Source organism: Balearica regulorum, chromosome 3 (assembly GCF_011004875.1).
Source record: "Balearica regulorum gibbericeps isolate bBalReg1 chromosome 3, bBalReg1.pri, whole genome shotgun sequence".
Taxonomy (NCBI): domain Eukaryota; kingdom Metazoa; phylum Chordata; class Aves; order Gruiformes; family Gruidae; genus Balearica; species Balearica regulorum.
In genome coordinates this window covers 12,034,925-12,179,103 of record NC_046186.1, presented here as the reverse complement: position 1 = coordinate 12,179,103, position 144,179 = coordinate 12,034,925, and positions in this window count along the sequence as shown.

The window sequence follows — 144,179 nt, the reverse complement described above, 5'->3', positions numbered from 1 at the left end:
TTTAAAAGGTCAGATTCCAGGTCTGTTATTCATGGTTTATACTATGGAATAGAAGCATCTTCTGTATGAAATCTGAGAGATATTTGCATATAACATTGCATGCTAGATGGGGCCCAAACCCCTTTCTGTCCACAGCCTTTAGCATTTGAAATGGTTTGTGCTGTAGACTTGCGCTGACTGGCTGGAACTATGGGGCTACTATTGGGATTTCTTTTCCATGTGGAAAAGACCTGACTACTCACTCCCAAAGAAGGTTAAGGACAAGCATTAAAAGGCTGGACGTCTCCTAGTACCCACGCATAAGTCCCCAAACTGGCTTGGTACAGGCAAACTCTCTAGTCATTCACCAGGAAAGCATCAGAGTAGCCTAGTTCACTGCAGAAAAGAGAATTATGGGAAGCATGGCCTTAGGTGCCCGTAAAAACACTTAAGTAACTATAGTGCTTGGAAGGACACTGTCATTTTCCTTAAAGTTTTATGGCCAGAGAAGGATGACCTGTATGCACCAATACTGATGTCAGTCTTTTATAATTCTGTCATGAAAACATATCTTCTGTGTGAATTTAGCTATCTTTTTTTTTCCAACAAATAAGAAACTTCTGACTTTTTTACTTGCTTTGGTGCATTGTTTTAAGCATGATTTCCTTTCTTTTATCCTCATGGTAACCCTCATAAAGTATTTCTATTTCTGCCTGTCCGTATCTTCCGATTCCTCAACCTGTGATTCATTGTCTGGGAGATCTGCTGGGAATACTGAGTCAGGTTTTCTTCTCCTTTAAGCCAGGATGACTTGCACTGCTACTGGATGTACTACTAGCACATATGGCAATAACACCTGCTCCAAATTCTGAAGTTCCCTGAAACAGCTCTGGCTTGCACTTTGAACTGCCTCTCAACTAATCCTTTCCTTTAAAGAGGTAGGGAAGAAGACGACAGTGGTTCTTTGATGTTTTAAAACAGTACCACTGCTAGTTTTTTTCTGGTGATTACAGAAGCAGTTTTTTGTAGTGGATCCATAGCTTTAAGATATTTTGAGCATAGCTTTATAGTCAATTTGAGCTCTGAATGTATATTTCCATCATCAAATTATTAAATGTAATTGATCTTTATTGTTACATTTTTCTTTTTTCTTCCTGATTTTCATAATGTATTAATAAAACCCCTGATGTATATTATTACCACAATGTAAGTAAAGATGAGGATATCAGAAGAAACAGCAGAACAGAACATACAATGAATGTGAAAAATTATCAGAATACATTTTCCATTAGTTAAATGGCAATTATACTTTTATGCATGAATGTTCATAGATGACAGTAAGAACTTCAAAAGATGGTATTTCTGACAACCAGCACTGCAAACTCAAGCTGATACATGAGAGACAGGCTTTGTTCTTCCTCCTCACCTTTCATCATAAGAAATAACAGAAAAGTTCAGTAATCAGAACATAGCTGGCATCTTTGATGACACATGAAGCAGAATGGAATCTATCTTGCTCCCCCATAGATTCATTGTCTTTCTGCTGCTGACAATTGAAAATAGTTTATCTCGGTGAAACAAGGAGATGTGATGTGAAGATATAGCTGAGGCAAGGTATGTCACATCATATCAGATTTGCATTGCTATTTTTCTGATGTCAAATGCACTTTCAAATGTGAGGTTTTCCGCCTAAACCCAAGAAATTGAATCACCAAAATTTTCATCTAGTCATTCTTTTCAGAATAGTCCAAATATTCACATCTGTATGTAAAGGAAGTTAAAGATAATTTCAGTATAATTTGTCAATCTTTTAATAGCTGTTAAAATTGAAAGAACACCCATTTTTTTCTTACATATTGCATTTGGAAATTTACAATGTGAGAGTCTCATGCCGTACATACTGCAAATGACTGAAAAAATACAGAATCTAATAAACAGACGAAAACCATCCATCCAGGTATTCCCAGAACAGTCTCATTGGCTGTGGATAGCTTTCACAAGGAATAATATGGCAGAAACCTCACCAAAAAAAGAATTGTATGGAATCTGGCAGTTTTTTCCCAAGTAAGAAACTGTCAAAGCATCATACAGAGGGTTTGACCAAATCATCATGGAACCAGATGACATATGATAAAAATTGGGAATGACACCTGCTTCTCTGCTACACACCTTCTGCAGAGAGGAATGCAGTTGGACGGGCACATTAGCTGCAGCCTGTGTGACAAAGGCCATTTTGTCCATTGTCAGATTTTGAAGTAGGGCAAAAAGTAGGAGCCCTTGCCGGCTAAAGACCCAGCTGAGATCTGAAACAAATTCATAGCCATTGAAGAGCAGCCACAGATGCAATCACATCTCACATGCTTACCAGTGAGAGGAGCCTCATAACTTTATGCAGGCTTTCCCATCCTCCCCACTACTTGGCTTGCAAGATGCAATGAACTCTTTCTCCCTGTCAAGTGTGCAATTGCCTCCTTTGCAAAGGACATGAAATAGAGCATTGCTATGTTGTTTGAACTTCTTAAAGTAGTAAAAAGATAGCAAACTTCACAATAACTAAGGTTGGGCATTCTGGCCTTGATTCAACAGTGCACTTAAATATATGCTCAAGATCATCTCCATTAAGCAAAGCACTTAAGCACATTCTTAATTTTTAACATATGTATAAGTGCTTTTCCGAGTAACGATAGATTTGAGCACATGCTTGTGTGTCATACTGGATTGGGGCTAAAATCAGCACATATTAGTTCTTTCCAACAAATCAAAGCATCTGTTTCAAAAATAACAATGGGTCCTTCATAGCAAACAGCTGTCCTCATCTACAACGTGTTTCAACCCAAGGCATGACTTGATTACTTGATGTGCATAATAAGAGAAATACTATTTAAGATGGACTTCAGTTTGTAGAAAAGGTATTGGTCATTTCTGAAGATGAAAGCTGAAACAAAAGGCCTTTACATCTTCTCTGTCTGTAAATCTTTCTTTGTAATAAGAATAGAAATATGTGGATCTAAGTACGCACTTAGGGAGAAAATGAAGAAAAGTTCACAGTTTGGATTTCATGTCTCTTTAATGCTGTATTTAGAACAACTAGAGTTTCAGTTTGCTAAAACATTTCCAAAGCTATGGCTATTTTCATATGTCCATGGGCAAAGTTTTGCATATTTTTATTGTTAATTCACTTTAATAAATAGGCACCCTTTAAAAAAGCTGTACAATAGAGAGAATAATACATGTAGTGCAAATCATCTAGGGATTAAGGACTAATAATATAACACTACTCATCCCAAAGGATCCCTAAACACTGGAATGACTTTATAAAAAGATATCAGTCCTCAATCACTCATTCTTTCCCTTTTGGGGTAAACCACAAGTAATGATTTATCAAGGCATAGCATTACATTTAAGAACAGAAGGACAAGGATATTATCTTTGACTACAACAAAAGAGAGAATTTTACGTACTGTAGACAGAATAATTACCCAAATTGGAATTGGCCAGGGCAGAGGAAAAAAAATGGAGGAGGTGAACAGAAGGTCAAAATGAAGAGATGGGTGACTTCAAGAGAGCCATCTGTCACCTAAACGGGAGGGGAGGAGGGGAGAGAGAAGCAGAGAAGAATTATGATTCTCTGTGGAAATCAAAGCAAAAGTATGCATTCCTGCCTTCAACATTGTTGTTTGGTAATATAAGGTTGTGGGGAGCTTGACAGAGAGCCAGAAATAAGTTTCTTTTACCCAGAGAGACAAGGCAGATATATCTGGGAAAGAGGCTTGGGAGCCCTGTAACATACTGAACTTGAGCCAAATATTATTGGAAAGGACCTGGGAGAAAAGAGAAACTCCAGGCACTGCACTGGCTTGCTTTGTTGGAAAGATCAGATCTTTTTGTATGTGATTTGAGATGTTGTTATATATATGAGTGCATGTGTGTGTGTGTGTGTGGTGTATTTTACTTTTACAGGAGCAGCACTTTACCAGAAGTGAGTTCATCTGGGTCTTTGGCTATTTCCAGACTTTGGGGTCAGAATAAATTTCTCTGTAAGCAGTTCGGGACATATATGTGTTTGGCATCTCAGAGCGTGATGGCATTGCGATGTTGATTGAAAACTATTGCTGCTACTGAATGATTATTTACTACCCATAACCATGGATGCTTTCACAATCTCTTGCATTCTACCTAACATGGTATTGGAGAGCAAAGACAATTCTGTTGAAATATAAAAGTCACAGCTCTACTGTTAGAAGATTAAGCAGAAGGATTTCTCTGAGTTCAAGTGTCTACTAAGGTCCCTAGGTATTTAAAAATTATTCTGTGGATTCATTGTTACTGCACAAATCAAAAAGGGAGAGATGGAAAGTCTGAATATTATGCAAATTGCATATCTTGCAATCATGGTTATGTAGATCATCTATGAGTCCCTATTTACTGAAAATGGATCACTTATCACTCTGAGTAGGAATTTGGAAATCTTAAGTTTTGCAAATTCTTCCATTCCAAAATATGCTTTCATTTCAATCCATTTGAAAGCAGCCATAACAAAAATTGTTTGAGTCAGTTGAAATGTTGTGTTTTGATAACACAGAGATATTTTGCTTCAACTTTTTTATTACATCAGATAACATTCATTTAGAAATGAAAAATAATTTTAAATGAAACATTCCTTTCTGTTTGTTATCCAAATTCTTCCTAATCATTTTTTTCTCTAAACATAAATGAACCAGCTAGATATGAGCAAATATAAAGTCGGATTTTAATGAAATTTCACATTCTGACACAAAAATGGGACTTTGGTACAAGTAAAAGAACATCCCTTTTATTTAGCATGAGGAAACCTTGTTTCCTTTGTGTCCTTGGAAGGAAACCAGGAACGTAAAGCCTACTACGACTCTGGGGTATATGTACAAGTCTGTGGCCACGAGTACTGAAGAAGCTTGAAATTAAATTCTCTACCCTTAGAAGAATTATCTTACTTCCTTAGCTGACAAGGTCATTAAAAAAACGACCACATGTTTTTCTTGATAGCTTTAGCCTTGAGCATATGTACCTGCAAACATATAATAGATGCTCTGGTTATTGTCACCTACTTCTAATTTTCATCACAGGACTGTCCATGGCTTCTTTGGCTTCTTTGCTCCTTCGCTTCTTTTGTGTACCATCTCTGTTTTACACGCAGCAGCAATCAGTTCTTCTAATCTCTTTCCTTATGTGTGCTATTAATGCAAAGTCAACCCCTTTTACTTCCAGTATGGCATTGCATGTACTTATAATTTGAGGGATTATTGTTTCAGCTGTTTGACTCCATTGATACACTTCTGAATAAAGGGCTGTTCTTACACCTAGCGGCTTTGATGAGGTTTCTCCCGACCTCCAGCATAGTTTTTATAAATAGTTGTACCTATCTATCTTACAATTAAAATACAGGAAAAGAATGTTGCAATGAAGAAACAAAGAGGCCACTGGGTTGGACAGGTTGGTTGTAAAAATGTTTTTAAATTGTTTCAGTGAAGGTACCTCCTTAATATGATGATCTTCAAGCTAAAGAAGTATTTTTTAAGGTAACAGCTACTCTGAGTAAACCACTTTGCAGGTCTCCTACAGACACATGTAATAAGAAGCTTGACATGCTTATTCTGCATGACTGTGAAGCATGGCACAATGTATCCTGGGCACTTATGTGACTTTCATTCCCTGCCTGTCTCTGGCACTCTTTTCTCTCTAGGAAAAGGAATGTAAATAAGCCAGCCTCTGTGGAATCAAGTTTTTTCAGCGACTGAAAGGTATTTCTCTTGCCAAGCGGTTTCTCCGCCACCCTTGTTGTTGTCTGCAGGAGGCCCTATAAAGAAACACTTTGCTGATGGCAATCAAATGCACAGTGCTAAACTTTCCTTAGCAAAATGACCACTAAGAGCATGCATCCCATACAGTCATCTTTGTTTCAGCTGGGACAGAGTTAATTTTATTACTAACAGCTGTTATAGTGCTGTGTTTTGGATTTAGGATGAAAGTAATGTTGATAACACACTAATATTTTGGTTTCCAAGCAGTTAAGGATTTTTCAGCTTCTCATTCTGTCCTGCCAATGAGAAGGCACCAGGTGCCCAAGAAGCTGGGAGGGGAAACAGCCAACATAGCTGACCCAAACTGGCCAAAGAGGTATTCCATACCACATGATGTCATGTTCAGTATATAACTGAGGGAGTTGGCTGGGAGGGGGCATGGCTCAGTAACTAGCTAAGCATCGGCTTCGGGTGGTGAGCACCTGTGCTGTGCATCACTTGTTTTGTACATTGTATTATTATTATTGTTGTTGTTGTTGTCGTTGTTGTTATTAATACCACTACTATTAATTATAATAATCCTAGAGGCCTGTATAACAACTAGGACAAGCCAAGTCAAAATAATGCTTCTTCTACCAACTACTCCAAATATGTTATTTTGCTCGACAAGCATTAATTTACGTTAATCCCACCCCTCCCTAAAAGCCTGAATGCTTCCCCCATTGCGAGGATTTATCATAGAATCATAGAATCATAGAATGGTTTGGGTTGGAAGGGACCTTAAAGATCATCCAGTTCCAACCCCCCTGCCATGGGCAGGGACACCCTCCACTAGACCACGTTGCCCAAAGCCCCATCCAACCTGGCCTTGAACACTTCCAGGGATGGGGCATCCACAGCTTCTCTGGGCAACCTGTTCCAGTGCCTCACCACCCTCACAGTAAAGAATTTCTTTCTAACATCTAATCTAAATCGACCCTCCTTCAGCTTAAACCCATTACCCCTTGTCCTGTCACTACACTCCCTCATAAACAGTCCCTCACCATCTTTCCTGTAGGCCCCTTCAGGTACTGGAAAGCTGCTATAAGGTCTCCCCGGAGCCTTCTCTTCTCTAAGATTAACAACCCCAACCCTCTCAGCCTGTCCTCACAGGAGAGGTGCTCCAGCCCTCTGATCAGCTTTGAGGCCCTCCTCTGGACTCACTCCAACAGCTCCATGTCTCTCCTGTACTGGGGCCCCCAGACCTGGACGCAGTACTCCAGGTGGGGTCTCACCAGAGTGGAGTAGAAGGGCAGAATCACCTCCCTCAACCTGCTGGCCACGCTTCTTTTGATGCAGTCCAGGATACGGTTGGCTTTCTGGGCTGCAAGCATACATTACCAGCTCATGTTGAGCCAACACCCATCAACATCCCCAATTTCTCCTCCTCAGGGCTGTTCTCAATCCATTCTCCACCCATCCTGTAGTTGTGCTTGGGTTTTCCCCAATCCATGTGCAGGACCTTGTACTTGGCCTTGTTGAACTTCATGAGGTTTGCATGGGCCCACCTCTCAAGCCTGTCAAATGGTTTGCACAAGTCCATGGGGCCTGATGAGACGCATCCGCGGGTCTTGAGGCAACTGTCTAAGCTACTCTCCATATTTGAGAAGTTATGGCAGTCCGATGAAGTTCTCACTGACTGGAAAAGGGGAAACATAACCCCCATTTTTAAGAAGGGAAAACAGGGAGACCCAGGGAACTACAGGCTGGTCAGTCTCACCTTTGTGCCCAGCAAGATCATGGACCAGATCCTCCTGGAAACTATGCTCAGGCATATGGAAAATAAGGAGGTGATTTGTGACAGCCAACATGGCTTCACTAGGGGCACGTTGTGCCTGACAAATTTGGTGGCCTTCTATGATGGGGTTGCAATGGTTGCCCAGGGAAGTTGTGGATGCCCCGTGCCTGGAAGAGTTCAAGGACAGGTTGGATGGGGCTTTGGGCAATGTGGTCTAGTGGAGGGTGTCCCTGCCCATGGCAGGGGGGTTGGAACTAGATGATCTTTAAGGTGTCCTCTAAGCCAGGCCATTCTGTGATTGTATGATTGTATGGTTCCATGACGTGCACCTTTATGTTCCTTAGATGGTCTAGAACCTGATCTTCTCCTGGTGGTTCTTCATTCTCCCAGTCTCTGCCTTTGCTCTATGTGACTTAGGCAGTGTGCCTTGAGCACTTGCCAATGAAGACTGAGGCAAAAAAATCATTGAATACCTCTGCCTTCTCTATATCCTGGTTAACCAGCTTTCCCGTTTCCTTCTGGAAAGGGTCCACATTTTCCCTGGCCAGAATTAATTCTATCAGGGCTTTAGCCTTCCTAATGATCCTTGGCCTCTTGGACAATTTTTCTGTATTCCTCCCAGGCTACCTGCCCTTGCTTCCACCCTCTGTAGGCTTCCTTTTTTTGTTTGACTTTGCCCAGGAGCTCCTTGTTCATCCATGGGGGCCTCCTGGTGCTTTTGCCTGACTTCGTCTTTGTTGGGATGCATCACTCCTGAGCTTGGAGGAGGTGATCCTTGAATACTAACCAGCTGTCTTGGGCCCCTCTTCCTTCCAGGGCTTTGTCCCATGGTACTCTACCAAGCAGATCCCTGAAGAGGCCAAAGTCTGCTCTCTTGAAGTCCAGGGTAGTGAGCTTGCTGTGCATCCTCCTCACTGCCTTGAGGATTCTGAACTGCACCATTGCATGGGCACTGCAACCAAGGCTGCCCTTGAGCTTCACATTCCCCACCAGCCTCTCCTTGTTGCTGAGAACAAGATCCAGCACGGTACCTCTCCTTTTTGGCTCTTCTATCACTTAGAGAAGGAAGTCATCAGCACATTCCAGGAACCTCCTGGATTGCTTGTACCCTGCTGTGTTGTCCCTCCAACAGATGTCGGGGTGATTGAGGTCCCCCATGAGGACCAGGGCTTATGAATGTGAGGCTGCTCCTATCTGTCTGTAGCGGGCCTCATCTGCTCCATCTTCCTGGTCGAGTGGCCTGTAGCAGACCCCCACTGTAATGTCCCCTGTCCCTGCCCTCCCTTTAACCCTGACCCATAAGCTCTCGGTTGGCTCCTCATCCATCCTCAGGTGGAGCTCCATGCACTCCAGCTTGTCACTGGCATAGAGAGCAACACCCCCTCCTTATGTCCCCTGCCTGTCCTTCCTAAAAAGCCTGCGTCTTTCCATTCCAACACTCCAGTCATAGGAGCCATCCCACCACGTCTCCATGATGCCAATAAGATCATAGTCCTGCAGGTGTGTGCATGTCTCCAACTCCTCTTGTTTATTCCCTGAGCTACATGTGTTTTCATGGAGGCATTTAAGTTGGGTCCCCGATGAAGCTGACTTACTGGCTGGAGTGGCTGGAATTCCTTTGTGTTGAACCTCAGGTGCTCTCCTGCTGACCTGTTATCCTTCTCCCAGCTCTGGGCATCTATTGCTGGCATGGCATCAAACTAGTTGGAGTGGGATGGATTGAGGTTCCCCTCCCCTGGCAACTTTAAGTATTTCTGACATGTGTACCTGTGACCCTGTAACCCATGAATTCTTCACCACGCTTTCTGAAACTAAGAAGGAAAACTCACATGTAAGAAGTCCCACAACTTTTTTATGGGCAAAATGAGACTTGCCAAATTTCTTTCTTCTTTCCTCTTAACAGGAATGAGCACTGATGTACTGCAAGTTCCTAATGCACCTTTCTCGGTGACATGTCCTTGCTTTCTTGGATTTCTTTGTGCCTCTGGGTCTTGCCTGTTTTGCTGCATATACAAAGTCAAACTTCCTTGGCTAACCCATGGGCTTCTAGTCAGTCTTAACCAAGCACTAGGCTTATAAGATGACACATTTCAAGCAAAAACTAGATCAACTGCAAATAATTAGAGAAACTAGTGAACCGCTCCTTAACAAGTCAAACAATCAACAGATTGATTCACTGGTATTTTAGTGACATGCACAACAGACTTTCATAAGAGGCTGCAAACTCCTGACTTATTAAGACAAACCCTGAAAGAGGCCGGGAAGTGGAATGTCCAGATATGTCCCCAGTAAATTCTTCAGCAGATGTACAGATTGTATTTTGACAGAATCTGAACAATAAGACTTGGAAGTAAACTTGGCACTGCTGTGTAAAAAATGAAATCCTTTTATTTTCACGTAACATTTCATTGTGATATATGGATAATGAGTGTTATGAGTAAAAAATATTTTCACAAATTATTACAACTCTGGAGAAGATCTTTGTGCCTACTCTTCTTTGGCATTGACATTGACTTCAAAGCAGAGAGAAGAAAACCAATAAGAAATTGTATGAATAATACTAGATAAAGATATATAAAGAAATATTTAGAGAGACCTAAAAGGTCTGATTTTGGTCTAAAAGCTTGGGTTTTAATCATTCAATTAATGATCCAGGTAACAGTTTTGGTTATTTACCTCATAAACTGTCATTCACTGCAGACAGAATTTATACTCTAGACATTCAAAATGAGTCATCTATGCCTAAATCAGACATACAGTTCATCTGACAAGTCTTGCATACCTTTATTAGGAAAGATGAATTCCACCATTAAGTTTCTTTTCATCACTAACATGACAATTTTAATTGCATTTTATGAATATTGTTATTTTATGTTATACGATTAATGTAATTAATATGAGTATAGGTAGAATTTTAAAAGTTTCAGATTTTTTGAACTCATTGCTTGAAACATCTCAACGTGTTCACAAACATAAGATCAAGAAATTGTAGAGCATTAGTCATATTTTAATAAGTAATTTAGGTACTTGATGATGCTAAGTGGGAATTGGACTTCTTTACCTGTGTGCATATATTGTGAAGTCTGTACTGTTATCGTGACTTCTTTAAAATCTCATTAATTTAGCAAATCCAAAGAATTTTAAAAAGAAGAAGAAAAAAAGAAAGCCTAAAAAAGTTGTAGAAAAAGTATACCCACTTTGAAGAAATCAGGTCTGTAAAGAAAACAAAATGAAACAAATTATAGAAAGAACTTGCATTTTCGCTGATGGGTAACAACAGCAATATTTTTTAGCAGTCCATATCTTGAGGTTCTATGCATTGGTTCCTACAAATGCAGACTGTGAGGTGTCTAAGATAGCTAAGTAATGTAAGTAGCTAAGGGAGAGTAGAAGGAAAAAAACAACAACAAACAAATCTATTTGACTTTGTTTCAGAAGGAATGAATTTTTTCCTGGATGCCTCATTCCAGAAGCTGAAATATTTGAACTAAACCATGTTAGCAATGATTGTAGTTCTAGCATCTTTTCTGCATTTTATTATAAATTCTTTTTGGGAAAGGAAAAGTTTTGTGTATTTTTAAAAGTCAAAACATGGCTTTAAATATTCATATTTTCTGAAAGAAAGCATATTGCTTTTCTATTGAGTCATGCTATGGGAATAGAACCCAGACCATGCTGCAGGGATTCCTATAAGATCTTTCAGTTGCTTGTGCATATTGTATAATCTGAGAATCAAGGGACTCAGCTGCAGTTAATTTTCATTTGCTGTTTGTATATAAATGCTTTTAGTACTTAAACTAAATTCAGATCAATTAAACTAATGTTGTTTGACATAATATTCCTTGTTCCAAAATCAATATCCCCTCATTTGACAGACTTATTCTTGAATTCAGGATGTTTATTATTCTTAAAGCTTACCTATAGACCTGGTTTTTGTCTTTGATGATGTAAAACAGTTCTTCCTTATGTACCATGAGCCAGAGTATAATGGGGTTCAAATTTCTCTGGTAAATATCTTTAATTGTAAGATCATGTCCGTTAACCTCTTACCATAGTGCTAACTTCCTATCCTTTCCTTTTGTCTTTGCTATTTTCAATTTGAGATCATATTCTCCCAAAGAAGATACATTTTTTTTATAGTACTCTGCTACTGATGACATCTTTTTCTGAGATTGTGGTATTTCATGAGGAAAGGTCCTCCACCAGGTTTTGGAAGGTGAAGTCTTCCAATTTAATTTCAATCAATCAACAGATTCCATAAAGGTCTGTGGCCAAAAAATCTTTCTCCAGACTGGGTCTGATGATAACATTTATGTCATTGCCTAGAGAGGAAGGGTAACTACAGAAAAGCACTAAATCTTTTAGTGTTTATTGTCTATACATCAGAGGGATGCACAATGCTGCTCCCCTGTGTATCACAGTGATCTAGAGTTGACGTGAGTCATGGAGTCATGGCAATACTTGCTTTCTACTCCCTGTTTCACCAGCCCATTCATACATAAGGAAAGCTGTTGTGGGGAAATACTGTACCGTCAAGGCTGGGACTTTCTTGTCCTCCCACAACAAAAAGCATGAATCACAATTTGACCCTCAATTGTGTATTTCTGCAGACATATCCATACTAATGGCTGCAAGAGCTTGCCTGAATGATGGCTAGTTACAGATTGAATGGAGTCGTTAGGATTTGGTCCACCAGGAGTATTTTTCTTGAGCTTTTGTTCTGAGAGGACAGAGCAGAGCTCATGCCCTTTGGATCCTCTTTACTCTCCCACTGTGGTACTTATAAATCTTGCAATTTTGTTTTGTCTGGCCCTTGTCCAAAAACAGACCTGTCGAATGAAAGGCAGCTTTGGGATCATTTATCAATGTAACAGTGGGAATAGTGGGCTGAACAGTAGTTTTGTGCTGTTACCAAGTGAAACCACCATGAGCAGTTACCTAATTGGAATAATATGGCACATGTTCCCATAATTGCTCTCCTTTGATAACTTTACTTAGGTCATGTTTTCTCAGTTAATTACCACTAGAAAAATATCTAATGAAGGTAACAAGGACTAAGGGTTGCAAAAAAATGGGTATAGGCTGCAGTGTGACTTATTTTCAGACACAAATATTTTCTTTACATTAATGGTAATAGAAATGATATAACTTGGCATCAACTGCAAATGTAATCAACAGCTATGGTTCCCAGGTATTTATTATGACTGAAGGTCAGAGTGGAAGAGGGGTTATTAATGAAACTTAAGCCAAACTGTCTCAGTTATGCTGCTGGAGGGCAGAGTCCTGACCTCATACTCCTCTGCAGCTGCCCAGACTTCTCCAGACACAGATGAGAAATGAAATCCTACAGCTTCAGGTAGATCCTCCCAGCCACTCAAGCCTTGCTTCCACTTGAGCAGAAAATGAATGAAATGGGTATTACTCCATGCTTAAAACAAGAATGAAGGCAGCATGGCTGCTGATAAATTACATCATACTTCTGGGAGAGATGTGAGTGTATATTACAGTTCTGGACAACTGCTCCAGAAAAAAAACCCCACAACAAACCAAAACCAAAACAAGCCCCAAACTTTTCACCTTTCCACAATCTGTTCTGTTCTGTGGAGAACAGTTTAGGTCTTCTGACAGAGAAACTTCTCAGTAAGTATTTCGACTGTTTTCTCTGAGTAAAAACCTATAATTTAATCTACATGGTCTTTAAATGTGTAGCTTAACCAGAGAGATATGCTGATAAACTTATTAGCATGTATTAAGCTGGTATCTGTCTCACCTTATCTCAGGTGCCTAATAGTTAGAGGTCTAAGTCTGACCTGGTGACCTCAGACTCACTTTATAGAAGAAAAAATGGGCATTCTCAGATTGCAATCCATCTTATTTGAGCTAAGTACACAAGACAGGTCAGATGAATTGTGGCCTGGATTTGCTTCCACTGAGTATAACAGGAAGCCAGGGTAACTAGCAGAGATTTAAATGTTGAACTTTCAGATGTCTACATTAAGGTAGATGAATTGCACCCTGAAGTTATGCACACTAATAAATTAACCAGCTGAAGAGAACATGCCCTGCCATTTTGTTGCCTCCAATGCAAACAAGTTCGGATGGTACCTGGCTGGTTTTGACCCTGGAGAGCTATTGACGTCCAAACCAGTTCTGGAGTGAACTGGAGGCAGAGACTGTTGTTACAGGCAGTTTGGATGTGGCTGCTCTTTTCTGAGGGCACAGGGAGTCAATAAAATGGATGCAGACCTTTCTATGCTGGTTAGCTGCAGTGCCAGAAAGTGGCTGTGAGTGCATTTAATTTTCCAGTACGGACATAATCTTAGTAGCTACAGGAAATAATTCATATTGAACCCATTTTAAATCTACAGAAGTCAAATCACACTTTCCTACAGATTTCAGTGGAAGCAGTCTCTAGACAGATAGACAGATAGAAATCCCTTCCTCCAGTCTCCAAGGGCCTCCAGAAACCAACAGCAATCTCTTTTCAGAAAGTATGAAACACTAATCTTACTGATAGAAAATAACAAAGATGTGAGCAACTGTGTGACAACATCTAGCCAAAACATTGTGTTTTAAGACTATGATTCGGTTCCCACTGACTTCAAAGCCACAGGATCAGGCCTGAAAAGTTTCTGAGGTTTTTTGTTGGAATGATAATGGCCAGAAATTGAGTTATTTTTATTCTTTATGAGAAACAATGAATAAGAGACCATGCTTACTTTTCACTGGAAATTCTGAAACAACCAGTTCACTTCAGGGGAAAAAAAAAAGAAGCTCTCTGCACTGAATTATTTTTTTTCCACTATGGTCATGAACACTTTCAAAGAAGCCTGACTCAGGACAGCCAATGCAGGATAAAGCCAAGCTACTAAAACATCTTTCCCTTCCTTAGACATTTGGGGCCTGTATTCTCTTTGTATATTTTATCACTGGGAAATAAACCAGCTGTGTTCTTGAAATCCTTGTTTCTCTTTCTTGTTAGGTCAATTCACTTTTATGCATTGTGTTTGGCTCTGCTAATATCTGTGAGGGAACCTGTGCTTTGATTAATAGCATTTTGCCTTTTTTTTCTTTAAACTTGAAAAATAAGAACTAAAGCCCATCACACACAAGACTGTCCAGCAGAAATAGCTAAACCCAACCTATGCCAACCCTATGCCTATGCCACCATCACTTTTGCTTTATAAATTATATAAAAAGCCAGTATACAATTTTTTGTTGCAACTCTACTCATAGAATCCTAGAATAATTTAGGTGGGAATGGACCTCTAGAGGCTTCTAGTACAACCTCCTGGTAAAAGCATGGTCAGCTATGGGGTCAGACCAGGACTTTATCCAGTCAAGTTCTGACAACTTCCAAGGACAGAGATTACACTAACTCGCTTGGCAGCCCGGTCCACTGCCTCACTGTCTTCATGGGGAAAAGGTATTTCATTATATCCAGTCTGAGATGCTCTTGTTTCAGTTTATCTTTGTTGCTCATCCTCCCACTGTATGCTTCTGTGAAGAGCTTGGCTCTGTCATCTCTTAATGCCCTTGATTCAGAGTATCAGCCAGTCCTCCTACTTTGGTGTCACACTTAATAAGATTGCACTCTAACACCTCCTCCAGGTCACCAGTAAAATGTTAAATGGGACAGGCACCATGACAGATCCCTGCAGTACTCCACTAGTTACCAGCCTCCAAGCAGAGCATAACCCATTAACCACTGTCCTCTAAGCCCAACCATCACATCAGATTTTACCCATCTAGTTGTTCACCAGTCCAGAGTGTGGCATCCTAGCTTGAATGTTAGGGAGACAGCGCTAAAAGGCCAGCTAAAATCCAGGTAAATGACATCCTCTCACTGCTCTCACCTCATCCACAAATCTAGTTATTTTTCACAGAAGACAATCAGGTTGTCAGACATGAGTTACTCTTGGTAAACCTGTGCTGATTGTGCCAGTCACCTTCTCCTTTACATGCCCAGAAATGGTTTCAAGCAAACTTGCTCGATGATTTTCCTAGGGACCAAAATGAGGTTCACAAGTTTGCGGTTCCATGGATCACCCTTTCAGGCTTTTCTTTAAAAATATGCACAGCATTTACTTTCCTCTAGTCTTTGGGGTCCTCCTCTTATCTCCCTGACCTTTCAGAGATGGTAGAGAGTGGTCTTGCTATGACATTGGCTGGCACTCGCAGACATAGCCATACGGTCCCTAGGACTCACATGGGTTGAGTTCCTTCACACAGTCCCTAACTTGATCCTCATCCACTACTCATACCTCTCTGATCACTTTCTGTAATCACAGAAGCCTGGGAGACCCTCTTGGGAGGCAAAGAAGGCAAAGAAGATATTGAGTACCTCAGCCTTATCCATGTCTGCTGTCACTAAGCCACCTGCTCCATTCAGCAACAGTTCCATATTTTCTTCGTTTAGCCTTTTACCACTAAAATAACATTAGAAATTCTTGCTGATTTTGATGCCCCTTGCAAGGCTCAACTCTAAGTGAGCTTTGACTTACCTGACACCATCACCGCATTCCTGGGCAACACTTTGAAATTTTTCCTTTGTAGCACATCCCTGCTTCCATTTTGATAATCCAGAAGATGTCAGGCAGATTAATGTTCCCCATTAGAACCAGAGTTTGTAATCTGAAGACTTGATTTACTCAGAAATTATGGAATTTCACAACACAAGTTCTGATGGCAAGTTTTTGCCAAGCAATTTCATTACTGAAGCCACAACTAACAGGGATATTTAACTATGGTGCTAATAGCTATGAAAATTACTTATTTATCCTGACATTTTTTGATGGAGCTAAAACCACATCAGGTACAGGAATTTTTCAAGATAATTATGAATCATTTTTACAACAGAGGACTCAGGAATGTTTTATATTTTACTGATGGTCCCTAAAACAGTTCTAAATGTTGACAGTTTTGTTTGGAACAAATGACAGAATTTTGTTCAGATTCGTTTCTAAAGACTAGACTGCAGTACTCACTGTTACAGCAACTGGTACCTTCTCAAATGGTCTTGTTTCATTTAAGTCAACATGACTCTCCAAAAAGTAGCATAGAACTCAATATGAGTAAAGTTGTCAATATAGTTAAGAACAAGGCATCTATTTCCCTTTCTTTCACTAGAAGGAAGAAAATTATAACAGACGTAAGTGGGACATGTTTTGCAGAGAAAGCTGGCTCAGCAGCATGACGGTCCTTTTCTCCAGACACCAACACAAATGCTCTGCATTTAATCAACGTTTGAATCCTGAGACAGTTTTCAAGAGTTTTTCAAGAATGTGAAAACACTGTATCCCATCTGAGTCCAAACTTGGGTTATTGAAGGTCTATCTAAAAATTGGAAATTATTTGGAACAAATTGTTCAGATTTGAAAAACAATGTCCTTTCCCTGCTGCCAGAAACAGATAATAATATGACATTTTAAATTTCATCAAATGTACTTATGCTATTTTTTTTTTCTTTTGTAAACAAAAGGGGAAAATCTCACAACAGAAATATGGTTACACCTCCCTGCAAATTCAGGTTGGTATCATTGTCCTTGTTATAATTAGGAAATATTTGGATGCTTTTACTATAATCAAAGCAGCAAGAGACTTATAAGAAAATTCATGAAAGCACTGAAGTGTCATTTAAATGTTGCCTGCCCCTCAGTGTTATCCATGTTCTAAGCTTCCAGCAGTAAATTCCCTGGTTATCTTGTTACTTATACGTATGCTTGTAGACATGCCCGGATGGGTTTAAGTCCTAATAAACACTTAATTGACGTGTATGCTATTTGGAGATTTATAGTTCAAGTATTCTCTTGCACGAAAGAAGAATTTTTTTTCCTGCTTTTTACCAGCTAGTCCTATGATTCCTTGCAGGATTAAATCTGGTTTTGGTCTGGGTGCTTTCTAGCACTTTCTTTGATGATGCCACAGTACTGTTCAGGACTATTACCCATGAAGCATCATGGATTCAACCATTCTGCTTCTGAAGTAAGAGAGTTTAGTTGTGTGGACACAAGACATGCTGTGCCATGGCTCAAGGCCAAACCAGGGCTTCTGGCAGGACTTATTCACTAGTATGGACATAGTTTCTTTCTTTGGCCAAACAAATATTCATTTATTCCTTGAGAGATGGAACTGCCTTAACTGCCACATCTCATAGTAATTTATAGCTAACAACAGGGCAATATTTTAGGAGACGAGAGACCTGAACTGAAAGTTTTTGTACAAAATAAAAATGTCAAAACAAGAAAAGAAAAATTCCTTCCCCACATAGTCTCTGGCTGGTACAGTGCTGGGAGGAGGCAAATATATATTTTCACATTTATTTTCGCCCGTGCAAAGTCTTCACGGGTGAAAATAAATGCGGGCACCATTCTTTGACAACTAGGTGAAATCTAGGCATCACTCCTCCTAGTTTTGTTTTGTGAGACACAGCCTGCTGAACTGTCAGAGTCCAAGACATATTTTGTGTGACTTCCAGATGACAATCATGACCTTCTCTCCCACTTCCTGAGCTAGATGACCTCATGTCCAGCAGGCTGAATTTTATGACTGCTGTTCTTATGTGTTTAACTCTCCCATGTGGGCACGCAGGGGAGTCCCTGTGCCCAGCGCAGGGTTGTGCTCTGTGCAAAGGACCGTGGGTAGTATTGCACATGAGTAGTTGCAGGGCAGTATTCCCAAAGAACAATTTTAGCACCTGGGGGGGATGGTAGAAAAAGGAATAATCAGAACAGCGAAGTTAGTAAGTACTCTGGTAAGATACAAAGGCTTTCTGTTTAATTCAATCTTTGTAAATACCTCCTGCTTCTTTTGTGAATCTCGTCATTCAAACAGGGAAAAACTAAACTTGGAACAGACTCATCAAAATTTCTAGAGATTGAGAGATCTGCCTGTCTCTTTTCTTACATAACCTTTCATCTCACAACCCTTTGGTCAAGCTAGACTAGTCCACATTTTGGAAAACTCCCTCTGCAGTCCTCTTCCACTGTCCATAAAGGGAGAACTCGGCGATACTATTTTTCTGGCTCACCTACTCTGCTATTGAGACACTGTACAAACAAATTCCTGATCCAAAGGGAGACAAAATGACACGTTCCAAAACAGTCATTCCCCACCAGTGTATCAATAAAAATCACTCTGGCTTATAGTGTATAGGAAATACACTTGAATATACTATGTCAGTCCACTTCTTTTCCGGAAACCAGTTAACAAGATGCTTAAATGATGTCCTGACTTGGGATTTTTTTTTCTAAAAAGAGACTCTTAGGCATTTTGTCTCTGGTGGGTTTTTAAAAATAATTTCAGTCCTATCATAAAGTACAGCTGCTATGTCAATAGAACACATTTTCTACAAGGAACTGCATCCAAAGTGAACCCATCTATATGTATTTTGAGAAAATATATAGCTATTTAAGTCAGCAAGGACCTTTCTTATTTTCATCCTTTCTAAATTTGCTTTTAAGTATATTAACATTACGCTCCTCATGTGTACTATAAAAATATCTGCCTTTTTTGCAGTACTGAGTATTAACACCAAGGTGAAGGACATAGAAAAGAGTGACACCATAGCTCTAAATATGATGTCAAAATTGGTTACTGCATATAATATCCATGCACTAAAGGGACTCTGTCAGGTCAAATTAGGTCCCAGATACTGTTTTGATAAAGAAAAGCCTTTAAAAGTCTTAAAAATGAAATATTTTCATGCTTATTTGTTCAACATTCCAATGGGAACTTTTTCCTTTTTTTTCTCCTCCTTTTTTTTAAACAAGTGTCGTGATTTAACCTCAGCCAGCAGCTAATCATCACACAACCGCTCACTCACTCCCCCCACGGTGGAGTGGGAGGAGAGAATCAGAAGAGTAAAAGTGAGAAAACTCATGGGTTGAGATAAAGACAGTTTAATAGGTAAAGCAAAAGTCGCACGCAGAAGCAAAGCAAGACAAGGAATTCATTCACCACTTCTCATGGGCAGGCAGGTGTTCAGCCATCTCCAGGAAAGCAGGGCTCTGTCACGCCTAACAGTTACTTGGGAAGACAAATACCATCACTCTGAATGTCTTCGCCTTCCTTCTTCTTCCCCCAGCTTTACATGCTGAGCATGACGTCATATGGTATGGAATATCCCTTTGGTCAGTTGGGGTCAGCTGTCCTGGCTGTGTCCCCTCCCAACTCCTTGTGCACCCCCAGCCTACTTGCTGGTGGGGTGGTGTGAGGAGCAGAAAAGGCCTTGGCTCTGTGTAAGCACTGCTGAGCTTACTAAACATCTTACTATATTTACTTACTAAAACATCTCTATAGTATCAACACTGTCTTCAGCACAAATCCAAAACACAGCCCCATTCTAGCTACTATTAACTCTATCCCAGCAAAAACCAGCACAACAAGCATTGACCTACAGAATTCATAACGCAAACATGACACTGTTGGGCTAATCACTGCCGGCCCATGAGAACCTAAAAGCTCTGAAGTGAGTTTAGAGAGGTTATAAAGCTTTACACGACAAGACTAGTTTTGCTGTCAGACTTAATAACAAAGATAAATAAACAGTATAAAAAAAACAAGGCAAGGATATTCTCACATATAGGAGACAAATGAAAAGAGATTTCTTTAGAGCCTGTTTAGAGAAAGATGGATATGTTCTTTTGGTTTTGTAATGGCAAGTGATCTGCACTGAAGAATGCAAATACTATGTTTATGTTAAAATAATAATCTGCTTAAATACAGTATTTTCTACCTATTAAACAAATCAAAAAGAAGTTATCTCAGCATTATAATAGATTCCAAACTAAGCTGAACATAAGTCAACATATTACAGTTGCAAAATATAAAATATCACACATGCAAACAGGTTGTGAAATCTTCATTCACTGAGATTTTTAGTAAACATTTAATAACATTTGTTCTGCTTTATTCCTGAGGATTTTATGAAAATATGTTCTCTTTAAATTGAGGGGAAAAAAAGAAAAAAAAAAAAAAGATTTGAAGCTTCTATACCTCTGCCTGAAAGCCTGAATGTTCTCAGAAAAAGATTAGCCTTTGGGTCCATTTATTTGCATGGAAACTTTAAGAACAAAGAAAACTATGTATTAAAACATCAAACTTATGAACTTAGATAAGGGTGGGATTTTTTTACAACGTTGTAATTATCAGAAATATGTATTTCATTTTCTTAATAACTTTCATAAAACTTATTATTAGAATACTTTGTTACTATCAACAGTAATAAGAGTTGTGGTAATTTAAATGTGTAAATAGGAATATGTACAGATTCAAAAGGAAGGTAATTCTTGAGAGCACTATATAGGGCATTTCAAAGGGTGGTAAGTATTCATGGTGATCAGATAGTTAGCATCTCTGTTCTTGAACCACCATTTGTTTCTGGTGTCATCTCTGTTTTTGAACCTCTGGGGGATCTTAGAGCTGGTCATCTTTACCTTACTAATCTTAAATGTGAAATTGGAATGATATTAAATTTGTTCATACAATTATTTATGTCTACTGATGGAAATAAGGAGGTACTATTACATAGCTTTTATTAGTATTAGTATTAGTATTTTACGTAGGCCCAAGTATTTTACATAGGCCCAAATCCTAGGATCATTTACTAAATGTAGCAGATTATTTGCTTTGTGACTGGAAAAGCCATAAAATCCTTGGAGCTTCTTATTTTATCCAAAATATTGAGACAATCTTCCCCTACCCTCTTCATTTTATTGCTTTAGATTGTAAGCTCTTTTATGAAAGTATTTTTCCTAACTACATATTTATACATTACTTAAGAGCCACTGTAAGTACATACATACAGAAATGTTTTATGTGGACTAGATGAGTCAGATTCCTCACAGATGTTCTTTCCAAACTTTTGTGCTTTTCCCTCATTTGGCCCTCAGCCTTGGGCTAGCATTCCTCCCCTCATCTCCTTCAGTTGAACAACACCTCAGCTCCCAAACCAACTTCTCCAAAACTGCTTTTTTTGCCCTCCTGCTGTCTTCAAATAACCTGTAAATATAATCACTTTACGTCTAGAATTTGTCCATCTCCATTCATCCCATTCTTATTGTCTATAGGTTGATGATCAGGGTAGGGGTTTCCTTAAAGCAGTGGTATCATTTTTTTCCATTCAAAGACAAAGGCAGCAAGATCACAGTTATCCTTTGTCTTACTTTAGAAAACTGGAATAATGGAAAAACAAATATATTTTCATTTCAACAAATGGAGGCATCTATCACTTTACACTACACTGGTAGCAAAGCAACTAATACAGTTACTCTGGCAGTAAACCAGAATGAAAAGGGCAGACTGTACCTCAGAAGTCTGAAGAAAAATGCACTGATATCTTGATTGCTTTTAATAAGAGACAAGGAGGAACAAATTCTCTTTTATTAACCTTTTAACAATGCTGTCTTTGAATTCTCGGATAATTGGGCTGCATGGGCTTGCATCAGCCTGACTTTAAGTCCCCAGTTTAAAAATGAAAAACAAAACCCCCTTAAACAGACCTGGAACTTATCCAGGGATCCAGGAGCTGTTTATTTCTTTTGGAAGACATAAAAACACATTTTTACTTATAACTACTGGTTCCAATCAGTCCAAAAGACTGGAGAAAAATGGAGGGAACTGATTGCCAAGAAGACATTTACACTGAGTTCCGTAAATTATTTAGTGAAAGGGTCATTTATATTTTTGCCCCTATCTCCAGGTATAGGACAGTGCATAGCTTCTCTTCTCCAGGGGCAGAGTAGAAAACAGCCACTCTTTGCCTTTGGGTTCCCACCTCTCCAGAGAAACAGTGATTTTACCCCATATAGACCTCTCAATTCTCCCATGTCCCACTGCATGAGTTACTCCCTAGCAGCTGGTCATGTGGCACACATATTTTTCAGGTTGTACAACCCAGCCAAGCGTTGCACTCTGGTAAGGACTATCCCCAGACAAGTGCAGTGAAATTGAGAACCAGGAATTTGAATGCCTAAATTTAACTTAGAGTTTCACCTTACGTTGAATTAGACACCTATAATTGATCAGAGCTGTACCATGGAGAGCTGTGCTGAACTAAACTGTCTTGTCCAGAAGTTCTCAGCAGATGGTAGGAAGAGCTGCTGTTCTCCAGAGCCCCGTGCTTCATTTGCTACGAAGTTGATGGATGAAGGATTGGCCAGTTAGCTCAGTCTGGTAAACAACATCTCCTGAGGGGCTGGCCAACTGTATTTCATGAATAGAAATACACAGGCTATGGATATCATGTGAGGACTACACTGAACAAGTCCAACTTGGAACTTGTGGCTACAAAAGTAACAGTAAATAAAACAAAGCCAAGACATGGATTTGAATACTGGTACTTCATTACATGATCCTTCATATGGCCTTTGCCTACTAACATGCTCATTTAGTACAAGAAAGACATGGACCTGTTGTAGCGGGTCCAGAGGAGGGCCACAGAGATGATCGGGGGGTCTGGAGCACCTCTCTTATGAAGACAGGCTGAGAGAGTCGGGGTTGTTCAGCCTGGAGAAGAGAAGGCTCCAGGGAGACCTTAGTGCAGCCTTTCAATACTTAAAGGGGGCTTAAAGAAAGATGGGGACAGATTTTTTAGCAGGGTCTGTTGCAATAGGAAAGGAGGTAATGGTTTTAAACTAAAGGAGGGAGGATTCAGACTAGATATAAAGAATAATTTTTTCACAATTAGGATAGTGAAACACTGGAACAGGTTGCCCAGGGAGACTGTAGATGTCCCATCCCTTGAAACATTCAAGGTCAGGTTGGACGGGGCTCTGAGCAACCTGATGTAGGTGAAGATGTCCCTGCTCATTGCAGAGGGGTTGGACTAGATGACCTTTAAAGGTCCCTTCCAACCCAAACCATTCAATGATTCTATGATTCCAGGAGCTTGTTGCTAGTACAGTGTCTAGGCTCAGTCACCTGTGTTAGGTAACAGAGAATGTAGATAGGTGGACACAACCTACGGAGACTTTCAGTATCATGTCCAGAGGATGGACCTCACACATTACCAGTGTATTTGTAATCTGTGAGACCTACCAGCAGCTTTGATGTACAAAGTCTAGGTTTGTTTGAGCCTTGTTCCTAAGTAGCTTTGATAAACCTGAATTCCTCTTTCTAGTGCTGTCCATGTCATCAGTAGCCAATGTGAAGCAATAAAAATACGTTCTAACCCTCCCCTACTCCCCTATGCATGCACAGGTCAGGCTGCAATCTGGTTTTAAGTTAAATGTGATCTAAGTCTTGAGTAGAAGGGAAAGAAACACCTTGACTTTTTTTTTTTTTTTTTTTTTTTTTTGTACAAAGCAGACGCTAATATTGGTTTAAAACCACTGAGGATATAGGATTTTTATAAATTATTCATATTTCAGGATCCTGTCCTAAAAAAAACGAAACCTACCACCTGTTGTCCTGACCATGCTGGAACCCTTGATTTCCTCTGTGTATACTACGCATTTTACTCACTGTAAAACTGCAGGGGACTTCTCACATACTTCATGTTACTCAGGTAACAGTTCATACTTAAGCCAGCCTTACTTGGTATCCTTAAGTCATTAAACACTCTCACTCTCTTTGTTCCTCCTCTACCTAATTTTCCATTGCTTTGGGGTAAATTTCTGGAAGAGCTCTATGGGATTTCTAGATCAGGACTTCTGAGCTTTGAGTCACTGTTTTAGTGGGACTGATTTTGCCATTTCAGCCTTTCAAAATAGAAGTATGCTGACACAGACTGAATCTGAAATAGGTGCATGTTCAAAGCCTTACGGGATCGCTTACACATAGCAGCAGCATTTTATCCATGGTGGTGTATTTAAAGGAAGATTTATATGTAGGGATAAAAATTGTAAAACTTACTGGTTAATAAAAGTCACTACCTCTAACAGAAACCTTGATGTTCGATAGACACTTGTTACTTTCAGGAGTGACAGTAAGCTCCTACTGCAGCCCTGCATGGACTTGATTTTAGGGACCCTTTGCATGTGTAGTAAAATCAGAACTTTAAAAGTAGAAATACTCTGTAAACATAGTCTTTCATGTATTTAATTTGAACCAATATATGTATTATCATTACAGCAACCTCTGTTTAAAGAAAGACGTACAGAAACTTTAGTTTCATGTAGGTCACAGCAGCCATACTTCAGGGAAAAATAAAAAGGTTTGTGACATTTGCAAAGTGTTTTGCTTTATATTTATTTGTTTGTTTAGGCTGGTTAGTTAGTGGGAATATGGCACTTTAGCTGCAGCTCCTTGCCTCAGCGGGTACCCCCTCCCTTATCTGAAGGGCTTACATTCATACAAAGCATTCTCTCAATGGCAATTTGTCATCAATTGAGGAGGATTAAAGTCTGCTGCTTATATTTACTTTATCTACATCAACACTTCTTCCTACCTTAGTGAAATCTCAGCCTAGTGCATGAGTAATTTGTGTATCTGTAACAAGTTTACCTGATATTAAGAGCTGATTGAATACAAACCACAGGCTGGAGCCTTTTGTCTCAGTATTTGCCCTTTTCTTGTTGTCACGAATCACCCATTGATTTCAAGAGCACAAACATTTCTAGATGGTGAGAGTTAATCTCTCTTTCATGCTTGTTTACACACTCTGTTCAGTCCAAGAAACCAGTTGCACTTTTCACCTTGGTCTACAAGTAGTCCTGCAAACAAATGTCCCAAACCTGTGCAACACCCCTTTGTGTCCACCCCTGTTTGGTTAACTCATGCTTCTGCTCACTGTTCCTAACTTGGTTATATACTCATTGTAGAGCTGAGACCCTGAGATCAAAGGGTCTGAAGGTACACTATGAAAACACTAGTGAGCAAAGGGCTGGACTGACCTTTGTGCAAATCCTTTCATTTCAAAACTGTCTCTGCTGATACTCAAATCTTGTGTGTGCATATATATATGTGTGTGTATATCTGTGTACGCAAATGTATATATATAGTAAATAGTGAGTATAGTACAGTATACTAGTATAGTAAATACAGAGACATTACATATCTCTATAAAGAAAAAGATGCAGCAACATTACTTACCATGAAGAAAAATTAAGCACATGCTTAATTTAAATCCAATATTTCTTCAATGGAACAGGAGTTATATGTTTTCTTCAAATACTGAAGATAGCAAGAATAGCTGGAAAAAATAGCCTTGTTTTGATGTAGCTGTTAACCGAGCTGCTCAAATACATATTTTTGTCTTCTTGTGCTGGTTCAAAGTTCATAAATTCTTTGTTCCATGATGTGCACATAAATAATGTTCTTGGAAGGGCTGAGCTAATGTGAAAATAGTGATGGACAATAGTAAGACCCAAATGACCATTGGTGACTTTTACAGAGTGATAAGCACTCTGGCCCCAATTCAGCAAAGCACTTAAGTGAGAGCACATGTCTATTGAAGTCGTTATCCTCAGACTAATTGGTAACCATACAATCTCACACAACAAAACTGTTTTTCTTTGACTGAGTCACTATTCTGATTTCTTGCGCTTTATCCTGTGATGAACAGTACAGAAGGAAAATTAGCTACAATGTATAACCCTAATACTGTTTTAACTCTAATTTACATATGCAGTTAAATTTCCAAATAATCCACTTAATGCAAGAAATTGTAATGTTTCTTGCAATTTTAAAGACTATTTCTTAAAGACTGATGAATATAATACATTCAGAAGACACGTTGATTCAGACCAGAGGTCTTCTGTTCATAGTTATGCTGCTCCATTACTTCAGAAGAATGAACCCATGATGGTGCCCCAACATGGAGTCCATGTGAACATTGGTTTTCACCAAACTACCCATTATGCTGACATTGGTTCTCATATAGATATTGAGGTTACAGATCTTTATAGTCCATCCTTCCAGGGCCCACCACAATTCTGTCTGCTCCATCTAATACCACATCATTCCTCAATGTATGTGTACACAAGACTACCAAATTCACAGTATTATCTACCTGTACTTCATAGAAAAAGACATACAAGAAAAGTTCTACCAGGGCCTGAATCAGCTAGACTATTTTCTATGTGTACCTGGTAGATCATGTAGGACAAGGTGATCTTAACTACTGTCCCAGGGACTCCCTTAGTTCCTACAAAGAAAATGGCCCTTTTTGACTTGACTTCTAAGCCAGCATACCTCACTGCCCTGACAATTCCCTTCTCACTGGCATGTGGCTGAGGGATTTAATATTTTATTTTTTGGAAGGAACTCATCAGACCAGTACAGCATTAAAAGAGTTCATAGGATCTAGGAGCACAGAACGAACTATTCGTAATAGTTGTTAATATGTTGTTAATGTTGTTAATACATGCACATGGGTGTTTATATGACAGTTTTTGCAAATTTTGCATATAAAGCTCTTTTCCCCCAGGCACAAAGTCAGCAGATGGCATGTAGTCCAGGTGGACATTTTACCCCCAGAGAGAACAAAACTATATTAACATTGCCACAATAATTTTTCTCTCCTCTGGCATGTGAACCTTCATAGCAAGATCCCAAGGAAAAGCATTACCAAGACTCAGTAACCATCAGCTGTCCAGAAGGTATGAAAGACAGTAGACACATGGGTCTCTGTCTCCTTAGAAAAAGGGAATTTATCAAGGAGTCAAGTTCAACTCTCAGTTTGAGACTCCACAAAAGCCAGGCAATATAAGGAGACATGAAAGGATCCCTTAACCAACCGTAGCTAGAGGGAAATGGGATTTAGCAGTGACATACTATACAAGCAGATAAAAAGCAGTTATGCTTTTTTCACACACTATTCTGTGTGAGGTGGTTCTCTGTCAGCACAGCAGATGCTTGGAAGATCACCCCAAGGTGTCCATAGCTTTTCAGTCTTTTGCAGAATTTCAAACTTAAAGATACCAGTAAAAATGCAGACAGATACTGATGGGCTGAATCTTTGACAGTGGTATGATGTGTGGTTTCCTCCTAAGTCAAATCCATTCCCACAAGGCTCATTTCTACCTGTGTGCTTTTGTTTTCTTGTATAATGAATCCATTGTGTGCTCAGAAGTAGCACGTCTGCCTGGGCTGGCCTCAGCAGCCTGGCGTGTCTGAGCACACGCTGGACACAGCTACTTACAGGAGCTGGCAAGAGCGTCAATGGCTTGAGTTACATGCATGTGTTTGGGGTTGACATCAAACTGTATTGATGTTGTCCTGAACTCTGGTGTGCCTTGCTGCTAGACAGATTTGGTTTGTCAGGCAAACTTAGTCTTGGCACTCAGCCTCCAGTATCAGAAAAGAGACCCCCAGTCAGGGCAGCACAAGGTCTGAGAAAGCCAGAGAAGTGATGGGAAAAAAGGGAAAGATGTGATTGTCTCCAAAGGCCTTTTCCCTTTTATCAGTGAGGGACAGACATCTTCTAAGGAGCCAAATTTGATACTTAGTCCTTACTAGTAAGAGATTGATACAGGATTTCTGTGCAGTATGCAGAAGCTTTCCTCTTAGGGGTAGTTTCTTCCTAGTATAATAGAATCATAGAATCACAGAATGGTTTGAGTTGGAAGGGACCTCAAAGATCATCTAGTTCCAACCCGCCTGCCATGGACAGGGACACCCTCCACTAGACCAGGTTGCCCAAAGCCCCATCCAACCTGGCCTTGAACACTTCCAGGGAGGGGGCATCCACAACCTCTCTGGTCAACCTGTTCCAGTGCCTCACCACCCTCACAGTAAAGAATTTCTTCCTTAGATCTTATCTTATTCAGTTTAAAGCCATTACCCCTTGTCCTATCACTCCATGCCCTTGTAAACAGTCCATCTCCAGATTTCCTGTAGGCCCCTTCAGGTACTGGAAGGCCGCAATTAGATGTCCCTGGAGCCGCCTTTTCTCCAGGCTGAACGACCCCAATTCTCTCAGCCTGTCCTTATAGGAGAGGTGCTCCAGCCTTCTGATCGTCTTCCTGGCCCTCCTCTGGACTCACTCCACCAGCTCCATGTCCTTCTTGTACTGGGGCCCCCAGAGCTGGATGCAGTACTCCAGGTGAAGTCACACGAGAGTGGAGTAGAGGGGCAGAATCACCTCCCTTGACCTGCTGGTTATGGCTCTTTGGATGCAGCCAAGGATACGATTGGATTTCTGTGTGCATGGAGATAATAACAAATGAGAGAGTGCGCTACCTCTGCCACACAGCTTTTGAAGAGACTTCCGGCACTGGAATATGCTTACAGCTGTGTTACATTTCAGGTTGCTCCATGTCATGAGGCACCAGAGTGTAAGTTTTCCTGGTGGCTTCAAAGGGTGCACTGAACGGCTTCGTGACACCTGGGGCTTGTTAGGATTTTCCTTCAGGCATTCCAGATGGAGCACTTCAGTGGTTCTTTGGTGTGCGCTCTGAGGCCAAGACTAGTGCATCTATAACAGCAATTTACTTCAGGTCAGGAACATGCTTCTAAAGCTAATCATCTAGTTAACCCCTCCAACTGCTTCTTGGATTGCATCATGGAGTGGTCTTTTATCACAGGAAATCAATATTTTTGTGGTCAACATAAACTAAAGGGTGCTCTTTGGCATTACACTTAACATGCGGCAGGTGATAATGGGCTGATATTTACAGGACAAAAGCAGAGCTAATTCAAAACCGAGCTCCTGAAATGTGTGTAATGGGGTTATTGCATCGTCAACACTAACAGCTTAATAGATACGCTCCCATCAAACCTTGCTAATGTAAATGTAGCTTGTGTAGACTTTTGGGAAATTGAACTTGAAATGCTGCTGGAGGCATTTTGTAATGGCTGATATTTCAGAAGACAGTGCAAGAAATCCTTATTTGAGCCTCCTCACATATAGGGAAAGGTTTCTTTATACCCTCATTAAAAATAACTATTGTTGCAATTATCACACTTTGGTTTTGTGGTGGTTGTTACTACAGCAGCTTAGTACTTCGGTAGGAACCTAGTGAAACCATTGTGCTAGGCAATGCGCATGACTTGAATAGCAAGATTTAATCCTTTTAACTTTTAGTCTGAGTGTAAAGCCTTTGTTGATCTATGCCCTGAAGCATGAGTTTATTTTGTTTCTATACTTTATTTATACCGGTGACATTTGTGCTGTGTTATTGCAACGTATTGTTCAGAGGCCTTTTATGTTATGGCTTATTCATAATGCTCCTGCTTGAGTGATAACTTGTTTGAATGCTAACATGACAAAGCATGCTCTGTCAATCTTGAGATCTTCACACCAGCTTTTGATGGCATATCTAATTAAAAAAAAAAAAACAAACCACAAATGAATGTAATGCATGAATTCACACCCTCTATGTTGTACCAAAGGCTGAAGGCCAAAAACCATCAATGGAAATAGGTATAAATTTATATAACACGATCTTCATGCTGCAATGTCTTTTTGAGATGATAAATAATTATGAAATGTGAGTTTAAATGAAGAAAATGTCTGTGTCACTCACAAGTTCCAAACCCACTGAGTTTTGCATGATTACTATCACAGATCTTGGAATCTGGGCTAACTTTCCTGATCTTTCAATTATGCGTAAGTGGGGAGTCTCATAAATTCTGAGCCTTTCTGAAATCTGCTCTGTTCCAGTGATTGCTATCCGAATCCCACCTACTAAGTGATGATAGAACCAGGCTTCAAGTTCCTAGCAGCTACTTAGGTCTCTTGATTTCTATTACACATTTGTGTAGTTGATTCTGCCTTTTTACTCATTAATCTGGCTATAACTTGGGTGATCTCTCCGATGGTATCATCTAAAAAATTAGTGAAAGAGGAAGACCTGAGAGATACTGAGGTCTTTTGCATGGAACAATCATGTGAGACCCAGGAGAATACTTCTAAAAATATACTGACTGACCTTAGACAAGTCCCTTGACCCCATGACCTCCTTTACTTGTTCTACTCTCTTTCTCTCATTCTCCCTCTTCCTTTTTTTCTTTCCATCCATTATCACTTTCCTCACTGTCAGCTGTGCTTAGAATTTGCTGTTGACTGATTTATAATCTTTGCATGAAAGAAAGGTAATGCAAACTACAAATGGTACCTCTCCTCATGTTTTAACCCTCAGTGTTTTTTTCTCAGTAAAATCTCAGGTGTCTCAACCACGAGATTTGTACCTCCCCTACAACAGAACCAAACAATTCCCCAAGCTTTTATGCAGGTCTGGCTTTGTGCTTCAGTCTTTTGGACTAATAGGGATTACTCCACAGTATTTGATTAGGTTTAAAATGTAATTCACTTCCTACTGGCAGCTATGACCCATGGGTAATAATCTAATGACTATAAAGACTCAAAAAATTTCAAGGGGAAAAAAGTGAGCCATAACAAGGCTATCTGCATACTTAGCTTATCAGGTATCTATTATTCCTCATATCAGCTTTTCTGATACATCTGATATTCTAGTACCTCTAAAAACTTATGTCATTATCTCCTAAATAAATGCTGGGATCCCCTATCATCGGAATTGTATTTTCTTAATACTAAAATAAGAAAGGAAGCCAGCTGAAGAAACTCATAACAGAAATGGATGCTTCTAGTTCTCTTGAACAGGAATGTTACTCAGGAATGATGGCAACCTGGAAATTATTATTTTTATGCCTATGTCATTAGTTTCATAAAAACATATGTACTTTTTCCTTCTTGAACTTGTGACCAGTATTTGCTGCTATGTTGTAGCCCTGGATTCTTGGAGTTAGGGGACCCCTGCTTTTATAACCTAGCTGAAGATCCTTCCCTTAGAGTTTGGGAAATAATACGAATATACCCATAAATGTTTTGTTTTTTAAAAGAAAAAAGAAAACTTGAAATGCAATGTATGGTAACGTTATGGTGTAAGGGGAATGCTCTTGTTGAATAATAACTTATCTCAAAGAAAGTAGCGCTGAACCGAATAAGTCCTTATTATGGGTAACATTTTAGTCAGTGTGAGTTAAATCATTAGAACTAAGCCCAGAAAAAGCAAGAGAAGATTTTGATATATGCTCCAAACTACTTCATCTATTATTAAAAGTGTAATGAGGAGATAGAGGAGAGAGACAATAGAAATGTCTTTTATTATTATTATGTTTTGCTTATGTTATTCCATGTTAAATATTTTTTAGTGACATTATTGCAGTTTGCTTTGGGAACTTTTAGACATGCTTGACCTATAATGTGCACACTATAAAATTAATTTAATGTTTTACTACATTTGCCTTTGAACATGGGTCCTCTTCATTTTTTATGGTTAAGTGAAATGTGGAATGTTAAATTCCAGAGTTGGCAGCCGTATGGTCTAGTAGTTATTCATTTCTGCACCACAGATTTTGTTTCAAAGGCATCATTCCTGAGCTGGATTGTATCCATTTTTATGGGTGTTGTTCTACAAACTACACCCCAAACATGAACAGACAGTCTTATTCTCGCTGATTTCTTAAGAGTACCAGAATCTGTAACTTAATACATGGAAAACTAATTTTCAGAATTTTATAAACAAACTCTCTCTCTCTCTCTCTGTATAAAAATCTTCCATTGTTCTTCTGAATATATGGACTTCCAATACTTTTCCCGAAAAAAGCCTCCAAAACTTTTTTTATGCTAATCTTGTAAAGTCATCCTGGAATTTTACCTGTCATTGAAGATACAAAGAAAAAGGTTTTATTGACAGCAGAAAAAAAATAATAAATCTAAATTTATTCAAGATTACAAGAATATTCAAAATCTTGTGTAGCAGTACAGATTATAGTAGAAATAGAAGTTGTAGTAACCTGTGAGTAAAGTATGCCCTCAAAATGTAAAATAAACATTTGTGTAAGAAAGCTAGTCAATAAGCATCACATTGAACCATGTATCTTTGATTCCTTCACAGTTAATAGGTGAAGTGGGGGTTCCTGTTAAACAGTTTTCCCAGAGTAGAAACTCCAGCTAAGTTTCATGAGAGAAACAAAATCAGCCAATAAAGAACATCTAAAACAGTACTTATTTTGTGTGATACATTGCAAAATTACATGGGTTTCTAATTACTGACTGTCAAACCTTTATTAGTGCAGATTCTCATTCCAGTGAACTAATTCCAACCTATCTTTTTCCAGTGATTTTACCTGGTCATAATTAACTTACCTGTTTCACACATGGAGGAGAAATTGAACAAGTAGATAGAAGTCTTCAACATGCTAAGTAACGGATGCTGATGTTGAAGATTACATCATGCAATATAATAATTGTAAAAATTATGTGTCATAATGCAAGTAAATCATGGAGTGCAAGATGTCAAACGTTGAAATTAATTTTGAGTGAGATCATCACACAAAACTTCATTCATTTAGGTCTGAACGCTGCTCCCCTCAATGTCTCTTTGGAGACAACTAATTATGTCAAATATTTAAGAAAACAAATCATCTCAATTACCTCTAATTGCAGCTAAACTGACCTCTGACGAGTGGTTTTACCTCTCTCAAGTTTGCTCTGCATGGAAACCGGAATAAGGAGACAGGTGAGCACCCAGGTCTTTTTTCCAGTGGAGTCAGGATGCAGCTGGGGCATGACAGGCTTTTTTTCTCAGATAACCTAATTTGTGCAGAAATCTAGATGTCCATCAAAGATTGAAATGATTGTGCTCCTAGGAGTTATCCATTTCTTTCTTTTGGCCATGATGAGTAAAGGATGACTAGCTTAGATTTAGACAGAAAACTCTTAGATGTCTAAGTTAGGTAAAATGAGATCACCCTTATGGATTTGTCTCTAGGAAAAAAAGAAGTCAGACTATGGCACAACTAAGTTTCCTTCCCAAGGTGGGGAGAAGATTAAAGCAAGAAAGGCCCATTGGGCTTTCAGTCCTGCCTTCTAAAATGCCACAGGATGGAGTGCAGTTTCAGATTTGACCTTGAAAAATGAGTGTATTTTAAAGAGTTCTTTTACTCCCACTAGGTTTTAAAGGAAGCCTGTTAATGCAACATTCTGCAGAGGGAAGTTAGTGCTAGTCTCTCGCATGTTGCAAAGGCAAATAGCTGCTGTCCTGCAGTAAATATTTTGATTTTTTGAGAGGTGTTTATATGTTTCTGATGTTACTGTTGGTTTAGCTGGTAAATACTGCAATTGCTTTTTTTTTTTTTTTAATTGTTTTTTTTTTGTTTTGGCTTCTTGTTTCTAATTCCTGGAGAAACGGCTCGTTCTTATGTATTCTAAACCCTTAAAACCTTCAGTCCTCACTGAAGAAATAACTCCTCTTTAGCTGGGGTCTATTTATTTAAACAAGAACTATTTTAAAAAAGAAATTTAGCAGAGTAGTCTCTGACATTCTGCGCAGAGAGATATTTTATTTTATAGATGGTCTCATTTATGTTGAACTTTTGAAATAGCAGCTCTTTTCCTGTAGCAAATAAAACTGAAGTCCTCAATTGTTCCAAGACAGAGAAATGGTGTCTTCTCTGTTTCCTTCTTCTGCCCATGAAGAACCTTCTGGTTCTGGTAACAAATTTTTCAGAATGAAGAAAAGTGATTGCCATTTTAGAACCTGTGTTTACCCTTCTGTCTTTTCTCTGTAAAGCAACACTGTTTGTCTTAGCTGTATTGTATTTTCAGAGAAGAACAACAGCTAGACATTTCAGGGATTGGTATCAGGCTGATAAATTGCTACAGACCGAGAAAAAGCTGCAGTAGAGCCATCATTTCTGTTTCACTCTGCAAGAAGACAGCATAGAAACCACTCTGGCAGTAGTACAAAATTCATGGCAAACACTAAGAAAACTTAACATTTCTACCTTGTTCAAGAGCATTCTTTTGGCCTCTCTTCTGCTGTCATTTGCTTACAGCATAACACCAATTTCCATGCACTTTCAATAAGAGCTGAGTGAAACAGCTGTCTGGTTTAGAAGTATCAGTGTTGGTATTCTGCCATCACACTGCCTGCGTACATGTCAGGTTACATTAGACTGGAGTAAGAAGTAGATAGCTAATACATGTCATGTTGACAAATCTTTAGTAGAAATAGTTAAACTTTTGAAAGGGAAAGGGTTTGCTCCTAATAGTCTGGTCCTGCCACACTGAATCCATTTTGGCTGCTTAGTATGCTTGTATTATTGCAAACCTGAGGATGTATTCTAGTACACCAGTGTAAATCGCATTTTTCCCATTTTAACTTGCTACATCAATATAACAGATCAGAATCTACTTCACCTTATATATTTTATTCTTCTAGATTCAAAATTATCTCTGTTTCTTTAGCACACAGTGGGATTTAATCAGAGACTGAAACATAAAAATGACTGGTCTCTGCTGCCAGCTTGATAGATTACCTATGAAAATAACTTATTGAGTCTTTCACTTTTTCAGCCTTTTGCCTTTCTTGTCTGGTTTGTAAATCTTTCTGAGCTGAACTGTATCCTAGTATATCAATGCACAGAATTTAGCATAGCAGGATCCTAAACTCAGTTATCATGTCTATGAATTAGAAAAAATAAATACTAATATAACTCCAGAACTCAGAAGATCTGAAGAGCAGCTCTTTAATTAAAGTACCTTTACCTGCGAAGAGAGGTTTGTTGCACATTTCAGGAAGCACCCATAAACTTTTAAGCCTAATCACAGAATATTTCATAAAAAGTTATCTATGTGCTTATCGTGCTATAAATCATGTTCTTTCTCCAAGAGTTTTACAAACTCCTCTCTGAAATGCTAAATCCCTCCATTTATTTGCAATAATCTAATTCTATTTCACAATGAAAGCCCACCCCCAAACCCCCCACATAGTCCAGGAACAGTTACACTGATTAAAAGAAAATGAGGCAATACCCTGGGAGAAACATCCTTTGGTGACCTTGTAACAAGTGTGTATATGAAATGACATTGGAATTATGGGTTTGACATAAATTGTACAAATTCTATATGCCTTTATCCCAAAAGACATCTGTAAGGCTAGGAGCCTACATGTGCTAGTGCACATAAAGGACTGGCTTTTGCTGTAATTACACAGCAGTATAAGCATCACAGTCGGTCTGGATGGGAATGAACTGAGTAGGAAGGATGAAGCCCATGGTGGAGGGAGTCAGGAGACCTGGACTTCATGCTCAGCACTGTTTCTGTCTGACTATGGCACCTCATGTCACCTTTCTGATGCCCTTATTTCTCCATTAGCTGCTGCCTGCTATGCCCTCGGTGATGGCAAACTCTGTGCAAAGATAGCATCCTCCCGTTGATTTAAGATCATTATGGGAATCTAGGAATTTAGTGTAAAATAGAAAGAAAAAAAAAGTACAAATAGTCAGGGCAACACCTTAGGCAACAGAAGTGCCTTTTCTGCAGTTGGTTTTCTTCTTATATCCACTGGAGTGAGAAGCCAAGGCTCCAGGGCACAAGTGTATAAATATTGTGCAGGAAACTGTGTCATCATTCCCTCCTCCACAATAACAATGTGTAAGTCTGGGGCCAGTTCTTTGCCAGGCATTTGTCTGGGGTTTTCCAGTAGCAGCAGCTAGGCCTAAATCTTTCTTTGGCAGACTGTTCTGATGATCTTTGGCACTACCCTGTTGCTGGTTTGGTTGGCTTCTGTGCAATAGAAATAAGCTGAGGGTTAGGCAACTGCTGAGGATCTGGTTTGTCTTTATTTCTTTCTGACATTTTTTCTGGTTTGAACATAAAATGCAACACGAAATTGAGGTTGGATTTATAACACGGGCGTTGCATTGCAAGAAAAAAAGTTGTACAATAAAAAAGGCACAGTTACTGTCCTTAATAAAACTATGTTTTTTATGATCGATTTAAGAAAGTTGGAGTCCTTACTGCAAATAAACACACAAAACACTGATTAGCAACAATTCAGTTTGAACTTGTAGGACTATAGGATCACAGAATAATTCAGGATAGAAGGGACCTTGGGAGGTTCAGAACAGGGTCTACTACAAGGTCAGACCAGGTTGCTCAGGGCTTTTTCCAGTTGGGTCTTGGAAACCTCCAAGGATGGAGCCTGCACAGCCTTTCCTCTAAGTACATCCAAGCCAAAGCCCTTTTATTTCAACTTATGCCGCATCCGAGTACTGTGTTCAGTTTTGGGCCCCTCACTACAAGAAAGACATTGAGGTGCTGAAGCGTGTCCAGAGAAGGGCAACAAAGCTGGTGAAGGGTCTAGAGCACAAGTCTTATGCGGAGCGGCTGAGGGAACTAGGGTTGTTTAGCCTGGAGAAGAGGAGGCTGAGGGGAGACCTGATCGCTCTCTACAGTTACCTGAAAGGAGGTTGTGGTGAGGTGGGTGTTGGTATCTTCTCCCAAGCAACAAGTGATAGGACAAGAGGAAACAGCCTGAAATTGCTCCAGGGGAGGTTTAGGTTGGGTATTAGGAAAAAATTCTTCACCGAAACAGTGGTCAGACATTGGAACAGGCTGCCCAGAGAGGTGGTGGAGTTACCATCCCTGGAAGTGTTCAAAAAATGTGTAGACATGGCACTTTGCAACATGGTCTAGTAGACATGGTGGTGTTGGGTTGACAGACTTGATGATCCTAGAGGTCTTTGCCAACCTTAAAAGTTCTATGATTCTATGATCCTCTCGTCAAGCACTACAGCAAGCAATCCACCTTCTCACTGCTCTACCGAGGCACAGTGTGGCTGCTCTTGGGTCCCCCGAAGCTGCCCCTTACCCAGGCTGAACAGGCCCAGCTCCCTTCCTGCCTCCTCACAGGGCAAGTGCTCCAGCGATGATGCCTACCCTGGAGCTCCTGGCCTGCAGCCTGCTGGTGGCCCTGGCTGCTGCCATGGCACACTGTTGGCTCCTGCGATTTCCCCTGCCCAGACCCCAGGGCATTCCTGCAGAGCTGCTCCCAGCCACAGGCTTTGTACTTTTACTTACATCATCTATCCAAAACCAGAGAACAGATACAGAGGTTCAAACTTCAGCTACCTCATATGATTGGGTCAGGAATAGAACCCTTTTGTTCTGTAGAGCTTCAAGCACCTCAAATTTTCATATGCTTGTATTTTTGTAAAGTCACTCATGACTCATTTCTGCGTTTTTTTCTGCTGTAACTCCCACCTCCTTTCCTGTGGTCTGAGGCAAGGCTCTGTAAACTGTTTTAGCCTTGTTCACGAAGGCAAATATCTTTAAATTTCACATCTGATTTAGTCCAAGTTTCCTGTTCCTACTCTTCATTTTAACAACTCTCAGGTACTGTTACATGTTGTACTCATAAAGTTCTTCAGTGATAAATATTCTTACGACGTTACCCAGGAGGAAACTGAGGCAAAAATCAGAAGCAGCATCGCCAGGTATAACCAGTGTGACAAGAAGGGATGGCCAGGGGACTAAGCCCTGGGAATGCGGTAGTAAAACAAACTGCGTGAGAAAACTCAGCCACCTGTCCTGCATGGTCCTTAGCTCAGGGCTGGCTGGAGTTGCAGACACTCACTCAGACTGCCCTGGGCACAAGATGGGAGCTGGCGTGGGGCAGGTCCGTTGCCCACGGATGGCTTCAGTGCGCTGCTTTGCTTTGGGGGGTAGGAAGTTTGAGTAGGAGGGAGGTCAGCATTGTCTCAGGGCTAGAGAAAAAGCCTGGAGTTATTCAGGTTGCTAAAACAATCTGATCTGATCTGAGCCATGCTTAGGCTGAGACTTTCATTTCAGTTTTATTAAAGGCACATCAAGTTACAAGTGGTGACGTTACTCTTTACCTGTCAGGGGCGCTCAGTGGATGCATCCATCTAATCCTGGTTGTCGAGTCAGGAATCCTGTATTCCTCCTTCCTCTCATAATCTTCCTCTATGCTACGAGGCTTTGTGAGGCAAAGCCAATGCATATTGTGGGCAAGTGTGAGGCTTGAAATGACTCCTGGGGGTGTACAGAGTTCCTGCTCCCACTTAGCCTGCAGCTTGGGCTCCATCAACACGGAGAGGGAAAAGCTCTAGTTGTTCAGTGCCTCGGTGCAATCCCTTACCACTCACAGTTCGCTCACAGATGTGGCATTCCACTAATACTTCTATCTACTTTAATTCCCCTTCTTACAGAAGAAGAAATTAAGCCACAGAAGAATGTTTTTGCCTATAGTAAAGCGGAAAGTCTATAAAACCGCATGGAATTCCCAGCTGAATGCAGCTACGCTGAAGAGAGAAAGGAGATTTGTTTTGGTTTGGGTTTTTTTCCTTCTTTTTCTTTTTAATGTTTATCCATAACAGCAAGAAAATCTTCTGAAACATGGTTTAAAGCTGACAGACAAAAACAATACTTGCTGCATAACAGAGCAAGATTGCCTTTGTAAAATACATCTAATAAACCTGAGATCTACTACTGTTTAAAAAAAAACAGGTCAAAGAATTTGACCTAACCCTGATGAATTCTGCTTAAAGTGTCTGTAGTTCAAAAGTCTTTAAGCCAGACTGTTTAACTATTGGTTTTCTGCATGTGTGGATATCTGTATGTTCAAAGTATACACAAAAAATACATATGTGTCCGGGCACAAAGAAATAGATATACACATACACACTCATGCATGAACAAGCACATCAGAATTAGAAACAAAACATGGTGTAGACCTTTCTTTTCAGAAAAAAACTAAAGGCTTTTACAAAAACATTCTCTTTCAAAGCAAAGAATTTTATTTCCTTTTATATGTTAGGGACAAATGCAAAACAGGCATTCTTTTGAAAAATTCATATTAACTTTTTTATTTTAGCATGGAAAATTTACCAAAGAGATCTTATTTAAAATCACATAATTCATCTGCCCACGATTGCAGGAGACTGGTGTCAGGACAATTTTCTTCAGTTGATAACCCTTTCACCTTTAAATTCTTTTTTTAGTTCAGACTGTCATGTCTTCTAGAAGTGCATTTAACCTACTAATACAAGATCAATTTTAAACTCCTTGAGAAGAAAAAAGAAACAACCTACACTTTGCTGTATGCTGTGTGTAATTTTCCAGTTAGAAAGGTGCTTATAGGCCACATAATGAATACTGAAGGCTCCTTAAGAAACGGTAATAATTTATATTCATCTTGAAAAGAAGTATGCATTTTTCTTGCTGTTCAAAACTGAATCCCTCTCAAGTCTCTTAGCCAACAGTTACAAATCTTATTAGTTATTGTAACAGCCAAAGGAAAGTCAGCTCTCCTGATCAAAATCTCCGCAGCCCTTTGATATGAATTTATCAACACTACATACTGGGTTCAGGCAAATCAGTTTTCAAACCAGTTCTCTTTGCGTGTCAGTATCGGATACGTATGCTCCAAAGATTTTGCATTTGGGACAATTCTTTGAGAGCCAATAGCAAAAGCTAGTTTTTGCTTTACACCTAAAATGTGTTCACAGATGTATTTTGTGGAATATGACCACTGATCTGAACTTGTGCATAAGGTGGTGATTTGGGACCAGACTGCTCACTATTCACTTGCTTTGTGATGCTTTCAGCTTTAGGAATCCTGTCTTCCACTGCTTATAGCATGCTCATATTGCTGCTGAATATGCAAGTATATACTCTAGATAATGGTTGTGTTTTCTTCCCCTCACTTTTGCCAAAGAAACTAGTGCATTCTTGGAGTGCAGCTTTTATGTTTATGCACCTGTAAAATGAGCTCATCTGGTATTTAATCTGGTTTCATGTTATAAATCAGGAAATAATATATATGGGAAAAACATAGGGTCTAATTGTACATTTGCTGGCCAGTTAGCAAGCATTCAGCATCCACCTGGAGAGTAGCATCACGGCAATATAAGAGCATCACTTAAACCTCTGACCCTTGGACTATACATAAATGAGTTCAATGTCTACTGGACTTACTTACAAAAAAATAACCATATACGTGTGTCCAGTAACATGAGATGCATCCCCTAGTGCTTTACAGCAGAGGTTCTAAACCTCAATATTTCCATTCCAGCAACCACTTCTCATTTACCGATATAAAAAGGCTGAAATATCCTCCCCTCTGGAGGAATTTTCTTCTAAGAGGCCTGCCCTTTTCAGAGTCAAATGCAGAAATACAGTTAACAGCATTTTCTTTCTTCCAGTAAAGATAAGAAAAAAAAAAAAAAAACCCAACCAAAGAAGAAAAAACCTCAGTAGAAACATTTGGTGAGAGTTAAGCTCCTGCAATCAACAGACAAATCCTATCTGATTTTATCTGAAGGGTCAACATCAGATCCACACCCTTCTTTGGAAGAAACTAAATTCTTTCAAACTTCATCAAACAATTTAAAAGAAAAATAGCCTTTGGAAAGTAATAAACTTTTTTTCAAAAAAAAAAAACCCATGAATTGGAAAAGGGGAAAAAACCCAAGAGTTCAGTTGCCAGCAAAGGCAAATCATATTCAACAGAAAAATCAAGCCTTGGTAATCCATGGAGAATTGCTAATGATTCACACAGAGCATGGCTGTGTTCATATAGCTCTTCTTCCTTGTATCCAGGTGTCTCTACATGGGTCAATAGCACATTTGGGTTTTTTCCTTCAGTCTATTACTTTTTCTTGTAGAAGTTAGAAATAAGGCTGCTACAGAATGTGGACCTGTGTGTGAATTTTCTTCTAAGAGGTCATCAGAAAAAACACTAAATGAAGAAATGGTGTCTGATGAGGAGCAGTGCTAGAAGAAAAGCCCTAATTTGAAGTGGCAGTGTGGACAACACAGTTGGAAATGAAAGTGGAAGCAGTGTAGACTGGTCCTGTAGAGTGAGTATAAGGAAACGATGTGAGATTTTTGGCAGGGGCAAAGTTGTGAAGGGCTGTGAATCTGAGTTCCTAGAGCCAACTTTTTCATGAATGGCTTTTAATTTCAGGTATCATCTGAGCTGAAAAAATACCCAAACAACCAAAAGCCCAGCTTGGAAGAAGGCCCAGTTATTCAGAAAGTATTGAGAATCAGGCCTTCTTTAAGTCTGGAAATGGATGTGTAATAACTGAGAAACCTCAAATTATCTTGTCCTCTAAGTATAACTGGATGAATACTGCCTCTTGGAGCAATTTCACTGTTTCTGAATTGGCATTGAACGATCTGGAAATTTTAGATCACTGAAAAATATTATCATTTAGGCCCTGGAATTTATTGTCTTCAAAACATACTCTTTCACTAGAGAAATAAGAAGACTTTATAAGCCTAATAGAGTGTAATATTTGCTTTCTGGTGCACATGTTTGACAGTGAGAGTCTTATCATTAGATAAGAGTTAGAGTAGCTACCATCCCACATTCTCCAAACATAGCCAGATGGTTTGAGGACTAAGTAGTGAAAAAGCTCAGTCTTCAATCAAACAAAGCAGTTTGCATCTTTATTGTACCATTTGTTTAGTAGGCTGACATGGGATGCCTAACATCCTTAAATATCAGTATTTAGGCAGCTGCTTAATTAAATTCTCAAGGCTGCATTTTGATGGGGGTAATTCATTTAAAACGAACAACAAAACATAAGCCCTTTCTTGCCCTCCTTTTCTCTTAGCAGATAATACTCCGTTATCAGTTGCTTCTGGCTGACCACAAATAACAGTGACAGCTTGAAATGAGTCACTGATCTCTGCAACCCCCCTCATCCCCTACAAATCTGTCTCAAAATCTGACGGAAATTAATGTGGGTGTTTTATAATAGGTTCAAAAGAAAAAATACTTTTCTGGGTCCTTTGTATGAACCTTAAGTATCAGAACGTCTTCAGCAGAATACACTTGTTTAGCAGTGGGAAGAGTTTAGCTGAACAGATTTTATCTGTTTATATTTTTTTACATAATAAAACAATTATTATTACTTTACAAAAGGCTATTTATTCTAAAAATTTAGAATAATCTAGAACTAACAGTTTGGGTTTCTTGTACCTTATTGAAATTCATCTTATTTCCTTTGTATATTTAAATGGCCACTTGCATTTTTCAAGGATGTCTCGATTAAAATTGTCAGTCAGAAAAAAGCCATGTGCTGTGTGCATTGTTTGCTGGCCACAGGTAATACAGCAGCAAGGGGATGCTCTAGCCCAAACCTGAACTGTGGTTCATTTAGAAAAGACTTTTTCTCAGGCAGGCATGTTCTTGTGCTCCTCATTCAGATATCCCCTGCTTCTCTAAACACTCATTTCCATAAATGATCTAAAATAAGCACCAATATGTCTATTTTTGCCTCCTACCCTGACAGTTCTGGAGATGCCATTCTATCCCATTTCCAGTCAGGCAAAGAAATGACAAGGGAGAGGAAATTGATATAAGTTATCAGCTTATTTCTTATTCATTGTGTAAATATGTAGATCTGTTTAATATTGATGTTTACCAAATGTAAGAGGTACTCTCAAGTCAAATATGACTCTAGCATAAATAACGCAGTTTAACAAACTTCAAGGGAGTTACCATAATAAATAAATATGTCCTCTTTTTTATTATTTGAGCTACTTAGAGATGGGACTGCCTTTCATTTAAATTTCATACAACTTAAAACACATTGTCAAATAATGGTAATAATGATGATGATGTTCATGAGATAGAATTGTTAATCATGAGAGTGATTACAAACCTTTAAAGTTGATTTCCATTTTCTAATAGAAGGTACTCTACCCTGTAAAATATTCACCAAGATTATTCTTCATTTCCCATTGTGATACTTCCTGTGGTCATATCCCAGACAAAATTAGCTCCTACTGACTGCAGTGGCTTATCCAAGGAGCAACTAATCTTATCTGAATTTCACAAATACCTCAAATGGTAGCTTGTGACTTTGATTACTAGGAGAGTAGACCTAATCAGATTCCTTCCCTTAAAACAGTGGTTCATTCAGATCCTTCACTCCGAGAGATCAAAGCTGTTTCTTCTCTCTATCTGCAGGGAAGCTCATTAGGAGGAGGTTGTCAAGGTTATAATCACGCAACAGTTTTACTTCTGGGTTATAACGCTTTTCCTTTCTTATCAGTCTGTGAGGTCCAAAGTGAGAGGAACAAAGTAGGTATCACTGACATATGATACTTCTAATTCTTTCAGAAATCACTATGGTTCACTATCTATTTTATTCATTTATTTATTCTGAAAGGATTTTGCAGAAGTATCTTAACTTCACAAGCAGTTTGGAGGAGGTTTTATCTGGCTTCTAGCATTCTAAAATCAGCAATTATGTAAACAAGTTACTTTCAAATTAAAACTTCATCAGTTTGACTGCATCATATATTTCAGGTACTGCTTGCACAAATTGATCTTAAGAACTATATGTCATTTACTAATGCCCTCATCATCATTTCCATGTGTATTTTAAAATAAAAAGCATAGTAAAATATGTACCTATTGTAGTCTACAAATGCAGCCTGTACAGTGATTAGACTGTATATCTTGTAGCTAGGAACTATTCAACTTCAGTTCTGATATTGTCACTGAACTGTTTGGTAATTTCAAAACATTGCATTTACCAGCAAATGCTAGATCCTGACTCCAGTGTCATTTTCTGTCTCCCACAGCATTAAATGTTCAGGGTGTTTGACTATGGAGTTTTGATTAGGGGACTACATTTAATGATAATCCAGTAGTGATGATACCTGGTAACTACTAGGTAATTAATGATTGAGCAGGATACTTGACAGATAAAACAATATGCAGGACTTCAAACCTTCAAACTCATCCTTCACTCTACTGTATTAAAAGCCCCAGTAAATGCAGATGCAGTACTCATCCAGGTGGTCAAAATGTAAGACCAAGACTTAAGTTACAAATAATGCAAACCATGGTGGCATGAAAAACAAACATATTTTTTTAGCCTTTTCTAATGATCAATTACGGCAAAGTAACCACTTTCCTATAACTAGGAATGACCTTCGTCCAAATTTTCCCTCTGAATCCAAAATATCAAAAATCAGTAATGTGTCATATCTGTAAGAAGTACATTAAAAAAAAAAAAAAAGGATCTGCCTACATTAATTAACTGTGAAATGATGGGACTGGAGCCGTCACTGAGCTGAAAGCCGAATGATCACATCTGTATGTGCAAGCCAAACGGAGAGCAATGTCATCCCAACAGAGCTACACAACTTCCAAGAACTGATCCAGTGCCTACACCACGCTGTGCTGTATGCCTATAGTCTTCCTGTGTATGGGTCTAAGCCTTCCAGTTCACTTAGAGCTAGCTCAGTAGTGATGTAGTTTAATGTAGCATCTTGTACAGCAATGTCATTACAGTTCCTCCATGTTCAGTCATTGCATATTGCATTGGATTTTCCGCCTTGCCGTTGGGTAAGCTCCGCTGTTTCCTCCTTCATGCCTTTCATGAGCTGGTGCATGCAGACTGCTGTCACTGCCTGTCATCCTGCCTCTGGAGTCCTGCCATTTTGTCCTCTGCTGCTGCCCCTTCAAATTCCCCCTCCCAGGGCTCTGCTGTTACCTACCAGCAGCAGGTCTTTCTCACCACCATTTCAGCTGCCCGACAGAGAGCAAGTTAGCAGGCTGCAGAGCTCCATTCTGCATCACAGTTAACTTTCAAGGGTGACATGTCTCACAGGCAACATGTGTTTTCATCTTATGATCTGTTTTCTCCACAGTCAACTCTCTGGAATCTACTCCCAAAGATATCCTCTGGACAAATGCAATTGAAATCATGCTTCAGCTTTTTTTTTTTTTTTTTTTTTTTCAATTTAAAAGCCAAACAAAATCTCTCCATAGAACAAAATGGGGAGGGGAGGAGGAAGATAAAGTAAAGGGAAACTTAGGACAATATACACTTGAAAGGCACATTGAAAGGTGCCTTACAGATAAGAAAATTTTGTTTTTAAAGAACAAGTCTTCGCCTCTTCTCCAGCCTGAGATCTTTGCTTTCCTCTATGCTTTCAGAGGTTGAAATTAGTAGGTAGTTAATAGTGATATGAATATTAGAGAAGCTGAAAACTACATAAAACCAGCTGGCATCAGTTAAAGGTGTGGGTGCTCAGAATCACATGGGCATATATGTTGTCCATCCTAATACCTTATTTTAGAGTTGAATATGAAGTTACTAAGCTATATTTACTGAGTCCTCCAGTTCCCTACACCATTTTAGGCAACTCAAAAGTATTTTGTATCTAATTTAAATAAATAAACAAGAATTAATTTAAAAATATTCTAGAGATTTGGAGGTTCCTGAACTGAGCAAAGTGTAGTGGAGAGGGCTCTTCTTCACTGAGCCGTGCTGAAGAGGAACTGAACAGATTGTGCTTTCTGTATGCATCTTCTACATCTAATTTACCTGGTCTGCTCAGAGGATCAGAATGATGGAAGACAATGATCCTGATACTCTTTCCAAAAACACACTTTCCCAGAGCATAGAGAGGACAACGATTTTATGCATTTAAAAATACAGGAAAAGATAGCTTTAAACATTTACATACAAATAAATTGAAAAGCAAGTATTTCCTGAAAATCTACCTCAGTTTAAAGATGTGCATGCTAGGATCAAGAACCACCTTGATGTACAAATGACATAAGGAATGAATCGTGCTGGTTTAGCAGATTCCAGATGGTGAAGTTTGTTGTACTGGTCACTGATATTTTCTAAGCTGAATTTCTCAAAAGTGCCCAGCACTGAACACGTGTCCATATTCCTGTACAAAGCAATAGAGAATATTTGGCCAACTGGACTGTGTGATTGGCAGAACATTCAGACATTTCATTTTGGAAAAGAAATGTCACTTCATGGAATGGAACTTCCAGCAGACTATTCCGTTGCCACTGCTGAAGGGGAAAGATTCTCTAATTTTTCCTTTATTTAAAAGTAGAATACAATATTATTAAAACATGGACATGCGAATATGGGCTTCCGATTTCTAAAATATTATTGTGTTGTCAGATTATAGGAAAAAAACCTAACTGAATACTTTCTGTGGGTCTGTAGACTTCTCCAGCTTGTTCCAATGACATCATTATGGTATTTACAATAATAGATACTATATCAACAGTTACTGGTTAATACTCTAAATATTCTTATTGTTTTACCACCAGGAGATTGAAAAGTACTTCTACTTCATTTTATACAAGGTGACTTCGAAGCACTGAGTTTAATTCATTTAGATGGCCACCAATATGTCTGAACAAAACTATGAGGTAAGACAGCCGTAGGCTTTTCTACTTGTGTCAGTAACATGAAGCGTAAGAATGTTTCAAAGCAAACACTGTTATTAGATTGAGATCTGAAGAGGAAGAGGCAATAGGTACCTCCCTTTGCAAAGAGTGCAAAAAGTGATAGGAACAGAGGAAGAAAGAGCATGCAGGAACTAACTTTCTTTTTCAAAAGAGAGGAACTATGAATGAGTAAGCTGTCCAGAGCTAGTGGTGCTTTATGGCCCTTTCTCATCTGTGCGAGATTGCTGTCAGGTTGCTTAGAGAATTTGTTTTGCTTGGTGAATACTCTTCATAAGCTGTTTGACTAAACGAACCAGATACTGGGACAGACAGCAAAATGGAGAAGGGTTTCTCCAAGCAGGCCAGCAGGCCTGAAGTTTTTTTGTATAATCACAAGACTAGCTCCAGTTCTAAGATCCTGCCATTTGCCAGGAAATTGTTAAGAGCTGACAAGATCATTTTTACCAAGTGACAACCTAGGACATTTGAGTTAAAAGTCTATAATATTTTACATTTTGCAGATTAAAGCAAATCAGAACAACAACCAAAATAAGTCTGTGTCCTGGGAAAAGTAAAGACTTAGTTACCCTAGTCCTGGCCTTCCCTTGGTAGGCCACAAGAAGGAGAGGGGAGAAAAACTGGAGGTGTTTGCTTCTCTTTTGGAAAGATTGTGATCCAGCTAGTGAGACATGCACCTTCAATCTCAGCTGGATATTCTTCTCTCTCTGACAATTCTGTCCTGAGTGAGGATTTCCCAAGCTACAGTCAGGGAGGAATGTATCAGCTGTTTTAGGGGCAGCTCCTGGACGAGCACCAGCATATCTCCCGCTGAAGTCATCTGGGACAGGAGCACAGCTGAAAAACTCTTTCAAGAAACCTCTTTTCAGCTTATGCCTGGTGCAAGGACGGAGTGCTTTTGAACTTAAGCAGACAGACATGTTTCTTTAGTTGATTAATAAATCAGTTAAAAATAAAGCAATACAATACATCAGAGGGTTTTACTCATCAAAATCCTGACCATTTTAAATATAAGCCTACATTGATCATTTTTAGCTGAACTTTTAATATCCCTGACATCTTCCAAATTTTTAAATGAACTTAGATAAATGAGTAATGATTAACCTATTCATCTATTTGCAAACCTATCCTCAGATTAAGTTCATCTTTTTCTTCACAGGATGTCTTGGCAGTTGCTGTGAGCTCCATTTTCTTCTAATGGCATAGACATTCAGTAAGATAAGATAACATGTTCCTCCTATTTCTCCATTAAAATTTCTCATCATTAGCCTTTTGGAATGAGCAAACACAGACCTTAAAGAGATCTTAATGCAGACCTACAGCTTCTTTGGTCTGTTTTAGGTTCTTTACCACTGGCCCATCAGAAACCCCTGTGGCTTTATTGGATGCATACCATCTGTACTCATCCTTCAGGCAACAGTTTCTGGAATGGAAAAAAATATTTTTGTGATTCTCTACAGGTCTCCATTCCAGACCTTTTTGCCCTCAACATCACCTTCAGAACTGGTTTGGTCTCTTCTACTGACACTGCTTCATTCTCTTCAGATTTTCTCTCTTGTGCAGGAGCTTGTGTTTATGAACCCAGTGAGGTGTTCCAAGGAAGCGTGACTTGACACATTAACACGTCTTGCTGTACATTCGAAGGCATAGCACAACGCGCTGTCAGTGGCAAAGGAAAATGGTTCATCGCTCAGCATGACACAATGTTCTTCACTTATGTGAAGTGGGAAACACTTCATTCTTCGCAGACTAGCTGTGTATGGAAATCTCCTTACCTCTGAAATGATGAAGTTTTTTAATTGTGATGAAGATATGGAAAGAAGGGAAAGTAAGTCTTTGTCTCCATGTTATTTCAGCTATATCTCATTTTTCATTTCTTTTTATTGCACTGAAATACTTGATTCATTTACCTCCCAATGATACAGCTGGTATGAATATTGTTTATAACTTGTTTTCAACATTAAAAGTCTGAAAATATCCCATTAGAGATATCATATGACTTAAAGCTGAATTAAAAGATGACAGGAATCTGGCAGTAACAGAATATATACCATTGTTTTAACTTTAAAGTGTATAGAATTACCTTATTGTTCCAAATATTCACTTGCTTTAACTAGCACTTGTATTATTTTAAGCAGCATAACAAATATGTAACATTCCACATACATTCATATTAGAACCTCCTGAGAAATTGACCCATATAAACACATACATATCCTTGATTTTCCTTTCCAAGTTCAAACTGAACTCTGTTCAATTAACAAAACAAAACAAAAAAAAGGACAATTTGAAGTACAGTATATTTGGACCTTTCTCACAAATTATTTTTAACTGGAATTTTATAAAGCAGATTACTTACTGAAGGATTGTGGTATAACTATTTAAGTTTTATGGAGATCAGAAAGATCAAGTCAAAGAAAAGAAATATTCTTTTACAAAGGGGAAACAGGTGCAAAGAAAAGTAGTGATTTGCCAACATCCCTTTGCAAACTGGAGGCAAAGCTAGAAATAGAACCCAGTGTTTTCTAGCTTGCGGTCCAATATTCTATTTATTAAACCATACTGCTCATAATAAAAAGAAATAATGAATTCACTGAAGATCGTTCACTTATCTCATTTTTTTCAGTTGATTTCAATGATCTTTATGTACAACCTTCAGTTATTGACTTTTGCTAGTGGCAGTGAAACACTGAGCAATCCTTTAAGATGGAAGCTGGAGGGCAAAGAAGTTCCATTTCTTTGATTTGTGGATGGAGAACACATTCTGTTTCACAACAAAGAAGAGCACAGACATAGGCATAACAATATCTGCTGCTTTCCTGGAAGACTATTAGATGTGTTCAGGACTCTGCTAATGGAGGATAGATGGCACATACTGAGTGGAAGAAAAATGAGAGTCAGGATAGACAGTTGCACACTGTCATCATTTTAGGCTTGAAGAAACTCCCCTAAATCAGATAACTTTAATATACTGTGTCAACATGAAAGCAATAAAGCCGGTGAAAGGTCTGTAAGGAATGACCTGTGAGGAGCAGCTAAAGGCTTTAGGTTGACCTAAAGTCTAGTTTGGAGAAAAGGAGGCTGAGGGGTGACCTCAGTGCTCTCTACAGCTTCCTGAGGAGGGGAAGTTGAGAGGAAGGTGCTGAGGTCTTCTCCCTGGTAACCAGTGATAGGATGCATGGGAATGGTTCAAAGCTGCATCACAGGAGATTCAGACTGCACATTAGGAAGCAATACTTCACCAAGAGGGTGGCCAAACATTGTGACAGTCTTCCTAGAGAAGTGGTCGATGCCCCAAGCCTGTCAGTGTTTAAGAGGCATTTGGACAATGCCCTTAATAACATGCTTTAATTTTTGGTCAGACCTGAATTAGTCAAGCAGGTGGACGAGATGATTATTCTAGGTCCTTTCCAACAGAAATTTTTATTCTATTCTATTCTATTCTATTCTATTCTATTCTATTCTATTCTATTCTATTCTATTCTATTCTATTCTATTCTATTCCATTCTATTCTATTCCATTCCATTCCATTCCATTCCATTCCATTCCATTCCACCATTTCTTCTGTGAAGAATTTTTCAGTGGGAGAGTATGGGAGAGAAGGATGTTTTTGGTAAGAAGTTGTGCTGCTGTTAAGAGACAACTGATTGGGCATGGCCATGTCACACTTTCATGTCTGCAGTAGTTCATGTTTCCCTCAGGTAGGGCTTTCTGGTCACAGCTCATATTGTTGGCCTTTCCTTAAAAATTCCCCTCACAAAGGAGGCAAAGACATGCAGAGATCTCTGGAAACAGAAAAAAGGCTTGGGATTAAGATGAGGACAATATTGGGCTGGGAGACAAAATATCGTCTGTATACAGAAGCATTTACACTCTGAGCGGCTGTGGGAAAAGCTTTTCTTTTGTTACACCAAAGGGAGGGGTTTTTTATTGTTACTGTGATATCTCTGAAAGAGTTGAGCCCATAATGCCTAGGCACTGCTCAACTCCATTCTTACTGTTCTGGTCATAGACAATTAGTTTCTCTTCACTGGCATTGCACTGATATCTTGCAAAGGATTGTTTTTGTGTCATATGCATGTGCAGTAGCAAGCTTCAACTAAAGAACAAGCTCTGGTGGTAGCATTTTTGTTTTTGCCCTTTTCCTTTAGGCTAATAGTTTGTGACATACTGTTATGGTACCCATACCCAAAACTCAAAATTTTAGGGTAATATTTCAGAGTTACTGAGCAATCTCCAGAGACCAATCTCAAAAACAAAAGACTATGTGTGATCTATGCTGATTTTGCGGAAGTTTAGTGTCACGACCTCGTTCAACCACCCCTCAGAAGACATTTTGACAAAGGTACAAGGTACATTATCAACATTCTTCATGGATCTTTCCTTAAAGACTCTCTCAATCCTTGAAATGACATCAGTGACAGAGCTGGAACTTGTACGCTGTCTGTATGTGAGAAAGGTGAGAGAAGCATTCAAGCAGAGATTTCAGGGCCAAGTATCTGAACTCGCTACCTGCTTTTAAGTACCACAGCTGGAGAGGACAAAGTCCTGTACTCTTTTCTCACTTCTTTCATGGGTCCGTCATCTATTGTTGTTGAAAACACATAAAGAATTTTGTATTATGATGTAATTTATGTAACTTGTCCAAAACAATATTAGATTTATTCCATTTGCTATACGAAAGATATCGTTAGAATGCAGCCCATTTGGCAAAACTTGTCTCATAGTTCCAGGCAAGGATTCAATCACCTGTTGCTAAGATACTTAAAAAATATTGTCTGTTTTTAAATGTTCCCTTTTAATTGAATAAACTGTTAGTTTGAAATATTGTTGCTGAGGTTAAAAAGGTTTAGAAAATCATATAACATTTTTTTACTGGAAAGCAAGTTGTAGAATGGCTTAAATGCAACAGCTGCAGCCTTTACTTTTTTTTCTATTCTTTATTTAGATGTTAAAAGTTGTATTAAAATAATGACTGCTTGAATATTTGGGAACGGAGTTATTAGAACATTGTCAGAGACCAACTTAAAATTTTGATTACCAATACATTTGATCTGCACCATCCACGTCAGCTCTGTAACAATAATTTCCAGGAAATAAAACTGCTCTTAGGGGTTCTGAAAATGTACAGGAGTGTTACACTGACACTAGTAAATATTACCTCCATGTAATGGGGCTGAAAGCATAGAGGCATATAATTCCTGTCACTGTACACTTAGAATTAGGTAACATAGTAATCAAAGACATTATATTTATTTTTTTTAGTTCTAACTAATATCTCTCTTTTGTCAGAGGGATATTCCCAGGAACTGGAATTACACTGACCTAATATTTGATTGCTAAAGTATGAATCGGTTGTATGTGAAATTCAGACAACACAGAACAGTAGAGTTCACCTACTGACCGGATTAATTTTTATCTCATTGCAGTCGAATTTACAGGCAAAAGGAGTGTTCTGCTTGCCTAATAAAATTGCACTTAGTATATTAACACTTCTCAGCCCTGACATTCACAGGTAAATACTGAACGGGATTTGGGAGTCTGAAAATAATTAAAGATCTGTACTTTGAATTTATCTTTTGTAGTCTGTAAAGAAGAGGGAGTGTTTCATACCACCACTCTGGCTTCTCAGCTGGAGAACTGAGTGATACCCAACAATTTAAGTATCTAATTTCTATATTTCACTGAAGAATTTTGCCACAGAACAGTTTTGATGCAAGCAGAAGATGATAAATCCATGCTTTTGAATAGGGGAAAAGAAGGCAAATTATATTCCCAACACTTGACAGGTCTGAGACAAAAAAAAAAATAAAAAAAAAAATTGCATAGATTTGGACTAGGTGATGCTATCGAGATTTGATTTATCCCTCTATAGGGGAAAGATATGGTTTAAAACTTGTATCTGAATCTATGCTAAGCTATCTCTCAACTCTGTTTTAAAAACATTATTTCAAACAAAAAAGAGCAGTTGCAATGCTTTTGATTTTTTTCTTCTTTTATCTGGTATTTAAAGTACATCTGGTAAAGAAAAGGAACAAACTAAACATTCTAAAAGTGCTGATTTTTTTTATTTTTTTTCCCAGAAGGCTTCCCCTTTGACTTTTTATTAGCCCCATGAATAATGGGCTGATTTAGCCTGGAAGATACTGCTGGTAGGTCATGAAGTCCATCTCCCTGCATCACAGTAGGATTGATTGCCTTACTCCTGAGCCATTCCCAAACAGATGGGTGGCCCAGTTTTGAATACTCAAGTGACGGTGATTCCATGACCCCTGTTGGCAGTGTGCACCACTTCCCTCAAAGTTTATCTAGTTTTTCCTAACATTTAACCTAGGTTTTCTCAACTGGATTTCAATTCCATCACATTGTGTCTTTAAGGACAAATGTGAACAATTGGTCATCTGCTTTTATCAAACATCTCTACACAAAATACTTCATTATGAACTTAGGAATTTAGATCAGGGTGGCTGAAAAGTTTACTAAGGTCTGCAAGGCTTACAGACATTGACAGTGCATGTGACTGTAGATGTGTTTAGTGTTACTATCAAAATTTTAAAAGAGATATTTCATGCACGGAAACCCTACAGTTTACAACTTATTGAATTACCAAAAGGATGGTTTAAGAATCAAAGTTTTTTATAGATGTTAATTGTGAAATTTTGCAAGTACATGAAAAATGAGTAGTGCAGAAAATTTTACAAAACAATAGAAAGACTTTCCTAGTAAAAGACAAATAAATATAGGTACTTAAAAATCTGAGCAGCCTCTTCTGTAAGCCTCATCTGGACAAAATGATCTACACAGTGAGTCTGCTCCCTAATAATCATCTGTCTGAGGTTTCCAGAAAAAGAGGTTATTGTGACTAAATCTTGATGTCTTTATCTGAGCTGCTTGCTTACACTTCCTCTATAGTGAATGAAGAACATGGTGTCTTCTCCACCGTGATTCAGGTCATCTTAATGTAGGTTTCTAATATGGATCACATGAATCATGCCTCAAAAGTGCTTATTTTCCTTCCTTTGCTGTCAAGCAGTCTGGAGTGATTATCTTATCTGTGGACAGCTGCAGCTGTAGGCAACTTGGGTTAGATGAGATGAACATCACCTTGCTGTCACTTTAAATAGCAAGTGCCTGCTAATGCTCTTTTTTTCTTTTTTTAGTTTAAGGCATACATAATCTGATGAAGCTAATTTCTTTGTCTCATCATTGTGCAGAAGAGCGTTTCAGAAGTTAGCTGAAAGTTGTCATAAAACCTAATGATTCCACTCATTGAGAAATTCACTACATTTTAAATTGAAATCTCTCTTTTTCTGTCCTTAAAAGATGACTGTAAATTTGCTCTTATCAGCTAAGCAGATGAGGCTACTCGAACAACCCGGAAGTTATTTCCAGCACTATCCCTAATCCATGAAGCAGTTAAGTTTCTCTTGACTCCTGGGGATGAGGAGGCTTTAAACATATTAGTTAGGTTTATTCAGAGGGGTTGGCTCTGACAAATTTATGGAATGGAGGCTGTACAGTCTGTAGATGGATATAAATGTGTTCTCCACCTGCACACATGCACAGCAGCATTGTCCAACTCTGATGTATTTCAAATTGATTGAAACTATAAATAGTGCTGCTGGCAAAACTGCAAACAGTAACTTCTGGACTAAACTTCAGCCTTTGCACAGTAAAGACAGTCAGATCAGTGAATAGTACAGTTTGCTGGGTTTAAGGTATGTCGTTGTGTCCTCTACTTCTCATAACACTGTCAGACTTACTTCTGTTTAATCTCATGCAGTAACAAGCTAACAGAGTTTAAATAAAAAATTCCCAGTATTAAAAAAAAAAAAAAAGTTATTATCTTGCAATCCCCAAAGGCCCAGCTATTGCAAACAGTTAACCATTGATGTGTGAGAATGACCTGGAGGTCAAAAGAGATGCCTTTCGCTAACAAACTTGGTTTGTGCGTGGGTCAGAGCTGTGACTCAACACTTTCTACCTCTGGCAGATGAGGGGATGCGACGCTGGCAAAGCTTTAAGATTAAAAAGAAGGAGAAAGGAAGACAACAATTTTTGCTGCGTAGCTTTTGCCACGTGCCTAAAATCAGCTCTGTAGGACTTGTCCGTATTATGGTTATCAGAAAATCACAGAAACTAGTCCTCACAAGATAGGTCCCTGAGTTTTACAGCTACAGCTTAAATTTTCATCCCAAATATGATTTTTCAATTAGAAAAACATGACTAAGGCTCATGTTTTCCAACCAGCTGTCCCAAAATTTCTAATCTTACATCAGCCACTGCCCTGCTGTGTGACTGCAGGCAATTTCTCAACTCATTTATTTTCATTTATGATTATTTGTATTGCTGTATATCTAGGAGCCAGAGCCCTCTGTGCCAGGTGCTGTAAAAGAACAGAGGACAATTCCTGCTGGAGAAAGCTGAGAGTCTACGGCTAGGGGACTGGGATGAGCGTAGACTGACAGCTGAGGACAATAAGAAATTAGTGACATCATATCTCTGAGCATGATAAGCAATGACCTTAACATGCCAGCAGCATGTCAGTGTTTTCTGTATCCATCATACTAGAAAAGTGTCTTAAAAAGGGGACAAAAAAACCCCCCTAGTAATTTGATGCCTACAGGGATCTGCTTCAAAAGGAAGAGAGGGAGGATGTGAAAGAACAAAGGTGCTTAGAAAGCCCACAGGAGGAGGATATGTGCAGACCAGCTGAGAACTGCCTTGCTGGTGAAGGTCTATCCATGGCTATCCTGTGATGTGAGGGAGGAGGAGGGCTGCAACAAGACAGTAGTGTGGATAGGGTGATTGCCTATAGGAACAAGCCATGTGGCAGGACTGCATTTGTCAAGGCCATGGAAGAAGGACAAGCAGTATTCAATGCACAATGACGTAGTGAGAACTTCCTGGAGGAGCAGGCACTGGGGTCAGTGAGAAAAGTCATATTTTAGAAACATTATTATGAAAGAAGGCATTTGAGATGGCAGAGCCTGCATGTGAATACCCACTGAGATAAGGATCAGTGATTGCATGTAAATTGTGAACCTAAATGACAGGAATGATGGCAGTGTGGTGTTCTTTGACTTGTCAGTATGGTACTCTCTGTAGGGAAGACTGCATTTTCTGTAACACTTAGCAGGATGTGCCTCCTCCTGCATCATGGCAAATAGCTAATAGAAAATACAGTATGTAAATAGGTCCCTCAGCTCTGTTTAAATTCATTTTATGGATCTAGGTGTTGAAAAACTCAATTTGAAGACTTAATTAAGAAAATAACAAACAAGGAAAAGGACCAAATAAATCCATGACACCTGCATATACTATGAATTAATTTTCCTTGGCAAAATGCAAAAATACTCATCTTCAAATTTAAACTAACACAACTGTTAAGCTGACCACCAGATTTCATGTGATTAATTTTTATCACTGCCACGTCCATAGTCCTCCAGGATTTAATTCAAAATGTGAATCTTTCCTAAATCACAGCACTTAAACTTCTAATCTTGTTTGTTTGTTTTGATTAAACAAAGATGTTCTGCTTTTTTTGTAGAAGTGATGTCACCTAATTGACTACATGTTGGTTTAGCCTCTAAAGCCATAAAATGTGATTTTATTCTTCATAGCTTTTAAGCTTGATTAAAGCAAGCTCCTCAAGTTGTTCTCTAATAGCAGGCTCCCCAGAAATGGAGAGAGATTCTCAAGTGGTTTAATGTTTAGAAAATGAAGAAACATCTCCACCCCCTCATGTAACCACAGGAAACAAAGTATTAAAGTTGGGGAGGGGGAAGGAATGGGGAAAAAGAGAAGTTCATTCTCTGTCTTCCCCCCAAAATGTGAACCGCAAAGGATTGTTTTCCTTTCATGTGAAGAGATTTTCAGCGTCTCATTTCCTTAGTTTTCTATATGGTACGAGCAAAAGTCTCAAATCACTAGTTAGCGGTTTCGATCTAAATCTCATCATCTAATTATTTTTACAACGCATTCTTGGAAGGGTAGGAATGGTTCTGCCAGGAGATGTTTCACAATAATTAGAAGCCCCAATGGGTCTCTTAAGAATGTTTAAAGGGTTCCATATGCAGGCTGCTACAGGGAACCATGCTGTATACAGCTCTTCGTTTGAAGCAATAAGTCTTGACAGCCCTTGTTGTATTTTATTATAGCAAACAAAATCCATGCCAACCAATCAGGTTCCTGGATGTCTTGCCATTCTTTACTGGGAAAAATAACAGCGGAGATCGGTTAGCTACAAAGACACTGCCATATTCATGCAAATATGGGCTGCTTGAAAGGCGTTTCTCTCAAGACAGTTCTTTGTGGCACAGAGACAGAATAAAAGGTGATTTTTGGCAAATAAAACTGCCTTAAAACCCATGCATAAAGTTTTTCATTTTCCCATTCATGTAATGAACATGCAGAATTGGGTTTTGAAGTTAAAATGTATACACTGAAATACGACTTGCTAACACACATACATGGCCAATTTGAGAAGCTTAGCCCTCCTCCTATTGTGTGTGTTAGCCAATGAATAACTTCTGCTCACTTTTTAGCTGAGTATATCTTGCTTGCACAGTTTTTTTGTGTATAGTAAGGGGTGCCTGAAGAAAGTGGCTCAGACAAGGAGAGCTACACCACATATTTTAGGAATTCCTTTGTATGCGATACATACATGTTAAACAATGGATGGCTACTTGACTAACAAAGGAGACAGAAAGCTAGAGCTCTTTCACAGTCAAGGACTGATAAGACAGAATTCATAACGAACACACAAGCAAAAATAGCTAATGGAAGCAGAGAATGAAATAGAAAACTCTCCATTTGAACAATCACTATTACTACGAGGGCCTGGCAAGAGAACACAACTTTCCAAGAGCATCCTCTTCCTTCGGAGTCTCACGTATTGCTCTGAGTTTTCAGAGCTGTTGGTGAAACTTTGCTGAAGCTATGTCTTGGTCTCTGAGGGTAACAGCATTTTTCTAGATAACTAGCGATGTATGTTTTCAGAAATGTGATTTGCCTGCATATGTGAAATATTTGTGGCCGTAACAGGCATGCTTAAATGTATGCACGCAATTGCATATGCCTATGCTTTCAAATCTAGTCTATAATGGCTTGGTGTTAGGATACAGACACGTCTCCTGTGTCAACTGTAGAGTCGTTGGCTTCGTCTCTGCTTTTATTTTAAGTGAATGCTTTGGTAAAGACTCAGTTTGAGTAGTACTGTATAGCTATCTCTACACAGTTTTATATTGACCACTTTATGTGGGGTTGCCCAGTATTTAAATATCACAAGAAGTGAATTACATCCCTACCATATTTCATTAAGAAGGTTAATTTTAAATATATATGTATATAAAAGATATTTTTAAGTTTCTTTTGAGAATGTGTTTTGCAGTTTTATAGCCATCATTTTACACATAAGTTGTTCTGATAATTTCAGACAAAATTTATAATTTGTATGAGTTCTTTGATTCATTGTTTCTCTTACAGTTTTTAACTGAGCGACTTGGATATCTGGTCTCTTTGTGATGTGGGAAGAATATCTTTACTGACCATTCAATAAGAGTTGTCATTGCCATTCCCCCACCACATACAGGACAGATAAATATAAATCTGAAAGAGACCATACGGAACTTTGTGTTCAGAAGTGCAAGGCATCATGCAGTAGGTATAGTTATCAAAAGTAATGGTGTGAAATTTTAGAGGAGAATGTACCCAAGTGATCCTGAAGAATGAACCATGTCCTGTGCCACAGAAGACTGAGGGAATCCTCACTGACCTTGGCCAGTGTGACTTGGGAGAAGGTTCCTTTCTGGCTCCAAAAACTGACAACTGCAAGGCCAAGCTGCACTAGTCAGACACGTGACAGATTTTGCAGTACCTCTGGATACACCAGCACATACTTTCCAATATTGCAGATTCATTTTAAATCTGTCTCCAAAGGGCTGGTGGAAGGAAAACATTATTCCACTTCCTAATGCAGTCAAGTTATGACTCAAGGAGTGAAAAAAAAATATTTCTTCCTAGCCTCAGCAGGGATCAGAAGAAACTTCAAAGCATAGGTTGAACATAAAACAAATACAGTGGAAAACCAAGCCTCAGCAAGTGGTGACCAAGATTGCTTTAGGTTGTTCTTTAGGAGTTGTCATGGTTTAGCCCTGGCTGGCAACTAAGCACCATGCAGCTGCTCGCTCACTCCCACCCCCAATGGGATGGGGGAAGAGAATAGGAAGTGAAAATGAGAGAACTCGTGAGTTGAGATAAAAACAGTTTAATAGGACAAACACAAAAAGGATAATAATAATAATAATAAATATATACAAAACAATTGATGAACAGCACAATTTCTTATCACCTGAAACTACACAAGACCCCCAGCTGCCCAGCCTTCCAGCCCACACGCACAAGCAAAACAAGACAAGGAATTCACTCAGCACTTCCCATGGTGTTCAGCCATCTCCAGGAAAGCAGGGCTCTGTCACATGTAATGGTTACTTGGGAAGACAAACGCCATCACACAGAAGTTGATACTGTGCAAGGCCCCCAGCTGACCAATTAGAAACGGGACATGATGTCATATGATATGGAATATCCCTTTGGTGAGTTTGGGTCAGCCGTCCTGTCTGTGTCCCCTCCCAGCTTCTTGGGGGCCCCTTGCCTTCTTGTTGGCAGGGCAGCATGAGAAGCGGAAAAGTCCTTGACTGCTTGGCAACAACTGAAAACATCAGCATGTTATCAACATTATTCTCATCATAAATCCACCAAAACACACCAGCTGTCAGAAATAAAATTAACTCTATCCCTGCTGAAACCAGGGCAGGAATATAAAAAAAGGAGTACATTTTTTTTAATAAAAAAAGGATCCTTACTGCATCACTTTTGATTTCTAGTTATAGCATCACACTAGTCAGTTATGCAATTCTTTCTTTATCCAAGGTTTCTGGTTTCATCTTGAAGCAATTTAGGTTCCTTACCCCATCTACATTCTTTAGAAGGCTGTCCTTGAAAATAACAATGTGGATGTTTAGAAATCTTCAAATTTCTATATAAGGTTCTTTCATAAACATTTTATACTCATTTAATCCTATACTAATATCAGCTTTAAATGAAATAACAATTCTTTGTCTTTCACATTTATGATCCAGATGTTTTTATTAGTTATATACCCTAGTTGGTTTATGAGTTAAAACAAACTAAGATTTTTTAATCTGTTTTCATAAAATGAACACTTCATTATATTAATCATCTATTACCATTTAAATTATTTTTACATGAGTAATCAGAATAATATTCTTCAAATGTGTCCTTACTATTCTGTAATGATAGTAATTCTTCCCATCTCTGTAACTCTTCCATATTAATTTCCCCTCTTACCTGGAAAGCAATTTCAGATAAAGTTTTTTATTATGTTCAAATCATTAATTTCCTCAGTGTAATACTCTTTGTTAATTTTACATCTTAGTTTCTTAGTTTGCCTCTTAAAAATCCAAAACATTACTTTGATTCTGTTTTGTAGTTCTAAAATCACTTTAATCAGCTCATGATTGCTTAATCCAAGAATAGTTTCTCTATCCACCTCTTCTATAGAAACCTTGCTCCTTACGTCTTACTCACATCTTTTTTTCAGTTCCTTGCCTCAGGGATGCCTTGGGAGAGGGCTAGTCACCCCGGGCCCAAAGCATTCCAGCTGGGGCTGGTGCAATCACTCAAGAAATTGTATCACCTGACTTTTATTATTAGGGCATATAGTAATTTTTTTCCTATTTACCCTATTCCAGGTGCTCCTTAGACAGTCTCTCTACTTTGAGAAAGTCTAATTCATAAAAGCCTCCTTGAAGCCAAACATCTTAAAATTCCCTGAAAACTGCCATCCTTAAGCTATTTGATGACCTTCATTATTTTGCCATGTGTTCACTCTTCTTGTCTAATTACTTGGAGGGTCTTACTCTTTTCACTGGCTTCCATGAGTTATCATAGTCATTTTTGATCTACATCATGTAAAAACTAGTTAAGACTTTTATTCCAGAATAAACAACTAGCTCCCAGCTCCCATCCAGATCCTCTTAATACTCAGACCTATATCAAATACTTGAAGAATTTTGTATTGTTTCTCAATCCTCACCCTAGCAGACCTGCCAGGTAATGAATCCCACCTATGTAGAACGGTTTCCTATAAACAGTGGTCCAACCTCTTGTCATGACTTTTCCTTTCTTCCATGTCTCGGGCAAGACTTTACAAGAAAGTAAGTTTTATTGGGAACCATCTCCATAATCTTCCACAGCTCCCTACATTCAATCACCTTCATGAGGGAATGATAAATGGGCTGCATGCAAACTGTAACTTTGAAGCTGAAACATGAAGCAATGAACTATAATTCCTTAAACTATACCTCTCTGGAAATTAAAAAAAAAAAAAAAATCATCTCTTGAGCTTTAGTAATGTAGAATAATTTAGGCTGGAAAGAACCTTGGGAGTCAGAACCCCTGCTTAAAGAGGGCTGGAGTCCAAATAAGGTCTGGTTGCTTCAAGTATAGGGCCTTGTCTTCTCAAGTTTTGAGTATCTCTGAGGATGGACATTTCACATAAACTTTATGAAATCTGTTCCTATGTTTATTTTCCTTAGTTATGATTTTTTTTTTTCTTTTATAGGAAGCTACGTTCTCCATTTTTGTAACTTAGTGTCCATTGCCTGTTTTCCTTTCAATGTGCACCTGCCAAAAGTGTCTAGATCCTTCTCCTTTACATCTGCTTGATATTTGGAGAGAACAATTAGATTTCTTTTTAGCCTTCTCTTCTTCAGGTTAAGCAAATCCAGCTCCCTCAGCCTTTCCTCATGTGTCGTGCTCTGGACCCCTATCCATCCTGAAGGTTCTCCACTGAGCTTTCTCCTGTATACCAATGACGTTTTTGGTTTTGGGGACCCAAACTGGACAGAGTGTTCCAGCTGTAGCCTCATGAATGCTGAATCAAAGGAAAGAATCCTTTCCTTTGATCTACTAGCCATGTTCTTGCTGGTGTAGACCAGTATGTGGTCAGCCTTTATTGCTGGAAGGGTGCAGAGTTCAGCCCTCTGCAGCTGAGAAGGTGAAGAGATTTTCCTGTAACAGAGCAGGAGTTTTACAGCACACTGACCACTGCCATGATGTTTTGCACCTGGGAGGTCTCTCAAGCAGCTGACTTGCACAGACAACCGGGGAGTCACACAGAGATCCTGTGAAACTGTCATTTATGGAGTCGATTCTTTTCCCTAGAGCTAGGGGTAGCATGTTGATTTGTTTGGTGGCTATTTAAAAAACTGTATCAAAAAAACAGAGTAATGAGAAGTAAAATTCAGAACAGAATTTAAAAAACAGAATATTTCAAAGTGTACAATATTGTTCTTAAGAGGTTTTATTATCAGTATTATCAATGACCCAAAAGTATTCTAAAATTAAACAATTTTGAATTGAAATATTAAATACTTTATTTTAGAAAGCATCAAAATAAAAGGTCAATTTTTATTGTTCAGCTGTTTTTTACTTTACTAAAACAGTTGCCAAAATTGATGCTGGTATGCATAATATTCAGAACTTCCTGTTCTGGGTGGAAAAAAGCTTAAAGTTGAGATCTTTCAGTCATTCTACTATAAGTTTTCTTCTTAATCTTTCTTCTAGTTGTTAATTTGTTCAGTAGAAAAAATACCACTTTTGGAAAATCAGCATCTCATCGACACTCTTCAAAGCAACTGGAAGAGCCAATAGGAGGAAAGATGACTTTTATTTTTCCACACAGAAAACAAACTGGTTTATGATGGGATGGGATTTGCAGTCTTGACAAAGCTTAATTTCAATCAAACTTGATAATTCTCCCATTGGTATAAAAAACGGTCAATGCTAATTTTTTATTTAATCCCCGCATGTACGCTAGCATGTATGTAGTACTAACAGGCAATGCCAGCAGTGGATGTGTTGAAGTGGTCTTCTGCAGCCAAACAAAAGATACTCCTACTAACACCTGAGCAGATGTGAGTGAGCTCTGCCTGTCCGCTGTGCTGATGGGGAGTGGCATGGCTGTGACGGTAGTGCAGCACACACATGGGCTTGTACAGCCTTACAAGTCATCTGTCTTTGTGGTTGACTATACCTGGGTGAGATGTGGCTTTGTGGCAGAGTTTGCTTGTGTCTTTCAGGGCAAAACCAATAGACTCATTGCCCCATTACTTTTGAAATCGTTCTGGAAACTGTGATTGCTTTCTTCCCCTCTGCTTGGTTCAGTACTGAGCTCTCAAAGATCAGTTTAGAACTTCTGTGATCACTTACTTGGAAAAATATAGCCTGTAGTATGATGAATCTTTGTGCACTGAGTTCAAAGTCTGATTTAATCCTTCACAGAGCACGTCTGTCTTAATTGATAGTTCATATTTGCATACCTCCCCCCCAAATAAAAGACCACATGTTTCACCACAGAGAACATAAATAATACTTCAGTTTGACTGAATTGCTTGCAACCGGTAATACGGATAAGAAGAAACAGGATTTTATTTTCTTTAATTCTTCCATAAAAAAATTTCTTACCTGAGAATATAATTTCTGCACTTTATATAGAGAGATCTCATTGCAGTATTCAGCAGCTATCCTCAACTCCTCTGTGGAAAAATTAATCTTATTTTTAGGGGCAGCGTAGAAAGAACAGTATATTAAAAGGTAAAGACAGTATACAAGAATCTCATACAATAGCAAAAACATCTAAAAGTAAGGGATGAGAGATCTATTTCCATGACTTTTGTCTAGGAGTTAATCTAAGAAATATATGGGCTGGTGGATGAATGGACCTAAACAGAGTGAGTAGTCAAGGTGTTATTATCCATCACCATAGTGTAAAAGCAGAGTAGTGTCATTGCAGCACAGATTACTTGCTGATTTAATAATAATAAACTGCAAACTTGGCATCAAATGGAATCTTGTTTTCAATGTTGTGTAATCCTTCCAGTAAATATACTGAAAGAAACATGCTGCTTGATGTAAATAAAATAGCAGAATTTGGCCCTAGCTGCAAGAATATACTCCAGACTGCTGTAACTGGAGATAGTCTGAGCTGCTTAAAAATCCCAAAACAGTGGCAGTAAGTTCTAGGTAACTATTTAACTCATTATCACCTAAATAGGAATTTGTGGCCTGAAACTGCAGACACCAGTCACTGCCACACTGTGGCTGATATTTTCTACTTTCAGTAAAGGCAAAAACATCATTTGATTGAAGTTACCTGTATTTATTTAACACAATACAGACCTCCATGATTAGTAAAATGCCACTTGAAGCAGCTTTTGTAACCAAGTACTTGGCTTCCTGCCCAAAATTATTGGGTAACTATTTGCAGATTAGAAGAGGGGACTGAAGACAAATGGTGTCTTGAAAGTAGAAACGTGACCTTTCCCAAACAACATGATGTTAAAATGCTAAGCAGGAGATAGCCCTGCAGTGTAACTTAAAAGAAAAACCACAAGTTGTGTTTGCTTTTCAGCATCCACAAGCTATTATTCTGTAATAACAGAGGGAAAAGTTTTCTCCAGGCAACCCTTCCAGTGGTTGCAAACTGGAAATAACTTCCAACCACTAAATGATGTTTAATTTTTTTTCTTTCTCTTTCTTTTTTTTTTTCTATTTCATGCATATCCATGTTTGCACAGCAGAGCACATGCACTTCCAAGTATGTGTCACTCTGAATGCAAAGCAAGCTACCCTGATGAACAGATATATGCCGTGAGTTGCACACACACTCCAAAGGAAGCAATCATCTCAAACAGCAGTTCCTGTTAGACCAGAGGCGAGCCAGAGCTTTCACATGATTTTCTGGTACTTGCTGTGTTACCATGGGCAAGTCACTTGCAACATCTCTGTGCCCCAGTGCTTTAAAATGTAACTCAGCAAAGGTGGTGAGAGATGGTGCTCTGATTAGCCATTGAGTTAACTTTTACTTTCCATTTTCCCCCAACATTGGAACTTATTGCTACATGTACACTATCGGGACAGCCTGAAGAAAGGCAAAATTGGTACAATATTAAAATCTTTTTTAAAAATACATTTCAATGTCAATGTTCATGTTTTTATTTTATGAACACAATCCTATATTTTTTGCATACTTTTTTTTCTTGATACTAATATTTCTCTGGAATTGGCTATTTTGGATGTTTATTACTTATTCTTTCCTTCTGCTATACTATCAAAAAGGAAGTAAGTAAGATTAATCTTAGGATCTAAGTAAGAATAAATCTTACACACTGATGTGCACTAGCAACACATAATCATCTTTGAATAAAGAGAGATCAATTCTTTTTATTAGTAAGATAGCAGACCTGCTGAATCAAAGGGTTTAAGGGCAGAAAGAACACTATCATTATGTAGCTTGAACTGCCATATAATGTAAGCAATTACATTCCACAAGCTACAGGCTGCTTCTTAACAGAATATTTTGGTTCTCACTTAAGTATCCAGTCTTGTTTTGAAGGTATCATGAACTGGAGAAACACCACTTTTCTTACATAGAGTATCTCATTTTACCCTTCTTCTTTTTACCCTGTCACCCTGTGTCTGTGTCCTCCATCCTGTTCCCCTCCCCAACTATTTATTTATTTATTTATTTATTTATTTATTTATTTATTTATTTATTGGATTGTATTAGATGCCTGACTAGTGAAAATTCACATTAAGTTGGCTGTCCACTCCAAATCCCATGCTAGAGTAGCAGCTACTAATCAGCCTCAGAGGAACCCAGAAAAAGAAATTTTAAAATACCAATATCTTATTAGAGTCTAGACAGATTCACTGTACTTCTTTCAGTAATCTCTGTAGATGGAAGATTTGGGAATACGAAAGGTAATTACTACTACTTAGTTCTCACAGATGCAGTTTCCTCCATGTCTTGTCCCTAGTACCAGAATCCCTACAAGTGGAATTCCATCCGAGGAGGTTACTTTTTTTTTTTTTTTTCCCATGTGCAGAAGCTGAAGTCTCAGTTGAAGTGTATTTCCCATTCCACTCACTTGTTTCAAAGCCACCAATTTTATTCATGTGCTTTAAAATCTTTTCTGTTGTCCCTTGCTGAAGCTGTTTCCATGGCTGTAACTTGGACTATATGTAAAGTACAACTGCAAGCAATATCATATTACTTAATTCATTTTAAGCTGCAGATTGAAGGTGTAGAACAGTCTAAAATTTTTAGGATTATTGGTATTACCCAAGCTAAGGTGTAACTGCATTTGGAAATAATTTGAAAATATAGCTACAAGTTTATTTATAATCCAGTCTTCTACAGGAAGCCTTCAAACAGTTAAATTTATTCCTTTTATTAAGGTATTTCTTTGCAAATTGCATTGGTTAGAATGCACACATGTACCTTGCAGGAATAGCAGAGTGTTACCAACACTTGTTTCAGGAGGGATGTTCCTTTTGTGTGTCACCTGCCAAAATGGTGTTCTGTAAGTGACATTGAATTGAGTTTTAATGGAAATCACATGTCTTTGAGCTATCTTTGAATATGCCAACTGAAATGTGTGTATTCCCTCCTCACTTCTTCTCTGTTTTCTTTCTCATGTATGTCTTTTGGGCCACAGCCCCATAATGAACTGCATATGCAGAGACCAGTGTATATGAAGGAGTCCATTGGCTGCTGTAGAACTCCATATGGAGGTGGGGGTCCATCCAAGAGAGTAATGTTCAAGTTGGAGATGTTGGACAGTAAACCATTGGCAGCAGATACCATCTTCATTTGTGTCCTGTACAATATCGGGTATGTTATGGGTTGCTTTGTCTTTTTCTCTCATTATACAACCAAATTATATATAGAATCCACATGGGCACAGTGGGGTTCCAAACAAGCTTCTTTACTAAATATAGAGAACATAAGAGAACAAGTTACTTATACATGGTATTGCTCAGAGAAGTTTCTAAAACATTGAATGCCACAGCATAGAAAAGTGCTCACAGACTACTTAGAGAAATGTTACTCTGTCCACTACTCATTCCAACAGACTACATCATTGCTTAAAAAAAAAATAAATAAAAAATTCGTCAGAAAATAAAAATGGGAATTGCTTCTGACTAAATATAATTAAAAGAAATTGTCACGAAATGGGTAAGTGAAGATTGTTACAGTCTGAAATCACATAGTTTTTCAATAATGCCAAACCACCAGCTTTAAATAGAACCTGATTTTCATTAATATTTCTGCTTTCCAGTTTTTTATAATTTTTTCAGCAGACCTTATGGATCATATGTAACAATAATATGAGACATGCCACAAAAGGTCCATTTTTAGATGAGATTCCAGGATTTTGCTTAGTTTTATGAGCACTGGATCCAAACTCCAGTAGGACTTGCCAAAATTCTAACCATTCATTAACTCAAGCTATCAACAAACTTGAATAAAACAGCTATTTGTAAAGTTATTTATATATATATATTCATCCATACATATGCCCATATATAAGGACACACATGTGTATGCATATGTATACACATGTATTTATGTGACCATGTATACATATGTGTGTGTTTGTGTATGGGCATATGTATGTATGAACATATATAATTGCCCCCTTGGAAAAAAGTCATATAAAAATCAGCAGCATGCATAACGCTGTAACCCTCAGGGGGGGTAAAGGTCTCTTTGAAGTCCCAAGAATGAAAGACAAAGTGTCTATGGAACATTTAACTTTCTAAAAATGTAAAGATTCACACTACCACAACCACAACCTCTGTTTCTAACTATATGGCCTGTTTGAGGCATTCAGAGACATAATACAGTTTAACTAAGCTAGCTACTTTGAGTTATATTTTAGAGCCCTGATTAATTTCTTCCTAGACTTATGGCCAATTTGAGACAACTTGGAGGCTGTTGACTTTAGGAAATAATAAGCCTCCCTATTCCCTGAACAATAGATCCACTCAATTTTAAGCCAACATCTTTGGAAAGCTAAGAATTATGGATAAAACCCAGGCAGTCTAAGTCAGATATACTTCCTTCATCTATCTGAATCAGTCATTCCAAAAGTGTTTAGGTCATCTAAATTAGTCCTAAAAAAAGAAAAGCAGGTAAGGGTGAAAACATAAAGGAATTCCAAATGCCTAAAGTCAGGCTAAGAGGAACCCCTTCTATATGACTTCAGACACTTCCCTTCATCCATTCACTTTACAGGAAATTTAGGCATTAATTTGAGGAAAAATGCTTCAGAAGGCACCTAATATTCATCTGTAAGTTTGTTGCCAAAGTTAGACTGAGTTCCTCCACAAGTTTCAGTACCTGACGTCTGACCATCCCCTACGTATCACTAGCAGTTCATTACATGTGCACTTGAATTTTCTGTCATTAATAAACATAGAAGTGGTTTATGTTGATTTGTACCTCAGTTTCTGACATGTCATAGGATAGGATGATGATATCAAGTTGTTGGCAACTTAAATTAGTTTTTGTCATTCTTTTGTTATTGGGGTTTTTTGTTGTTTTGTTGTTTTTGTCGTTGTGGAATTAGTAGAAGAACTTTTAATTCAAGACCTTACAGTAATGTACATATGCCTGCAGGCTGAAATTACATTGCCTGAGGAAAACTAGATTTTCACAATTTTCTGTATTTTGTATACCTGACTTCAAACCTTACCTTATCTTTTGACACTGTTCTTGGGTTAGATTCATTTTACTACATCCAGTCCTGGGGTCCCCTTGTACAAAAGAGACATGAACATACTGGAGAGAGCCCAACAAAGGGCCACTAACATGATAGGATCATCTTTCATATGAGGAAAGTCTGAGAGAGCTGGGACTGTTCAGCCTAGACAAGAGACGGCTTAGGAAGAAATTTTGTCAATGTATACAAACACCTGTAGGGAGGGTTTAACAAAGAGGGAGCCAGGCTTTTTTCAGTGGCACAAACTGAAAGACAGAATGTTCTTCCTGAGCATCAGAAAATACTTTTTCGTTGTGAGAAAGACCAAGCACTGGCACAGGTAGTCCAGAGACATTGTGGAGTCTCCCTCCTTGGAATATTCCAAAGCCATCTGGACATGCTTGCATAGGGGAGTTGAACTACATGACCTCCAGATGTCCCTTCCAACCTCAACCATTCGGTGATTCTGTGATTCTGTGATTCTGCGATTCTGTGTTTAAGTGTAGGCATATGCTTTTGTTTGTTTGTTTGTTTTGTTTTTTGTTATGGAAGACATCATGAGACTGTTTTGGTCCTGTTGGCTGTTACGATCATAGAATCATAGAATGGTTTGGGTTGGAAGGGACCTTAAAGATCATCTAGTTCCAACCCCCTGCCATGGCCAGAGACATCCTCCACTAGACCACGTTGCCCAAAGCCTCATCCAACCTGGTCTTAAACACTTCCAGGGAGGGGGCATCCACAACCTCTCTGGGAAACCTGTTCCAGTGCCTCACCACCCTCACAGGGAAGAATTTCTTTCTAACATCTAATCTAAATCGACCCTCCTTCAGCTTAAACCCATTACCCCTTGTCCTGTCACTACACTCCCTCATAAACAGTCCCTCACCAGCTTTCCTGTAGGCCCCTTCAGGTACTGGAAGGCTGCAATTAGATCTCACCAGAGTCTTCTCTTCTCCAGGCTGAACAACCCCAACTCTCTCAGCCTGTCCTCACAGGAGAGGTGCTCCAGCCCTCTGATCAGCTTCCTGGCCCTCCTCTGGACTCTCTCCAACAGCTCCATGTCTCTCCTGCACTGGGGCCCCCAGACCTGGACGCAGTACTCCAGGTGGGGTCTCACCAGAGCCAAGTAGAGGGGCAGGATCACCTCCCTCGACCTGCTGGTCACACCTCTCTTGATGCAGCCCAGGACACGGTTGGCTTTCTGGGCTGCAAGCGCACACTGCCGGCTCATGTTGAGCTTCTCATCAATCAATACTCCCAAGTCCTTCTCCTCGGGGCTGCTTTCAATCCATTCCCTGCCCAGCCTGTAGCTGTGCTTGGGATTGTGCCAACCCATGTCCAGGACCTTGCACTTGGCCTTGTTGAGCTTCATGCGGTTCCCATGGGCCCACCTCTCCAGCCTGTCAAGGTCCCTCTGGATGGCATCCCTTCCCTCCAGCGTGTCGACCACACCACACAGCTTGGTGTCGTCAGCAAACTTGCTGAGGGTGCACTTGATCCCACTGTCCATGTCGCCTACAAAGATGTTAAACAGTGCCAGTCCCAGTACTGACCCCTGAGGAACACCACTCATCACCGTTCTCCACTTGGACATTGAGCCGTTGACCACAACTCTTTGAGTGTGACCATCCAGCCAATTCCTTATCCACTGAGTGGTCCATCCATCTAATCCATGTCTCTCCAATTTAGAGACAAGGATGTCATGCAGGACAGTGTCAAATGCCTTGCACAAGTCCAGGTACATGACGTCAGTTGCCCTTCCCTTATTGACTGATGCTGTAACCCCATCATAGAAGGCCACCAAATTTGTCAGGCATGATTTGCCCTTAGTGAAGCAGTGTTGGCTGTCACCAATCACCTTCTTATTTTACGTGATGCTAAAGAGTAGCTCACAGTACTGTCTGTATAACTCTACTTGATTTCCTTTTTGCACTGGATATCTTGATTGTTCAGATCCATATTGCAGACATCATGGACTAAAGAGGACACAACTTCCATACATGGTCCACACTGCTTTCACTTAAAAATAGCCAAAACACTTTAGACATTTGAATTCCAGTACTGATCTTCTTGATCAGCCTGCTGCTAGGTACACTAGTCTCATAGACTCATTAGAAGGAGCTGGAAAGACCAGGAGTAGTGTTACGAACACTCCCTATGAGAATGTCCTGCCTGTGAAATTGTAGCTAGTTGACAAGAGTTAGGCAGGAGTGAGCGTGAATAACCAACTTCAGGGTAACCAGTAAGAGCAAGACAGACCTGGACTACTTGCTCTGCTCTTAGGATTGTCTGGTTATACCAGTACCTGTAAACTAGAGTACAAGGAACCATTCTCTGTTCTTGAGGCCAACCGGAATGATCTGGCCACATTTGTACTATCATCTCCCCAAAACAAGGCGGACATATGGCAAATCCTGAACTGTGTTAGGGAGGACCCATTTTGGAAAAAGCTAACTAGGCCCAAGCCAAAACTGTGTTAACATCCACGCTATCAGTTCAGTAGCTTAGATGATCAAGTTTCAGTGCTTGCAACCAATCCCCTCCCCAAATCCACCTTAATTGATTAAAACAGCCATGGTGTTTGTGTCTTAGAACTCAGAATACAAAAATTCATGGCAATGAGAAATAGACACTCTGTTTCCTCCAAACTGAACATTGTCATAGCTCCTACTGGAAGAGGGAAGCTCGTGTTTCTCAGGTTGTCCTGTAAATCTCACAGTTAGGCAACTAAAGAACCAGAAGATTCTGTTTCAAATTATCCATGTTACATTAAGCATGTAGAGTTTCCATTGTATTTTTGATCTTGGATGAATGGGTTTGTAACCTGTACAAATATTTCCTTGTAAAGGGAGACCTCAGATAAATGATGTGCCCAACCTTTCCTACCGGCTAGATTTAAGTCTCTTTGTTCTATTTTGACTGATGTGTGTTTAACTCAAAAACATCTTTGGAGGCAATTAATATTCTCCTTTACTAGCTTCTGGAGCCTTAGTGCCCATTCTGGTCATTTTGGTCTAGGTAATAGTGATCTTGTCTTATACATTCATTCACTAATTATCCTTGTTACTGAAGTCACTTACTCCAACCTAAAATGGTCTCCTAGATGTGTTTTAGTCTTCATTCTCAAAGCAGAAATCTGAGACGAAATTCTGCTTTGTATTCCACTAGTAAATATCTGGAGCATTTCCATGGATGGATTTCATGGCTCTGTTCTTGGGATGTATTCTGAACAGTCTGTTCATTCCCTCAGTGCAGTGTGGCTGCAGGCATGATTTACATCCACTTTACATCCACTGTAGCATCAACAGAATCAAACAGCCCCTGTAAAGTGTTTGTATTTTGACAAATCAGCAAATTTCCATAAAATATTTTTCCCTGGAATTTTTATGGCCAGCTTACCCATCATCTTTTTCACTCATGCATGAAAAATGTCAAAAAACTATATAAATATTTACTTTGATTTATGATTGGTTTCTGGGCTTGAGAAAGGCTGTAAAACAGCTAAGAAGAGCAAAGAAATCACAGTCCAGAGAGCACATGACAAGGCATCAATTGCTGTTCCTTATTAATCCCTAAAGTACATCTCAGTAAAATTAAATAAATTAGTCAAGTCTGTTCACCATGCCTTACCATTGTCCCAGAAAGGAACAGCTCCTACTGCCTAAGAATCAAGTGAAATAGAGATCATCAAATTACTGAAATTGGAAAGATATGGTTAACCTCTACAGTTGTTTCACACTTTCATTTCTGCAGAGATCTATACTGACTAATTCCATGCAAAAGTTATGAAAATCTGAAAGAAAGGATTTTCTTATAGAATTTCCATCCCATTTTTACAACCCAAAGTATTTGGAATTCTTTGAACAAAGTTCAGAAAAGAATCCAAACTTTCTAATGTTCCTCCCTAAATTACATGGGATGCTGGGGACACATTAAAGGATTGAAAAGGGTAGGAAATACACTATATCATTTTTTGAGTCCATAAGTGATTTTCTATTCTTGCCAGCTGTACTCGTGAGACTCAAGGGCACAAACAGACAGCCAAAGAGCATTCATAATGGATTCTTTTGCATAAAAATTTCATCTAGTTCTGCTGCCCCTGCTTTTGGTTTTTTTCCCTAAAAAAATATGCTGTAGCAATCACTTCTTAAAGAAAAGAGAGAGAAAATGTTTAAGCACCAACATCTAGGTTTATTTTTAATAATCCCTCATGCTCATTATGTTGTGTATCCAACAGCCTTTTAAAATATTGGCAGACAGACTACAAGCATAACACTAATACCGAGGGCTTTTTCTGTTACTGGTAAAACTTTATTTTCAGGAATTAACAAAATATTAGTGACACGAGCCATTTCAATAATAAGCAGGTAGCTAACATGCTACAGGAAACAGTGAGTTTGCTATTTATTTGCTCACTCAGCAGTGCATTATTGACTGAATTTTCAGCCTTGTGTGGAGGAAATTAGATATCCGTTTAATGCTATCATTTTCAGAAATTTAATTTCAAATATAACAAGTTTCACATCAACTTTCTCTCAGTACAAAACTGAGCAATCTGATTTTTTTAAGAGTAGTGTCTCTGCTGATTTCAGAGGACTCATTATTTCAGGATCTTGTAAGGGTTTTTGCAAACAAGTGTAAAATGTTAATGACAAATGTTTCAACTTTTAACTTTTTTGAACAATTCACGAAATAAAAGAAACTGCAAAGTCAGGATATTTTCAGAAATACTATCAAGTGTTTCACATGAAAGATTACTTACTTACAAATTGTGACACGCCTTTTTTAGTTCATATAATAAAACAAGAAGTACATTAACGCCTGTCGTGGTTTAGGCCCAGCCGGCAGCAAGGTACCATGCGGCCGCTTGCTCACCCCTCCCCTAGCACGATGGGGAGAAGTATAACAAAAGGCTTGCATCGAGATAAGGACAGAGAGAGATCATTCACTAATTACCGTCACGAGCAAAACAGACTGAACTTAGAAAAGGGATTCATCTAATTTATTACTAAACAAAACAGAATAGAGCAATGAGAAAGATAACATCAAGTCTTAAAACACCTCCCCCCACCCCTCCCATCTTCCCGCGCTCAACTTCACTCCCGGCCTCAACCTCCGCCCCCCTCAGCGGCACAGGGCAGGGGGGGGAATGGGGGTTGCGGTCAGTGCAGCGCACATTGTTTCTGCCGCTTTTTTGTCCTCAGGGGGAGGACTCAACGTTCCCCTGCTCCAACATGGAGTCTCTCCCATGGGCTACAGTCCTTCATGAACTGCTACAGCACGGGTCTCTTCCATGGGGTGCAGACCTTCAGGAGAAAACTGTTCCAGCGTGGGTCCCCCACGGGGTCACAAGTCCTGCCAGCAAACCTGCCCTGGCATGGGTTCCCCTCTCCATGGGTCTACCGGTCCGGCCAGAGACTTGCTTCAGCCTGGGCTTCCCACAGGCCACAGCCTCCTTCAGGTGCCTCTACCTGCTCCAGCGTGGGGTCCTCCACGGGCTGCAGGTGGAATCTCTACACCCCCTCATCCTCCCTCCATGGGCTGCAGGGGGACAGCCTGCTTCACCATGGTCTTCACCATGGGCTGCAGGGAGATCTCTGCTCCGGTGCCTGGAGCACCTCCTGCCCCCTCCTCCTGCACTGACCTTGGTGTTACATCTTCACACTTCTCTCTCCGACTGCAAAATCTGCCCCCCACTGGTTTTTTTCCCCTTCTTAAATATGTTATCACAGAGGCGCTGATTGGCTTGGCCTTGGCCAGGGGTGGGCCCATCTTGGGGCTGGCTGGCATTGGCTCTGTCAGACACTGTGGAAGCTTCTAGAAGCTCATCAGAGGAGCCACCTCTATAGCACCCACCTGCTACCAAAACCTTGCAACGCAAACCCAACACAATGCTGCAAAGTTTTGGTGTTAGAAGCAAGCCTATATATCTGTCTCCATCTATATGATTAAGCTATGGTTAGTCATGTTGGTTGGGTGGGGACATAACACAGGAGAGAGTGACACAGCTAAACCATTTTAGACAGTTGTGGGTCTCCCAGCTCACAGGTATCTTTCTGCTGAATCAGTTGTGAAGAACAAGTAGTGGGAATCTCAATGCTTTGATATATGTTGACCAGATACCATCACTAAAAGTCTTTAAACACCTCTTATGGTCATTTTCTATTCAAAATAAGGCAACATAAACTGGAAAAAATTATAAAAATGAAAAAAATTCTAAACATAGAACAGTTAAAGTATTTTAAAAAGGAGTAAGAATCTAAGACATTGTCTTATTTACATTCTCAAGTGAAGTTTACAGAGCATTTTCTCCAGAAAAGAACACAGTTTTAAAAATACACAATAGAATATACTCTTTAATATTAGTGATGCTCATAATGCAATTTGCTAAAAAGAAGGAGCGTGAGAGGTCTGCCTGCAGAGGCAGGGACAGATAGACCACAGTTCAGCTCAGCTGCTCTTTGCCAGTCACCTGCAGACAGAGGAGCTCATGTGTGACCACAAATGGACCTAGTTTAGGGCTTTCTTCTAGCTAGTGTCTGTTTATCCAGGACAAGATGTAAATATTAACAAGCCAGTGATGAAATGTGTAGTCACGTTTGTAAGCTGAAACACAGAATTGACATGGTTAAGTGCTGTTAACTACTGGAATTAATGGGCATCGTTGCCTGGTATAGCTGCCTAGTTTCACACAAGTCGCTGAATGCATAATAAATGGTAGTTTATGTCAGTGTAGTTCTTTATTTGATTTAAAATCATGGCCATGAGGTAAGAAGTCCTGGATCTTAATAGTAGTCTCTGAATTAGATAGAATCCTGAAAAATTCCAATTCAATGGTTATTTTAAATTTATTTTTAAAACTCTTATATTTAATTTAAATAGCTCAAGCCTTTCTGAACCTAAAGAAAACCAGATCCTGCCATTTTATGGCCTCCTTTCTTGTTTCTTTTTAAGGAAGCTGGGAGAAGCTGTGCATGCTCAGCATTTCAAAAGGCAGTCCTTTACTGCATCATAATTGCAGTGAACCCTACCAGAAGGGCTGAACAAGGCACTGCATGGCGACTTTAACTCCTGCTTCAGCAGTAATCTTCAGCGGGCTGTTTCTTGGTTCATGACACTGTCTAAGCTTCCTCTGCTTCCCATAGTTTAAACATCTAAATCACATTGCTGAGAAGATGCTTCTCCCCATCTGGAGGCTGATTGCCTCCTATGTAAGTATCATTTTTTCTAAGAATAGTAGAAGGTGAAAGTGATGAAGCTGTTCCTATCCAGAGAAGGGCAAATTGGTGGGAATTTGGAGAGCAAGGTTTGAGTCTCTTCTTGGACTGAAGGGGAAGAAATAATTTTAATTACCATTGAGTTATACAGTAGTTTTCTTATCCTGTTGAACCTGGGCTCATCCTATTTGTGTAACAAACAGGAACTGGAAGGGATTTACAAGAAAGCAGCTGACTTTTGAATCTTTGATTTTATTTTTATCTTTTTACCATGTAAGCTAAATGTGCAAATAATCTTAGGGCATCAGTTGATCCTTGCTCAACCCAGGAACATTGCTGTCTTTATGGTAAAATAGCACAGCTTTAAATGGAGTAGTAAGCAGGATTGTATTTTATAACATAATATTATGTGATGGATCAAGAACTCTGTAGGGTATGAGGAGCTGGAGGTTAAGTCCCCCTCAAGCTGTGGAAGGAATTGCACTCAGGTTTAAAAATGTCACGGGTAAATCCAGTATTAAGCTGACTACTTTGTAAAAGCTGGTGAACACCACTTTCTTTTCCAGAAAGCCATTTTAAAAGATAACAGAAATGATTACAGCTTGTGAGAGGCCTGGTCCTACTAGAACATATGAACTGGGCTTTAGGCATGTTTATGGGATTAAGCCCTTTAGGGAACTTTGGCACCACGCAGCTGAGTTTCTGGATCCCATTAAGGCCTGGGTAGATCTGGGCATGCACACAATGCAGAACTGCAGGTGCCTAGAGAACGTCCAGGTCCAAATGTGGTGTGCCTGATGAGTCCAGATGCTTTCAGAATTACTCAGATGCTGGGTGGGGATTGAAATGGGAGGAGGCAAGAGAATGAGTTGCAGTTTAGGGCTTAGATATCTGAAGAATATGTAAAATTCCATTTTACATGAATATTTTTCTCTTTCTTTTTCTTTTTTTTTTTTGCTTCCCATCAAGCCATTAAGTCTTTCAAATGCAAATATAAGAGTAGACAAGATGGCCCAAATTCTACTTACACGGATGGAAAATATTTTGATTTATGCTGATGCAAATAGTAGAAGAAGTTAGTCCAATAGCATGAAAAAAGAGTGATTCAACACTTTCCCAAGAAATAAATTATTCCTTCCCCCCTCTCCCCACCCCCCCCGGAAGGGTTAAGAATAAGCTAAGTAGATACCAAGTTTGGGGACTAAAATTCTTTGTTTGAGAAAGCAAATAAATCAATGAACATCAGAGAATAATGAGAACCAGATTTCCCTAAGTTAATTTCTGGGATATATCATGGCTTTGGCTAAAGTCTGGTATAAAATATTCATGATGCAAAAATTCTATCACCCATGGTAAAATGCATTTCGTGAACAAAGAAAAGGAAAAATCCTATACTGTATGTGGGGCCAATTCTTTTTTCTGCTACAATGTTGTCAATCTGGAATATTTCACTTTCATATATATATGCACGTATATATATACACCTATATATATATATACACACAAAATCATAAACAACTCTGTTACTGCAATGCTGTACTGTTCCCCAGAAGGCAGTAAATCAATGTGTTGTAATTATAGCAAGTATTTATTATGCTATCTATCTGCCTAGATTCCCAAATTAAACCAAAATCTATAGGAAGCCTTTTTACCACCAGTGAATTTGTCCTGTTCTTATGTGGTAAACCAGGTAAAGCTTGAGAGCTGTGGAGAGGCTTGGAGAGACTTTTATTGAACATGCTGTGATTGCTTTCTTGCATCATAACATAGACTAGACATTTAATAGAGCAGTAAGAGCCTGCTGCCCATAGTCCTTGGAGCTAGCTGAGTTGTGAAAGCTGGACATTTAACTCAAAATCTTTGCCAATCTTTGGAAAAATAGGATATGAATATGAGTTTTTAGGTCCTTAAATGTTCCTGGTGGAAATCTGGCTCCAGGCAGCTGAGGATATGCCCACATCTGTCAGTGCAGGCAGACCCAGGCTAATTGCCCGTGTGCTGAGCTAGTTCCAGGCTGGATTACACAGGACTGCTTCATCGTGACCCTGTGCCTACGCTGCTCTGCCTGTATTTTGTTGATCTGCAGAACAGCCAGAGCAGTCACGGCTTTGCCCCTGTGCAATATAACAGTGCAATTCGCTATGTTATGGACCTAGACAGTGTGCCATGTACTCTTCTGAACGCTGACCTGTGGTCCTCCTTTTTATTGCTTTAGTAATGTCATCATTGTCAGATCAGTCCTTTGGAATATTACCACCGTTCCAGCCTGTAGTCCTGCTGTAGAAAAAAAATCAAGTGTGTTCTCTGCTGGCTACTGAAGGCCATCTACCATCTCTTTTGTATTCTGTCCTAATGTGAAACATGTCCAAACATGAAAATACAAACATGAAGATACAACTTCTGTGTAGGACTTCTCATCCATAGAGCACACAAATCTCCATGAAGAAGACACATGCCAAGTTACAGCATGGGAAACTGAGGTGTGCAGAGTTAGAAGTGAATCACCCTAAGTGATTCACCCTAGCTGGGCTGAGAAGAGAAGCAATTCTTCTTGAGGAAAACGCTTTATCCTGTGGATGCTGCTGCCTCCTAAATGTTTGTATATACTCTGCGATTAATGAATCATTCACTGACTGAAAAGGTGGGAAAAAAGCTTTTACACAACTCTCCACGGAGTTTATAACTCAAGCAAACAGCTTAAACTCTTTCAGTAAAATACTGCTCATAAATAATTAATGATTGGCTTCCTAAAGACAATATTTTGCAGTAATTTTGAACAAAATTGCTCGATAGGGTGGGAGAAAAAAATGTATCAGGTCATAGTCTATCTGACCTAGAGTTAAATAAAATTGGGTAACATTCAATTATGTCTAATGTGACATTTTTCGTTTGTTTTAACTAATTTGCCTTGTGGGAAAAAATGTTTTCTAATGCATTCCAGAGTCCTTGCAGTGCTAAAGTTCATTTTACTGGTCCTAGAATAAAGCTTTCAATACACAACCACCTGAGCCTCCTTCTAAACCTCCTCGGGGATCTCACTGTCAGATGCTACCAACGTGAAACAGCACATGGTCTTAAAAAGGTCTGGGATTAGCAGGTACATTTCCCATGTCTGTCTGTTACACTAAAGCCTATTTTACCCCCACATCTTCATGCTGGGTAGTGACTTGCTTAGTGACTAATCAAACTGAAATCAGAGTGATCCCACATGAGCAAGACAGAGTTGAACCTTTAGGATCACTCCCTGAACTGGGAAATGCATCTGGAGCTCCAAGAAGAATTTTCTGAATTGAGAAAATCAGTAATCTGTGAGTATTTTAATCTTATTTGCAAACACGCTGAAGATAGCATATCACTTGGTTCTACCTAAGAATCAGCCTCCTGTACAGATGCATTTTTTAAAGCACAAAAGGCATTTTGAGGTGAAAAGTGCTCTTTACGTGTAAGATATACTGTCAAACAAGCTCCAGACCACAAATGTCAGATCTTGAACCAGATATGCATCTCTAATTCCCCAGAGGATTTGTTAGTGGGGGAGGGATTGGATAGCACTGGGTCAGGAGTTCTGTCTTGGCCCAGTGTGCAAATAAATTCAAGCCATAAAGTTTGGTTCCAAATTTCCCCTGAAGTTAATTGGGGTTTGGATCAAATGTTCCATCTCTAATTATGACTCATATTAATAACATTGGGGAGTGTGATTTTTTTCCAAAGTGCTAAGCATTGCTCTTACTCGGATCCCATTGAAACCTAGGGTAAAATTCTTATTTTTAATATGGGGAAAAAAGTCCACATTGAGCACTTATGAAAATCTCTTCTACTTCCTGCCTTCCCTCCTTGTTTCCCTGCACCACCTCTCCCCCTGCCCAAGTCAATGTGTTTAGCTCATTCTCTGTAAAAATTTCAAAGCAGTGAAAATACCATCTGTTAAAAATTCCAGTTCTATGTTTTTGATAAAAGGGAAAGTTGTTTGAGAAGTTTGCCATTTCAGTTATGGTATGCCAGCTGAAGGAGGTAATGTTTGCAGCAACACTATTGGAATATAAATTCATTTAATGAGGAAGAGTCCTATTTATATAATACTAGGTAAGGTCAGACACCTTGAAGTATTAAATTTTTTCTCCAGTCAAGCTCTTGACATTACAATGGTATTGGTTAAAACATTTTCCCTCAGATTTGCTTTTGACTGAAAACTGGAGGAGGGGAGTGAGCTACTGATATGTTTCTGAAATACAAAATCATCTGCAGAAAAATTGATTTTTTTTGTTGAGAAAGAAATTGGAATGATTAGGCAAAGTTTTTGCATTCTTCAGTTTTTCAGTGGAAAATTTGAGGTAGGGGGATGGTGTGTGTGTTCTTGTTGCCGTTATGTTTGGTGAATCTTGTTTTGCTTTTTCTGTGGGAAATATTCAATATTTCCAATCAGCTCAAGTTACAAGTGCTGCCAGGAAACTTTATAGACTCCAAACCCATTAGAAATGTCTTAGTTTCTTTCTACATCTACTTGGGTATATCAATGCCTGCACAACATCACCAAAAAACCAAAATTAAAAAAAAAAAAAGAAATCAGGATGGTTTATCCTGGTAGTTGTGACTTTGAACAGAAATAATGCTGCTAAAGGCCTGATCTAAGTGCCGTAGACACCTTGGCAGTGAATTCAGAGGCAAGTATGTTTTGCTCCAGCTGTTCCCTGGAGAACTCAGCCAATGTGCTCAATCTCTTACAGGGTGGTGGTGGGGGAAGGAACCAGCAGAACATGTTAGAAAAATGGAGTGTCTACAGTCTCCCTATGCTATTTTCCAGTGATGCAACGTGTGTATGTGACTGTACGTGTATTTATCTATCTGTCTGTGTATATGTGCATGTGCGCACCAGTCAGGGGTGTGTGTCTAAAAGGAAGAGAGGTATGAGGAGGGGTGTCTGTACCCTCCATCTCTACTCATCTGAACATGTATCTAGCAAACTCATGAGCTGGGGCATGCAGGAGGTGTACATGACTTTTAATGCAACCTACTTACGCTCTTTATCCTCCAGCTTATCAAGGGGAAAGCTGCACATGAGCTGAGGTGAGCTGTTCAAGGCAAAATTTACGATGACATTTAAAATCAGCAAAGCATGCTGTAGCCTGAAAGGTTGAAGCATACATGCACACTTCATATAATCTGATCCCAAGCACCCACCAAATTGAAGGTTAAAAGTATTGTATACATTGCTACCAGTTACCACATCAACATTTCAGATATGTGCATGTGATTTAAGTGCAGATGACCTGGAGCTTGCTGATGCCATAACTTAAAAAGCAATTGGGCTGTGTGCTGGCTAGAACAACAATGTGGGCATTATAACAATCTCACTTGAGCGGCCATTAAGACATCTCCAGCACACTGTTGTACTACTAAAACATAATTCCCAGTAGACAATAATCCTAGACCCCTCGACTGTGAATCATGGGCAGTAAATGGCTGACAGGCAGGTTAACAATGGGCTCTGTGGGCAGTCTGACATTGTACAGGTGCGCATCATCACAGTAAAGTAATTAACAGGTACTTAAAGGAATGTACATTTAAGCTCAAAAAACCTGTTAAGAGACTTCCTAAGTGGACTGCTATTTTTTTGTAAACCCCACTTATTTTTTATGACCAGGTAAAAGGACTGCAGAGCACAAATCCAATCTAAAAGTAGATCTGCAATCAATAGCTCTCCTATCAGAGCTAGGCTGCTCCATCAACAGTACCGTTTTATAACTCTGTGACATGCTCCTGACTCAGGATTTAAAGTGATTCAACAATGCAGTCTGACCCCTATAAAGAAAGTAAAAAAGAAAAAGGAGCAATTTATCATTTTACCCAAGGAAAGGCTGAAAAATAATAATTAAGAAATACAAATAATTTATTAGGAAAACATTGTCTGCATGGATATTTATAGGAATATGTATTTATGTATATGTGTGTATATGTGCATATATACGTGTGCGTCTATATATACTCGCACTCACACGCAAGCCAGGAACTCCACCTGATATATATCTGCACATTTTTTTGGATAGTTTTGGAGTTATTTGGGCAGTGAACAAAGGCCCAATATGAAAGGAGAAGCAGTGAATTGGAGGTTGCAGGACAGACTGCAATTTTATGTGCTGAACTAACGAGTAGTAATGGGAGCGGCTAGAGTTCCCTCAGCATTTCCTCTTCTATTTCTTCTCTCTCCCCTCTAGTAAATCCAAGTCTGGCATATATAGCAGATAAAGAGTTTTAAATGTACAATTTTATCCAAGGTTCTTTATAGGAGTAACAAGATCATCTGGATAATAAACGCTTGATTCAGTCCTCTGCCTGCAAAACTCTGGCTGAATACCTTCTAGGCATTAAAGGATTATCCCCAAAGGGTTGGCCAGTCATGGTTTACCAGCATTTTTCCTGGTGGACAGATTTGGACCTTGTGGGAAAGTTTTGATGATCAAACTGGTAGCAAACCAAGAAGCAAGTCTATTTATTAAAAACATATTTCTCTACAAAATGGCATTTGCATAACCATTTTAAAATGTGAAGAAACAAAACCAACCACAGCGGCGTCATCGCCCTGTGGCTGGTTATAGGTCTTCCTACATCTGAGAAGTAAGGTGGGGTTGGCTTTATCTGATACGGTGCAGGTCCCTGGGGTTTGGAGGACTGCACTGTCACCTGTAGCTCCTGTGTGTTTGCTGGTAAATGTGTGTGTGTGGGGGGCTGCCTTGCCCCTTGTGCTGTCTTTTGATTCAACACGGTGACAGTGCACTGATGTGCCTGCAAAGGCATAGGTCTTTCCACTGCTTAGCCTCTCCCTTGCTCCCTTCTCACAGATGAGAAGGTTTTCACAGTCTCTGCCACCGTAACATGGATAATTCCCCTCTGTAAAGCAAAACCACACCGGTTCTCTTGCATCTCATACCCAAGAAGAAGGACACCTGGACTCTCCCCGCTTTGGGATGCAGCAGTGTTCTTGCGATGCATATACTGCAGAGGCTTCTGCATTGCCACAACTGCACAGCGCTCCTGCTTTGATTCTTGGCATGGTAAAAAATGCTCCTATGGAAAGTGTTTCAAACACTCTGGACTACTTCTTTTGCTGCTGTGGGAGTTAAACCCTGAGGAAATCTGGCACATTTGTTTGGACATTTTTGCATTAATACAGTTACTTCAAAACAGTATTAGCATGAGCATATGTTTGTTTTACAAAGTCTTAATATGATCCAAAAGAAAATGCTTTGGAACCATTACACAGATACATGTCACTAGTGTACTTTCCAAGCTCTCCATGCATATTTCATGCTAAGCCTATGTATTCTATATTAGACCTTATTTTTGCCATCCATCTTAGTACTATCTCATCTTTCCCTTAGTGAGATTTTGATTTCATTTAATCTCCAACTAAGTAAATTTTTCATTGAAGCCAGAGTAGTCTCTCTGTGTAAAACAAATGCATATAAAACCCCCTAAACAATTCACCCTATTACATCCTCCTTAAGGGACTGAAAAGCATTATTTGAAACCATTAAAATGTATTGCAATTTTTATTCAAAGTAGATACAGTAATCTGTATTAAAAGTCCAGATATCCACCTGGAATGGAATTCAGTTTACCTACCTAAAGCTACCTAGAAGTTATACATCTAAAGCAGCCAACACCCTAGATTCCCTTCAGGGTCAAAGGAAAGATATAGGTTCTTCCAGTTTTTAGGATCTCGTCTGAACATAAGTATCAGACAGATGTGTACATCATCCTGTAGAAGTGCCTAATTCCCCACAATATAATAGAAGCCTACGTAATTAGTTTATACCAATTGTCTGTGTTGCACCAGACATCTAAAATCATGTGAAATGAATTTCACCTCTCGTGTAAGGAGCTCCACAGAGGGGATTAATGTGATGCTGCTCTATGTCAGCTAAGAATATGATTCTAAAAAGAGTATTTTTTCTTCATTTTTAATACATGTATGTGAATAAACAGTTTTACTGATTGATGACTTATCTTAGGAAACACACTGAAACACACTATACGCTGTAATGTGTGATTAATATATAGTTTTAATATCCCTTGTGTTATTTTTCCATTATAATAATAATATAAGCAGGGAATAAAACTATTTCCAAATTGTCAGCATGTTTAACTGGTCCAAATGGAGTCTCAAAGTTTGATGAGTGCAGCCCTTACAGCCTTAAATTTTTTGCTATTCAGGCAATTGATATCATTTGCAATGTTCTTTGGACATAAAAAGAAAAAGAAAAGAAAGACTAAGGAGGATACTAGTTACCACTAGCTTATTCGGAAGCAAAAAGGCTCAAAAAGATGAAATCTGATCAAAATAAATAAATACTTGCAAACTTTCAGGTTATCACTTTCAGACAAAAATGTCTCTAATGTTAATAAGGGACGTAGGCCAAAGGCTTTAGAAGTTGCTATTCTTAAAAAAACATGATTTATTTGATTTTTTTCCAACTTGAATGTCATGAACCAGACATACATAATTATATTATTTGTCTTATGCAAGTGAACAAGAATAAATTAAAACTGGACATGTTGCAACAGGGCTGTTGACATTATATACAAAGTCTGCTTATTGTCATAAGATACTCTTAACCTTTAAGCCAAAATCTTTCAAAACTATTAGTGTTAAATCTAGCAGCTGTTGTCAAATTTTTCCCTTCCTCTGCTTTATGCATTGTGCTTTATTTGAAATGTTTGTTATATTTGTGTATATAACTTTCTGCAAGCTGTCCCTTGAAAGCTCAGGGGATTAAATGAGTAGGTTGAGCCAGTTCAAAGGAACAAAAGTTAACAAATTAAAAGAAAACTTTCTAAAATGAATGTGTAAACCATTAAAATATTTAGCTGTATTTGCATTGGATAGTTTCCTCTATATAAAACAATATGGATTGTTTAAATAAATGGGGTTAAGGGAAACTTATTTCTACTGTAAAGTTTATTAAAGCTTTAGGAATGATGGCCTCGATCCTTCAAACGCTTACGTGTTTAACTTACGGCATGGAATAGTCTCGTCCTGGCAGTGCTAACCAGTCCTCACAGCTTCGTCTTCCAGCAAGACAAAGACACAGAGGGCATCCAAAGACTGGAAAACGAGGTAAGGGTTTCCCCTGTGCTTCTGCCTAACCCTTGCCTGAATGTTTAAGCCACAGTCTAGAAACTATATTTTCTGGCTATTTGTGAATAGCAAGTGAGTCTCTGTCGAAATCATTACAAAAATAAGCTCAAGTGGCAGAAACCTCAGAGTTCACACAAGAAGTAGGACAAGTTGGAAGGTTTTGGTTTGTTGCAGTATTTTTAAAGAGATGGTCTGCAGGAAGATAAGGGCAGATGCCACGCATGTTGTAGCATATGGTGTATCCTATGCTATCTTACAGTTTGCTGTGAGTGGGCTTAGAAAATCCTTTATCTGGCAGAGATCAAAACACGAAGACAAGCTTTTCTACAGCCAGTGCTGTGCCTGGAAAATTAGGCCTGATTACAATTGAGACACAGTGATGATCTGATGCACCTACACCTTTCTGAGGACTTGGGTTATCTCTCCATCTAATTCAGTGCTGCGCCATGCTGGTGTACAGGCCACACAGGCAGACCTCCAGGTGCTTGTCTGTATGAAGAGTAGACATGCAACACGGAGTAAACTTATTTCCCACTGAATTTCACACAGATACTCTCATGACCATAGTGAGGGATGACTTGTGGCAAGATGAAGCAGAAAGCAAGGGGCTGGGAGCATCTCTTCTGGTTATGATAATTTGGTTGAAACGTCACTGGGGTGTGTAACAGCTGCTTTTCATTCACACCGAGTTTGTAAAGCAATCAGAATCCCTTTTTGGAAGGGGTCGCTGAGGCAATAGGTGCCTCCACGCAGAGTTAGCCATGTGCAAGGCTGGAATAGGAATTCACTGTATCATCCAAAGGGGCTTGATTTTCTAAATGCAGAGTTGGGATTCAGTTACATTGACATAGATTATTTTGTGAGAAGAATTCAAGGAGGAAAAAACCAAAAAATATTCAGAAGGGAACAGTAAGCCAAGGGAGTCCTCGAGACAATAGGATTGTGTGCAAGAAAGGAAGATTTCTTTCTGGGCAGAGAGCTAGCTGAAGGATTCCCAGAAAGGGGAAGCAAAAATGAAATTATATCAAATCCCATCTTTTACTGAGTATTCCTGAGCTCAGGAAGGTAGGGTGTTACACTTAATTTGCAAACAGGCAGAGCTGCATCAAAGAAATATCTATCTCAATCTGTTTTAAGAATTAATGGATGTTCCAAGGTGCCAAACTTCGCCTTGCCAAATTCCAGCTCCTGGTTAGAAAGGATGGAACTTTCCAAGAACTTCACAGAGTTACTCAGTAAAACCATAGGGAACTTGGTACCTATTGTTTTTCCACGTCTCTGATATTTCCAGCCAACTTGAATAACAGTCTCCCTGAAATTTGTTTCTTTATAGGTAGAATTATAACTTGAGGTCCAAATGGCCTTTAGAATCTAGATTAGGGTTTGAAGTGCATATATAAGAACAGTCTTTACTATCATATGTACAGGTTTTTAAAATACATTTCCAGACTTCAGTCAATGCCTTTTTTTTCTTTTTTCTCCCGGGGAGGGGGGAAAGAAAAAAAAGAAAGAAAAAAAAAAAAAAAAAGAAAGAAAAAAAGGTTGTATGAAAGGTTTTGCTTTCCTATGCAAGTCTTACAAATATTGTCACTAGATCTAATCAGTCTAACCTGCTGAGTACATGACATTTAATACAGGATTGGTTTACAACTCTTTCTCTTCATTATTCTTGCACTACCTAGACTATTATTTCTCATACAACTGTTAAAGAATTAAGACTTCTTACCTGGCATCCACAGTCAAAACCAAAGCATGTTGACTTTACTCATTAGTCAGTCAGGTTCTCCAGTTTTTCTTGCAGTCTTAACCATTGACGTATGATTACAGGGAAAGCCAAGCAGGTTATTGTTCAGTATATTCAGAAACCAGAATTCAGATAAAAAATGTCTGAAAAAAAATCCACGTCAAAAATCTACAGTTCTGAAAAATCTACATGAACAATAAAATGCTGAAACTTAAGTTAAAGTGATACTTAAAGTTAAGTATCACCTCAGTGCTATATAGTTGTATTTATTGGAAAATTATATGGAAAAAAAATTAAGATTAGTATCTACTGGATCTCACAGACTGGCACTCAGCGCACAGCGTGGATTCCTTTAGGTATGTGAAAGCCAAGCCTAAAGCCCAAGCTGATTTTCTAGACTCTGCCTATAATCAAAGGTGAAAATTAAACACCTCCAGAAGCTATTTTTTTTTGTCTTAAAATTTTCTCCTCCATTGCCCCTGTTTCTTATTCTTCAGGGCAGACAGACAAAAATGCTTAATTTTATTTGCCTCCTATGAATCTCAGCCTCATTTTTCATCTAACTGAGCAAGTCTGTGCGCTGGAGCCGATGTAACAGAATTAGTGCGGTCTGCCACCTGGGAAATACGTCCTGCTTCTCAGCAAATTACTACTGCATGCAGTTCAGTGGCGCAGTGACACCATTTGCAGCAATAAACCTGATGATTGTGTATTTCTATTTATCACTGCACTCTAGGAAAAAACCATGTCACGTAGGGGAGTCGGCAGGAGAAGCTGCCCTGACCAGCTAACAAAAGAAATAAATAAGTGCTGAAAATGATATGCAGAACAGAGGAAGCAAAAATTATGACAAGCACAAGTTTTTATAAGTTTTTTTAGTTCTGCCTGGGAACTTGATTAAATGTCAAGGTAAAGTAGGCAGGAAGGGTCACACAGGGACGGGTGGGAGGGTGGGTTTTGGAAACCAGGTGAGATCAGGGCGGATAATCCATCAGGGATGCTGGGTCAGCACAGAGGTGAGAATACGGACAATCCAAAACGTGCACAGCACCCTGACGTCACTCAGAGCCCCGCGCAGCGCTCACTGCAGCTGCCAAAGCTGCATGGCGAACGTCACCTTCACACTTCACACACACGTGCTGCCAGCGGCCCGTCACTGTGACAGCCCCTGTGCACAAAACAAAGGGTGTCTGCACTTCAGAGACCATCTTGCAGGGGAAAAGAAGAAAATGTAGCCAGAATAATTTTTAATGATTGACCCCAGCTGGGCTGTGCTCTCATGTACCAAAGATCCACGCGTGGAGAGGACCTTGGCACACAGATAGACTCCCTTCTGCACCAGAGGAAACTAGTGGCTTGTATTTTATTGTAATGATTTCTGTAGCTTTTGGATGGCCTCCTCTTCAGAGAATGTGATATACACAGAGCGCCTTCCGCTTGCCGGTGGAAGCTGGGGAGGAGGAGGGTGGGGAGCCCAACCAGTAGAATGTTGTAACATTTATTTGTTCGGATAATTTACTAAGGTTTTACTAGAATAATCCCATGGAAAGATTCACTGTTCTTTGTCATAACATGGACTGGAAGCTTAAGTTTGTTTGTAAAGCTCTAAAATGACCGTAGGCTGATGGAAGATACGTTATTTAAGAAGCTTGCTGGTTAAAACGAAAAGCTTATTTAGCAGCAGTGAGCACTATCACTTTGTATTAACTGAAGTTCAAGTTCTGCTGTCTGGACACAGGCAAGATGCCTGCTCTCTGCTGTTCTTGAGGCAAATCTGGAGGATGAAATGCAGATCTGAACAGGAGATATAAGGAAATTGTTTACCTGGGTCAGAAAACAAAAAAGATATATTACAGAAAACATATGGTTGCTATTTAATTTATGCTTTATCATTTTTCATTCTGACATTAACATTGTTATGAGTGGGGCGAGAGCACTGTACATTGTACGATGTAATATAAAATGAGGGTTACCACTCCTTGCCAGAGGAAACGTGATTCAGAAACAATTTGGGGGCAATTGCAAGGTGATGTGGCACAGAGAACCAGAAGCTATTGAAACTTTAAACATCATTTCTGGACAATATAAGACTTGCTGCAAAACGACTTGTAAAAACATGAAAACGTTACTTTCCTGACCCCAGAGAATTAGAAATCTTTAAATATCAGTTCAAACAATGCCTCTTAAAGGGCACCACACTTTTTCATTGCCAGCTACCATTATTTTTAACAGTTTGTTAAACATACCGCAATAAAGAAAGATTAATGGCCAAGATATAACCCAAAAATGCAGAGGGCCACGTCGAGATCTGTTACATGCAGGCAACCCAGTGGTGAGGCATAAACGGGGTATTTAAGTGGAAAATTTAGCCTCAAAACACTCATGAAAACCAAAGTAGGTGATTAAAGTGGAAATTAAGTGTTTGGGGAAAACAGAGTAAAAGACATGAAAAAAATAATTGAAAGATAAAGCATAAACAATGTTTTATTAAGGAGAACAAAAATAATAATGATAAAATGTTACTTTAGGAATTGAAGGAATAGTGAAAATATGCAAGTATTAAGAGGATGAAGAAATGACAAAAATATACTTGCAGAAACATACTTACAAGTATATTGATTTTGTATTTAATCTGCAAAGGAATCAAAGCACCTGTAAACCATCTCTTAATGAACCATACCAGATTTAAAAATTCAGAAGAAAAGTAGTTTAAATAATGGGATTCTTCTCACACAGTTGTCATGTAAAATTTCATTGCCTATTTTAAGATATTTGTCTACAGAAAATGGAGAGTGATAGATGCTTCTGAGGAAGCAAAATTAATCTTCTTCTGAAGGACGAAAATATTCTGGGCGATGACTACCTGAAGTTAGAAACCTAATTTAAAATTGCTAGTCTTCACTGAGATTAAAAACCGAGTGACTTTCTCTGGTTTAGGAGCTTTGTCTCGGTCCTGCTTGACCAGTGGGAAAGAAGGAAGGAAGGGTTAATTTTTGTGTTGTAAAGATTAACCCTTGCCTCAAACTGTGTTCAAACCAAAGATATGAACAGAACATCAGTATTCTGTACTCTGCCCAACATATAGGACTGAATGCATACCAGACTGGTGATTTTTAAGAATACCAGTCTTGTCACCTGCAGATGCAGGATGAGAAAGCCCGCTCAGCCAAACTGAGGCATCTAGTTGTGTGAGGTCAGAAGTCAAAAGTGTTCAAAGTGATGCTAGTCTTGTGTGCAATTGGAAGTCATGCCCCTTGATACGCTCAGATTGGGCAAACTTTTGACTAGCTGGTTTTGGTATTTTTAAAAATATTAATTTTGTGTACACATATTATTAAGTATTGGTCCCCAAAGCATCAGCTTCTCAAAGTATGACGGAGCCTTCTGTGCTTTCCAGTCTTGGCGTTGTTAACAGGAATTGAAAATCAGTATTGGGAAGAAAATTATTTTCTGATTTAAAAAAACCCAAAAAACAAAAACAAAGATTGAGGTTTCAAGATTTTCTAGTCTGCACGGGGGTAAAACCAATACCTTGGGTTTGTTTTTATTAACTCAAAATACATAGTGATCTGATGATAGTAGATCTCCTGCATTCTAATATGCTCAATGCCAAATTATAAGCTGTTTTGATGCCTTCCTTACTTTGGTTTTGGACAGAACATCCTGAAAAAATTTGTTTCAAAATCTGTTCTTTGTGTGAAGAGTCCAGATTTGTTGTAGCAGTATTTTCTGATGAAAAAGCCATGCAAAGAAATCTCAGTAGGCATTTCAGGATACCTTTCTGAGGTCTCCTTTCCATCTCTGAGGCCTAAAACTTACTTTCATTATGAATGCTAAGATCTTCACAAAGTGAATACTTGAAGAACCGGCACTTCAAGAAAAACAAAGCAAATAGTATTGAGTTCATGTTAATATCATGAAAGTATTAAAATTTAAATAAGGGTCCTGATCATATTTCAGTAACCAAACTTTAAGACAGTTGACAGCTTTGGTTTTCCTTCATAGGAACATTAATTTTAAAGGGTGAAAAATATTCTGGTTTTACAGGGATTTATTTTTTTTAATCTGTGATATGAAAATATTAGAAATTATCAGACAATATTAAAAGTTATCTGAATGATAAATTGTGTGTGTGTGTACATGTATATACATATGTAATCTGCTTATGTAGTACACATGTGTGAAACACATGAAGTTACACGCCAATCCAGGCAGCAATTCTACTACATTTTCTCATGTTTTCTGGTCTCCAGGCTGTCAGAGTTATTTTTGCTTTCAGAACTTCTATTCACTATGAATATACTGCAAGCAAGGCGGGAGAGAGGTGCCTCGGCACTCTTGAAGCACATTGGACATTTATGGGCTGTTAGCCTGATTCTCACACTCATCATTACCAGTTAGATCTACTGTGCACATCCTGGTGGGAACAAAGTTGGTGTAGAAAATGCAAAATCAGCTGATTTTTTTCCTTGCTAGCAGTGTGAGTCCCTCTCTGACTCAGATTTTTTAGCTTAAGAGAAACAGTTTAAATACAATGAATACTGAAATTTTGCATTACTTGATTTCAACATCTTTGAATATGAGTGTCATTATTGTTACTATTTTTATTTTCATATGGACAGTATAACTTCAGCCATGACTAAAAAGATCTTAAAAGTTTGTACAGATGTTAATGAAATGATCTCAATAATCCTAATGGCAGAAAACCTACAGTATTGGTTTATTAAAGCTGATATAGTCATCATGCTTAACATTACGGAATATCTATAAATAATGTCTGAAGAGTTGATATTTAAGTAATAACCCTTTTAGTAAATGGTAAATCATTTCTTAGAGGTTATTATAGAACGAACAGATCAATAACACCTACTAATATGCTTGTAACTATCCATAACAAATACTACTAAAGTATGTAATATGCTTCTAATATCTAGTATTCAATTACTAACCTCTGTACAAACCATTTATATTGAAGCCTTAATATAATGTTTTATTACTGTATTAAAGTAGTGATTTACTTTGTCATACTTATGTGGTTAATTTACCATATAAATCTTGCGTCTGATCCTACAGTCTACATTACAGAGGAATCCTCTGAGAAGTCATAAAAGAGAAGTTAGCCAGGGAAGTAATTGTTGGGTTGGGTCCCTTATTTTCTTACCTGAAATGTTTCATCTGCAATTTCTATCTTGGTCAATAGGCTGACATTTTAAAGAGATTTAGAAGGAAACTATTCTGAAAGTTATGAATTGCCCTTCAGAAACAGATGAATGAAAGCAATGTTGCATTTTATGGTCCTTGCACACTGGAGAAGCTAGAGTCCTGGTCTGGTTTCACTGCCAGTGTGAACTGCCAGCAAGTCAATAATATGCAACTGGCAGGTAGTTATTTTTGAGGAGAAAGTGAGGTATTTTTGAGGAGAAAGTGACCTTTTCAGATTTGAGGAGACTAAAAATCATCTAATCCTTATAGAATCATAGAATGGTTTGGATTGGAAGGGACTTCAAAGATCATCTAGTTCCAACCCCCCTGCCATGGGCAGGGACACCCTCCACTAGACCACGTTGCCCAAATCCCCATCCAGCCTGGCCTTGAACACTTCCAGGGATGGGGCATCCACAACCTCTCTGGGCAACCTGTTCCAGTGCCTCACCACCCTCACAGTAAAGAATTTCTCCCTAATATCTAATCTAAATCTACCTTTCTTCTCTTTAAAACCATTACCCCTTGTCCTATCACTACCTGCCCTTGTAAACAGCCCCTGTCCAGCTTTCCAATGAAGGAAGAAGTACACCTTGTACGGAAGAAGTACATTTTGTGGGAAAGAGTGGTTCAGTAAAAGAAGTACTAGAAAGATAGAAATAAAATAGAAAAAGAAGTACAAGATTGTTTTTATATTTGCAGAAAATAAAAATAGCATATGTATATATATTTATATTTATTATATATATATAAAAAATATGTGAATATTCTATGGACTTTGGGGGACTTTCATATAAATAAAGACTAAAACTTATTTTCTTGTTTTAAGTAAAGAATAGGGTATTTATCTCCTGCCTCTCTTCTACCAAAGATGGGCATGGAAGGAGGAAATAAAGAAAAAAAAAGTGTTGGGTTTTGGGTTCTAACCAGAATAATAACTTTACTTTTCCCCTGCACATATTTCATTCAAAACCGCATTTTTTGTTACAAAATATTTCAAGCAAGGGTTCAGTCTCTTATATTCATTCACACTGACCTGCAGCTCTTCAGCACGCCGTACTTCCAGCATGACTGTTCCTAGCAAAGCCTAAAACAAAGCCCAACCACAATCATAGAGGCCTCTGTAACAACTAGCAGAAGCCAAGTCAAAATAAGGCTTCCTCTACCAACTACACCAAATGAGTTATTTTCCTCAATAAGCATTAACTTCGGTTAATCCCATCCCTCCCTAAAAGCCTGAATGCTTCCCCAAATGTGAGGATTTCAGGCTGCTGATTCCATCAGTGTACTTCACAGCACCCCCGTGTAGGTCTGGTAGATCTTTTCTCTCCCCACAGTTTCCTCCTTTCATTATTAGATGGCTCCTGTACAATTTCATTTAAGGGAAACTTTCTCTCTTAGAAATCTGCAGACACCACAGAAACTTGCAAAATCAAGTGAAACTGATAAAGAAATAACAAACGGGAAACAGTCTGGCAAGTTCAAATACACTGGCAAATCCTTGCTGTATTTGCCAAAGATCTAAACGGGGGCTCTGGAAAGGGGCTGCATAAGTAAGAAATTTTGTCCATGACTGTGAAGTCAGAATGTGCTTCTAGAGGCATATTCAGTGCTCATCTCGATCCACATCTTTGACTCTTCCTTGTACTTAAACATTGCAGTCTAGTGCCTCTGCTGATTTTTTGCAGTGCAACAAATCAGTCCATGCAGGCAAAATGATTCGGAAGTGGATCACCTATTTCCTGCTTCCCTCTCCCTCATTTCCGTAGCAAAACTGAAGGTTACAGAGTTATCTGGGATATAAACTACCCTAATTCAGCTTTCCTCGGAACTGTTTTGGAGCAGATCCATAACCTTTCGTATGAACAGAAGCAGGGGCTGCAATTTCAGCCCGGTCATGCAGCCCTATAACGCCAGAGTACTGAGTTGTTCTAGCCTTTTTGCTGTGACCTAGACATTGATTAAAATGTAGCACTAAAGTGCCACTTCAGAAGAGTCCGTAACCCCTTGACTGAGGTGCCTCCACAGGAGATGAGGAAAAATGCAGTTCAAGTCCTGCTAGAACTCAAGAAAATGTCTGATTTTGGCTTAAATCCAAATAGTCTAAGTAATTCCTTCTAGGGAGAAGCTGGGTAGAGAAATGAAAGAAAGGGAAAGCTGCAATTTATAATTTTAAAATTAGGAGTCCAAAGGGGTAGTTATGAAGCTTTTTTATGATTTGGAAAATCCTGCTGTTTAGAACTTTGGGAAATGTTGTCCACTATCTTATTTGTTTGATTTCTGCAACTGATTAAATACCATCCAGAGAAGATGACAACCAGAAGTACAGTAGCAAATAATAATGATATGATAAATTGAACATAATTTTTAGAAACTTAAAAAAAATGAAACAAAACAAAGCTTGTTTTCAATGTTGTGTAACTCTGATTTACCAAATTGTCAGTTTCTACATATCTTTCTTCCTGAAGACCAATAAAAGCCCAACTGATTTAAACTAGGTTATTAAACATTCGTATGTTTTTGGATTTGAATGCATTAACATAGTAGAATAATGGATTGTAAGTAGTTCATCAGTAAATAATCCACAATTATGGAGTTTGCAGACTGATTGAAAATAAATAGCAGCGTATTGTATAATTAAGCCATAATCAAATGTCTCTCTATATACAAATGATAAAGTGTCCCCTTGGGCCATGGCCATGTGCTGAGGGTTTTATTTAGTTCAATAGCAAAAGCCTTTCTGTGCCAAGTTTACACAAAAGTTAGTGAATTGCTAGGAATAAAGTTGACTGATCTCTCCATACAGTGTAATAATTAGAGCCAGCATTACTCCATGCACGTTTTGGATACAGGCTTTTGCAACAGCTAGCAAGATTAACCCTCACTGGTATTCAGCAGTAGTGTTCCCTGCCCAAAGAAATACTATATTTTGGTTTGTATACAAAGCCAGCAACATTTCAATTTAATTTCATTGTATATTCCATTATTAATACAATTCAACTTCAGTTTCAAGCAAAATAAGTTGAATTTGCTGTATTTTAATGGCATCTCAAAATTGGTGGGTTTGAGATTCTGAGCTGAACTCAGTGAGGGTCCCGAGTTCTGTCCAACTCTCAAGTGATGGGTTTTGGATGTGCAAGAAGATATAGGAGTTCAGCATTTCTGTTTACAAGGCTGGAAGCCGGGCAAGAATATTTTAAAGCAAGAATCAACGCTTTTCCAGGGTAGTCTTTCACTCAGAAAATAATGTGGTGGAAGAGTTGACTACCTTTCTCCTGAAAGAAAATTATTTACATTCTAGAGGGGGAACATTTAGCAGAACATTTCAAAAGGTTAGAAAATCTTGAAATAGGGAGAAAATGCGTTAGCGTGCAGAATACGCATCTGAAAATAGCTTCTGTCAAAAGGGGGCTGGATGCAAGTAGGTGAATGTCACTTAATGAAAGGGCTGTCCTTCTCTGCAGCCTCTACGGACAGTGCTACTAACAACTCTGCTATACCTGACATTTAACTTGAAGAGGGATGAACAAAGATAAAGTTGTTATTTCTGTTGTTGCAGGCAGCACCCCTGCCTGGTATTGGATCTGCGTAACACCTGTCAGTTACCCTTTTCCATGGTGTGCGTTCAGATACCAGTAACACCCCTCAGAATTCAATGCTGCTTTCTAACAGTCTGAATTGTAAACAGCCCATAGCTCCAGAAGAATTAGTCCTGGGAATTATGCAGCTGCAGGTGGCTTTACAGTGTAATTTATAACCTTCGAGTGGTTCTCCGGGATTAAGAACTCATATAGTGGATTGAGTTTGATAAAACCTCGAACAGCATCAGGAGTCATAGTCCCTCTGGGGTTGTTAGCTTAGTGCAGAAGTCCAGCATCTCAAGGAAAACAAGCTCAAGGGTCTTTGGTTATACTCTTAGTATAGCACTACATAACACTGCTTTACAGTCACTTCTATGCTTTGATGCTAATTTTATGAATCACAGCACAATTCTGGAGTCTGATTCAGTGAGGGAGAGGAGCTGAACTTGGTCACCCAAATTGACTCCTTTGTAACAACAACACGGACTCTCCTGTCTTTTGATTCAACTCTGATGCTTTGTGCTATGAATATCCTATACCATGAAGCTCCTTGACTGTTTAATGCATACTGTTAAACCCTATGTTCCTTACTGGCTTCTCAAAGTTCATCTATTTTCTCACCTTTCAATAGCTTACAACTCATTGCCAGGATTTCAACTGGAGTTTTGGATCAGAGGGAGCACCTTTTCAGTTCTTCCCATTTTCATGGGGTTCTCTAGGGAAACCTCTGTCCTGTATAACATTTCTCTTTATCAGGCAACCGATTTCACTGAAACAGTTTACTTACTGGAGTGAACCAGGCCTGTATCTTTATTTTTCTTCTAAAAGGTTATAAAAAATTTAAAATAGTGAGTACTTCTGTTGAAGTGAAAACTTTGAAATAGGTAGCATCTCATCTTGTGTGCTACCGTACTTGTCAAGTAAGTTTTATGGCCACAAGAATGATTTACTTGGAGAGAAGCCCGATCAGAGCCAGAAAATTAGGCGCAGGCTACTCTGAGGTAAGTGAATATGTGGATTTTGTTTTGCTGCAGTTAATGTGATCTCACTTGTCCCCTAATAAAAGTTCATGAGAGGTTGGAATATAAATATTACAGAGCAGCTGCTGTGAGTTTAATCCACGTTCCATTAATGAAGATATTTTGCTCCCAGTGCTGGATCAGAATCTGACATATTGTTTTCTTGCATTTCGATCTGTACACCTGCAAAGTTTTTTTTTGCTAAAATGATGTGAAATGCTTTAGATAAACTATTTTCTAAAACTAATTTTGGAATATTTATACATTTGTGAAATAAGGGGAAATGTAGAAAAACAAACTACCGGATTGTGCTCTGAATGTACACTGGTGAGGGAAGGCTTTGCAAGCAGAGTACAAATATACTACCATGCCTAAAAGAAACAAAGCATAACACACGGTACTATATGAGAGACAGGAAGGCACCCAGTCCAAGAAGCAACAACTTAGTCAAGACCTTCTTTCACCTCCTTTAAATGTTGCGAATGCATATCATTCCAACTCAACTATTTATTTCCTAAGGTGCTGAGCAAGAGTTAGTCTTATTTGAATCAGCTTTTGTACCACCACCACAGAAATCTTTCCCTTAATGCAAATCTGAAAAATAAAATAAAATAAAAAACCCCAAGTGTCTTAATACTGGAAGAGGGAGTCCAGAAAAGGGGAAACGGTTATCACAGTTTAATTTGCAGAATAAGCCAAAAAGAAAAAAAAAAAAAAAAACAGTCCCTGATAAATGAGAAATAGTCCCATTATGTTATTATTCTGTTACCTAAGAAACTATCTTCAAAACAGAAGCCCTCATAAATACTCTGGAGATGCATCAGACACTTTTCCCTGCTGTACGACATTGTGTATATGGTTTGGCAGGAGTTCATCGTGTAGAAGATAAACTAGCATGTAGTGCCAGGATTCTATTACTCTTGACCCTGACCTTTGGCTGCATGCTGTTTCCAGTTGCACTCCATCTTTAAAAAAAAAGACAGCACCCATTTTTTTACCCTTTCTTTTTTAACTTCTGTTTTTAAACTTCTCCATAATCTACCCTTCATCTGATATATATTTGAAAAACAAGTTTTCTGATCTCTTTCTTCTCTCTTTTTTTTTTTTTAACTTCTGTTTTTCATTCCTTAAAACCAGCAGTAATGCTCCTGCCAAAGTTGGCTTTCCCATTCAGATTTTTCCTCTTTTTTTTTGTCTCTAAGCACTAACTAGCTCAATAATGTGGAATAGTATAACGTATCCTAACCACAGAGAAAATACATTCTTGGAAATGGTTTGTTTTTCTATGCTATATTTACTATTCTCTGAACCCAAGATACTCATTTATTGTTACCAACTGAAGTTGTTAGTAGTAAAGTCATGGGAAAGGAGATAATATTTTCATTGATATAGAATCAATGTCCAGAGTTGTCAAGTCTATACAGGGGGATGTAGAACCACCTAGGACATGTGGCAATTTTTAAATATGTTTCATTCCTACACAATTATGATCTCGATCAAAAGTCCAAAAGTACTGCATAAGGATGTGATAATTTGCAAAGTACTTTGATACATTGCTAGAATATAAGTACTTGGTAAACTACAGAGATTAGATTAGGCCACAGGAAAGCAGAGGGATATTCTTGAAAGTTTATTGAGCCTTCTTCTGTGCTCCTAGTTCAGGCAAACCTCCCAGTGAAGTCACTGGGAATTCTGTTTGTATTAAGCAGGACAAAATTAGGTCTCTGTTTTCCCAGTAGGGATCAGGCTAACTGCCATGGATGAAAATGTTTTCAAATAGAAAACAAAATAAACTTTTTTTAACTACCTCTGGCTGTCTGGAATGGACTTTAAAAAAAATTATATCCTAGTATATCCAATGGCTTTTCATTTTGTGAACGTTGCAGTAATCTGAGTATACTCATTTGTTTGTGCAACATTAGAATAACAAACAGAATAAACACAACAGAACTCCCAGACCCAATATTTTTAAAGGAGAAGTAAGAGAGAATCAATGGAACTTCACAGAAATACTATACTTGTAAGAACAGAAAAATTTAGAAACACAGTGTATCATAGTCAGACAAAAATCTCTGGTGCATTAAAGACAACAAAGATGTGTTGCAATACAGCTTTCCTAAATGTTTAGTTTACTTTAGAAACAGAAAATGTTAACACTGTAATTATAAACTGTTAATACTGGTTTGTGTTTGGGGGCCAGGACTGAAAATGATATAAACATTTGTTTCAGAAATTTATTCTTTAACTAACTCTTTCATCCTACCTGTAGTGACCAGAAAGTGTAGTATGATAAAAAGGAAGTTGAAAGCATGAAGGGAATAAAGCCCAAACCCCTCAAGATTCACCACAAGTCTTAAATATCTTTGTTTGGTTACTACTTCAGCTGTGCAATTTATAAATATTATGCTTTGTGACTCCAGGATCCATCTTTGCCTGAAAGTTCTGCCTCTCTCAAAGACAGACTATAAAAATTATCATGAAGCTTGTGATAAACAGTAATTGAAATACAGAAATAATGCAGTAAAGAGCACATATGAAAGGAAGAGAGGTGCACATAAGCAGTGCTTTGTGAAAGTTGAGTGACTGAATAACTTTATAGATTGGCTGAGGAAAGAGCTGTCCTACGGTAGCATTACCTACCTTACATACTCGATGATGGATTGGGTTGCAATCCAAATTAAAATTTGGGTTTAGTAGAAGGTTTACAGAAAGTTTAATAATCTGTGTTAATAGTGAATTTCCACTGAAAACCAAGAAGCCATTATTGAATAACTGTCACCATGATTTTATTTAACACTGTCCAAAAATTAGTTAACAGAAATATTTGTGTTTAAACTTTATAATTATGAAGTTTATTCCATAGGAAGATTTTTAGGAATTCTAAAAATTATGGTAGATACTGAAAAACACTACAGGCAATAATTTAGGGAGTTACCTGATCCCCTCAAACTGTTGCCCCAAGGCTACATGAACAGAGAGTACCAAGGAAAACAGTGTCTAGGCCCATTTGTTGCCCTGGAAGCCAAATGACATGGTCTGGCCACAGCCACACTAATAAATTCTTTTACATTACAGAACAGGGTGGCTGCATCCAAACTGCCCCCTGGGAATCTTCCTTGGCGCATGCTGGTTCCCAGACAGATAGTGTGATTTGACATGAGCCAAGAGGAATAGATTAACAATTTAACCATATGGATAACTGTTCTTGGGCCACTTCCCTGATCCTGTCCACTTCGCTAATACGATTATAGTCAAAGATTCTGGGTCCAAGCCAGTTTTACATGCCTATTTTCAAAATGTGAAACCTCAGAATCACTACCTAAAATTGTCTAGGCATATACCAGACAACATTAGAGGAATAAACACTCCTATATTTCATTATGCAGTTAGAGATATCCAAAAGAAGTCCACTTCAGAGTAACTTAGAATTTTATGATGAAGCTACTCTCCCAGAAGATGAAGTCTTCATAAAATCTATTCCCCAATCAAAAAAGACAGGAAATTTTAATCAAGACTCTCGGCAGGCATCCTAAAACATATCCACTTCACAAGGAAGTAGGCTGAAAAAATGTCTAATGTGTGAGTCTGGGTGGTCTTCCAGTGTCGAGCTCTTCAGTATTGCAGGGATTATCTAGATGACTCCATTCTATCAGTGTTTGGAGTAGCACTGAGACTGGACAGTAAAGTGCAAGGAAAAGCTGACAAAGGAAGTAAGTTTTCATCTAAAAGATGACACATCTATCTATTCACGTTAATTAGTATGTGGTCTTGTAGAAGGAAGTATGTAAAAACCCAATCTTTATTTTTCTTTGTAATTCAAAGCTACTTTTCCCTGTTGCTACTGATATAATTTGTTTTCGTCATTTAAGTTTCATGACTGGTTAAGTAAATTTTAGCCTATGCTGTTATAAAAGGCTTTACTGCTCTTTTTTACCTTTTCCCCAATTATGTGGTCATGTCCTCTTCCTTGTTCTTGGCAGTGTGCGGTCACTTGGCTTAGGGAGCTCACCCAACAGTCTGTGTAATCCCACGGGTAACAGCACATGCAGATGATCGTAAAGCTAGAAAACATGACCATTTCTGAAAAACTGACAACACTGGACATGCATACCCCAGAAAAGAGAAGATTTGAGGAGGAAGCACATTAACTGTATTCAAACCCAATATAGGCTGTTGCAGAGAAGAAAGGAATCTTTTCTCTGTGCCAGAAGTGGATAGGACAAAAAATAATGGGCTTACATTGCTGCAAAGGTGATTAAAGTTAAACATTAGGAAAAACATTCCAGCAGTACAGATAGTGAAGGACGGGAACACATTGCTTAAGGAGAGTGTGGAATTACCATCATTACAAGTCTTTAAAACAGCTGTTTTTCTAACAGCTGTCCACAATGTCCTTAGCAGAGCTGGTTCTGCCTTGGGGCAATGCAATGTACCATATGACCTCACAAAATCCTTTTCCAGTTCCATTTTCTGTGATTGCGTGATTATATTCAACAAGTTGTTAATCCATTCCCTGTCACATTTCATGATAAGTAGAAGTTAAAGGGGAAAGAGTGACCATCCAAAAGAAATATTATCCTGTTTTCTGTGAAACCTAAATCTGAATTTGCTTGATTTCATCACCCCAGTGCCTGAGTGGGAGAAGAGAGACTGAGTTGTGTAAAGGACAGGAACAGCGCCTTTCTGAGAGCTACAGATTCTTTTTATGCTTCATTCTTTCTAATAACTATGTCATGGTACTAATGACTGTGATTCTCCAGATGGAAGCCATTGCAGAGATATTATACTAGTACTGTTTGCTCCTATGGACAGAATTCTGCCCCAAAGGAGCCAGTGAAGATGGTATCTAAACCCAAATACTGCAAATGGCAGCTTTCTCTAGAGGCTTTCCAAAGTACTTATCAAAGAACTGTTTCCTCTGGCAAGGTAGGGAACATGTTATTTCAGGAGCACTGTTTCCCTGATCTTCAACTATAGTAGTAAATTAAATATGCCAAGGACTATTCTCTGGCCTCAAAGCAAATGCCAAGGTCTGGCTTCATCCACACTGTTAAATTACTTTACCCTCCAAAACACCTACTGGGAGGAGTTCATGCTAAGTCCTGAGTTGTGCCAGAATTTCTTCAGAAATGTGTTGACTGACTTTGTTGAAAAAAATCAAATCAGAGAATTTAACAGTGTAGCTTCTAAAATTTGAGTGGCTGGGAGTATTCCCTAGTCCTATTTAATTTACTAGTGTGGAGGCACGTGATGGCTAAAAATTTGGTGAAAGCTGTATAGCTAAAGTTAGATTGAATCTCACCATGAAGCGTGTTAAGTAGACAGAGAATCACAGTGCATTTTTTTTACATGAAAAAAATACCTTTTCCTTCACTGCTGCTCTTATTGGCACAGGGACTCCAGCTTTGCATGTTTTGGCAAGATTCACTGTTTTGATGAAGGTGAAGATATCCCTTATAGCTTTCAAAGAGAGACTCATAAGCCTGCAGCTGAAGAAGAGTACACCTCAGTGATAAGTTACGCAGCTTCGCAGGAGGCAGCTGAGTACACAGGGAGGAAGGTTGTAAGGAGACTGATAAATTCCTGCAGACGCAGCTGTAAAGATAATCTTGTTCCAGTTAAAAAAAAATAAAATTGCACAAGCACCTGAAATGTTCCTTTTCTCATGATAGTTTATCTGCCCCATGGTGCATTCCTGGGGCATAATCCCTGAGTTTATCTGAGAAACATACTTCAAAAACTTTCTTCAGTACATCAGCAGGACATGTGAATAAAGGAATTCACATAAAACCAGGCAGCCCTTCAGGACATACCTGCTCCTCAGGTAAACACTGCAAAGACACTCACACTCTCTAGGAGATGAGTCAATGGAAAAACATCTAGGAAACTCTGATGCAGCAAGAGTAACTAAATGTAAAAATATTCCAAGAACTCAATTAAATATTTAGGAATATTATTTAGTAAATATAAGATACTAGAAAAGCACCTATTAAACATTGTTGGCAAAGAAACAAAGAGGAGGATATCTGAGGGTTCAGTTACGGTGGAAAGAGAATCTAAGGACAGGAGGAAAAAAACAAAGCCAATGAGATTATTTATATTTGGCTACAAAAGCAGCTCAGGCAACAAGATAGCAGGGAAGCAAGAGGTACCAGGTTGAGAACTTGGTGTTATGATCGTGCAGGCAATGTTCCCGGGACAGTTGTGAGGGAGAGGAGAAGGTCCCAGGAGAGCAATTACAGGGAATCTACCCATTTACAGACACTTTTATTTCAGAGGGGACTGTATGGTAATAATGACTGATATTCGTTTTATTTATTTACAAATGCCATGGTTACCCGGACAAGTTTTGGTGTCTGTGTGCCCGGCACTAAGTACATATGAGGCTGTCCACACCCAAAGCAGCAAAACAGGCCATCTGTTTGGGTAGCAGGTTTACATTCGTCTGGAACAAGAGAGCTACAGCATGACAGAAAGCATCCCAATATTGCAGAGGTTCAGCAGCCTGGTCAGTGGACCTATAAAGTGTCTCACCAAAGAATACCATAGATGCAAAAACTTACGTGGTTTCAAGGAGACACTGGACAAGAATATGGAAAAGAAATCCACTGAAGATTACTGACTCAATAAATCATATCAATCTCAGGAAATCCCCTAAAAATAGTTGGAAGCTAAGAGAGTATTTGAGGAAGTATCATTTATGCTTCCCTGCTTTCGCTATTCTTTAGGTGTCCCTTACAGCCAGTGTTAGAGACAGTATGTCTGTCCTTATGACCTTCTGTACTGCAGCAGCAGCTGAGTAGCATCCTGATTCATATATGGATTATGTCCAAGGTGCACATATCTTGGTCTTGTGTAACAGGGACCACATGGCACCACATGGAGCAAGAGTATAGCATGTCTTCCTTCCTTTTTCTTTCACCCCTCCTCCTTAGCAATACTGTGGAAGCAGCTGTTTTTGTTACTCCTCCTTGGGTCAAAGAATGATGTCTGCATTAGTTTGAAGGAATCCCTCTTTGAAGGAATTCCTTTGAACTGCTTTTTAAGTTCCTACATAAAGGTCATGCATCCTTGCATGGAAAGCAGAAGAACTGAGGTTTATGGACGTATTTGAGAGAATTAACATTAAAGCAGGGATTGCCATTTACTATATATTTTGGGTATCAAGAAACAAGGGGCTCTGGAAACTAGTCTCCAAGTCTTTACCAAGGTATTGGTAAAATGGAAAAAGAAAGGAGTCGTATTGAAGTAATTCAGCATGTACTCTTTATTTTACAAATATTTCCTAAAATTTTCAAGTTTAGTCCTACACTGAGAAGCAGGAAAAAAATCCCATACTGTCATAACAATAGCTGCACTGTTACTTAAAGGGTAGTTAGTGATAAGCAGATCATTCAGGAGAAGCAAACAGCAACACATAGAACTGCCATTTTGGACAAACACCAGCTGTTCTGCTTAAGCTTTACCACCGAGGGGAACTCTTCCCTCTATCGCCCATTAAGTTTTTTCTTTTAACAGAACCTACAATATAATCACTTTTGCTGATTTTTCAGGGGCATATATGCACACACATACATATACACATGTTCGTATTTATATTCCAACACACACACACACATTTACGACTATCATTCTATCTAGGAATAGCTGCTGTGTATATTAAGCTTACTGAGGTATGTGTTAAGTAGTTAGAAATTACTCATTTTTACAATGCACTACAGCCCAGAATGTAAGCAAAAATACAGTGTAGATCTAGCTAAGGTTTGAAAAAGATGTGGGTCAAATAAAAAATTGCAACAGATAAACCCAAGTCCATGAGAAGCTAGCTAATTTACCAGGTTTCCATTAAGCTTAGAAGAGATTCTGTAGTACCGACTTTTTAATTATTTGGGGATTATTTTTTTTTAATTTTTTTGTTTTCCTTCACAGCATAATGGGCCTTTTTTCAGAATGTCACTAGGCTATTAAGCAGAACTGTTCTTGCATATATGAATAAAGTTTTGGGTACTTGTTATGGAGATAATTTGGGTCATTATTAAAGTTTCAAATCTAGCAAGAGATGTTAAGTCTAAAGATTGATTCTAGCTTGGTTACTCTTTGTCTGTGTATGTTTGCGTGTCCTCTTATATGTATACATTACATTCACATACCATCTCAAATCTGTGCTTGCTAGATGTTCAGATAACACTGTATGTTCTTGAAAGATACAATCAAATCATGTGGAAGTGTCTTCTTTTTTTTTTTTTTTTTTTTTAATTAAAGGATGGAAATCCAGAAAGAAATACATATTCTTACAATCTTCTAAATGCAGCTGGGCTAACAGGTTCGATATAATTCATGTTCTGCTTCCAATTGGACTTGAATCCAGTAATCAGTAGATCACAAAGGGTTTATATATGCATGTGTGTGTATGTATGCATAAAATGCACAAGTCAGTTTAAACACAGAACATATTTTTAAAATTAAGTCTTAATTTCCAGCTCCATATTTTCTAAAATAAATAAAGTCTACAGTACGAATATATAAGTACAGCCTGAAATCATGGAAATAAGTTTGACTTAAATGAAACCTCAAGTTCGCATATTTTCCATCTTATACCTGGAAAATATCAGTTTTTATTGCAACTTATCTGTAAGGGCTGGTTTATAAGAATTAATGCAAATAATAAGAGTGAAAGTGAGATTAAAACACCAAGATTTCTCTCCACATGAAAATGTTCAGATTTTTCAGACCCATGTACTATTATTGTCCATGAGCCTGGAAACAAACCCTGATATAAACACAGAATCCAAACCACAGAACATGACTTGTTTAAAAAGTTAAATTCTGTGAAGTAAGGCAGGAAACGAGATTTATCCTTCTGGGAATTTTTTGGCATGAGCAAGGAACTAGGCATGCTCAGTGCATGTCATATCCTTCATCTATCACTGCTCTCTGAAGTAAATCAATTTCTTTTTCTTTTTCTTTTTTTTTTTTTTAACTCAAACCAAGGGAAGGCAACACAGTCACCATCTGAAATGTGTAGAAATCCCTCTGTTTGACATGGCATTAAACAGAAGAAGGCAAATTACAGTGTGTTGCCTTAAGGATTATTGTTGCACATTTTGTGCCTTCTGGCTGTGGCAGTGTTTGTTCCTCCAAGTGAAATTAGCTGGTCCCAAGCCATTTTGCAACATTGTAAAAATAAATTGCTGTACTTGATAAGTGAATGTTAAACTTGTCGCTCTAAGCTAACTGCAAATTGTTTTTAGTGTCTTCAGGGTAACTTGGCAATGTCCGATAGGAACTACACAGAAGGTCAGCTTTCTCCCTTTGAAGCCAAGTTTAGGTTATAGCTAGGGAACCAGAGCAAACACTCCTGCTCATGAGCAGAAGGAACATTTCCAACACAGTCCAAATCTTCCATATTAGACTATATCATCAGGTTAAAAATTCAGGATGATGCTAACAGTTATATTACATCATGTTACACTTATAGGATAATATTATTTAAACATCAAGATGACCCGAAGTGCTTCCTTAGGAGGCTGGAGAGGAGGGAAGTTTTACAAATAGGCAAAATATGGTGGAAAAGGATCTTTGATTATCCAGTTTTGTCGTGTAGTCCAGAGTGCTTGCTCCTGCAAACACCCTTGGTGTCACCCTCTCAGGACTTCTCAACCTGAATTGAATGCTATACTTTCCCTCCAACACCCTCAGGCTGACAGCAAGAAGGAAATTCTGGAAAAAAAATAACTTTATTTGGGTGAAATTTGGGAATTAGGTCCCTTATGTACACAGCCGGTTTGGTATGCGTCACAGCTGAAATGCAGTGGCCTTTTTCTCATTCAGCCTTGTAAATCTGGGAGTCGGTCAGTCAGTCAACTTTTCTGTTGGAAAGTCCCACTTCATAAAATCAACATGTCCCTTGGGAAACATCGCATTTTGCTAAAATAACAAGTGATTTATTTTTACATGGAAAAACTGAAACAATATCTTCCTTATTACCCACCTCAGAATGCCTGCACAGAGACAGTTCAGCTGATCAGCAAGCCCAGGCAGGATTCTGGAAGGAAGATTCAGAGCCAGAGAAGTCAGCTTCAGCGTCCCCCACATGTTGTGCCTCCATCCATCCCCTCCTGCAGGACCTGGCTTTGGCAAGAAATGGAGCAAGTGGCTGCTCACATGTTTGTGGAAGACCCTCAACAGATCCCCACATGCACCTGGCCATCCATCCCCAGGTCTGGCACATAGGGGAAGAAAAATTGCTCCAGCTCTATTTTTGAGGGAAGCTTCCTGGAAATATTCTGAGGAGGAAAAACAAAACAAAAATAAAAACAAAACCAAAATTTCTGTCTACTTTATTTTTTAAAGAAACAATAAAATAATATCAAATAGTAGTTTTGAGAGTGAGTCAAGAAAAGAGAGGCAAAAGAATGTGATGGTTGGGATATCTCTCTTCTGCCTGACTATGCAGATGGGTTCTTGCTTTCTTGGTAGGTTTGTTCTCTAGCAAGAGCAATGAGAAATGTGTACCTTCTGCAGAGAAAAGGAAAGGTTTCCAACATACGTTTATTATGGTGTGATTCAACCTTACTACTAGTCTCAAGTGGCCTGAGTGGGTGAGACAGTAGTTTAGAAACTCAGCCTGTACAGTCCCTGGTCCCTCTCTTCCAAGACTGCAGCTACAGATGCTTGCTCCAGCAGTGGCTTTTGTGATAATGGACACCTCCTCTGGGACCTGGATTATGCCCAAGATTAAGTTACTATAGCAACAAGTTTCACAGAGTCATTGCCAGTAAATATTATGGTGATGGGTTACTGAAATCTAGGGTAAGTCATTATTCATGGCCTTGGTATCAAATATAATGAAGAAGAATATTTAATAGTGGCATTTCTAGACAAGTCCTTGCAACTTGCTTCAGGCAGTTCACAACATTTTAAAGTATATAATTAAATGCAAAAACCAGAGGTCTGTAATATGGTGAAAATATACAATGTGATTCAAGGTTATAATGGCACTCCAAGACATTTTTGGGGCCTAAAGTGGAAGCCTTCCAAAGAAAAAGAAGGGTGAAAGGTCCTGAAGGTTTAAAATAGATATATCTAAGATGACAGAGATAATAATGAAATAAATCAGTTGTGGAAGTTTAATGAATTTGTCCACTGAAGCACCACTGCACTTACTCTCTGCCTCACCATATTTGCTAAGAACCCACAATGAAGGCTCAGGCAGACAAACTGCAATTGCCAAGGCAGTTTAATAAATCTTCCATCCTTCCCTCATTCCCTTCCTTTCCCTTTTTTCTCCTTCCTTTTCCTCCCTCCCTCTCACAAGACACTGAGAGGGACACCAGTGGAAGATTACTTCCATTGCAAGCTGGTGCATGTTCAACTGCAGCTGCTAGAGAACAGCCTGCATTTATGGTGGAAGTGAAGTACCTTTTAAAAGTATTCTGATAGAACTGGAATTGCTATTCTCACTAAATTATCAATTAACTCAACTTTCAATCAAGTACATAATTTCATTTATGTCAGAAATTATTTCTGACATATTTTGCTGCATTGTTTCTGAATGTTTAGCAGCACATGTGGAGCAGGAGTTGTCTACTGATGGGTATTCTTTGCAAGTGAGATACTGTATTGCAGTTTATACTAATAAAAGCTTAGTCATGGAAAGGTTTTTTTGCTTCACTGCTGTGATGATAAAGAACTGAAACCAGTACTGCCAAACCACCTGATCAGGATAGTGTGAGAAAGCCCCACAGATACTGTGAGATGTAGAAAAATAAAATATAGGTAAATGTAAATGAATACATTCTGGGTTCTTTTGCTTTGTCTCTTTAGTTTCTGAGCCATCACAGTGCATGCAGGTTACCCAATCAAAACTTTCTGTGCCATCAGAGTGTCTAGAAAGGTACTTTATTTTGAGTGTAACTGGGATTCACATCATCACTCATTTCCAAAGACCCAGACTTTATGAAAAGCAAAAGATACCAAGGGAATTTTTGCTCAAACCAGAGACTATGGGCACAATGGGAAATATAACACAATTCATTCTGAAAAAAAAAAAAAAAAAAAAAAAAAGAAAGAAAAGAAAAAAAAAAAGAAGAAAAAAAAAGTAAGAATAGACCTTGATCAAAGTCTGAAAAGAAAAGTAATTTCTTGTTCCACTGTAGAAAATGCTTTAGTCCAACTGGGCAGATGAAACGCCCTTCATTTCTCTTCTGGCTCATCAACAGCATTGCTGCTTTGCTGGCTTTGGAAAATGAGACACGTTTTTCTGTTGCAAAGTTTGAGGGGCAGGAATAAATTTTGAGGTGTTTTCATATGGCCAGCTCTACTCACTTCCCATTGACATTTCCCCTACAGTGCTAACACAAATCTGCCAAGGGTGGAAATCAAAAACTGGGTTCTCCTGCACTGGGCAAGGGGGGTTGTTGCTGACTATGGCCTTCTGTTTAAGAACCAAGCTGATAGAAACCCTGTCAAGTGAAGAATTGACAGAGTCCCTTGGGAGGCAGCCCTGAAAGGCAAAGGAGTCCAGGAAGGCTGGACATTCTTCAAGAAGAAAATCTTAAAAGAGCAGGAGCAGGCCATCCCCCTGTGCTGAAAGACAAGTCGGCGGGGAAGAAGTCTGATTTGAACAGAGAGCTTTGGCTGGAACTCAGGAAAAAAAGGAAAGTTTATGGCCTTTGTAGGAAGGGACAGGCAACTCAGGAGGACTACAAAGCTGTCGTGAGGTTATGCAGGGAGAAAATTAGAAGGGCCAAAGCCCACCTAGAACTTAATCTGGCTACTGCTGTAAAAGGCAATAAAAAAGTTTCTATAAATACATTAACAACAAAAGGAGGACTAAGGAGAATCTCCACCCTTTACTGGATGCGGGGAGGGGGACACACACATAGTGACAAAGGACGAGGAAAAGGCTGAGGTACTTAATGCCGTCTTTGCCTCAGTCCTTAACAGTAAGACCAGTTGTTCTCTGGGTACCCAGCCCCCTGAGCTGGAAGAGAGGGACGGGGAGCAGAGCGAAGCCCCCATAACCCAAGGGGAAATGGTTAGCGACCTGCTACACCACTTTCAGACACACATAAGTCTATGGGGCCAGATGGGATCCACCCAAGGGGAGTGAGGGAGCTGGCAGAAGTGCTCACCAAGCCACTTCCATCATTTACCAGCAGTCCTGGCTAACCAGGGAGGTCCCAGTTGACTGGGGGTTAGCAAATGTTCCTGGCTAACCAGGGAGGTCCCAGTTGACTGGGGGTTAGCAAATGTGACACCCATCTACAAGAAGGGCCAGAAAGAGGATCTGGGGAACTACAGGCCTGTCAGTTGGACCTCGGTGCTGGGAAGGCTATGAAGCGGATCATCTTGAGTGTCATCATGCAGCACGTACAGGACAATGAGGTGATCAGGCCCAGTCAGCATGGGTTTATGAAAGGCAGGTCCTGCTTGACTAACCTGATCTCCTTCTATGACTGGATCACCTGCTTAGTGGATGAGGGAAAGGCTGTAGATGTTGTCTACCTAGACTTTAGTAAAGCTTTTGACACTGTTTCCCACAGCATTCTCCTGGAGAAACTGGCTTCTTATGGCTTGGACAGGCATATGCTTCACTAGGTAAAAAATGGTCTGGATGGCCAGGCCCAAGGATTTGTGGTGGATGGAGTTAAATCCAGTTGGCGGCCGGTCACAAGTGGTGTTCCCCAGGGCTCAGTACTGGGGCCAGTTCTCTTTAATATCTTTATGAATGATCTTGCTGAGGGGATCTAGTGCACCCTCAGTAAGTTTGCAGATGACACCAAGTTGGGTGGGAGTGTTGATCTGCTGGAGGATAGGAAGGTTCTACAGAGGGATCTGAACAGGCTGAATCAATGGGCTGAGGTCAATTGTGTGAAGTTCAACAAGGCTCAGTGCCGGGTCCTGCACTTGCGTCACAACAACCCCACAAAATGCTACAGGCTTGGGGAAGAGTGGCTGGAAAGTTGCCTGGTGGAAAAGACCTGGGGGTGTTGGTCTATAGCAGCTGAACATGAGCTGGCAGTGTGCCCAGGTGGCCAAGAAGGCCAACAGCATCCTGGCTTGTATCAGGAATAGTGTGGCCAGCAGGACTAGGGAAGTGATCATTCCCCCGTACTCAGCACCTTGAGTAGTGTTCAGTTTTGGGCCCTTCACTACAAGAAAGACATTGAGGGCTGGAACATGTCCAGAGAAGGGCAATGAAGCTGGTGAAGGGTCTAGAGAGCAAGTCTTATGAGGAGTGGCTGAGGGAACTGGTGTTTTTTCCATCTGGAGAAAAGGAGGCTGAGGGGAGACCTTATCTCTCTCTACAATTACCTGAAAGAAGGTTGTAGCCAGATGTGTGTTGGTCTCTTCTCCCAAGTAGCAAGTGATAGGACAAGAGGAAATACTCTCAAGTTGCATCAGGGGAGGTTTAGATTGGGTATTAGGAAAAATTTCTTCACTGAAAGGGTTATCAAGCATTGCAAGAGACAGCCCAGGGAAGTGGTTGAGTCACCATCCCTGGAGGTATTTAAAAGATGTGTAGATGTGGTGCTCAGGGACATGGTTTAGTGGTGGACTTGGCAGTGCTAGGTTAATGGTTGGACTTGATGATCTTAAAGGTCTTTTCCAATCTAAATTATTCTATGATTCTATAATCTGCCTCACAGGAAACTTTCTAACTTTCTTCTAGTAGCTGAGGTCATCTTCATCTCTGCAGGATGAATATAGATGAGAGGGGGTGTGCATGCTGTGAAAAAAATCATGCATGAACAGAAACAGAGCTGTAGGTCAGAAAACAGAAAAGTAAGTTGGAAAAAAAAGCACTATCCTTTTTCTCCTCTTGCTTATTCTGTGACTAAATCAAATTCTTTATCCTTTTTCATTTATGATCTCCACTTTATAAAAGAAATGTCTGTGTAAAGCAAAAATGTTTCTTTCCTTTCTGGATTAAAACTATTGGTCAGCGAATGTACATTGACATAAATTATTTTAAAATAACTTTTTTCAAACAGCTGTGTTTGGTGGTGATGTAATCCCACTTCAAGTCATAGCTGGGGTGGCTATTTTTGCGGGATTTATTAATCTAGTCTTGTTTCCAGCAAGAAAGATAGATTCCAACTAGCATACAATTGTGGAGGTTTTTTTATTTCAGCGAATGTTGAATTAATTAATACTTTAGCTTCAACCTAAATGTCTCTTCCTCTTTTTTATTTTCCTTTTGATTTATAGCACTAAAACTTAAAGCCACATACTGGTTTATGCATAAAGATCAGCATATATCTTATACAGTTTGATAGTACATTTAAGACCATTTAAGACTTTCTACCATCTGTGTGTCAAAACCTATTCTTGTCCAAAGACTATGGCATAGAACTTGGCCTACAGAGCTTACTCAAACACAGCATCCCTTGCTAGACCTAGAGGCATGGGACAGAGCTGGAAAGGACACAGCTTCAGAGCATAGAGAAGTCCAAGCTAAAGTATTGCCAGTGCAGGATACTCCTTAACCCCTTGTCCTGTTATCCAAAGGATAGTCTCTAAAGACAAAAAACCTGGACAGCACCTGCTCTGCAATTTGAGGCAGCTTGGCATAGTATAAGAAATATGTCAGCTTAACTTGCTTCTTATCTGGGTGGAACTGCAGCAACTCTTTGTGGGTATTATTAAGCCACCACACAAGCAGGGGGCAGAGGCAGGAGAAAAGCAGGTAGAGAACAGGAAGCTCAGGCAGGGCTACAGCAGCAAAAGGCTGCAGGGAAAAGCCATCATCCTGCAGTCAGGGTGGACCTCCATTCTGCTGCTTGCTACCCTGCACCATGGATGTGGTGAAGGTATGAGTTACTGGGAGTGGAGCTGTGGTTGCAGCTTATACCACAGCTCAGTTGATGCATGATACTAGTTAAGTAGCAGCAACTTGATCGCGTGTCTAAGATGTAATTGGTGTGGCTTTGTCTACTGTGGTGCTATCTGATCTGGTAAGGGAGATGACAAATATATGGATTTATTTAATTTCTTCATTTACATTTACGATAATTTAAGAAGATGCCTTTCCAAGGCATCTAGCCTCCCCCCCCCAACATCGTTAATAATTCTATAAAATAAAAGCACCATTAAAGTAATCATTTCCACATGCACTGAGCCAGCTGCCTTCTGAAACTCCTTCCCACCCCTTTATCATTGTGGGAAGCCTACAATCAGCCCTCTCCAAAAACTCTATCGAACAAATGTCTGGACAGAGCGATGCTACGTAGCAAAGCTGTATGACATCTCTCTGGAAGGCACAAAGAGCAAAAATAGATAGCATGACTTTATGTCTTTTTCAACCTGTAATCTATAACTCTTTGAGCTGGGTGCCAAAACAAGTTCCCATTAGTACTGCTGTCTCTCTTCCTCACTTAATAGCTGATTCTACGGGCATTTTAACTACAGACAAGAGTGGCTCAGTTATTTCCCAAAGTTCCCTTGTTCCCACTACCAACAGCCAGTCTGCACTGAGGACTGAACATGTCACCAGCATGATATAACAAAACTCTTCTCTAAAGATCTCAGACCAGGCATCTGTTGATTCTATCAGCTTTTTTCTTGCAAAATACCATTGATCCATTGATTTTTTTGCAAAGGGCTCATACGAGCTTTGTCCTATGTGAATTTGACTCAAGCTATAGCAAAGGTAATGCAACAGAGATGATAAATTCAAAGTGAGCAGCTCTCAGTTTCTACCCCTGCCTACAGTCCTGTGGAAGTGCCATCCCTGAAGCCAAATTGTACTGGGGTACCAGAGGAATGGTAGAGCCCATTCTAACAGAAAGCATTAAATATTATTCATGCAGCCTGATGAATTGAAGGTTGAAAGTGGAAATTGTATCTGTCTATAAACATTTATGAATGGAAAAACTTACCGTAAACAATATTATTTGGACAAAAAATAAATGTGTTAAAATAGGCAAAGAATTTAGGCTGATCATTTTCCACCTATCAGAAGAGTTAGTGAATAGCATCTCAGGAACCATAGCAGGAGAAAAAAAAACCCATAACTTTTAGCTGAAGTGCTTGGAAAAAATTGTGCGATAAGAGGGACCTGGATTTGATCCCCCAAACCAGACCTTACTATAGCCTTACTGCCGAAATAAAATACTAAAACACGAAGTTGGGTTAAAGCATGTTTATGTGCTGAATGCATCCCGTGTTAACACTTAGCATTCATTATTCCTTGCAATATCATATTGTACAATGGTTCTAAATGTACTAACCACTTGCCATACATACTACTTGATTTTCATACCCTGAAGAGTTTGTAACTGAAGCTCCTCACCCTGCCCTTTTCTTGGCAGATCCCCTGGAGTTCACAAGTATTCTTCAGAGGTTCCTCCATCCAGCTGCAAGTCAGTCCCTGAACAGTAACAAAAGGTGAGCAGGGATTGCATGTGTTTACTGAATGTGCAATGTAGATGTACGATAGCAGTAATGAATCAAAAGACCCACAAAGGGTTTAATAGGTTCCCTAAGAGACTGTTGAAGTGGAGTGGATCCTGCTTTGGGTCAGAGAGGAAAGGCAGGTGATCTACAGAGATTTATTCCCAACTCAGTGCCTCTGCTGCAGCCTTGTGAGCATTGATACATCTTTCAGTAAGCCACTCATCAAACCTGCCATGTTTGGAGACTAGCAGAGTGTCAAGACTGAGAGAAGTGTTGCATCAAATAACACTAATACTAATACTAATACTAAACCACAACTAAATAGGACATAATCTTTCCTCCTGAAAACCACAGTGCTAAAAAAAGAAAATGTTTCCTTTTCTACTAGCTTTATGATTATGATGAATATAGGTAGCAAAACCCCAACATGCAGAGCAAAATCTTTTAAGAAAAGAAAGGGGCAAATTGCTGTAACCCAAAGTAATTCAAGAAACACAAGCATTTCCTTCAATTTTTCTTCTCAGCAAGGAACAGAGTTCCTAGGGGATCTAATGAAGCTCAGCTGAGCTTTGGAGATGGTCTATAGCAAACTGTCCCTACATTGCACATTTCTCAAGCTCTCATACTGCTAGACTGAAGACTAATTCTACCATGTACACATCCAACCTGAAGAGACAAGTGCGAAAAAGAATCACTTGTAAATGCTTCTCTCCTCTCTGATTCCTCAAATATGGCTCACACCTGTGCCAAGAAAGAATAAAATTCAACTTTTTTAATTTAAAAAAGACACCTGCTGAGGAACAGTAGGGAATCAGGTCTATATTTATTAGTGTTTTTCTATTTCATACAATAATAACATTAAATAATGCAGAGAAGCAAGTGATATTTCTCCCACCTCCCCAATTATTCTTTGGCTCTAAGTACTTCATAGTTCAGCCAGGGAATGCGTTTCCCTCACTATCTCATTCCTGCAGGCAGGATCCTGCAGGATTGATCCCTGCATTTTTCCATGTTTTGTATTAGCTTCGCTATTGAATACTAGCTTATCTCACATTGAAGTTTCATGACCTACATATGCTATTTCTTCTCTGATCTCCATAAAAACTGCACCCACAGATGGATCATATATATGGTAAAGTTTTCTCACAACGATAATACTTCTGTCTATTCTTATGAGACATTCAGTCCCCTTCCAGTCTTAGCCTACCTTTATGATTATGTGTGTCGAGAGTCACACAGAACTGAATACCTTAGCTCCTCAGTCTGTTCCCCTATCTGCCATTAACACTTCATTACATTAGTTTGCTCCCAGAATCTCTTTTAAAGTAAACCATTTTTTTCCCCCAGAGACAATATTGATGTAGGCATCTAGGATAGGTTTGGGTTTTTGGTGTGGGCTTTCCCCTGCCCCGAATAAGACACGAATAAACAGTAAGAGTGTCTCAGGACTAAAGAGGTGTCATGCAGAGCACAAGATCATGTACTCTGTAGCAGGACCATTGCCAGTCCATGACAGATTGTGCTAGCTCTGAGCATTGTGGACACCATCCACTGCACCTTTTGCCTTTAGGGTAATAGCCAAGAACCTTTGCCAAGATAGCCAAACTGACTAGATGACCATCTTATACCCACAATTCACAGAAGTCACAAAAAAGGAAACACTTGAAATGACAAACAGTCTACATTTCTTTCTCTTTTCTTTTAACTAAAATATTTATCTTCCCTTACAGTAACTTAGATAAATATTTTTTTTTTCCTACATCTGCATGTGTCATTGTCCTTATATACACAACTTGCACAACTATCCCATTCTTACGAAACAAGCTGACATGTTGCATTAAACTTCCTGGCTTGTTTTGCCTTCTCCTTCGTGTTCACAACTCCTGGAGCCTTTATGGACCAAGACCTATCATAAGGGGCATGGGAGAGAGCAGTGGGTCCCGCACAGGAAAGGGCTATGACAGAAGGAGGAGAAGGGCTCTGCTAAGAAGGCACCAGCTCACCAGCTCCAGAGAGTGTTTGCTGCTGGACTGTAGAAGATCACTGTAGGACAGCTGCCAAGTAGTGGCTTCACAAAGACCACCGTCTTCTTTACACTGTAGGATGGAATGGCAGAAACTCATCCCATAACTCAGGGTGTATTTCGAGGCACCATAGTAGATATTTGATATAAAGATATGTATCTCAGGTCATTCTTTTTTTCTTTCTTGCTTGATTTTTGGGCTTTGTTTTGTTTTGTTTTGTTTTTCCTGTGTTGAATTCATCTCAGTAGTGAACTGAACCTGTAAGATTATCCATTCACCAGTTCCAGATGTTGTATTTTGACAGGAGTCTAACACAAAATGTTGATTTGTTCCCAAAATTAAGTGACGTTCTCTCTCTCTTTCTCTCTCTCTTCCCATCAAGGAGGGATCCTCAATGCCTAATTTAAATAAGACATTCATTTTTTACAAACTGAAATCTTGGGAGATGAATCCCATACTAATGCAGCAGCTCAAAGTTTGTTGGGCTGCACACAGATGGTCACAGAAGTGCCAAATGCATTGTTGAAGGCTACATTGTACAGTCAGTTTACTGTAAATACTTTAGACATTTCATTTGGCATTATAGGGTCTTGTGGGAGTCAATATGTTGTTACTAAGCTTTCATGCCCTAAATATTTCATTTTATTTGAGGAACTCTGTAATTTCCTTGTTCTTCTCTACGTGCTCAAGAGAGGTGTTAGTTAAAGAGAAAGAAGCAGTCATTAACAGTGACACAAAGAAAATTAGGCATTGGGGAAAAAATTATTCACAGGAGGAGTTAAGGGCTGGAACAGGTTGCCCAAAGAAGGAATGGAATCTTCATCCTCAGAGACTTTCAAGGCCTGGTGGGATAAGACCCTTAGAAATGTGATCTTACTTTGAAGTTAGCACACTTTTGAGCAGGAAGTTGGATTTGTGACCTTCCAATCTAAATTTTTCTATGACTCTATGATGGAGCTTCTTCATGCCATCTAGCTGCTGTAAGTATGTTTTTGGGAAGAGGACAAGATTCTCAAGTTTTCTTTCTTATCCTCTCAGTGTGGGTTTATTAACCTATGCTGCAATGACCATTTCTTCTCAAAGACTTTTAATGGCCTCAGGAATTTGTAGACAGAGGTGCTGTGGTTCAAAGAAGGATTTAGATGAAGTTTTATGGCATAGTCATGTAGCACTTCTAAGAGAGGATATTCAGAAGTGCTCAGTAGTGGCCTAAGTAGTTCCACTGACATCATTGGGTAGTTTACCATGGATGTGAATGGCAGCAGTGTTAGGTCAAAGCTGAGTGCTTTAGAAAATCCTGTCAATAGTCTTTTGGGAAAGTCTATGGTTTGGAAAACCCATAATTAGAAACTTAATGAATCAAAGTATCGTAATGAACATTGTGGATTTCCTAACTAGGCATGTTAAATTTTAGGAGGTGCCTCTAACTTCCGACAGCCACCAGAGAAATCAAAGTAATAAATAATTCTCCAAAGTTCCCTGTCCAAAACCCATGGCAACAAAAAGATGAAAGAGGTACAAACATGTACTGTAATATTAGATCTACAAAGAAAAGAAAAAAAAAAACCTGCAGAAAGAATTCAATACTACTAATAAAAATACAGACTAATTTGAATAATTTTTCAAAATGACAGCTGTTTTACTAATGAATCACTAAAATATTTTTCATTCAGTCAAACAATATTTTAGAAATTGTGGTACATAGAAAGGATATCCCTTGCTGTGCAGAGAAACATAATATGTGCTCCATGGAGTAGGAAACTTTAATGATATATGCAGTTTTGTTATTAAAAGTGAGTTATATATTTTGCTGTACAGTGGAAAATTGTGACCCAGTATAACATATCTTCACATTGTTTATAACATGAGGAAAATCAACATTCTGGGTTCTCAGTTCGCACAGTAGGAATTACATTTATTTTGGCCAAATGTAATTTATATAACTGCAAGGAACAATAAAACATGAACTTTATAGTGTTTTCTTACCTAAAAATAATATAGAGCTTGTAAAAGTGAAGAGATTATTATTGTAAAGAAAAAGACAGTAACATAAAAGCTGAAGCTCATTTTACAGCTATGTAAAACTTATCCCAGCTCAACCATTAAGGCACCTGTGTCCGCATTTTCATTTAAGCACAGTAATCTCTGATAGTAAACTTGGTTTTTTCAGTAGCAGCAATCACTGCTGCAGGAGAAAAAACTTGTTTTATACATCACAAACCTTTTCTTACTTATCAGTAAGTTGGATTCGCTGAAGTCCTAAGGAACTCTGCAGAGATTTGTGCCCTCCAGCAATATGGGTATGGGTAAACAATGGGTTGTCCGCAAGGCTCCTATCCTATCCTATCGTATCCCACCCCATCCCATCCCATCCCATCCCATCCCATCCCATCCCATCCCATCCCATCCCATCCTTTCTTAATGGCTTCACCTATACTAATACATTAAACAGCATCAAAGCACAAGTGCAATCAGTGCAGCTGGATCTTGATCATCTCTGCTTTTGAGTAGTTTGAACAGCCCAAGCAAACTAACTGTCTCCTGAATGGCTCTTGGAGAGTTTAGAGTCTATCTTGTACCAGGGATTATTCCTAATAAACAGTAGGATGCAGTCATCTTATTGTGGAGGCTAAAATAATTCAGAAGTTGCAGGCAGCATTCACCATCTGGTCCCTGGGACAGTGACTGAGCTTTGACACTGTTTAGTTTATTAATATAATGTAACGATTAGACTAAAATATATTGGGTTTCTCAGAATGCACTCCAGTGACACAGACAGTAAGAGCAATAATATCTGTCATAAGTGATTCATTCTTTTTCTTATCCTTTCTGTGATGGGAGAATATACACAGCGAGAAGTAGTACTTTGGTTTTACAGGCAGGGAAAATAAGCTCCAGAGATAAGGAAGTGAATCTTCTAAAATCTCACGAGGGATTCTGCCAGAGTTGGGAACAATTGAATTGGTCTCTTGTTTTCCAGTCCTTTGCTTTTTTCACAAGTTTATTTAAATTCTTTTCTTACTGAAAGGGGATACTGCACTATAATTAAAGAGAATGCTCTATTGAAAACACAAAAATAGAACAATAAAAAGAGAGACAATGCCACAAATGACAGCATAAACTGTAATCTTGCAAAACCATATGTACCACAACGAAGTCATGCATATTCTTTCAATGAGCTTTCCAAATAGTCTTCATGAAGCTGTATAATACCATTTGTAAGACTGGAGATGGTTGATTTGCGTCTTGCTGAAGAGGCTGCAAATGGGAGATGAGTGGTCCACAGAGTTCCTATGTCCTACGAGACTGATCACCCCTATTCCAGCATGTTCTCTGCTCATCAGGTGTGTTGCTCATACACAACTGATCCATACATATGCAGCAGCCACCTGTTCAGACTGGATTTTTTTGTTTCTAATGGGATGAAGCTAGTGGTCCAAAGCCCTTGGTCTTACTTGCCACTCTAAAGCAAAGAATACATTAATCTTTAAAAATCGAACAAATCTTGTATGAAACATTCTGCTTTGGAGTACTAACAGAATGGTTGATAAAACTTGTTTTCTTAGATTTGGAAACTTCATTCCTGACGTAATACTCATAGATATGGATATTCTGCACACTTGGCTTTAGGCACCTGCAGGAGACACCTAAATTAGGTATCAATAGAAAGAGATGGGGAGCTGAAAGGCTGAATCAAATCACCTAAAATTGAACAGTCTTCTACACAAGTACATCTCTTGCCTTTAGACACAAAATAAGCCTTGGTTGTTATTTAAATGACATAACTGCATACCTGAAGTGGGATGAATCTAGTATGTACACCTTATTTAAAACTGGCAAAATAAGCTCTGTTTTTTTCAAACGAGTAACACGAGGAGCAAGTGAAGAGTTTGAAAGGTCATTGCTGCTTTTCACAAAAACCAAAATGAATTTCCAAGGCTTTCCCTTAAAATCTAGTCCTCCAGCCATTTGCTCTTTTTCTCAATCAATTCCTACTGAGAATAGCTATTCATTTCCTATTGATAGGTAGTAACTATGAAGCAGGATGGCTGGAAAGTGGGTTTGAATCCTTTAAAATGGAAACCAATATACACATTTAAAAATTATATAATTTTGATTATTTTTAAGAGAAAACCTTACTTTTTCAGTGAAATACCAGCTTTGCCTGGAAATGAGTGTTATGGAAATACTGTGGAAAATGTGTCTAAAGTACAAGAAGCTTCTTTTTTTTCCTCACAGTTTCAGACCATTTGGACTATCTAAATCTCCCACAAGGCAGTTTTCTCTGTGTTGTTGAAGGCAGGGTATATTGCTGGCACACCTGGACATGAGGATTTCTGGAAGATTTCACCCAAGTGCCATTAAAGAACAAGGGCAACATCAGGCACCCAGGATCTCAATTTGCAAGAGACACAACAGTTGCTTTGAAATAGTATTTTAGTTTTCAAAACAATACTTTTAGGATTTTGTGTATCCTCTTTTTATAAAAAAAATAAATTTTCTTACGAAACAAATTATGCCTTAGAAAATAGCACTCAACTTTCACAGAAAAATGTAGAGACATTTCTAACAGAAAGCTCTTCCCACTGCAAAGCTGAGTAATTGTGTGACATCTGCTTTTCCTCCTTCCTTTCATTTCCTATTATTGGTCATGTGCAGTAATTTTATCACATCTAAAGGACATCATTATTCCAAAAGAATGGGTTGTCAGTAATAGACCTAATGGATCACTAAGCACTCTTTTGGATAAAACATTTTTAAAATAGATTTCCTTTTTTTGTTGTTGTTCTATCATTTTTGTGATTCATTTTTGTTAATTGTCACTAATGACTGGAAAACCCGTCACAAATTACTGAACAGCAAAGCAGCAATAAAGTGGATAAATGCAATAAAAATGAGGTAATGGATGACAAAATGTACTTTGTGTATTTATTTGGACAACTGTAGTTTAGTTTAATTTTTAAATGATGTTCTATTGTACCCAGTAAATGGTTCTAAGATCTGTTTTGTGAGCGATAATAAAACTTTGGTAGCACCAGTTCTCAGGGCATTCCTTGCTAAGGGAGGAGACAGATGGATCACATTTTTTGTCATGGCTGGTCTGTTTTATTTTGTGGCATGGAACAAACATGACACTTTGAAGGAAAACACAAAAATGAGGGGATGATTTTCATTTGCACTGAGGTCCACTTATATTATTCAAGCAGTATAAAGGGGCCTTATAAACTGAATGTAAAGGGGCTTTAATGTAATTGAGAGTCAGACTCAGTGTAGTTATTGTGAGCTGCCTACGGATAGACCCAAAAAGCTGGGAAAACTGCAAGTGTAAAACACGGATAAAATGGAATTGCCTTTGGGGTCATAGGGAACAGGGGCAACCAACTAGTACGTGGTGTGTAAAATGACAGGGATGGGGGAAAGAAAATTCTCATCAGTTCTGGAGAGAACTCCCCTTTTGAGGTCAATTCCTACAGTCTTTAATTCCTGAGGCAGAGGAGACTGCTGTTAAGGAGTTCAGAACTGGCTCCCTTTTAAGGAGCACCATGAAATCTTTAATGTTCATGCAGTGCAGCTCTGGGCCCAGGAGAAAAAGGTCTGAAAAAAGGGCCAGAAACTCAGCAGCTTCTTTGAGGTCATCCTGTTCAAGGTGTGGGGTTTCCTGCAAGTGCTGTGGGCAAGCGATGAGCCTTCACATCCATCAGAGAAATCCCCAGAAGAAAGAATTTCATGGATCTGAGAATATCCATAGGGGGGCTCAGTCTTTTAATCTAAACTGTTTTTCTTTTAGTATTTTCCTGTTTTTTCCTGACAACTGGGGTATTATGGAAAGTGCAGTAAACATGTAGGAATGTGAAGTTATGCTTCCCATATGAATGTAATAAAAACATTGAAATTTCTTACTAAAATCTTGTGATATCCTTTGAAAGCTGTATGTAAAATATACAGCCCTGAAAATATGTGATTAAAATGTACTTACTGCAGAGTTCTGATAAGATAGCACACAACTTAGTATTCATCCCACTGTGGTGTGCATAATTTTATTACTTAGGCTACTATGTTCTGTCTTTTATAAACACTTATATATACACACATTCATACACAAATACATGCATATATATTCATGAATTAAAAGCATGCACTTTGGAATTATGGAGAACTCTGCCAAGAGGTCAATCTTCTGCTTCATTCCCCAAGCACGAGTACATCCATGCAGCTTTATGAATAGAAGTTATCTTCTTGTTTTATTCCATGTAAAGCCCTGCTTCAATGCAATCACAGTGAAGAACTGGGAGATCCTGAGAGGAATGCTAAACTGGGGTTTTTTTATCACATTCATGATATAATGGGAGTATATTTAGAAAGATTTTTGAGTTTTATGATCAAAACTAAGAGTTAAAATAACTTCTTTTTTTTTTTTTTTCCTAATAAAAAAGGCATAATCACAGTACTGGCATTTTGCTGTTAATGGGGAATGTTAAATATCTGTGCAACAAGTGATGTAAACTTTACATTAAATTGTGTCCTTTCTCTGGGAAGATAGAGGGAAGATATTTGCACTGAACAATTCCTACTCCTTTTTTTAATTGTTAGTGTCCTCCCTGTGCAGGGTGGGACAGATGAGAGAAGCAAAGATTTGCAATCCCAGCAGCATACTCCCAAAACAGGCCAGGAAGCATGATGAAGTGAATGATTTCCAGTGATGTACCCAAACCATTTTCAGGTTATGGCAGGTTTTCTAAATTAAGAGATTATTAAGAGAGAAAATAATTACTCAGATGCCCACCTAGCCTCCTGGACTGAATCTGGGACACCACAGCTACATCCTATTTCATGCTCTGAGCTGAGAATAATTTTATCACAGTTGCTCTTAAAAAATTAGCTGCAACTGTCATAAATGCACTCTGCTCACTTTTAAACTATGTAGAAACCTAATGTCCAGACAGAAGGCCAGGAACATGATTGCTGTCCGTTAAATTATTTCCTCTTACTCAAATAGCCAAACCTCTGGTACACATCAAGGAGAAAATGCAACCTTCAAAAAGTGAAGCCAAATGAAAAGTATGCTTCTGCACTAAGAAAATTTGGGAAACATAGGGAAGGGGTATCTAATGGAATCATGCACATGCCATAGAAATGTATTACAATGCCTCCTTTTTTTTACTGGATGGAATAGCTACATCAACTGGGTCACACGGTGTGAAAACATGCTATGATGAAAACCGGGCTCACAAGGGTAGCATAAAACTATTAGTCATGTTTAAGAAAAGAGCAACACTACAATTTAAAGGAATTTATATGAAAATAAACATGGTCTGATGGAGAGTGGGATTAGACATTTATGAGACTGGATGATGAAAGCTATTGCACCATCTTGGATTAGTCTCTTTTTTTATCTTTACTGCCATATTTTCGCAAGATGCTTGAAGTAGTAAATTGCTCTTGTAAATGCTCCTTTTGATTTCATGTTGATGTAGTAAACTCCCACAGAAAATTTTTGCATTTTAAAAAAAGAAGTAGTCGTGTCCTGATTGATACAAAACTGTGATACTCTAACCTGTTTCTAATATGTCCTGTTTTCTAACCATGCCACTGACACAAGGGTCAAGCCTGGGAGCTTACTAACAGTAACAAGTCAGCAAGAACCTCACAGTTGTCTCAAAGGCACTAACGTGTTTGAAACAGCCAGTGAACCAAGGAGAAAGTGGAGGGAGCGGAACAACTACCCTGCCTTCCCCGAGCCTGGAGGATTTCATGGCAACAAATATCCACTGGCAAACTGATTTTGAAAAGTTAGACTTGGTCTGAGTGAGGAATAACTGCTGGCAGGAAGAATGGGGCAGAGGAAAGACAAGTATCTGAGACTGCACTTAAATCCTGTGGGACTGGCAGTGGAGGAAAGCTTCCCATCTTAACAAAACACCCCAGGCAAAATCTGTGCTTCTTCACTGGGAAACAGGAATGTTTTGAGCTGCAGAGCTTGGGACGTCCTCCCACTCCCTCCAAGCCCCCACGTTTCAGTGCACAGAGGGAGAGCTGCACTGATGGGGGTCTTACAACACTTGAGGCTCCATGGGTATGTCTGTAGCGCCTGTTCAGCAAGGATTTCAGCCCTTTCTCAGGACTAGACTTACATACCAAAAATCTGTTAGCTTTCAAGCCTGCACTATGAACACCAGCTGTACCAGGACACAAGCACCCCCAGTACCCACCAATAGCTCCCCAGCACATTATTCCCTTTTCATTCCCCTTTTCTTAAACCCACTGCTGTTATTTGGATTTACGATCCAAGTAAATATCATAGACAATAAAAGCCTCCTAGTGATGCTGTTAAAAGGTAGTAGTTTTGGAGAGATTCACATAGCCTAACTACCCTAAACTAGGAAGCCAGTTCCTCTAAACTAATTGAAAATAGACCCCAAAGGGACCTCTGCAGGAGCCTAGCCATCTCAGCTGTCTATGAGAAGCCTGAAGTCAAGCAGTGTGAATAACCTTCTCCTCTGTACCTCCCTCCCTCCTCCCACCGATTCTTTCTCAGATGCCTCCATCAGGTCTTTTAGTACAGGGAATCTTCTCAAAGTGCTTTTTTTTTTTGCTTTTTTTTTTTTCCTTCAGTTTAGTTCTCCATATACTCCTTTGAATAAGGAGTTTATCTTCCCCTTCAAGATGAACACTGCCTCCTCTCTGAAAGAACGGGGAGGGGGTCTAGTTCATAAGCAATCAGCATGCAGTGTTCTCCTGAAAAACGTGATGTTTTGTTTAAGTATCACTGCTGGACCTCGCACAGCTTGCAAATATTTCCTGCTGTCTCTGTAGCTCAGATTTCATTGTTGTCTTCAGGATTGCTCTTCACACTGAACCTAATGGAAGCATTTAGACTAGTAGGGGAAAGCAAGCCTGTGCACTAAATATCAGCCAATACACAGCAATGGATAGTCTTCCTTTCACATCTGAGGTAGGAAAAATAGGTCAAATTTCATCTGTATTCAACATGTGAAGAACCTGTCTTGAGAGGTGTATATGAGATTTTCATTTTTCATTTATGAGAACAGATAAATGATGACAAAATAGGAGAAAACAGCGTAGATAAAGTGCTTTGCCAGACATTTCAGGGGAAACCATTTGTAGGGGGAAACCATTTGCAGAACTGGGAACTGACCCTGCATCCCCTGAGTTTTAGCCTAGCGCCTTCACTGCAGTGTTGTGTACACAGAGGTAAAGGCCATGTACGGCTATGGCTTTTGGCAGTTAAAATATGTGCAAAATCCTGGCCCAGCTATAGTCAAGAAGGATTTTACCACTGACACCAATGAGGTCACAGTCCCTCTCACACAGAGGAGTCTGAGGGGTCAAGGGGGGGAGGTCAAAGTTTGCTGTTGGTGGCCACCACTGTCTGCTGACAGTCTGTTCACATGCTCTTAAAGGCTACCAGTGCCCTAAGGTTATCATCCTGTGTTAAAGACCTGGTGGCCTAGCTCCTTCAATTGTCCTGACCTTCACTGAGGATATAAAAAACCCATAAAAAATAGAGCCAACTACATGTTTTCTTTTTTTTTTTTTTTTTTTAAATCCTTATTTTGATATGTGAGAGAATCGGAGGTTTTATAGGAAGCACATTTCAGTCACAGAGAAGGAGTGCATCAGGCTGTTCAAGGAAAACAGAAACATCCATGACTTTTGTTCTTGGCAATTACTACATAAAACTGCACTTCTTGATCATGCACAGTGATCTCAGCATTCAGCTAGGCTGTGAGAGATCCCATTTCAGCTCTTTCTTTAGTCTTTTGGACGTCTGAACTCATGGCTCGTCTCTCCCACTAGAAGACTTGAAATAGGGAGGCTGAAAAAGGATGGAAATAGATCTGCAGATCAAGGGAGTTCTCTTATCTTTTCCTTCTTGACTTCTTCATAGAAAGGGCCATTAGGCCAAAAAGAAGTTATAGGTTGATATACAATCACATAATTTAATGATTTGAGGACCCACCTCATTTCCTGCGTTCATGCCAAGGATGTGTCTATATTTTATCCAATCCTTTAAAGCAAGGACTGGCTTTAAGATCTCCCGTTACAAGTGTGAGATCCCTAATCACTAAATTCAGAGTCATACTTATGTTTTGTCATCCTCACTGAACCCTGAATTATCTCAGACTATCAGAAATACTTTAAACTAGGGAGGGTACAGAATAATGGTTGAGGAACTTCTGGAATCCCCCAAACATACCATTTTTCAAAAGAAAAAGCCTGGTAAGGAGCTTTAAAAATTGTTTAGAGAAAGCAGTTCATGTCAACACAGAACTCATGATTCACTTTTTAAGTTTATTCAGAACTACTAAACTTTGATGAAGTCAATGGCTCACAGTATGTGCAAAGTATGCCATTAGCTTTCAAAGCTGTGGTCAGTTGGCAAGTTAATCTGATCACTGCAGGATAGCCTCATTCTTGAATCAAAGGAGTAATTTTTTTATTTTTTTTAATTTTTTTTTAGAACTTCCCCAACTCTTCTGCAGGTATCTGTCTTGTCTATCCATAGGCAGGACTTGCCCCTTAAATAAATATCTGTATAAAATACTCAATTAGAAGGCAGTTACTGATACCAGATTGAAATAGCTAACCCATATTTTCAGGCTTGCATGACAATTTGCCTAAAAAGATCACATGACAATTTGAACATGAGTATACAGCCAGGTCAAGACTTTTATATACACAGTGGTAAACACGTGTTCCTGTTCTGTTCAGTCACATGTTCTTGGGTTTTCAGATGTTCACTACAAAATAAATGCTTCTCTTGCTTCCTGAGTTTGAAGATCTGAATTATTCTTTTTAATTGCACCACAGAGTAACTTTTAAAAGTTTACTGTCAGGCTACTTATTAATGGACTACTTTTAAAATATGAAAGCCATGGTAACTATTGTTGGTGATAAGATACTGCTGGCAAGACTATCTCATACATTAATTCTATGGCAGATATTACGGCATTTAAGGGCCAGCTTATTAGTAAGTCCACATGCTTTCTTATTGGCTAAATTTGGACCCACACAAATAACAAATACTGGAGTAACAAAACAATATTTTGGTTATACTACTGCTCATTAGTGAAAATTGAGCTGGACTTCAAAGAGGTGGTTCTGGTGTTACAAAAATTGTGTTAGGAGTTGTTGAGATCTAGCTCTGATTTATCAGAACTCAGCAGTCACTGACTTAATTTTTGAAACCTTTTATTTGAAAATAGTAGTATTATAAAAACAGGTGCACCTACATGTGCAAAACCTCCTTCTATGTTTAAAGTCTCATGCTTACCATGCATAGAGATGGCATCCGTATTAAGACAGCCAGCTAATTACTGGCAGCTGCTTTGTCCAGTGTTTTATATGGACCTACAGAGAACAAGATATGTGTCAAAAGTCAGTAGTGAAATTCTAGACAATGGTATAGTAGACAAGAAATGGAGTCATCAGATCTTCAAAGATTAAATCAATAAAATATAACTATGAATCCTATGTATTGGGGAGAGAGTCAAAATCAAAAGAAAATGTCAAGACTTTAAATCTAAAGGAGGGAAGACTATCTAGTCAATAGTGGAAGGAAAAAGCTGGAAGTACAGGGACTGGAAGAAAAGTACAGAAGCCAAGAACCCAAACAAACTCTCTCACTTCACAAAAAAAAAACCCAAATATATCTGTTAGAAACCCCAAGTGGTCAGATTCTTACTACTCTGAAAGATTATATCATCCTTCATTTCCTAACACCATGTTGAAATAATGGTTCAATGCTTATTTCAGGAAAGTAATGCAACTTTTTGAATTATTAGACCTGATTTTGAAGTGCACGAGTTCCCTTATGTAGATGTTCACGCAAATCTGATTCAGCTCAGTTTAGCTGTGGAGCTCAAAATGGTGTCATTCCATGAAACCAAAGCTTCCTTCTTTATTCCCCAGGAAGATAGCTTTACTAGCAGGAAGAAGTGAAAGAACCAAAAAAAAAAAAAAAAAAGAAAAATTCATTCAAGGGAAGCAAAAACTGAACCTATATTTAGTCTCAATGCTTCTCTGGAACTTAAACTATTGTAAAATCTGAAAGCTTAACATTTATTGTTACAAATGCCCAAGTGGATCAAATTGGAAACAATCACTGGGTATCGAACTCCAAGTAAGTATAGCTTGACTGCCAAATCTAATGACCTTACACCAACTTGCAGCTAAGATCATAAAGTTTTATTTTATCCTGTATTTTGGCCACAAACAGTCTTCATTAGCAAAGGCATGGAAATAAAATGTGGCTGTAAAACCTTGGAATGAAACATGAAATTTAAGTCTAAAAACAAAGATAACTGTAGTAAATGCTGCTGTAAATTATGCCAATTTTCCTGATTACCTAATCCTGTGTAGTATATTATTAATTAATAGCTAAACAATTAGAGATGAGAGCTGTGGGAGAAGAAAAGCACAGAGTTAGCAGAGAAATATAAATCTCCTGTTGCATATCAGGCAGAAAAGGGGTAAATATGTGCAGCTGCATGTACTTCAAAGGCATGTCAGCTGCATGCTTATTCAGGGAACAAGAGGCCCACAAAGCAGTGTTTCCATAGTTTTACAGGGACACAATCCAGCTCAACCACCTCGCAGTTACTGATCACTGCTCCCAGTCGGAGCAGTTACAGATGGAGCAAACCTGTGCCTGGCTCTGGGTTCAATCTGTGCTCGAGTGCTCCCTTGCATTTCCTCTCCTATCTGCGAGGAAAGGATGGGTAGGTCTGCATCCTCAACATGTTTAACCGTCACTATGTGAGTTTTATACCTGTGTAGCAGCACTGTCCTGTTTGAAATGCCACATGTTATCAAGCTGATTAGACCAGTGGCCTGCAGAGTCTTGTCAGCTCATCCTTAACCATGGTCCTACAAATAAGTGTGAGAGGGAACTTGGACTCCCTCTTGTTCCCTTACTGCAGGACCAGTGGGTAGGATTCAGCTTGCCCACCTTTAGACATCATCAGTTCAGATATGTACCTCTGGACCAGTCCTCCAGCTGCCTTTGTAGCCAGCAGAGAGAAGTGGTCACCACTGGCAGACAGTGCTATTTTGAACGCCAGTATTGGGATGAGATGAACTGGTCTACAGAAATGCGTATTTTTTTCCCTTTCCCTCTCCCTCAAGCCCTCCCTTCCTTCAAAAACCCTCACAAACTGAACAAGGAACAAAACACAAGAAAGGAATATTATGAATAAACTTTTATGTGAAACTTTATTTCAGTGTTACCCAGCTTTAATAATGCAATATACAGCAATGTGAAAGCCTGAAACAAATTGATGAAAATCTTTTCTGCATTATGTAAGGAACATTACATCATTTTTAAAAGAAGTAAAGTATTTCCAAGTCAAATATTTTAAAACGTCTCATTTCAAGGAAGCTTTTTGGTAGCAAAAAATGAAAAATATTCCCATTCTCATAGGACCCCTTGTTAATGTAATTTCAGTATGCTACATTTCAAAAAAGCAAAAGGTGGGAAAAACAGTTGTGTCAATTATTTCTTTGGGAAAAATTTGGAAAAAAAAAAAAAAAAAAAGGGTTGTAATATATCTTCCAAACACTTTTGCTTATGCCGTTTTAAGGAAGTGAATTTGTACCCAGATACTGAACCTAGGTCAGCTCATTCATAAACATTATCATCCTTGTTCTCCTGGTCTGTGTATACTCTAGACATCTTCTGTCCTTTCTGAGATAAGTGATCAGAACAACATGTATTATCAAGATGTGGAAATATGATTTTAGAATATAATTTTTTCTACTTCAGCCTTACATAATTTTCTCATAATTTTTGCCTGTGCACTGTATTTTTAACCTCTATGTAGGTAAAAGCAGGTGTCTGCAGAAATATCTTCAAGGTGTCTTTCTTCAAACCATCTAGTAATAGCTGGGGTATGTGGGTCGGCACAATCCCAAGCACAATTACAGGCTGGGCGGGGAATGGACTGAAAGCAGCCCTGAGGAGAAGGACTTGGGGGTATTGATTGATGAGAAGCTCAACATGAGCCGGCAGTGTGTGCTTGCAGCCCAGAAAGCCAACCATGTCCTTGGCTGCATCAAAAGAGGTGTGACCAGCAGGTCAAGGGAGGTGATCCTGCCCCTCTACTCCACTCTGGTGAGACCCCACCTGGAGTACTGCGTCCAGGTCTGGGGGCCCCAGTACAGGAGAGACATGGAGCTGTTGGAGAGAGTCCAGAGGAGGGCCAGGAAGCTGATCAGAGGGCTGGAGCACCTCTCCTGTGAGGACAGGCTGAGAGAGCTGGGGTTGTTCAGCCTGGAGAAGAGAAGGCTCCAGGGAGATCTAATTGCGGCTTACCAGTACGTGAAGGGGCCTACAGGAAAGGTGGTGAGGGACTGTTTATGAGGGAGTGTAGTGACAGGACAAGGGGTAATGGGTTTAAGCTGAAGGAGGGTCGATTTAGATTAGATGTTAGAAAGAAATTCTTTACTGTGAGAGTGGTGAGGCACTGGAACAGGTTGCCCAGAGAGGCTGTGAAGTTCCCCATCCCTGGAAGTGTTCAAGGCCAGGTTGGATGGGGCTTTGGGCAACGTGGTCTAGTGGAGGGTGTCCCTGCCCATGGCAGGGAGGTTGGAACTAGATGATCTTTAAGGTCCCTTCCAACCCAAACCATTCTATGATTCTGTGATTCTATGATATAGCATAAGTAAAATTAGGGTTGTACAGTTAGGTGCTAATTATTATCTGCAAGACTTAACCATTTCAACTAGTTACTTTATTTTTAACAAACCACCATTCTTTAGCTCTTCTTCTTGAAAATAAATGCTACTGTAGTAGGCTTTTGGGGTGTTGTTTTGGTTTTGGTTTTTGTTTGTTTGTTTGTTTGCAAAGACGCTAAATAAAAGTTCTAATAAGTATAGTAATTATTACGACAGCAAACCACAGTCCATCTCAGATCTGGATCATCTTGTGCTAGTGCTCATGTCTCTGTGTTTATTACAACAGGTAGTTTAGGAAAGCTAAAATCCTGATGCAAGACTGTAAGAGAAGTTACAGTTAGAGTGAATGGATCTAAGACATTATTTTTCTCCCTGCTTAGAGAGAAAGAGACACCAGCAAAAAGAGAGACCATCATTTTATAAAACCAGCAACCAGACTTAAGCATCATGCAGCAAATGTGTCTCTGAATTCATCACCAGTGTCTCAATTTAAACCTGCTTAAAAATCAGTCTGATGATCTTTAGAGGTAATCTTTTCATAAAGAATAATTGTGATGGAAGTTTTCAGCTGAAAAAAAAAATCTATCTAGATTTTGAGGTTTGAATTTTCCACCATTCCTAAAGGAAGCACGAGAACATCAATAAACAATTAATGAAAGTGAAGGGGGGAAAGAAAATTCACTCTATCGAGCTTATTTTTTCATTTTTGGAAACTGATTTTTTTCCCCATCCCTATTTTTCCTTTGTTCAGTCAACAAACCTACACAACTGTGAATGCATATCTATACTTTTTTCTCTGAAAATGTGAAGAATTTTCTGAACTTAATACTTTAAGAAATAAACTTTTTGCACACTTTATCAAAACAAAAGAAACCGAGAAGTTGGGTTAGTTTTGGGATTTTTTTTACTATTTTCTGTGGTTCTTAATCTCTATCTTGATTTAGTCCATTAGAAGGAAAATAGGAAGGTAGGGAGCTAAAAAGGTTCATAATGGACAGGCAGGCAAGAAGGAAGGTAGGAAAGCAGGAAGCTGTGAAGAAAGGAAAAAAATTGACTTTTTTAAGTTCAAGAATTTTGAAAAGTCAATAATTCAGTCTTTTTATAAAAGATAAAACATCTTTCTAAGTATCTCAATTGCATACACCTATACAGACTTTTCTTATCAGTTTCTCTGAGGGCAAGCATCTGGCATAAATTTAATTTTTTCTTCCTCACTATAGAAGCTTCTGTACATACATAAATGTGTGTGTATGTGTGTGCATGTAAAACCAACTGTAGAGCACTAGTGGATTTACAGTACTTTTATAATTAAGTCCATGCTCCTGCATGCTAAGAAATCACCCTATTAAATCTTGCCATACAAGCAGTAGGTGGGCTTAGAGTTTATATTTTCTTCCTTATTTAAAATGTATATATTAATGTTTGAAAATTCCCATTCGGTGTACGTAGTGCATTGAGACCAAAGCCAGGAGCATAAAACTACTGCCAACAAAAACTGAATATGTAAAACAGGTTCAGTTAATTCTACATCAAAGTTTTCTATTGCTTTGTAAAAGAAATCTACAACAATAGCAGGAAATTGTAACAAATATGTAATGGGGGAGGGGATAGCTTGTAAACCTAATCTCATTCCTGTTTAAATTAATATATATTGTAATAGTCCATGGGCACTTGCGTACAATTACAGTCATATGTTTCTCAACAAAGCAGCCTTACTCCCAAAAAACAGAAGAAAGGGAAAGCAGTCAGGGCCACCCGTGCGGGAGTAAGAGGGGCAGCTTGCCCCAGCTGCCTCCTTGGGTAGGAGAAGGAGGGGTCACTATGCAGCATGGGGATTTCCCAGATGACAGCAGCTTTTGCCATATTTAGGCTAAGTCCAATGATTCCTGAAAGCATTAGATTTATTGTGAAAATGTATTAAGTCTGAGGCTGTTTGGAAAACCTTGTCTGTCCCACGACTGAGTTTCATGGTGCAAACGGTCATATCCAAGACTTCCAGGTGCGCAGCGATCCTTGATGAAAAGTCCTACAATACTGTTCCCACTCATGACGCACATGTAAATACTTGTACTGTAGTGCCAGGACCTTTCATTAGTAAAAGGTATGTTACACATCTGGAAATCTTGGGCAAACCAAGCAGTTTTTCAGAACCACCTACACATGATTTGTAGGCTGGACAAAAAAAAAAAAAGTGACACAAAATGTGCTTGAACAGGAATAGACTAGAGCTAAGGGAGCATTTGATGCTTATGGTCAGTAGAGAGGAAGAGGCAGGAATGAAACCTTGAGGAAGTGTTGACCTGGCCCACTTCACATTGGTGCTGCGTGGTCCTGACTCTTTCATGATGCCTATGCCAATACCAAAGAAGCTATCACTACACCTCAATGTGAGCATTACTGTTAAACCTTTTGTACAAGGGATTCTGAGTGAAAAGAATCCTTGAAATACACTCCTCTCTTCCATCTCCACCTGTGGGATGAAAACCTCCTGTTGACACTCTCCTCCTCTCTCAACTTGCAGACTTAAACATTAGGTCTACGCTAATAAACTAAATGCTGCCAGGAATCATTCCCAGGCTCTGGCACATAATCATCTATATTGTTAAATTGTGAAGTGTCCTTGGCATGTTTCAGGCACTTGCCAACTAATATTCTCCAAAACAATGCCCAAACATGGTTCAGAAATTAGCATGATCCAGGGACCATTCCCAGTAGGGAATGAGCACATGAGTACCGCTGGATCATGTTCAACCTGCTGTCCACCAGGACCCCCAGGTCCTTTTCTGGAAAGCTGCTTTCTATCCAATTGGCCTTCAGCCTGCACTGTTGCATGGGGTTAACTCATCCTAGATGCAGGATTTTTAATTTGCCTTTTTTGAACTTCTTGAGGGTCTAGTCAGAGCATTCTACAACCTGTTGAGGCCCTTCTGACTAGCAGCTCTGCCCGTCAGTGTGTTGGTTGCTCCTCCCAGTTGAATATAGACTGCCAATTACCTGAAGGTGTAGTCCATCCCAGTGTTCAGCTCAATAGTCAGGGCATTAAACATTTCTGCACCCAATATTGAACCCTCCAGAACACCACTAGTAACCACCACCAGCTGGACTTTGTTCCACTGATCACAATCCCGTAAGCATACTGGTTCAACCATACTTCACCTACATGACCATCCATTTATAAAGTCCATACTTCACCACTTTGGTTATTGCAATGCTCTGGAAGTCTGTGTCAAAGCCCTCCCTGGATTCAAGCTAAACAACATCAATTTTTCTGTCCTAGTCCACCAAGATACTGAAGGCAATCAGGGTGGTCAGGCATAATTTCACCCTTGATAAACTCACACTTTTGGTCTTCTTTTGTGCTGTTGGAATCAAAATGTCATCAGATAGCACTGTCCCAGATCTTGAGAGAGGAACGGAAGTGAAGGAGGAGAGTGGTAGAGTTACAAAATGTCCAGGCAGCAAAGAGAGGGGAGAACTGGGCCAGGAAGAGCACAGAAGTGTAAAAATGTAGTATCAAGAGAAGCACGAATGATCCAGCAACGAGTAGAATCATAGAATCATTTAGGTTGGAAAAGACCCTTGAGATTATCAAGTCCAACTGTTAACCTAACACTATCAAATCCACCACTAAACCATGTCCCTAAGTGCCACATCTACAGGTCTTTTAAATACCTCCAGGGATGGTGACTCAGCCACTTCCCTGGGCAGCCTGTTCCAATGATTGACAACCCTTTCAGTGCAGAAATTTTTCCTAATATCCAGTCTAAACCTCCCCTGGTGCAGCTTGAGGCCATTATCTCTTGTCCTATCACTTGTTACTTGGGAGAAGAGACCAACACCCACATGACTACAACCTCCTTTCAGATAGTTGTAGAGAGCGATAAGGTCTCCCCTCAGCCTCCTTTTCTCCAGGCTAAACAACCCCGGTTGCCTCAGCTGCTCCTCATAAGACTTGTGCTCTAGACGCAAGTAGCTGCATTGTCATGTGGTACAATGTAAGATTAGAACCATAGCACTACAGTGGTGTGACTGTATCATCCATATTAGCTCAGAAACACAGAACATCACGGTGTCTCTGACATTCATTGTAAACTGTGTAGCTGAGGCAGCCGTCCTGGTCACCAACTCAGACCTAGTGATCGTAGCTCCAGAGAGAATTCTATGAATACAAGAAATGCCGGTAACTAAATTCCACAGGATTTTCATGGAGACAAGAGACTATGTCCATATTATTTCACGCAGTATTAGGGCATGAGGGTCCTTCAGGTGTGGAAGGAGAGATAAACAAAAGGGAACTATTGAGATAAGAAATTATTTATGATGAAATTTAAGTGTTACAGTAAATATGACAATTTCACATGTACAAGCATGACTTGGAAGCACAAATCTGATGTATATCTGTAATTTAGGCACATAGGAGTCCAAGTCTTGCTGCTTTTCACTGGGTGCATCAGTTAACAGGGTAGCCTACAACTGGTGTATTTGTGGGGCCAGGGAGATAAATCTTTGTCTAAACTGCAGAAGTTCCTCTTTCCAAACAGGTGCCAAAGGGGGAAAAGTACAGGAAGAAGAGATTTTTTAAGGAATTCACAAAACAAACATTAATTTTGCACCTTCATGCAGTCAACAGAGAAGGAAAAGAATCTAATAGCACACTATAAAGGGGCTCATCTTTCCAAAAAGAAGCTGCTTTTTGTAACATGACCTTTAGGTGACCCATAATATCCCAGTCTGTGGTCTCTATAATAAAATAAAAAGATAGGGAATTCTACATAAAGCTGTGACATATCCCTGCTGGCTCAGAGACGCTACATTGTGCTGATTATGTTGATGCTTCCTTCATATTGCTGTGCTTGGCGCAGGATCACAATGTGAGGCTGAAGCACTATTTTTTGCTGGCATAGAGCCACAGCAATAGCAAGGAATAGGACAGAGAAGTGCTCTGAGATATCTGTATTCTTTTCAAAGAAGAAAAGAATAGAACAATGCCTAAATGTTGCAAATTCCCCACTTTCAACCCAAAAGAATTAATCTCATGAAGACTGCAAAGTCACTAGACCAAGTATTCTGCATTAAGCATCAGAATCGCCAACAAAATGAGCATGTGATGGGTCTTCCCTCAACACTATTACAGCAGTACATCCTAGCTCCAGCAAGCCTTTGGCTGTAGGGCAAAGGGATTTTGTCCCCCACCTATGCATGAAGCACTGTATGTTTCAAGCACTGTCTCTTGCAAAGAAGGGGTTAGAGCACAGTTTTAAAACTCTGCTCCTTGTTGGACTGGGAACTTGTGCTATTTTCTCATTTTCTTCATGTTGCGCTGCACCACTGGGACAGCAGAAGTGCTGTAGCTGATGGATTTGGAGTTAGATCCCCCTCCTCAGATGTTTTGCTTTACAATAGTCTCAAGGCTGTGAGGCCTGAGGTGAGGTAGCTCAAAGTGGGCTTTTGCAAAGCCTCCAGAGGTTGAGAGCTGCTGTTCCACTGCTGGGATTTCCTATGAAGTTGTTCCACCGGACTCAAACATGGTGTTTTGTTTGGTTGTTTTTTTTTAAGAAGCAGAGCTAAACTTTCTCCAAAGGACAAGTGTATTCTTCCCTAGGTCGTCTCAGAACAACTACCAGTATGTTACATATGGAAAGGATTATATATCCAATTTCCCTGTGACGCTCAGAGGATCACTGAGAGGTCCTTTGCAGTCTGTTGTCCTTATTCATTAGGGTCTACTTTTGTATCACTTTTTCTGCAATGCAAAAAAAGGTTTCTGCCAGTTAAAATCCACCAATAAGAATAGTTGTTTACATTATTATACCACCTACTACTTTCTCCTAGCCCTAGCCCAATTAAAATTAGTTAAAAAGAGGTAATATTTTGCACTAGGGCCTTTGTGAAACTTGAAGGGTCCCGATACTGGATAGTATATTCAATGCAATGAATCTGGTGTGTTGAATGAATATTACTCACTAACTTGTTCAATCAAAACCCTTTTTCCACTTTTGTTAAAGCCAAGCTGAGCTCATAAGGACAGGACTCTCCTGTTTGCCTAGGTCTGTACAGGGCATATTGCAAGCAGGTCATGACCTATATCTATCATGTCTTTGAAGAACAACAGTGTTATAAATAAACATCAGTAATAAGGAGAAAATATAAGCAAGCATCTTCTCTCAGTATTAACACTTACCATGCAGAAAAGGTGCACAATGGTGAACATCAGCTAATTAGGTTATATTTGTAAGATGGTTTAAAGGTTCACAGTTTTTAGAAAAATTATGCCTGAATATGAGGAACAAATTATCTGAACAATGTAAACATTGGGAAGGATTGCATTAAAAATCATTGGTGCCTTCAGTGATTCACTTCCTATTCAGAAAAGGGTGAACTCACATCAAACTCACAGTGGGAATATTTAGCTTCCCACATCCCTGTAGTTCTTGTATCTTTGAAAGAAAATTTGGCTGTATTGTAGACTGTGGATACTGTGGTATAATTCTACTATGTATCACATAGAATCAGCTCCAGTTCCAGAAGTAACATCAGTGGTAAATTTCCTTATTTATATTTCCTTTATAGAAATATTTTTTTCCTACAATGCTTTTGACAGATTGTCTCTTTAAACTTGGAAGCAATAAGACTGTCTTAAGGGGGTCGTTAGCTATTTCTGACTACATATCTCTCTGTTATTGGTCGTAAGTACTCAAAATCTGTTATTTTTTCCCTCTTCAATATTTTGGCTGATTAACTACCTCAATTATCAATGAATAGTAACATCTTACCTCTTGTTAATAAAAGATTTTCTTATGTATTTGCAGAGCAAGGTTCTCTTTGGATACTCAGTTTTATAGTTTCTATTGACGTTGGTTAGAATTGTTCTAGAGTTGGAGAGGGGCTGAACTGGCCTGTTGCTTGCAACTTCCAATTTAATGACAAATCTTGTTTATAAATTTTGGCAAAAAGGGGAGAAACTGCCAACTTGACAAAAAGCTTTGAGCAGAGAATGTGTTTGTAGCAAAATGAAAGCAAGACATCATCCCATGTCCCTGCATGGTTTGGCAGTTTATGAACCAACCAAAGGAAGCTGCGTGTGGCCTGAGCCAGGCCACGCTAAAGCAAGCTCTATAAGCAGCCAGTTATGGTCGGTTTCAACACGAGGAGTCAAATGGCTATTCCTAGGATTAGGCCTCCCATTCGTTTTTTAATAAACAAAAAACAAATGAAAATGTCCCAGTTATTAACATTGGAAGAGTTGGCTACTGTGCACATACAGTATATTTCCATTACATTTTAAAATCAATTCATAAAGCTGCAGGCCAACATTCCATAGACATACTGCTGGCCATGAATGACGTCCTTATTGTAAAACGGGATGGAAAATGCTCTCCTAAATGCACAGTGGACACATTTTGCTAAATGCTAACAACTGGGATATTTTCATTTGTTTTTGCTTATTACAAAAATAAACAAAGTAAACAAAAGGCATGAGCGCAAAGCAAGGGAGTTAATAAAAAAAGCCTTTCACTTAAGTCCTTCTGGCTTAGCCATGTTCTGTACAATTTAATTTCTAGTGGGTATTCTCTCAGCTGGTTCCATTTAGTTTTGACTACCAGATGTGAGCATGGGTCCATTCCTTGGCTTAAAGAGACAGCAATGTAGGCAATTAGAGCACTCTCAAATCTTTAAAGCATTGTTTTGCCATTGTAAGGAACCTCTTTCTTTTTTTTCCCCCCCTGTTTTTTGTTTTTTTTTTTATTTTAATTAAAGCAGTTTTGGGAACATGCTGCCTAGTGAAGAGCAGGATTCATGGCTGAAGTAGTCACGTCTTGTAGGTGTGAGATAGGCATTTCCCTTCATAAATACTCAGCTTAGGCTGCCAGTTTAAAGGCAGCAACCTGCAGGTTTAGCTGTGCAAGAGCAGCTAGCTCTATAGGGGCAGAACAGTCTGGGAGCTGGAGGAGGGAGGAAATCTGTAATGTATGGTCAGCCCTATAGAGAGTACCAGAGGGAGGAGCAGCTTCCTCCCATCATTTATAATTACACACGGCAGTCTGGCCCTCAGATCGAACAGGGCCTGGGTGTTTCAGAGGGTTAAAATACAAAGGTATTAATTTACAAGGAGATCCAGGTCTCTTGTGCAGCTGTATGGAAGACAGGAATTTAGAATTGCAAAGGATTTTCAGATTTCACAATTTGTCCTCATTCACATTTGGAAAGAAACCTAGTTGTTTCAAAGGACTTTGTGAAAGACAATGAAAATGGTTTGAGGTCAGTCAAAGCATTGTATTACAGTTTTGAGTTTTGTATTATATAATATAATATATATTAAAAACAAATCAAGCAAAGAGTCAGTCTAAAATCAAAACAGCTTGTTCTGGAAAGCTGGAGCAGGACGCTTTGGCTGTGTCCACATGAGCAAGTCATGCAGCCCAGGAGCGGGTCTGCAGTGAGAAGCTGTCGGGTGTTGAGGACCTGACATCTGTACTATACACGTTTTCAGGGTTTTTTGCTTCACACTAGCTTTAGTCTGTTCCCATGGTTTAAACATTTGTAACTGTTTGGAGTACATTAGCTGTGCTTCTGGAGCACATCTTCCAGTTGAATTTAATCTGAAAGGAATCCAGTTCTCTTGCTCAGAGACCGCTCCGTGATGTGAACTGGAGTGTGGTAAGTGGGAACAAATGGGGAATTCGACTCAAAAGTGCACTCGAGAGCCGAACAAACATGCTCAAGTAGACTCTCCCTTTTTCTACCTTTTTAAGGCCAAATTTCAGAGAAGAGGATATTTTTTCCTCCAGCTTTTCACCTCTAACAGAAATACACTTTCTGACAGAAAGTGGTTGGGAGTTCTTTTTGCCAGCTTTGTGTAATGCTTCTCCTTTCAGCGGGAAATCAAACGAGAAGCAGGCACCCATTTCAATGCCCTACCCCACCCCAACCCTATCGAGTGCAGGAAGGCTTCTTCAGGCCTTGAATCGCTCTACAGAAATGTAACCAGATCCTGCTATATTTGGCAAATGCCCAGGGGAAACATATGGGAAGCATGTGCCGTGACTTGGGGCGGGGGTTATTATTTTCTTAATCACTGCCACAACTGTGCTTGACGTTATTTTTTCCTGAAATGCCACTGGATTCAATTTGAACACAAGTGTAACTCCTCCTTGCCCCTCTGCTTCTCGCCTTGGAAACTCTTCCACACAAAGGCTCTGCCTCACTCAAGTGACATAAAAAGAAGATGAACTCGCTGAGAGATTGCACCGTGTAGGAAGCTAAACTGTTTTGCACTATCTGTTCCTCATTTGTCTTTTTCCTTTAAAAAAAAATAATAAAACCCCCTTTCCCCTCCCCAGTAATCTTTTAGAGCTTGTATATCAGCTAATTACAAACTCGTTCCCATTGTTTTTCCTGTTGGTTTTCTTTTTCAGGTACAGCAAATCACCAAGCATATGACCAATATCAAAGTGGCAGGAAGGGAATTTCCCAACATCAAGAAGTTTATTTAACTGGATTTTGGTTTCAGGTCCATTCCTTTACATTCCCAACTAAAATAATTGCTTTTGGTGCAAGTGGCAGCTGGATTCTGACTGATTTTTTATTATACAAATAAAAGGGCAGATTTTTCTGGAGTACTTTTGTGACCAAAACACTAAAAGGACCTAATAGGAACTTCTGAAACACATTCTTGCTTGGTTTTGAGCGCTTTAAATTGGAATTAGTGTTTAACCAATTAGCAGAACTTAGAATTTCCTGGTTTCAATTTCTGACTGTCTTTCATAGTCCCTATTTTTGCACTGTCTGTACAAGGTAGTTTCTGAGTGCTTAAATTGTTGCCCTAAATGCCTGCAACTTTTCAAACCTGGAGAAAGGGCACTGAAGTTCCGGGTCAAACCTGGGTCAAGGGTTCCTGAAAATTAGGACAGCTAGAGTGCAAATTTCCACATTTCAAGAAGGAGTGATGGAGATCCTGAACACAAGGAGCATACCTGGAACCAGCACACACGTCGTTCTGGAAGGTTAGAGGAAAATAGCACTCAGACCAGAAGAATGGCGTTCAGCTGCAAAGCAATTCAGCCAAGAATACTGCAATTATTATTAAATATTATTGTGTCTTTTGGTCTTTATTTTTTTCCCTAAATGACCTTACTGTTTAAATAAGGGCATTCACTGGGCTAAGGTCTTGACCTGAGATAATCCTTTTGGCTGTGGGTATTAAGATAGAAATAACCATAGCAACCATAGAGAATTTCATAAAACATTTGTTTGCTTCTGTTTAGCTAGAAAAGTCTAAATAAAAAAATGTCATATATATCTGGTGTGTGTTATACATTGTGCCATAAATGTCATTTGTTAGTTGTTTCTCTTTTTGTGGTTTGGGAGGAAATTCCAAATGTAGCTGAGGGAATCTGGCTTTAAACATACAGAGAGCCCTCATTCACTATTGAAATGTATTCTGGGAGGACTGCAAGATGTTTTATACAAGCAAAATTTGCCTGCACATGATAAGAAATATTTTAGGAAAGCATAGTAGAATCAGAGGAACTGAGAAAACATAAGTTTCTTACAGGAGTGTGCTTATCACAATCAAAAAAAAAGATGTAGTTTCATCAATGCATTCACAATTGGAAAAATTCCTGGTATCTCAGAAAGACAGGAGTACCAAAACTTTTTTTCTCTAGGATAAATTCCTTATAAGCTTTGTCCCCAGCAAGGCTTTGTCTAAACAGATATTCCCCAGAGGACTTCCCAAGAGACCTATTGATAGTATCATGTTCCAAACACTATTTAAGGATATATTTTATCATCTTGTTTGATTTGTGACATGAAACATAAAACAAACATACCAGCACAGAATAATCCTGGTTTGAGACTGTTTTAATTTACCCCATACCCAAAAGGAATGCAACTGTCCAAACTGGAATTATCTTCCAGCAGTGACAAGGCTGTGTTAATGACCATAGCTAGTAAAAATCTGATTCTGTATGTCATCTGGAAAACAGCATTTACAGTAGCATACTATGGCATTGTAATGCAGTGCTGGGTCAGTGGAAGAGAGATCCTCTTGGTGAGTAATCCTGAGGTTTTGAAAAACCCTGTTTTTCTCACAATCTTTCCTCCAAGTTTGAGAGTTTGGTCAGTCCTACAGGATTTATCCAGAGGGGAAGATATTCAAAATTGTAGTGAACTACAGGTCTAATTAAGGCATTCTTCCCTCACCTCATCATGCATTATGTTTCAGTAAGAGTCCAGGGAGACACCAAGTTCAGTTATTTTCAAACTGAAAACTGATAAGCTTAATAAAGCTGTATGGTATGGTGTTTGATGGTAGACTGCTGATACAGGAGGTCACTTTTGTGTCATATTCTGTGCTTCTCATGTGAGAAGAGTACTTTTGTGATTGAGATGGCCTTAGTATGTAGCTTCACTCACCTAATAAGGCTTCAGGAAGAGAAGAGGGAGAGAGCATCCTTTGAACCAGAGACCGTGTCTATACGTGACAATTAGGTAGGATGTCACAGGGAAGATCTCTTGACAAGACAGATCAAAAGGACAGCTTTGACTCATTTCACATCTGGAATTTTCTCTAAACTGCAAGCATAACATGAACTTTGATTAAACTCAAAAAATTAAAATTCATTTTTAGATTTGATTTCAATAGCTATAGAACCCAGTAAAATCCAGCTGTCCATGAAACTGACTTCCTGCTGCTTTCACTGCTTGCTATAGGTGCAAGCTGCTGTGTAAAAGTACAGAGGGTGGCCCAGGTATTGGTAACTCATAGCGCAAAATACAGTCAAAAAAAGAAGCAGGAGTTAATCTCATTCTGGAGATATGCCAAGCGCTGTTTAAATCAGGAGCTGAGTCAAAAGAACTGAGGACATTTTGACATCTTGATCCAAGTAGGAAGAAGCCTTCAAAGGCAGCTTGAGGCAAAATTCACTGGCTGCGCACATTGGAGTACTATCAAAGAAATCTTTGAGGTAACCCAGCCAGCACAGTGAAGAGAAAACCTCAAGTCTATCTGCACTTCAAGGCTCACTATAAGTCATGCTTATTTTCAAAATGGCTGGTTCCTCACATTATGCATGGCCCAACCATTTCTGCTATATCTTCTATTGTGGAGTTGTATGACAGCTCATTGACCTTTCTAAAAAATGTCCCTGCTGCAATGTTGTATGGGATGTGAGTCCAGGCTGACCACAGGAGCATTGGAGACAAGTTGGAATGGGTTCTGAACAAGTTCTGGGCTTCTAGTTTTGACAAACATACCCCTTTTCTAATAATGACTGGATAATATTTGCTTACTAGGGATAAGAATCATCTTTTCTTGTTTCTTTCTTGGGGGTCACTGCCTACACCGCAGGTGCCAACAGATGAAATGGTTATAACATGAGTCTCAGAAGTGAAAAAAAAAAGGGTCATATGATCGACAATTAATGAGTTTGGGTTTTAACAAAATTAAAACAAAGTACTGTGAGGAGCTTTAAGAATGCTAAATGGATGATAAATAATATACACTAATATTACAAAATACACCAATATACACCAAGAAATAAGACACTGATTGCAATTTAATTGGACAAGAGTGAAGTATTCATATACAGATTCCAAAATACTTGCAAGAAGGATAAAAACATGATGCTTCTGCAGATATTCACAGTATTTTATCTTCAACAGAAATATTTAATGCATAAAGCACAAAAGCCAAGTCCAAGCAATAAGTTTGTTCTTTAAACTGAAAAGAGAAGGTAAGAGAACTCAATGACTGTTAGCCTTCCTTCAATGCCAGTATGCTTTTCTTTCCAGTCAATGGTAGTAAGATAATCTAACTACTGTAATCTTGCCAAAGGAGCATATATTGAAGGCATTTGTTTTCAGTCACCTAAATGCAATCAATTGATACAAGAATTTAGTGCTGTTAATTGCATTCTTTACATGCTGCTAATAAAAGCTGCAATAGCTTTCAAGTAAATATCATCTTAAACGGTACATTCTCTGCCACTTTTCAAGTCAATACCAGCAAAGCAATTAACAGCTATTACTTGTTAACTTTTGTATCTCTGAACTGCCTCCTGTTGGATCTGAAGCCTACACAAGGATTTCAGCTGATTTTGTATAGTCATGAAAGAGGTAGGAAATGCTCAGTATCTTAAAGATGGGTAACCTTGAGGTGAAATTTTACTTGGGTAGAGATGTTTCATATTATCCACATTTATCTGAAAAGATTCTAGTAGTTAAGTGCGTTACAGAATAAAGAAAGATATTTGGTACTGAATATTGCACCAGCCCATATAACTGTATAATGGAAAATGATGTGACATTTCTCTCATGTCACTGATTTTAAAGATATATCACTTTAAATCTGAATATTCCTGCAATTTTATATGCTCAAGTGAATAGAAATAATAGATGATAACTTACAAATATCAGTATCATCTTGGCTATTGTAGTAGTTGGATCATACAGGTGTTTTTCTTAGAAAAGGAAGACCTGTGATTTCTGCTATGCCGTAAGATAACCTGGCTCAAGTACCAAGTATCACAGGTTAAGAAATACTTGCACTTGAAAAATCCTTTGTCAGACTCAAATAAATAAACAAATCCTTTAACAGCTCATATTTCTGTTTTACTATTCTTTAGAAAGAACTGCATGTCTTAAATGCTCCATAAAGGGCTGTGTTTTGCTTCAAGGGGTGACATTCATTCTACCTGAACTTCAACCACCTAAATTATTACTGTGAATCCTCCTTGGGGGTACCCTGCTTTCTCTTGTGACCAGACACTGAATTTACACTCATAAATTTTGGTTACTGAACTCAGGTTAGGTTCCTAAAGTGAACAGCATGGTACCTTTCTAAGCTGTTATTTTAATCTTTGAGTTAGTAACATCAGAAAAGTGTTACCTCCATCTTGAGAATGCTTAAAACCAGGTTGGCCTCAGTATACCCATTAATACATTAAATAAATATAGCATCTTCAGTCTCATGAGGTTTAGGCTAGTCTCAACAGACAGCTGAAGAGCTTTCTCTTTGG